Source organism: Medicago sativa, chromosome 5 (assembly GCF_051527215.1).
Source record: "Medicago sativa cultivar Bolivia chromosome 5, Bolivia_mono, whole genome shotgun sequence".
Classification (NCBI taxonomy): Eukaryota; Viridiplantae; Streptophyta; class Magnoliopsida; order Fabales; family Fabaceae; genus Medicago; species Medicago sativa.
The window spans coordinates 24,970,461-25,114,639 of NC_140753.1; the positions used below are offsets into that span (position 1 = coordinate 24,970,461).

The 144,179-nt window shown below is 33.9% G+C and overlaps 10 protein-coding genes and 1 pseudogene across 15 annotated transcripts; 7 read left to right on the forward strand and 4 right to left on the reverse strand.

Moving 5' to 3' along the window:
* Positions 1–2,356: 2,356 nt before the first annotated feature.
* LOC146921270 (myb-like transcription factor family protein) lies at positions 2,357–4,999 on the forward strand. The gene is made up of 3 exons (XM_085714694.1): positions 2,357–2,850; positions 2,936–3,144; positions 4,009–4,999. Exons 1-3 carry the CDS (start codon positions 2,553–2,555, stop codon positions 4,444–4,446), a joined length of 945 nt encoding a protein of 314 aa, XP_085570820.1. The 5' UTR covers positions 2,357–2,552; the 3' UTR covers positions 4,447–4,999.
* Positions 5,000–23,253: 18,254 nt separating this feature from the next.
* On the forward strand, positions 23,254–28,549 carry LOC146921271 (structural polyprotein). The gene is made up of 4 exons (XM_085714695.1): positions 23,254–24,704; positions 24,827–24,959; positions 26,496–26,804; positions 28,237–28,549. The coding sequence occupies exons 1-4, from the start codon at positions 24,607–24,609 to the stop codon at positions 28,354–28,356; spliced, it is 660 nt and encodes a 219-aa protein (XP_085570821.1). The 5' UTR covers positions 23,254–24,606; the 3' UTR covers positions 28,357–28,549.
* Positions 28,550–35,467: 6,918 nt separating this feature from the next.
* LOC146921272 (uncharacterized) lies at positions 35,468–38,144 on the forward strand. Its single transcript, XM_085714696.1, has 2 exons — positions 35,468–35,972; positions 37,694–38,144. Exons 1-2 carry the CDS (start codon positions 35,686–35,688, stop codon positions 37,731–37,733), a joined length of 327 nt encoding a protein of 108 aa, XP_085570822.1. The 5' UTR covers positions 35,468–35,685; the 3' UTR covers positions 37,734–38,144.
* Positions 38,145–43,663: 5,519 nt separating this feature from the next.
* LOC146921273 (uncharacterized) lies at positions 43,664–45,994 on the forward strand. Its single transcript, XM_085711277.1, has 3 exons — positions 43,664–44,524; positions 44,610–45,091; positions 45,196–45,994. The coding sequence occupies exons 1-3, from the start codon at positions 43,679–43,681 to the stop codon at positions 45,992–45,994; spliced, it is 2,127 nt and encodes a 708-aa protein (XP_085567403.1). The 5' UTR covers positions 43,664–43,678.
* Positions 45,995–51,807: 5,813 nt separating this feature from the next.
* LOC146921274 (uncharacterized) lies at positions 51,808–56,892 on the reverse strand (annotated as a pseudogene).
* Positions 56,893–68,461: 11,569 nt separating this feature from the next.
* Positions 68,462–70,650, reverse strand: LOC146921275 (F-box/kelch-repeat protein At3g06240-like). The gene has a single exon (XM_085714699.1). It carries the CDS (start codon positions 69,767–69,769, stop codon positions 68,567–68,569), a length of 1,203 nt encoding a protein of 400 aa, XP_085570825.1. The 5' UTR covers positions 69,770–70,650; the 3' UTR covers positions 68,462–68,566.
* Positions 70,651–70,705: 55 nt separating this feature from the next.
* LOC146921276 (serine/threonine-protein phosphatase PP2A catalytic subunit) lies at positions 70,706–75,207 on the forward strand. Its single transcript, XM_085714700.1, has 6 exons — positions 70,706–71,105; positions 72,967–73,081; positions 73,695–73,803; positions 73,878–73,955; positions 74,370–74,561; positions 74,649–75,207. Exons 1-6 carry the CDS (start codon positions 70,853–70,855, stop codon positions 74,820–74,822), a joined length of 921 nt encoding a protein of 306 aa, XP_085570826.1. The 5' UTR covers positions 70,706–70,852; the 3' UTR covers positions 74,823–75,207.
* A 1,769-nt stretch (positions 75,208–76,976) lies between these two features.
* LOC146921277 (phospholipid-transporting ATPase 3-like) lies at positions 76,977–95,707 on the reverse strand. 2 transcript variants are annotated; one of them, XM_085714698.1, is made up of 27 exons: positions 95,480–95,707; positions 93,932–93,997; positions 93,226–93,287; positions 91,976–92,057; positions 90,993–91,103; positions 89,946–90,023; positions 89,758–89,854; positions 87,957–88,063; positions 87,668–87,733; positions 86,298–86,419; positions 86,010–86,103; positions 85,839–85,916; positions 85,641–85,757; positions 84,641–84,787; positions 84,464–84,568; positions 82,771–82,913; positions 81,841–81,942; positions 81,701–81,764; positions 81,405–81,617; positions 79,904–80,069; positions 79,707–79,786; positions 79,369–79,608; positions 78,954–79,175; positions 78,704–78,871; positions 78,214–78,576; positions 78,014–78,120; positions 76,977–77,537 (listed from the first exon to the last, which is right to left on the reverse strand). In XM_085714698.1, the coding sequence occupies exons 1-27, from the start codon at positions 95,597–95,599 to the stop codon at positions 77,234–77,236; spliced, it is 3,624 nt and encodes a 1,207-aa protein (XP_085570824.1). In that variant the 5' UTR covers positions 95,600–95,707; the 3' UTR covers positions 76,977–77,233. The 2 variants fall into 2 exon arrangements, with proteins under 2 accessions (XP_085570824.1, XP_085570823.1); XM_085714697.1 differs by having other exon boundaries at positions 85,641–85,916.
* Positions 95,708–99,457: 3,750 nt separating this feature from the next.
* On the forward strand, positions 99,458–102,849 carry SHW1 (short hypocotyl in white light1). Its single transcript, XM_085714702.1, has 4 exons — positions 99,458–99,649; positions 99,771–99,980; positions 101,563–101,628; positions 102,472–102,849. The coding sequence occupies exons 1-4, from the start codon at positions 99,470–99,472 to the stop codon at positions 102,604–102,606; spliced, it is 591 nt and encodes a 196-aa protein (XP_085570828.1). The 5' UTR covers positions 99,458–99,469; the 3' UTR covers positions 102,607–102,849.
* A 1,194-nt stretch (positions 102,850–104,043) lies between these two features.
* Positions 104,044–107,779, reverse strand: LOC146921279 (transcription factor BHLH094-like). Of its 2 annotated transcripts, none has more exons than XM_085714703.1 (6): positions 107,283–107,779; positions 106,226–106,408; positions 105,373–105,438; positions 105,080–105,148; positions 104,915–104,986; positions 104,044–104,539 (listed from the first exon to the last, which is right to left on the reverse strand). In XM_085714703.1, the coding sequence occupies exons 1-6, from the start codon at positions 107,487–107,489 to the stop codon at positions 104,411–104,413; spliced, it is 726 nt and encodes a 241-aa protein (XP_085570829.1). In that variant the 5' UTR covers positions 107,490–107,779; the 3' UTR covers positions 104,044–104,410. The 2 variants fall into 2 exon arrangements, with proteins under 2 accessions (XP_085570829.1, XP_085570830.1); XM_085714704.1 differs by having other exon boundaries at positions 104,915–104,971; positions 107,283–107,756.
* A 4,577-nt stretch (positions 107,780–112,356) lies between these two features.
* LOC146921280 (RUN/FYVE domain protein) lies at positions 112,357–118,419 on the forward strand. 4 transcript variants are annotated; one of them, XM_085714708.1, is made up of 12 exons: positions 112,357–112,441; positions 112,514–112,558; positions 112,970–113,068; positions 113,161–113,271; positions 114,595–114,769; positions 114,883–114,939; positions 115,040–115,176; positions 115,278–115,337; positions 115,421–115,498; positions 116,284–116,390; positions 116,876–116,948; positions 118,040–118,254. In XM_085714708.1, the coding sequence occupies exons 1-11, from the start codon at positions 112,370–112,372 to the stop codon at positions 116,925–116,927; spliced, it is 993 nt and encodes a 330-aa protein (XP_085570834.1). In that variant the 5' UTR covers positions 112,357–112,369; the 3' UTR covers positions 116,928–116,948; positions 118,040–118,254. The 4 variants fall into 4 exon arrangements, with proteins under 4 accessions (XP_085570834.1, XP_085570833.1, XP_085570831.1 ...); XM_085714707.1 differs by having other exon boundaries at positions 116,876–118,419; XM_085714705.1 differs by lacking the exon at positions 116,876–116,948 and having other exon boundaries at positions 118,040–118,419.
* The last annotated feature ends 25,760 nt before the right edge of the window (positions 118,420–144,179 follow it).

Sequence of the window (144,179 nt, forward strand, 5' to 3'; positions counted from 1 at the left end):
AGGTCCTCGTGAACTTAACTCAGTTGGTATGGACAATACATAATATATGCAAGGTCCGGGGTTCGAATCCCGGCCACCACAAAAAAAAAAGTCTCCGTCAAGAAATTTTCTCCTACAAGAGTCTATGATCGTACTCTTGACAACTTGTTTATAGGATCTAAATCTCTTATCACTTAGATCTATTTATTGTTTGAGTTATTTTTTTTACTTATAATCAAGATCCGAGCAGTATACTGTAGGAAATTAAATATTAATTTTGACATAAAAAAATGTTTCAAGAACTAAAACAATAAACATGTAGGGTTCAGTTGGTAACGAGTTACACTCATATCTGCCAAGGACGTGGATCCAATCATCAAACTTGAAACCTTGACGTTCGTTTTGATCCTAGTGAACCTCCGAGACTCAACTAATCTAAATTTTTTGTCTCCATAGTTGCAAATATTAAAAACAAAAATAATTAAAGAGAGTAAATGCAAAGAGTAGTATATATTTTTGAAAAGACACAAAAAAAAATTAACTCATGACTCTTTTATTTACTTGAAACAAATTTCTCTATAGTGCTTTTGAAAATCTACTTATTTTTTATGATATCAAAATAATTATTTATATTTAACATTTTTTTAATAAATACTCTTTTCTTCTGATATTGATCAATATTGGAAATAGTGTATTTTTTTAATACACTACGCTCTCTGTCTCATAATAATTATCAAATTTGTAAATAAAAATTGTCTAAAAAATGTTGTCACCTTTATAAGAATTAATTTCTTTTTCTTTTTGTCTAACATTGTAGTCAATGCAACTTTAATTACTTGTTTTTCAATTTCTTTTTATCAAATAGCCTAATAACTAAAAAAATCCTCTCTTAAAGTGAATTAGTGGGGAGTTTATGGTTCTAACCCTAACCCATGTGTATTAAGGTATATAGAACAATGTTTTTTTTTTTTTATCAATCGAGTTAAGCTGACGAAGGTTGTCAAATGCGATAGATATTTTGAGATGGAGCGCGTATATTTTTATGATGACATTTATAAAAAAAATTGCTTCAGTCAATTAAGAGACTCTTTGTTTAAAAAAGAAAGTCAAATAAGAGATTAGATTAATACTACGCGTTTCCAATGAACGGATATTAGATTTTCCAATTTTGAATTTCATTCCATAAATATTGTTTGACATTAAATGCTAAACAAAATTTGGACATACAGCAAGAATCCCTCAACAAAATTTGGACACACATTTTAGTCTCGTGTTAACTGAAGCAACATATATGACACACAAAAGAGGACGGTCCTAATTTGTGGACATTATCCTCCAACCAAACATTACCAATACCATCAAACACAACACTATCCATCAAGACAATAATTTATCTGTTTTTGTCTCTATATATGATTTCAAATGCCTATACAAACTATCTTTCCTTCCCCACGGCATATATGAGTCTCATCTTATGCCATATCACTATCATCTATACCACGACAACACCCAAGTTAACCTACAAAATACATATAGCTTCTGTCATTCACGTTGGTCACATTAATTCTCTACCAAAAATTATCCTCACCAACAGAAATAATAAATTTGAATTTTTATTTGTTAAAATAGAGTGGGTCCAACACTTTTTTAATTTGGTCCCAAAACAAACATTTAGTGGATATGTCATTAGAGTTGTTTTCTTTTATATATGGTTTATCATTAGAGTAAGTTTTGAGTGAGAACCCTACTAATTTGTTCTTTTGCATATTATTTCATTGATGAAATGTTTGCCTAATATCATAAGTAATTTTTGTTTTAAATTCTTTAGAAAGGGAAGACTTCGATTGTTAGGCTAATTGGCTTGTAGGCGGGCGTGGTCAATATCAAGGGTCGAAATGAACTTTTTATTAGGTCATACTAACTTACTTTTAAAGGACACGAGTTAAGAAATCAAAAATAAAATTAAGAAATAAATTTTGTATTAAAAGGATAAATCAAACTTTTAAAATATTTTCCTCGTTTTTTTTTTTACAATATTGAACAGACAATTTAAAATAATAATAATTCTTTGTCAAAATAATAATAATAATAATTCTATCTTTAAATTCTTAACTTATGCCACAAGGGTCAAAATAAAAAAAAAAAATAGATTCATTAGATATCGACTATAAACATAGATCAGACGATCCCAATTATTCATAAGTTTTAACGCAGTTATACGATCTTGACCGTTGATCAAAACTAGACGCTTAAGAGGTAAGTAACTGCTTTCCAGTTTTTAGTTTTTTTGGTCAAATCCAAATCTCAATTTAAAAAGCCTATCAAAACATAACAAAACCGTGTCTTATATTTGCCAAAGATAAAATAAAATCTTCCTATCACCCAAATCTCGCAAATCATCTCTCTCTATATATCTCTCTAAGATGAAAAACTAGAGAGAGAAACACACGTCCACCCTTCTCTCTTTTTTTCACATCATATATAAATATATAGTCTCTCTCTAGATTATGTTCCTTACATGGATTGATTTCAGCATTATTATTTTTTGTTGAGTGAGTAAGAAAGCGAAGAAGATGTCTTTGTCTCGCACGTGCTCACAGTGCGGCAACAACGGCCACAACTCGAGAACATGCAACCACGGTGGTGGAGAAGAAAAAAGCATCATGATTTTTGGTGTTCGACTCACCGGAGGCAACAACCACCCCAACACCACCACCACCACCAATAACAATCCTTTCAGAAAAAGTGCTAGCATGACCAACCTTTCTCAATATGAACAACCACCTCCACAAGATTCCAACCCTGCGGATGCCGGTTATGTATCCGATGACATCATTCACGCCTCTGGTCGATCCAGAGAACGCAAACGAGGTCAGTATTTAAACTAGATACATCAACTTTTGTTTGATATATTTTTGCTTATGTATATTAATGTTTTTTGTTTTGGTTGGTGAAGGTGTTCCTTGGACAGAGGAAGAACACAAGTTGTTCTTGTTGGGCTTGCAACAGGTTGGTAAAGGTGATTGGAGAGGAATTTCTAGAAACTTTGTGAAAACTAGGACACCAACTCAGGTTGCAAGTCATGCTCAGAAGTATTTCCTCCGCCGTCATAACCAGAACCGCCGTCGCCGGAGATCCAGTCTCTTTGATATTACCACCGATACGGTAATATTTGTTCTTTGTTTTAATCTTTTTTAATAATTTCCTTTTATATTTTTAACAATTTCCTTTTCTAATAATTTGATTTTATTAGTCTAGTCAAAAATGAAAAAACTAATTTCCTTAAATATATTTCGTATAATTTTACTTTTCAAAGTAATAATGATGATGATGATAAATAATTTAATAATAATGTAATTTTTATACAAATATATAATGCTCATTTATTTTATTATATAAATATTAATGATGATCATGATAAATAATTAATAATAATGTAATTTTTATACATAGATATAATCATAATTTATTTTATTATATCTTGTCAAAAAAAATTATTTTATTATATAGATATTAGATTTAATTATATATTATTAATGTAGAATATTTTTATATTATGAACCAATTGTAATCATGATATATTAATTTTTTATCTTTTGATATTAGTTATAATTAAATTTAAAATTGCATATATGTTTGACTGTGATTTAAAATTTCTTGACGACGATTTAATCACAAAATTTATTGACGATTTATCAACTGAATTTATAAACATGTCTAATATATTTTCAACACAAATAATAATGTGACATGAGTAAAAAATAACAATTACATATGTTTTTTTAACTATTTCGTTTTACTATAAGAGGATTCATTCTTCCTATCAATTAACATAAGCTCATGGTGACTTTTTGTACTTGTATTTTACTCCCTCCGTCCCAAATATATTATCTCCGGACATATATTTTTGCGAACGTGACAATTATTATGATAAAGAGATTGTACTGTTTTATTAAAATTATCAAGAGATTGTACTGTCGTTATTAAAATTATCATTAATGTAATTTTGCCTTGGATTATTTATTTTAGGTGATGGAACCTTCAACTATAATGGAAGATGATCAATTTCAGCAAGAAACAGTGGCGCCACTGCCACCACCAACCCCCGCCGCATATCCATCTTCACATTATGGCGGCATCCCTGGGACACCTTTTCCGATGGGTCTTGGTCCGGTAACATTGCCGGTAATGAGTGCTGAAAGAGTGGCCAAGCCAATTAGGCCAACACCAATGCTGCCTCCTTCTTCTAAGATGGCTAATCTGAACTTGAAAGACAAAGCTGCTTCTTCTTCTTCCATCGAGCCTTTCCCATTGTCATTGAAGCTGCAACCTTCGGTTCCATCGGAAGATCATTCACCGGAAAGTAGCAGCCATTCGTCGTCATCGGCTTCATCATCGCCTTTTAAAACCATGGCTGCAGGGAAGTATAATGGTGGGGGTGGGGATAGCATTATCAGTGTTGCTTGAAAATTTAGTTTGGTCAAGTTTTTTCTTGGTTGACTTGGTTTGTAAATTGAGGTTAAAGTTGGAAATATACCCAAGAAAAAAAAATAGAAAACCAATAAATTAATTAAGTAGAGAGGATAATATAATATAAGTAGGAGGACTAGGGAGGGACTAGAGAGGATAATATGATACATGAATCATGAGAATGATTATGGTTAATATGATTAAGAATTTGGAAAAAAGGAAGAAGATAATGTTAGGTTATGTAGGTGATTAGCCGAATTAATTGGTGGTTTTTGGTGTACATGTTTGGATGGATTATTAGATTGAGAAAGATAAAATGGGTTGCCATATTCTATTCTATTTTGTATGGCTGTTGGGGGATTCTTGTTTCTATTTGTCTGGGGGAGTGTGACCTTGAAGTGATAGGGCAGTGGGTACTCTTGGTCTCTTTTTTTTTTTTTTTTGAGAGAGGGTACTCTTGGTCTCTTATTGGTCTATTTCTTGCAACTTGGTGTATTAAATTCCAAATATTAGTTTGGACAAGAGGAATATAATTTTATGCTTTTTTTAATTTAATGGTAGTAATTTTTTAGGGTTAAATATGTTTTTGGTCCCTATAAATATGTCAACTTTTCGTTTTAGTCCCTCTAAAATTTTCCTTCAACTTTTGGTCCCTATAAAATTTTCAATCACTACTTTTGGTCCCTATTTTCAACTTAATTTATGTATTTTTTAATGAAATTGTGCAGAAATATGTAAAATATTCTAAAACAATTTCCTGAAAAAAATTAGAATTTTTTAACAAAACACAAATTAAATATGAATTTTTAACCGTAAAAAATATAAAAATTCATATTAAATTCATGTTTTGTTAAAAAATTCTAAAATTTTTTTGGAGTGATTCTTATAATATTTTGAATTTTTCTGAAAAATTTTATTAAAAAATATTAATTCTACATATGAGTTTACTTTAAAAGAGGGACCTAAAGTGAAGATTGAAAATTTTATAGGGACTAAAAATTGAAGGAAAATTTTAGAGGGACTAAAACGAAAAGTTGACATGTTTATAGGGACCAAAAACATATTTAACCCAATTTTTTATGCTTACGAGTTGTGAACTTTTATTTGAATAACCTTTTTTTTTTTATTAAAATTAGGAGAAAGTACATACTCCAGGAGAAAGTACAGATTGGTAGAGAGTAATTGGGGGAGGTGGTATTTGTTTTTATTCTTTTAATAAAGGATTTTATTTTTCCAATCTACTATTTCTCAAAATTCTCTCTTGGAAACCCAATCCTCAAAATGCTGACCTTCCATCCATTATTTGATTTATTGATAAACTTCATGGATGTCTCACTTTCTTTTGACGGACATGGAAGTCTTACTTTTTTTCTTCAAATAGTCTAGTGGTTGGATCATTTTTAAGATAAGATTATTGTATATCCATCTTATGATAATTTATAGGATCGACTACCTGAATCAAACGACGTTACAATGATCTATCAAAAATTATATTTTTTTTCAACTCATTTATCTTAAGATCTTTCATTATAGTTATTTTAGATCTACCATTATCTTTAGTGATCTGACTCCTCTATATCTGATTTACTCTTCTTACTACAAAATTTATATGTCTTTTCTTTACATACCCAAACCCACATTTGTCTAGTTTCTATCATATTTTCTATTATAGGTGTTATCCCAACTCTCTCTCATATTATTAGAAAATATGAGAGAGAACAAGATAATTGGAAGAAGGCAAAGTTTTAGTTAAGGAAAAAGATATAAAAGATAAATGGAAGAGGTATTTCAACAAATTGTTTAATGAAGGATATGAAACTAGATAATTGCTTCACCATTTAGAAACTAGATATTAGAGTGAAATAAGGATTCAAGAAACTTTAATTGTGAGGAAAGAAAATCTAAGACTTGTTTATCTAAGTATTTGTAATCTTGTGTGATTATAGTGGAAATTTTTTAGGAAATGCAATGAGACTAGACTAACCTTAGATTGTGGGGGTGAACTAACATAATTGCTTATGTTGTCTTCGCTCTCTCTCTCTCTCTCTCTCTCTCTCTCTCTCTCTCTCTCTCTCTCTCTCTCATATTTTATAATTCGTTATAATCTCTTTTTCAATGATGAATCCTTGCTAAATCCACTCTTTTTCAATAATGTATATATATATATATATATATGTCATAGAATGATGGAGGAAACAAATCCTAAAAACTTGGGATATTAACATGTTGAGTAATGATATTTGTATATCCATTTTATGATAATTTATAGGACAATCTTCTCTCTCTCTCTCGCTCCCCTCCCCCCCCCCCCCCCCCCCCCCCCATATATATATATATATATGTATATATATATATATATATATATATATATATATAGGTCAAAAACAATTGAGAGATAAAGATGAAGAGATATAGTAAGACTAAGAATACAATGAAAGTATAAGAAATAGTTATTATAAAATTTGTCCCAATTAATTGTACAAATATGAATTATCTAAAATGTTATATAAGTTTGGACCTCGCTTTCAAATATTAGTTCCAATGTTGAGAGTGTCTAACCACATATATACATCCAACGTTTTAGGAATTGTCGCTCCAACAACTTTAATAGTCACCATCACGTCTAGCATAGGTTTTGAGTCCAATCATCGTATTGTAATCTTTAACATTTTTCTTTGAACGGCATTGTAATATTTAACTTAACTTTAATGTTAAATTAAATGTACTTAGATCTCACTCTCAAAAACTATCTCATAGAAAGAAGGCACACCCCCACACACCCACACAACCGTTTGGAAACTTAAGCAATGCATGCTGCAGCAACCTCAATGTAACATACACATAGCTTGACATTTGACAACATGACATGTGTTGCCAACTTCTTTATTTGTTAATGAAATTGAGCACATACAAATCATCTCTGTCTGATTGTTTGAATGCCTTATCTTGTTTGCCTTAGAGAATTTTGTTTGGAAATTAGTTTGTCCATAAAATACGAGTCATCATCTCTTCTCACCACTAGTAATTTGCCTTCTTGTACATTTTAGAGAGAGAACCAAAGACATAGAAGCATTGATTCCTTCTACCCTTAATTGAGCTGTCTTTATTTTCCATGTATGGATGCCAAATGTATTTAGACAATAGAATCTAGCACATGGAAAGTGGAGCAAAACCCATGTCCTCTTTTTTCCAGGTTTAATATCGTTTGTGTCCTTTCTAAGAGGCATGGTGGCTATTTTTCATTTTGATCCATTAGCTAAATTTGGTATTTAAGTGGGTTCCGCCTAGCATAAATATATTATACTCATTTTTCCTTTTCATTTTTTATTTACTCTTTACAATTACAATTACAAAGCAAGCTGGGCTACCGCACAAGAGTCCTGAAATGTTTAAAACAACCCTAAAATTGGGTGACTCACTATACATTTTGTCATGGTCGGACCGTTGCTAATTTAAGCTTTCTATACTGAGCTCTTAAAATGTTTAAGACGGCCATGCTAATAAACATTCAAATTTTCAATTCAACATTAACAAAAAGTTTGCATAATGATTCAAGATTTCTTTTTACAAGAACAATATATAAAGACTTCTAATATATGTACAACAGTACAAGGATAGTATCAATTGACATACGTTAATTTTGATCTATCTCATTGTCATATCAAATGATGTTCGACTAAAGTCATATTTTATAGACATTATCTATATTATAATATGTTTCAATCCAATAGTCGATTTTGTAAAACGGTTATCGAGTATAGAATTATCGGAGTTGTCATATATTAAGTCTGACAAAGTGGTGTAAATTGATCCTGTCCCAACATGCATTTTCTTATGTTCTTGATCAGCAGAGATTAGGTGTGGTTGAAGTTTTGGCCTCTTTTTGACGTGGTACATTTTCAAAAACCCGAAAGGGTGTGGTTCCATTAATCTGAAAGGGTCAGCGTTACTAACCTATTAGACTCATCCCTTGACTTGGGTTTTTACGAGTCTGATTGAAACTGATTGTGTTTGGTGGGCTCACCTCTTCGTTTTTCTGATGTTCTGGATCTGTTGAGATATGCAGACTTCAAGGTGTCATGTCTGCATCCACTCTGGTATTGTTAATGCTCGAAAGAGCTTTTAATTTTTATGTTTGTTGTCATGTTCAGGGAGCTCCGCGCACTTGGATTTTGATACCGTGTTGGCGGTCAGTCCATTCACCAATTTTAAAACCTTAATGTTCTTTGCAAATGTTCACTTGTTATATTTTTTTGTAATTCGGTTTCGTACCCGTACGCAGGTTCGCTACGTTGCACCTGTAATGAATGAATATTTATTAGGATGAATTAGGGTTGGTCCACTTGGTCTATTTTTTATCATGATGTACTCCCGTTGGGTTATACCTGGGTCAGGTCTTATGTCTCCCCTAGTCTCTGTATCTCTTTATTTTAATTTATTATATTTTTTGTTTTGCTTAAAAAAAAGGAGATACATGATTTTGAAGTGATTTTTTTTATTTCAAATATTACTCTTCATATAAACTATTATATTTTTAATTTTACCCCTTTTAAGTTATTATTTAAGTTTTGTCAAAAAAAAAAAGTTATTATTTAAGTTATCAATTAAAATATATATTAAATCTCTTTAAAATAAGAGCAACGCTACTATAATCAAAATTTAAATTATTAATTAAAAAAGATACTTAAATCCTATTAAAATAGGAACAGTACTACATGAACAATATTTGAAACTTTTAAAAGAGTTTATTTTAATTTTATTTTCCAAAAATACATTTGATCATATTATTTATTAGTATTGATATCTCTTTTTTATATACGATTAAGGAAAGTAGAAAAACGGATAGACAGACACGTTAGTTCCCGTCTTTCTCCTGGTATATATGACGAGGATCCATCTATTTGATTGTATTGTTTTGTTCTTTTATCCTAAATTTAAACTATTTTATTTACTATTTTATCATTTTTATAATATAACTATATGTACGACTATTTTAGTAAAGTTAGCAATTTTGAGGCGTGTAAGACCCTACTTCTATTAAGCGGTAAAACGCGCGAATATACGAACATATTCTAGAAATAGATGTTACGTCATCAAACCAAAACATACATGCATAATCATCATGTTACATCTCGTAGCAGCGGAACACATATATAATCCATAAACAACTACAAATCTCAAAATAAAGATACAAAAATACATCCTCCGATCTCAGATATAATAATATCTCAATTCCAACTACATAGACAACAAAATCCAACATGCAAGAACTACCTTAGATCAGAGCCCTAATCTAGACACTTGCACATAAAAAGAGGAACTCCGCTCCTCGGCAACATCAAGCATACAGTCTAAGCATCCTGTGTAACGCCCTCCTTTTTATTTAATTATTTTAATTAGTTTTAGAATATATTTATATGATTGGTATGATTTACATGATTTATGTGATATTTTGTTATGCTATATGTTGGTATTTACTAGCATAATATAATTGTTATTTGGTGTAGAAATATATTTGTTATTTGTTATAGATATATTTGTTATTTGGTGTAGAAATATATTTGTTATTTGTTAGAGATATATTTGTTATTGGTGTATTATTATTATTAAGTGGGGGAGAGATATATTTAATTTAGAAATAAATAAGATTATGAGGAATATAGTAGTTTTGAGGTGTAAGAGAAATAAGAAGGGGGTTAGAATAGAAAGAAGAATAAGTTGTTGGGCCAAAATTGATTTAGGAAGAGCGTTTAGTATTATAAATAGAGAAGCTTAGGTTAGAAAGAGTTTACCGAAAACCGCTTTTTGGAAAAGAGAAGAACAAGAAAGAAGAGAAGAGGAAAGAAAAGTCAAGAGAAGAGGAGAAGACCTTAGGAAAGAAGAACGCTGCCGCTGATTCAGGAATTAATCTAAGGTGAGGGTGAGACTATCTTGCATTAATATTAAGTTGTTAAATCATTAGATTGCATCTAACAAGTTGGGGAAAGTTTGTGAGAATTTGAGAATTAGGGTTTTGAGAGAGATTTGATGATTAGATGATGAAAACTTGTTGAATTGATGTAGAAATTGTATACAGTCCTTAGATAACCCATATGATGATTATTGGATGTAGTTTTGAGGTTAAAACCATGGAATTGGATGGGATGTTGGTGAGTTTAAGAATTAGGGTTTAATAATTGTAATAGGTTGTTAATAGATTTGAGAACCCTTTGAATTTGCATACAGTAAGTTGATGAATAATTAGTGTTCTAATGATAGAGCAATCATAGGGTAAAGATTAGGGTCAAGTTTGGAGAGTATTGGATGAAGTGGAAAAGATTTCCCCAAAACGAAATCGCAGCTGAACTGCGATTTTGCTGTCAATGTGCAAAACGCGTTTTTATTGTCTCAGTTTGACAAGTTTAAGTACCGAACTGGGTTTAGGTGTAAACACAAAACTTGTAGGTATGTATGTTAGCTTTCTAATGCCGTTGGTCTCATGTCAATAGGATTTATAGAACTTGAGTTATGGTCAAATTACTGCACGTAGGTCACAGTGAATTTTTATGGACTTTCAGGACAACTTTTCCGAATTTAAAATAAAAACTGGTATTGATCGGTACAGAATTGGTCTTAGGAGTAAACATTAAAGTTTTAGATAATTTTGTTAGCTTTCTAGTGGCTTTCGTTTGACGTGAAAATGATGTTTGGTCTGTGAGTTATGATGAAAATACTACAGGGAGGTCTTAGCAAAATTGTACGGTGACAGCATTCTCTGTTTCATGTTTTTGCGTTTTGTTCATATGTTTCTGTTTTGAATTGATCTTTGTTGTAAACATGAAAGTTGTTGATATTTGTGATATCTTTCCAATAGTTTTGGTTTGACATGAAAATATGTTGTGGATAATTTATTATGTTTTTACAAAGATACATAGTGAATTATTGTTGATGTTTAAATACGATGTTATATGAAGTTGTTTATGATTGATGAATATGATGTTTTAAGATGTTGTTTATTATCATTTGATATTGTTATATTATGATATGACATGAATTATTTATGTGATTCATATGTTGTCAAGATGTTAAGACGTTAAGATGATAAGAGTTGTTAAGTCGTCAAGTCGTTATGAAGTCATCAAGTTATTAAGATGTTATGTTGTCAAGATATCAAGATGTTAGGATGTCATAGATGTTCATTAAGTTGTCTAAGTTGTAGTCCATTGCATACTTATTAAAGTTGGGGGCTTTAGGCCCAGCAGCCTTGTGCTCATTAAAGTTGGGGGCTTTAGGCCCGGCAGCCTTTGTGCTCAAACTACGTTGGGGGCTTTAAGCCCGACAGCTTTATGCTCACATGTTGAAGAGCCTAATTACGCTCATTTATGTTGTTGAATGGTACCACATGCATTTGCATATCAAGAAGTTTTAAGATGATTTAAGATGTGAAGTTGTCGAGTTGTCAAGTTGTTAAGTTGTCAAGATGCTAAGATGATTTGAGATGTTAATAGTTACATAGTCGAGTTGAGTCGCATTGTCGAGTTAAGTGAGGTTTGATTATGAAGTTTGATTGTGATTTGATGATTATGATTTAATGATGATGTTTGTTTATGAAGTTGATTATGAACTTGATTATGAAGTTGCTTTCGATTAATGCTATGTTTTGATAATGATACTTATGTGAATTATATGATGATGCTTACGATTATATTTGGTGTTAGTTATTGATGCTTATGATCATGATTTAAGATAAGATATTTTATGAATAATAATTGAGGTTACTTGATGAAGTATATGACTAATGTAGGAAGGATAATGACACTAGTTAAGGAAGTTTAAGTTATTAGATATGATTAATGAATTATAAGATGTTTAAGTTGTTGAATGTACTTAATATGATTTATATGCTTAATATTATTGTTTGAGAAATCTCACCCCTCTGCTTGGAAATGTTGCTCTTCGTATGAGTAACTTGCAGGTAACCAGGATTAGTTGCGGTCGTGAGTGGACTCCTCACAAGTGTGTCTTAGGTGCTCTGATACGTAACGGGATGAGATTATGTCTTTACTTTCTGTTCCTTACGTATTACTTTATGAATCTTTCAAGAATTGATGTTGAACTAAGTTTTATGAAATTTTATATTGAGGCCCTTGTGCCAAAGATTATTTAAGTTGCCAAAGATTATGAAATTTTATATTGAGGCGAAGTTTTAAAGATTATGTTGTTATATTTTTGAAGGATAAATTATTATTCCATTTACGTTTTTTAAGAAATGTGACATTCCGTTTTATGATGAAAAACTCTGATTTTATTTAAGAAATTTTTACGTTGGGAAAACGGGGTGTTACAATTGGTATCAGAGCAGGTCGGTCCGTCCGGCCAAGTAGAAGAGTCGTTGTGTCGTGTCGTCATGTTTTCTAGTTAGTAGTTATGTTTTATTATGTGATCATGTTTAACTGACTAACATTGATGTGGTTTTGTGTTTTGTTTGAAGAAACAGTAATTAAATTTATTTTCTCTTGTGCTTGAATTTCGAGGACGAAATTCTTTTAAGTTGGGGAGAGTTGTAACGCCCTCCTTTTTATTTAATTATTTTAATTAGTTTTAGAGTATATTTATATGATTGGTATGATTTATGTGATATTTTGTTATGTTATATGTTGGTATTTACTAGCATAATATAATTGTTATTTGGTGTAGAAATATATTTGTTATTTGTTATAGATATATTTGTTATTTGGTGTAGAAATATATTTGTTATTTGTTATAGATATATTTGTTATTTGGTGTAGAAATATATTTGTTATTTGTTAGAGATATATTTTTTATTGGTGTATTATTATTATTAAGTGGGGGAGAGATATATTTAATTTAGAAATAAATAAGATTATGAGGAATAGAGTAGTTTTGAGGTGTAAGAGAAATAAGAAGGGGGTTAGAATAGAAAGAAGAATAAGTTGTTTGGCCAAAATAGATTTAGGAAGAGCGTTTAGTATTATAAATAGAGAAGCTTAGGTTAGAAAGAGTTTACCGAAAACCGCTTTTTGGAAAAGAGGAGAACAAGAAAGAAGAGAAAAGGAAAGAAAAGTCAAGAGAAGAGGAGAAGACCTTAGGAAAGAAGAACGTTGCCGCTGATTCAGGAATTAATCTAAGGTGAGGGTAAGACTATCTTGCATTAATATTAAGTTGTTAAATCATTAGATTGCATCTAACAAGTTGGGGAAAATTTGTGAGAATTTGAGAATTAGGGTTTTGAGAGAGATTTGATGATTAGATGATGAAAACTTGTTGAATTGATGTAGAAATTGTATACAGTCCTTAGATAACCCATATGATGATTATTGGAAGTAGTTTTGAGGTTAAAACCATGGAATTGGATGAGATGTTGGTGAGTTTAAGAATTAGGGTTTAATAATTGTAATAGGTTGTTAATAGATTTGAGAACCCTTTGAATTTGCATACAGTAAGTTGATGAATAATTAGTGTTCTAATGATAGAGCAATCATAGGGTAAAGATTAGGGTCAAGTTTGGAGAGTATTGGATGAAGTGGAAAAGATTTTCCCAAAACGAAATCGCAGCTGAACTGCGATTTTGCTGTCAATGTGCAAAACGCGTTTTTATTGTCTCAGTTTGACAAGTTTAAGTTCCGAACTGGGTTTAGGTGTAAACACTAAAGTTGTAGGTATGGATATTAGCTTTCTAATGCCGTTGGTCTCACGTCAATAGGATTTATAGAACTTGAGTTATGGTCAAATTATTGCACGTAGGTCACATTGAATTTTTATGGACTTTCAGCACAACTTTTTCGAATTTAAAATAAAACTGGTATTGATCGGTACAGAATTGGTCTTAGGAGTAAACATGAAAGTTTTAGATAATTTTGTTAGCTTTCTAGTGGCTTTGGTTTGACGTGAAAATGATGTTTGTTCTGTGAGTTATGATGAAAATACTACAGGGAGGTCTTAGCAAAATTGTACGGTGACAGCATTCTCTGTTTCATGTTTTTGCGTTTTGTTCATATGTTTCTGTTTTGAATTGATCTTTTTTGTAAACATGAAAGTTGTTGATATTTGTGATATCTTTCCAATAGTTTTGGTTTGACATGAAAATATGTTGTGGATAATTTATTATGTTTTTACAAAGATACATAGTGAATTATTGTTGATGTTTAAATACGATGTTATATGAAGTTGTTTATGATTGATGAATATGATGTTTTAAGATGTTGTTTATTATCATTTGATATTGTTATATTATGATATGACATGAATTATTTACGTGATCCATATGTTGTCAAGATGTTAAGATGTTAAGACGTTAAGATGATAAGAGTTGTTAAGTCGTCAAGTCGTTATGAAGTCATCAAGTTATTAAGATGTTATGTTGTCAAGATATCAAGATGTTAGGATGTCATAGATGTTCATGAAGTTGTCTAAGTTGTAGGAAGTTGAGTCCATTGCATACTCATTAAAGTTGGGGGCTTTAGGCCCGGCAGCCTTGTGCTCATTAAAGTTGGGGGCTTTAGGCCCGGCAGCCTTTGTGCTCAAACTACGTTGGGGGCTTTAAGCCCGGCAACTTTATGCTCACATGTTGAAGAGCCTAATTACGCTCATTTATGTTGTTGAATGGTACCACATGCATTTGCATATCAAGAAGTTTTAAGATGATTTAAGATGTGAAGTTGTCGAGTTGTCAAGTTGTTAAGTTGTCAAGATGCTAAGATGATTTGAGATGTTAATAGTTACATAGTCGAGTTGAGTCGCATTGTCGAGTTAAGTGAGGTTTGATTATGAAGTTTGATTGTGATTTGATGATTATGATTTAATGATGATGTTTGTTTATGAAGTTGATTATGAACTTGATTATGAAGTTGCTTTCGATTAATGCTATGTTTTGATAATGATACTTATGTGAATTATATGATGATGCTTACGATTATATTTGGTGTTAGTTATTGATGCTTATGATCATGATTTAAGATAAGATATTTTATGAATAATAATTGAGGTTACTTGATGAAGTATATGACTAATGTAGGAAGGATAATGACACTAGTTAAGGAAGTTTAAGTTATTAGATATGATTAATGAATTATAAGATGTTTAAGTTGTTGAATGTACTTAATATGATTTATATGCTTAATATTATTGTTTGAGAAATCTCACCCCTCTGCTTGGAAATGTTGCTCTTCGTATGAGTAACTTGCAGGTAACCAGGATTAGTTGCGGTCGTGAGTGGACTCCTCACAAGTGTGTCTTAGGTGCTCTGATACGTAACGGGATGAGATTATGTCTTTACTTTCTGTTCCTTACGTATTACTTTATGAATCTTTCAAGAATTGATGTTGAACTAAGTTTTATGAAATTTTATATTGAGGCCCTTGTGCCAAAGATTATTTAAGTTGCCAAAGATTATGAAATTTTATATTGAGGCGAAGTTTTAAAGATTATGTTGTTATATTTTTGAAGGATAAATTATTATTCCATTTACGTTTTTTAAGAAATGTGACATTCCGTTTTATGATGAAAAACTCTGATTTTATTTAAGAAATTTTTACGTTGGGAAAACGGGGTGTTACAATTGGTATCAGAGCAGGTCGGTCCGTCCGGCCAAGTAGAAGAGTCGTTGTGTCGTGTCGTCATGTTTTCTAGTTAGTAGTTATGTTTTATTATGTGATCATGTTTAACTGACTAACATTGATGTGGTTTTGTGTTTTGTTTGAAGAAACAGTAATTAAATTTATTTTCTCTTGTGCTTGAATTTCGAGGACGAAATTCTTTTAAGTTGGGGAGAGTTGTAACGCCCTCCTTTTTATTTAATTATTTTAATTAGTTTTAGAGTATATTTATATGATTGGTATGATTTATGTGATATTTTGTTATGTTATATGTTGGTATTTACTAGCATAATATAATTGTTATTTGGTGTAGAAATATATTTGTTATTTGTTATAGATATATTTGTTATTTGGTGTAGAAATATATTTGTTATTTGTTATAGATATATTTGTTATTTGGTGTAGAAATATATTTGTTATTTGTTAGAGATATATTTTTTATTGGTGTATTATTATTATTAAGTGGGGGAGAGATATATTTAATTTAGAAATAAATAAGATTATGAGGAATAGAGTAGTTTTGAGGTGTAAGAGAAATAAGAAGGGGGTTAGAATAGAAAGAAGAATAAGTTGTTTGGCCAAAATAGATTTAGGAAGAGCGTTTAGTATTATAAATAGAGAAGCTTAGGTTAGAAAGAGTTTACCGAAAACCGCTTTTTGGAAAAGAGGAGAACAAGAAAGAAGAGAAAAGGAAAGAAAAGTCAAGAGAAGAGGAGAAGACCTTAGGAAAGAAGAACGTTGCCGCTGATTCAGGAATTAATCTAAGGTGAGGGTAAGACTATCTTGCATTAATATTAAGTTGTTAAATCATTAGATTGCATCTAACAAGTTGGGGAAAATTTGTGAGAATTTGAGAATTAGGGTTTTGAGAGAGATTTGATGATTAGATGATGAAAACTTGTTGAATTGATGTAGAAATTGTATACAGTCCTTAGATAACCCATATGATGATTATTGGAAGTAGTTTTGAGGTTAAAACCATGGAATTGGATGAGATGTTGGTGAGTTTAAGAATTAGGGTTTAATAATTGTAATAGGTTGTTAATAGATTTGAGAACCCTTTGAATTTGCATACAGTAAGTTGATGAATAATTAGTGTTCTAATGATAGAGCAATCATAGGGTAAAGATTAGGGTCAAGTTTGGAGAGTATTGGATGAAGTGGAAAAGATTTCCCCAAAACGAAATCGCAGCTGAACTGCGATTTTGCTGTCAATGTGCAAAACGCGTTTTTATTGTCTCAGTTTGACAAGTTTAAGTTCCGAACTGGGTTTAGGTGTAAACACTAAAGTTGTAGGTATGGATATTAGCTTTCTAATGCCGTTGGTCTCACGTCAATAGGATTTATAGAACTTGAGTTATGGTCAAATTATTGCACGTAGGTCACATTGAATTTTTATGGACTTTCAGCACAACTTTTTCGAATTTAAAATAAAACTGGTATTGATCGGTACAGAATTGGTCTTAGGAGTAAACATGAAAGTTTTAGATAATTTTGTTAGCTTTCTAGTGGCTTTGGTTTGACGTGAAAATGATGTTTGTTCTGTGAGTTATGATGAAAATACTACAGGGAGGTCTTAGCAAAATTGTACGGTGACAGCATTCTCTGTTTCATGTTTTTGCGTTTTGTTCATATGTTTCTGTTTTGAATTGATCTTTTTTGTAAACATGAAAGTTGTTGATATTTGTGATATCTTTCCAATAGTTTTGGTTTGACATGAAAATATGTTGTGGATAATTTATTATGTTTTTACAAAGATACATAGTGAATTATTGTTGATGTTTAAATACGATGTTATATGAAGTTGTTTATGATTGATGAATATGATGTTTTAAGATGTTGTTTATTATCATTTGATATTGTTATATTATGATATGACATGAATTATTTACGTGATCCATATGTTGTCAAGATGTTAAGATGTTAAGACGTTAAGATGATAAGAGTTGTTAAGTCGTCAAGTCGTTATGAAGTCATCAAGTTATTAAGATGTTATGTTGTCAAGATATCAAGATGTTAGGATGTCATAGATGTTCATGAAGTTGTCTAAGTTGTAGGAAGTTGAGTCCATTGCATACTCATTAAAGTTGGGGGCTTTAGGCCCGGCAGCCTTGTGCTCATTAAAGTTGGGGGCTTTAGGCCCGGCAGCCTTTGTGCTCAAACTACGTTGGGGGCTTTAAGCCCGGCAACTTTATGCTCACATGTTGAAGAGCCTAATTACGCTCATTTATGTTGTTGAATGGTACCACATGCATTTGCATATCAAGAAGTTTTAAGATGATTTAAGATGTGAAGTTGTCGAGTTGTCAAGTTGTTAAGTTGTCAAGATGCTAAGATGATTTGAGATGTTAAGAGTTACATAGTCGAGTTGAGTCGCATTGTCGAGTTAAGTGAGGTTTGATTATGAAGTTTGATTGTGATTTGATGATTATGATTTAATGATGATGTTTGTTTATGAAGTTGATTATGAACTTGATTATGAAGTTGCTTTCGATAAATGCTATGTTTTGATAATGATACTTATGTGAATTATATGATGATGCTTACGATTATATTTGGTGTTAGATATTGATGCTTATGATCATGATTTAAGATAAGATATTTTATGAATAATAATTGAGGTTACTTGATGAAGTATATGACTAATGTAGGAAGGATAATGACACTAATTAAGGAAGTTTAAGTTATTAGATATGATTAATGAATTATAAGATGTTTAAGTTGTTGAATGTACTTTATATGATTTATATGCTTAATATTATTGTTTGAGAAATCTCACCCCTCTGCTTGGAAATGTTGCTCTTCGTATGGGTAACTTGCAGGTAACCAGGATTAGTTGCGGTCGTGAGTGGACTCCTCACAAGTGTGTCTTAGGTGCTCTGATACGTAACGGGATGTGATTATGTCTTTACTTTCTGTTCCTTACGTATTACTTTATGAATCTTTCAAGAATTGATGTTGAACTAAGTTTTATGAAATTTTATATTGAGGCCCTTGTGCCAAAGATTATTTAAGTTGTCAAACTATTCCGCTGCGAAGTTTTAAAGATTATGTTGTTATATTTTTGAAGGATAAATTATTATTCCATTTACGTTTTTTAAGAAATGTGACATTCCGTTTTATGATGAAAAACTCTGATTAGAAATTTTTACGTTGGGAAAACGGGGTGTTACATCCTGCACTCCATCTACCCGTCCATACGGAAAGGCAGGTGGTAAACCACTGAGGGTTAGCATTACATCATCATAATCCACATATGAAGACATAGCATTCACAGATTCATACATGTCACATATACACAACCATCCCCCCTAGAACACTAGCATCACATGATTATTATCCCCCATCACTTACATTTCAAGCTATCGCATTATTAACATGGCATAGCAAGTATATTCAATCTCTAAACAACTCATCGACATAAGTTCATCAATTATCACTCAATGAAGGATTACTCACCTTATTCTTCACTTAGCATACTTAACTCAACAAGTACAATTCATCATTTCAAAGTTATAAGCAAGCAATCATCATTATCAAAGAAATCACCACATCTCATGTATATACATATACAATTCTCACCTCATCATTATTATCAAATTAATTATCATCAAATAGGTTCACCAAGTGTATAAGCACAAACAAGTAAGACATGCAATTAGAGTATGATTCAATTACTCACAACCATCAATAAAATCCACCAATGTACATATACACCAATCCACATAATCACAACATTCACCAAATTTCACCATTACACAAATTCACCAAGTTACATATTCAATTATGACACGACTTATCAATTAATCAAGTGCATGCAATGTTCTAGACTCTTCTAGATGCATGTGGTACCAAATCACCTCAAGGTCGTCACCTTCGATGCAACAAAAAACATCATAATCACCTCAATTGGATATAAAATCCATCACCATCAGTCATGAATGCATGAACATATGACTCGACTCAATGCATATCTTCACACAAACAATAATCACCTCACCATCACCATCATTTTGCATACATGCATTCACCAACAAGATCACCATCAATATTAGCATGTACGAATTCACCACCAACAATTAACATTTAACATGTTCAACAAACAACATAACATAAACATGTTCATCACCGTTCAATTAGTATATATGCATCGACAACAATTCACCACCACTTGACATATATACAATCACCAATAACATCCACAATTCAATCAACATATAGTTGTCACATATATACATCATCAATCATCTCCACATAAATCAACATATAGTCCACATAATTCCTTACAATCCAAATAAAGGAACAAATACAACATATGATCACAAACATCATATTCATCACTCAACAACCATTCATACATCATCTCATAATCATATTAATCTATTCATAAAGGGTTCATAAGCAATTGGCTCTCAAAAATCATTTTCTACCAAGTTCGTCTCCAAAAATCACAACATCAAAAATAATTGAGCACCTAAGCCAAAACCAAGTAACGAGCTCAATTGCCTATGCCATATATCCTCACAAGTCACATATACGTGCAGTAGAGGTTACATAAGCATTTCATCGGCCAAATACGATGAATTCATAAAAATCACAAAGTTCGTCTCTCCGAAACACTTTTCAAGAAATTTTCCATTTTCTAAGCAAAACAAGTTAAATCCCTCACATCATAGTTTAAATACTACTAAACACCTTAATTGAACTCATAAAACATAAGTTTGAAGTTTGGAACCAATCCATAAGGTTTGGGTCGACTTAAGAGTAGTTATGCGGAATTTTTTGTAAAATTTCACCAAGACCACCTTGGAGTATTTTCATCATAACTCAAAAACCAAAAATCATTTTCAAGTCAAACCAAAGCCTCTGAAAAGCTAACAAAATTTTCTACAACTTTCATGTTTACACCGAAAACCAATTCAAAACAGAAATGTGCGAAAAAGACACAAGAACGCGAAACAGGGCATGCTGTCAGAGGGCTACTCGCCCAGCGAGTAAATCCACTCGCCATTGCGAGTTGAGACAGGCAGCTCTCGGGAAAACTCCCATTTTCACCCCAAAACCCCAATTTTGACTTCCCAAAGCTCAAATTTGATCCCAAAGTTTGTTTAAACGTTTCTAAACATGAAAAGACACTCAAAATCATGTAAAACTTGCCCCAAAACATTCTCTTAACAAAAATCACCATTTGACCCATTTTTCATTAAAACTTCAAAAACAACACAAGGTCATAGCAAACTCCACAATTATGATTACCCAAAAGGTTTTAATCATCAACAACAACATCTCTTAACAGCAACAACAACTAACCATCATGAATTCATCAATGATTCATCAACAACAACACCTCATATCATCATTTTTGGACAAAATTGCAAAGCACACATATAGTCACAACTTAAGCATGTAGTTTCATCATCAACAACTCAATTAACATTCAATTTGCATACCCAAACATTGAATCAAAACATAAGCACGAATTTACAATTAATTAGGTTCAATTCATCAATTTCACAAAATGGGTAGAAATGAAAAGTTATGAATTATGGTTGAATTCTAACCCTCTTACCTCTAGCACCAAGAATCTCTAACCCAAGCTTCAATTTAGCTCCTAGATGATGAATTCCTCTTCTAGCTCTAGCCTTCCTCTTCACTTCTTATCTCTTCTCTATCTCTATCTCTTCTCTTCTCAAATGAAAAAATGTTGGTGAAAAACCCTAACTCTTTACTAACATTAGTTTATATAGGCTCACTTAATTGAGCTCATCTCACAAACCTTAATGGGCCTAACACATTTCTATTCTAACCTCAAAAATGTTACTACTCACTTAACGGTAAAATATAACACTAACGGTCACGGTAAACCAAATAATTACCCCACTCTCCAACACTTAGTAAAATAAGAACTCTCACTAAGCACTAAAAATAACCTTCAGCAAAAATTACAAAATTACCCCTGCTCTCAAAATGACAAAAATGCCCCTAAGTTCAAAATGACTAAAATACCCTTCTAACACCTAATTCTACAATTCCCAACCAAAAATACACACAGAGGCAAATAATCACACAAGAGCACATATAACACAATTAAGAATAATAAAAATAAATATAATCGAAAAATCGGGCTGTTACAAGGCGCCTATTGAATAACCATAAAAAAAAAATCTAGTGAACCTAACAGAAACCTTACAATAATTCGGGTCTGGGCTTGTGTTGCATTATTGATCTATATAGTACATGAGATTCTAATAAAAGGCTCGCCACATGTGCAATTAAATAAACTTAGACCTAAAGATAATTGCTTTTTTGGTCTCCATTGGTGTGAAGCTCTCGCAGTTTATTAGAAGGTCTTTTCCCGATGTATCTTTTTACTCTTTTTGCCCATCGAAATATATCTTTCGATGATGTATTTTGTCTGTGTTGAGCAATACAGAGGGTCTACTAAGCAACCATCAGAATTAAATGATCAATTATTTGATCCCTGTCGAAAAAAGGGTTTTGTTAGCCACAAAGAATCGACATGTTCTTTTCTCAACCCGAAGATGACATTTGATGTACAAATTCTAAAAAACAAAATTTTGTGTCGTTTGGAAATACACTTCCAGCAAAATTAGTTAAAATATAATTGTAGAAATGTGTGATTTTTAAAAATATGGAGGTAGATAAAGTTCCCCCTTTGAGAAATTTCTTCCCTTGTAGAAAGCTCTTCAGACAAATCCCTTAACACAATTATCTCAACCAATCATCCAAGACATTTAGAATCCACTTGCACAACAAGACTTTTGCTCAATCTCTCAACAACGTTTGTGACATATCGTTGAGTCAGCTACCTCAACGTTGTGTTAAAGGTCTTAAAATTGCTATCACAATACAAGAAGATGAGTATCTTGCCATAGTAGAAACGTGCAAACACAACTTGCACGATAGAATAATTTGGCCCAAGGGTGCTACTCCATTGAGAGTGGATGTTTTGTGCACTAAACTATCGACCATTTGGAAATCACTAGGAAAGTGGGGAATCACTTCCCTTGGTAAAGACTTCTATGAATTCTCATTTTCATCCATTGATGATGTAAGAAGTGTCAAAGCAATTGCCTTTTGGAATTTAAGCCCTGATTACTTGAAGTGTACACCAAACTATGGATTATCTGAGTGATTTGTTGGCTAATATGGCTCAAAAAGGAGAGAACATTGATTCGGTTGGAAACACAAGTCCGCCATTTCATTTGGTGGTCCAAAGAAAGAAGAAGACGAAGAAGCAAAAACTTGAGGAGATCAAAGGGTTCAACGTAGGTGCTTCTAGCCGTTCGCCTCACTGGTTCTCCCATGAGAGTGGTCCCTCTTGCTTTTAGGCTTTTTACTTGTTTTGGTTTTTCCGCTTTCATTTCGTTTGAGGGTTTTAGTTTAGTCCCTCCATCTCTTTATACTTTTTTCACTTTTAATATATGATTGGAGTCGTAAAAAAAGTGGAAAAGAGAAATATTATGAAAGTGTATTGCCAGGTAGGTTAAGTTAGTAAGCAACCCCTCTCAAAAAAAAAAGAAGTTAGTAAGCAACCAAAACATGATGTGTTTAATAGAATTATTTTGATTAACAATCAATCAAGAATAACATTCGGTTAAATTGTCAATCAAGAATACCATTGTATCTAAATCTCTCAACAAAAAAAAAATACCATTGTATCTAAATTTTCATTAAAAATTTAATAAATGAAATATAGAGATGAAATACACCCTTTAACATGCATTTTTTTTAACATATTCAAACTATTAAAATTCAAATAAACTCCATATAAATATAAATTATATGTATTTCATATAGATTTAGAGGAACTTGTATACATTATAGAGAATGTTTTGAATGATAATGTGTTTTGTTTTATATGAATACGTTTTTATTTTAACTCATCTACATGTGTTAGATCTAAGTGCTAAGTGATCTAAAGTCCTTAAAGAGGTAAATGGGGGTTCAATCCTCAAATCTTGAGTATGGAGAAAATTCACCCGAAACTGTTAAAATAGCTAGAGTTAGTTAATATTAGTTGATTAGTTAGAGTTAATTAATTACTCTATAATTAATGTAGTTGAGTTCTATATAAAAGACTAAAGTGTATACAATTCATAATTTTTTCAATCTTTTAAAATTATGATTCTTCATGAGTTTTATTCTCAATCAAACCTTTATGATTATTTTTACTTTATTTTTTCCGAAACCTCAAAATCTTAATAGAAACTTGAGACGAGAGAACACATCTTACGCTATGTGCGTCACATAAATTGTTTGACAAACATTAGTCATCATATTTTTTTTGTTTAACATTAGTCATCATTAGACCATAGTAAAATCCATTAAAATAATAATTAAACGATAGTAAAAATTACCTACACCATAGTAAAATAATAATTTTTTTTTTATAAAGAAACATTATATGTTGAAAATTTTTCTTAAAAGAAAAATGTTGAGGGAAAATAAAACAAAATAATAATAAAATAAGAAACAGAGAATGGTTTGGAGTATTTTGGAGAAGGATCTGTGAGAAAAGTTACAAACCGATGAAAAAGCAATGAATTCATCAAATTCACCAATTTTTCTTCCATTTCTGTTCTTCTTCGCCATTTCTATATTTCATCAACCTTCAATACTCGCTTTAGGTCAACAAACGTAAGCTCCAATCTCTCTCTTTCTCTCTCTCTAGCATGATTCATGTTCTATTCAATTGCTTTGATTTGATCTATTTTACTTCAAATTTGTAATCTTTTTCTTGTTATTTGAATTGGGTTCAGCGAAGATTCTGAAAATGGACATGGGTTTGGACGCAGAGTTCTTATGAGTTTCAGAGAAAAACCTTCAGGAAGTAACCTTACTTTTGATTGTGCTCCTTCTGGTCCTTGTGTTCCCTGCATCTACTCTGAAAAGGTTCATTTTTTTTCCTTTCCTTTTGTTATTTTACAATTATTATAGTTGAAGTTATTCATATATAGGGGTTTGAATGTCCTGTGAGCATAGCACAGTTGGCAACGACCAGGTTGAATTTCTAGCCACCAGGCTACTTGACCGGAAAAAAGAAATAGGGGTTTCAATTTTGCGCCGACAAAATTAAGGTTTTAAATAGTGGTCACGGTTTAAGGTTTAGAGTTATGATTGCGACGCACTCCTTGATATTACAGAGAATTATGGCCAATAAAGGCTGGCTTAGTTGGAGTTGACACACCCGCAATCGGTCTAACTCCGGCTGCCAATGTGAGGACTTCTTTGGTGGGTGATTTGTAGGTACCTTTGTGAGCGTTTCAGTCTTGAGCCCAGTGAACCCTCGGAGCCCAACTTACCTAAACTTTATTCTATCAAAAAATAGAAAAGAAAAGAGAATCATGGTCAAATGTAGCCGATCGTAGTCTTGTTGTGGTTTCTGCAATATCAAAAACCGTTATGTTGTGGTCTATGTAGCACCGACATTTCTTATCAAAGGCTTGTTTGGTGTCTGTCGTGTGTCAGTGTTCTGCACGACATCGACACATGTGATTAAATGAATTATGTCATTTTGTCAAATTATTATCTGTGTTAATGTGCCATGTCCGTGCTTCATAGGTTGTGGTTCAGATTGGGTCATGGATCTTTTTCTTTTAAATTCTACAATATATAAAGTGTTTACACAATTTTTGAATTTTTTTTGGTAACATTTTGAAATTAGCTAATGGGTGTTGAAGGTTGTCAAGATTATGAAATACATGAATGTAAAGATCTGACTTATGTAGTAATGTGTTATGTGTTATATGTTGTTTTAAGACTACTTTAACATACCCTTGTGGGTGTTCCGCATATATACGGCACCTTTGTAACCTATCCTCTTGGGCCCTTTGTTTTTGTGTGTCTTACACAAGCAGGGTTTAATAAATTTTGCAGTTTCAAAAAAAAAAATATTGATTTTAGGAGATTATGCATCTATGTACATAACTGTTTTTTGAAATCTTACTTTCGAACGTAAATGTTGATGTGATGTCAAAGTGTTGAATGGGGAATGGGAATCGTTTATGAAATAAGATTCAAGCTTAATCTTTAGTCTCCCTCATCCAAAAGAAGTTTTGTAAAGCATTTAATAGATTTGAAGATCTTTTATACAATGTTTTCAAATTTGAAGTGAACATCGAACTGGTGAAATCTTGGGATCATGGTTCAATCTTTTAAATTGCTCGAATTGGGACGAAACCGCAATCAAACCGCTTAAATAGATGAACCATATTCAGTTCCGTTCCATGGTTCGACAGGTTGAACTGTCTGGTTCAATTTTTAAAACATTGATTTTATGTCTACGTTAGGATTTCACTTATGATCTCTTTGTTATGTGTATGCTTGGGTTCCTTCTCACTTTGTACTATACATGATGTCTTTTGCCTTGTTATTCATAGGCCTCTTTACTTTATTGTTAACTACAAGCTTTTTTGGGTGGAGTTATAGGGTGATGAGAAATATCGCTGTAGTGAGACAGGGTACCGAATTCCATTCAAATGTGAAGAGATTAAACATTCAACAAAGGATGCTAAGAAAACAAAACCTCAGAAAACTCGGTCTACTTTGGAAATTTCTAATAGTAGTGCAAAATCTCATACAGATGAACATGTTTATGGAGAGTTCATAACTTCGCAGTCACAGAGAACATTACTGGATGATTCTTCCGCTTCAGATAATAAGTCACAGGCTTATGTCACTTACAGAAGCTGTATACCTGCAGATACTGAAGAGAAGTTGTCAGTGCTTGGTTTTGAGGTGATCTTCTGCTCCTATCTCAGATTTATTATTATATTCATTGATTAGCTTCTGAACTTGGTTTAATGGAAAAATCATATCATATATTAAATATTTTGTTGTGTATTATTCTTTCGAACTAATGTGTCCAACTTAGAGGATTAAGCTGTGTTGTCTGCTGCTATTTAGTGTTTGGTTCTTTAAATCTCAAGGAAGAATATGTAATTGGAAGTGCCATTCATATATGCATATATATTATAAACAAGTAATGACCACAGTAGTCGAGCTTATAGAAGTGCTGTCATTTATTAGCAATCTGTCAATAGGGGGATGTCTGTTGGTAAAGTTAGAAGAAGCAAAGGAAAGTTCTATTACTTAGACCATAAGCTGCATTTATCTGCATGAACTATGTTTTTGCATGTTGTCATGAGCCTTAAGCACCAAGGTAATTCTTGCGAAAAGCTTGCAAAATGTCAGTTATGTTCATAAATTAGGACGGAAGTACGCAACATTAACATTTGATAAATCTTATTCTGTGTTCGGAAAATTGAAGAAGTATGGTGCCACCATATGGTGTACGAACTCTTATATCAAAAATCTATAGACCACGTCTTGAGAGTATAGGGACTCGTGAAAATCAAACATCTTAAAATTTGGGTTGAGTCTAACTCAACTTTTCGAAACCGGCTTAGAAGGTGACGACCGCACACCACTTATAAACACTTTTTAAGGCCATATATCATCCAATACGGGATTTCTCATCCAATACAAATCCAAATATGGTATTATACATTGGAATCTCTAAGGATGTCACGTGTACTTTGCCTTAACAATATCCATCCCGTTTTAGTGGCTACCCTTCCTCCTTCAGGGTCGTAAAGACACGGGTGCAATATTTATTGTCCTGGTTCCATGATCTAGCTTTCTGCTTTATGGTATTGTTATGTTAGTTTGTTGGAATTAGGACTACTAGTTCTCACAGGGGCTTTAATCTCCACCGGGAATTTAAGAAAAACAATGGAAATTATAATACTTCAACCGCACGTACTCATATCAATGTACCTGTAGTGCTTGAGGGTTCGCTACCGTCTTTATCTCGTTAGTTCTTCGCTAATCAGTTAAGTTGTAATAGTTAATAATTTTGTTTTTCTTCTTTGTTCATATAGCTTTCTGTTTGGCACACTTATATTGCTACTCTGTCAACTTGTTACAAGAGGTTAAGCATGAGTTAGTTTATTCATGAATGTCAATGAAGATACATCATACATGCAATGTCCTCTAAATTTGAGAGCGTGTAATTTTTTCTGTTTTCAGCTGCCTTGACCTTTGTGTTGATATTATAGAATATTCATTTCTGTAACTTCTACTAAAATGCGTTGCACTGCATTTTACCCGTTTGTCGTTAAATGAGGTTTATGTTAACCGTGTATATTATGTGGAAAACGTTGTACAGGGTGTTGTAATTTTCTTGTTGCTCATTAGCGGATCATTCATATACCTGAGAAAAAAGAAGGCGGCTGCCATGTCTGGTTATGTTGCAGCAGGAAGGGGTCAGACAAACTCTCGGTATTAAAACACAAACCTGCTGTACGATGCGATTTATTCCACACTAATTTTATTTTCTTCATTTTTTAACAACAATGTATGATATTTTATTTTGTAATAGGAAATTTCGAGATTCAGGCAGTGATTTTATAAATGTTGTATACTAGTGAGTAGTGACATGAAAAGTAGTGTTATACCATAATTCAACCCATTGCTGCTAATCTGATCAATTCTTAGGTAAAGTTAGGTTGTTCAACTTCAAAAGCAAAACGCCTCAAATAATTTCACTCAATGGTTCACACTTTTTTCCTTTTTTACAATGATCAATGGTTCACACTAACATCATTAGGAGAAAGGACATAACTTTATATCTATTCTATACTATATATATAAAAGGTATACATGGTTATGGAGTGGCTTTTTGAACTTTCCATTATACCCTTAAACAAATTTTTCTATAAGAGTGTTATACTGTTGTGTCATTCCGAAAGATTAGAATTTATATTATATTTAATACATTGTTGAAAAAGATTAGTATATTTTGTTACAATATGAAAGTGTAAAATACATATACTTATAGTTTTAATCAAAATCAAAATTTCATAAAATCTAATGTTCATAATTTATACGCATTAGCGCAATAAAAAGAAAGAAAGATGGGCCTGAATGCTAGTGGTGCTATAAATGTTATTCCTACCATTCTCTACTAAAAATATAGTATAACTGTCACCAATAATTTTCAAATGGTATTTTTTTTAACATAAAAAAACGTCACTTTGTAAGAACATAGTAGGAACAATGGTTAGCACTGCATATATGTTTCGTCCTTAACAAAGTACCCTACATCACATTCACTCAAGAGACATCACTAAACTTCAATAGTGCTTTTCAGGGTCTGAAAGGTTGTTTTCTGCACATGTTTTTACTTAACTCGAATCTAATGATAGCTGAATTTTTGAAAAGTAAGCATCCTCATATAATATATCAATTCATCAACTACAGGTATTGAATACTTAACTTTATCAAAAGTTTTGTAAATAGACATATGCCATGGTGAGTTTTCTAATCAATACTATCTTATCTTATTTTTTAATCACAAATTTCTGTACATCAATGTAGTTTTTTTTTTTTTTTTTTTTTTTTGGAAAAAACCGTAATGTTTTTTACTGCACAATTAAAATTTGAGCATTTTTCTTTCATTTTACTGTACTGGAAGTTCAATGTGTCTAATTGCATCTTTAAAGCAGCATTATATTAATCATACACAGTAAATAACCACTTACCCAAAAATAAAACATCAAATAGTCTCAAAGAAGCTTGTTAGAGAATGATGTTCGTAAGTGGCACTTTAGTCTGTAAGCATTATATTAATCATAAGGGTCTGAGGGTAAATAAGGATTGAGTGCATGCTTTTGCACACAAAATTATCTATATGTTCCTTTGCATAGAATCATGCAATAGAGTTTAAGATGGCCAATTGTAACTATGACACATCACTACTAACTGTAGAGAAACACTTGACAAAGTAATAGTGTAAGGATCCATAAAAGGAGGCAAAGATTCACATAAGGTGCAAAATCTTTAACCTTTATTTGGTTTATTTACTGCATAGGGCTTGATACTTTGTTTTATTCCATATAACGAATCCATGCTTCCAAATAAAAGCATTGGTATTGGCATATCACTCTCTAGTGTGTCAGTCATCTAGCTTTAGATGCCAAAAAGATTAGCTTTTTTTTTATAGCACAAATCCATATAGATATGGAAAATGCAGAAACTTAGAGATAATTTTTAGCCCCCACTGCTTATATGTGTTTGCCAACTTTGATTTGCATATAATATCTTCCTTATATATTCTCTACCAAAAAACATTCTTGACTGTTTGATTTGTGGTATTATGGTATATTTAGGAAAACTTACACCAGTGCTTTTGCTTTTAGTTTTAATTATTACTTCATACATGGTCTCATGGAATATGGGTTGTGCTTCAGCTTAGTATATTAAATTTGGTAAAAAAAAAAAAGCTTAGTGTTTTAGATTAATAAAAATAAAAAACGACATTGAAATATGGACTGTCTGATGATCATCAGACAGTCCAAATATGGCTGACTGTGTGCAGTCACACTGCAAACAATCCAAATTCGGTCCCATTGTCGTGATATTCTTTGTTTCTTTAACAATATATTTATTCACACGGCTTTCAGATTATGCTACGAGCATTTTTACTAAAATTTTAAGAAGCCGAATGTTTGGATGTGCCTTTAACTTTAGGCAAAATATCAGTTCCACGAATAAAGATCTATTATTCTCTGTTTTTCAACAGTAGCGAAATCTTGAATTTTTGTTGTTGAATGTCATGATTTGTAGGACTGTTAGTTCTGTCATGTTTTGTTTCACTTGAATTTTCACTTTAGTGAACAGACAAACTTGGCTTTACAAGGAATGAGTGGTCAATGATGATTAGAAATGGAGACCACAATTGTAGAGAAACTTGCAAACACTACGATATTTGGGTCAACAATTAGGAGATTATTAGATATACATACACACTTACGTTTCCATAAGGGGAACTGCACTTTATATAGTTATGGTGGCTTTGATGACCATTTGTATTAGATATGCTGTTTGTTATCGGCGAGCTCATAGCGACTTATGGGGCAGTTTCTTGGCAGATGTTCTTCACAGTGCTTAGCAGGTTTACGGTTAAAAAGAGCACTAATAATACACTCTCTAACACTCGATATTAAGTGCTTACTTGAAAGCCTATATGGGCATGAGGCTGGTCTAGAAGAATGGTATCACATTAAAAGTTAAGGGAGGAACACCTTCACATTGACTTCATATGCATACATACATGTAGGAAAAAACACTTATTTTAAGCTGTTCGAAAGTATACTTTCAAACAAAATATACCATCCAGAAGTATAGTTCTGAAAACATGCCTAGTATTTTAGAATTATGGTTGGAAAAGTTGCTCACTAAAGCTAATTGAGTGCATATCATTTGATCCAGTTAGACTAAAATGGTACATCTACGTGTATATGTAGTGAAGCTATGCTATGTATATGAGACATACAGAATAACTTACGTATTCATTATCCTTTAGACCAACATACCTACGTTGGTTCCAGATCTACCAAGTACTAACACTATACAAAGATTCGTATAGAAGGGCATTAGGAAAATGTATTATTTGGTCAATTAAAAGTTTTATTTTACTTGATTGGTTTTAATTTATACTTTGGAATCTAAATATTGTCCCATGTACCATTTGATTAAAAAGAAAGCAGTGTTGAGAAAAGTAGTTTGGCTGATTCAATCTGTTGAATCGGCCGACGATTTGTAGTTATAAATAATTCAATTGAATCGGATTGAACCGTGGTTCAATCGATTCGCTATTTTTTGTTAGTTTTTTCCCTTCTGAAAAATTACTTTTTTAATACTTATTTATTATTTTGTCGTCCAATTTAATCACAGTTCAGCCGATTAAACTAATTGAACTATAACTTTTACAATCTCACTGGTTTGATCTCAGGTCTGACAACATTCATAAAAATCCTAATGCACAAATTAGCTGTAAGCCACCAATAGCATATGCCAAACTGCTAATTATAAAACAACCTTTTAAAAAGAATATTTCTCATATGTCAGGTCCATCTTCCAGTCTAGATGAATTAGGTATATTTTTTTCAAGTTAATGCTTATAAATATACATCAATAGCAGGCAAGTCATACAAACTACAAACTTTACTAGTTTAGGTTATGTTATATTTTTTAAAATACAATACAATATATGTCTTGATTTCACTAAAAACTGAAATTGAAGAGAGGATAGTAGAACACCCGCATTGAGAGGCTGAGAACCAAGATTTTTTTTTCTTAATCAACGAATCGGAGATTAGTTTCATAATCGATTCAAATTATCAAAGTGGGGAAATATCAATGACGACTCACTTAGGTGTCCAAAGCTCCAACTACATTAACTTTAAAACCAAAAAAGAGAGCACATTAGAATAATAATATGTCTTGTCCCCTTCTTTTATTTAGGTAGACCCACATGTCTTTGTTTTTTATGCGAACCCTACAAGTTTTATCCTAACAAACTTGTTCGAGGAGTCGTCAGAAGTAAATGTGGTTGTCTCTCAGTTAAAATTTGATCGTGGTTGATCACGTTATAAAAAACTAACATCTTCTCCTAGAACCATCTTTCGCCGGTTTCATCGCCGGATTTACATTAGCAAAGTAGCATAAGTCCAAAAAGTTCTAAGCAATGAGCTAATCAGCATAAGGCGGCTTTGCCTCAAGCCCTCACTCTCACAACTCTCAAATTGATTAACTTTGCATAGATGTCTGTAGGTATAAATCACTGTCAAGTATATAAATACATATTGTAATATTCCACACCTCAAACATGTGCCATAGGCAAAGCATCAATTCCTAAAGCAATTCATAACATTAATTTATCACTTGATGCTATGAACAACACAGTTATCCATGTATCTTCAAGGGGAAGCTATTACAGTAAAAAGCATTAGATTCTCCAACAAAAATCACTTTTGGTTTAAAAAAGTATAGTAAGATTCATGCATAATGGATAAGACACAAAAATGTGCCTTATGCTTTGGCCTTAATGAAAATTAGTATTAATATGTTTGATGTGCTATAACATATTTATGTATATATTCTCCTAATCAAAGCTCTCATTCAAAGGAACCGGCTTCTGTTTGTAATCTATGCTATGCTATATAGTTCTTATGCATATGTTCTTTTTTATTTCTTTCTATATAATTTGGTGTAGAGATTCTATATGATAACATAACACCCTTTAGGTCCAATTAATGGATTATTAGAGTACAAAGGTTGTATGCAATTGCAGCTGCAACTAAGAGTGGTTCAAAAGATATATTAAAGCATATAAGTATGTGGGCCATTTGTATGGCAGCCATTGTTTGGTACATACTAAAGAGCATATAATTGGAATTAAAGATTGTAGCATACTTTGATGAAGATGTGCTCAAAGTACAAATTTGGAGAAAAAGTGAGAGAGAGAGTGTATGAGGACATAATTTTTATTTTATTTTTGTGTAGGCTATAATTCCCAACATAGTACCAATGGAGTTGATAAAATACTTCAATATTATATAGTCCAATTGTAATGGTGGTAAATTTTATAATATTATATATCAATATGAAATGAAATGATATATAGCCAATAAAACCATTCAATTATTCTGTTTTATGATAAATTAAAATAAAATTTAAATGTTCAACACAATTGTCCATGAAATGACAACTTAATGCTAAGAGTTTGATTTTGTAACTTTTAAGAGCCAAGTTAAAATTCTCTTGGGGAGAGTTGTAGAATGACCTTAATGACACTTTTTAATTAGTAATGATTTCTTTCTTCTCCAATTTCTCTTTTCATAAAGTTGAGCACACTATTTGTGTTACATCGCGGCCTCTGTTGCACAGACACTTTTAATTAACGTGTATCCCTGTATCTAACACGTGTTGTGTCCGACACCAACACCGACACTTGTGATTACATGAATTATGTTATTTTTTAAAAAATTTATCGGTGTCGTTGAGTCCATGTCAGTGTTATGTCCGGTGTCCGTGCTTCATAGGTGGCCACCGATATTGTTGAAAATCACGGTCGCATGCAGCCAAGATTGCAACCACGTTGTGGCCGTGAGAGCATCAAAAAGCTCGATGTTAACGGTCTAGATTGCCATTGCAAATTTTTTAAAACCACATACCTTGTAACATTCTATCTTTGAAAACTATATTTTTTTTTTACTTATATAGGAGCTTGCATAATGAGTTCAATCATGTGACTTTTAAAATGGAAGACTTGACTAACCCTTTAGATTTTAAATTTTCATGAACAAGAATGTTGAATGCCCACACAATCTAACATGTTTACACTGTGATCATATTTATTTCCTTTATGTTTTCTGCACTGTTTTATTCTTAATTTGCTTTTTGTAGCTTTACTTTAGCAGTCAAATAAGAATAGATATAGACAAAATACTTTTTTTTTCTTTTCAAAATCATGTTACTTAATGTTTTATTTTTGTTTTGGTTGGTGCATGTGGCCTAACAAAACTTAAACCCAAGAACATAGAACCAAATATTCCAATTGTAGCTCAAAATTAACAAGTACTTTCTTCCAATGTATTAATGTTAAAGTGTTTTTTGTATCATACTAGAATAATTATATTTAGTTGATAACAAAGTTTTAAATTCACATCACAGGAAACATACAATCAAATGTGATTGATGCAACATCAATCATAGTTGCTGGACATACACAAATTTGTAGTGAATGGTTAATATAATCCTGTTTTTGATTACTATGCTTAACACTAGCATGTCACAAATAATAATGTAGTAAATTACAAATCCCGCTTTCGATAATCTATTGTTAATAACAAAGTTTTAAATAATGGTCGGCCATTCTTGATATTGTGAAGAATCGAAGTCAAATGCAACCTAGCCTCTGTTTGGATTAGCGGTGGAGGCAAGATTTTCGCGTCCTGAGGTAGGATTCAACGTGATATTGTGAAGCTAGTATTTATGGCTTCACTGCAAACGTGATTTTCTGCCAGGGTTTTGAAAATTTTAACGCCATTCCAAACACATTCTTATATAGATGCAATCGTGACCGATTGATGTTGTTACTAATTTATTGACAAATAATGTAGTAAATAAGTTTGATTCTATCCTTTTTCCCTTCCCCTATTTGATTCCACAAGCATTGAGAGAGAGAGAGAGAGAGAGAGAGGGAGGGAGAGAGAGAGAGAGAGAGAGAGAGAGAGAGAGAGAGAGAGAGAGAGAGAGAGAGAGAGAGAGAGAGAGAGAGAGAGAGAGAGAGAGAGACAACATGCAAGGAAACATAAAATCTTCCTTTAACAAAATTGTACGTAAAGGATAAGGAGTTCTTTTGGCACACCGTAGTTGCATTGCATGAAAATACACAAATCAAAGCAAAAGAATAGTGTCCTATATTGCTCCGTATAAAGCAAAGTGGTGCCTCCATGTCACGCTCAAAAATCTCTCTCCCTCTCTTAGTTCGAGAAAGTATAGCATAATCCCTCCAACCTATAAAGAAAACCAACCACACCCCTTAATCCTTCGTAGTAAAAAAAATTCAACTCTTATAGCTACCTTATACTACTCTTCCTTCTCTCCCTCTATTTTCTCTCTTGTTTTCTTGCACTTCAATCATTATGCAATTATTATAGCCTTTTTTTATCTTCTTCTATATGTCTTATAGTATAGGGTGAGACATCTTGCTTCATCCTATATAGTCCTATGACATAAAAATAATATAACAAGAGAAAAAGTATTGCATATGGATACTAATACTAGCAGTAGTAGTAGTTATTTCTTTTCAAGGTTTTTCTTTAGAGTACTTGTAGTGGTGGGGTTTGTTTGTTTTATGGTTTTTAGTAGCTTAGTTAGTGGTGGAGGAACAGGACAAACAACTACAAGACATTGGTCAGAGGAAACACTCAAACATGATGAACAAGTTGTTGTTGGTAAAGACAAGGGTGTTGTTGTCAACCATGATGCACAATTGGACTTCAACTATATGAGTAAAAGAAGAGTTCCCAATGGACCAGATCCTATTCACAACAGGTTTGTTTAGTTTATGTCTATAAACAATTTATATTATAATGTTCATATCTGTCTTTTTAATTTCAATTTTTGCCACTTATTAGGTATACATTGCTTTTAATAAAAAAATAAGAACATATATTTATCTTCTGTTTAGTAATAAAAAAACTTGTGTTTTACTTTGCTAATTAATATGTGACACTCTATATTCTAGGTGCAATATAGGTTATAGTAAGTATAGTATATTATACAATATTTAGAAAATAGGATATGAGGTTTAGCTCATCTGACCTTTGAGTTATGGTTCAATTGGTTTATCGTGGTTGAACTGAATAATGACTAACAAATAAATAGAAAGTAAATAAATATTAAAAGAGTATATAAAAGTAAACATCAAATGAAAAAAATATAAAAACCGATTGAACCAATTGTGGTTCTATCAGTTTAAATCGGTTCATTTGAACCAATTGTGGTTCAAATGAAAAAAATATAAAAACCGATTGAACCAATTGTGGTTCAATCAGTTTAAATCGGTTCAATTAAAGGTTCAATCTAATTCGATTAGATTAGGGTTCAAACAGGATCAAACCAACCAAACAACTGGTCAATTATTGGTTCAACTAGTTGATTTGACCTCTTCGGTTTGATTTTTTAACTTTTGATATTATGCTAAGGGCTATATAAGTGCCACTCAAAAAAAAAAAAAAAGAGATAAAAACTAAGGGATATATAAGTGAAAAGAAAAGGAAAACTAGTGCTTTTTTGTTTGAGTTTAAATTTGATGTGAGACCAATTATGTTCCTTTCCTAACACGTATTAAACATTAGTTTTTGGATTTTTTTTTTTGGTCCTTTCTATTCTTATCACATACCTTAATTAGATTCGATCTTCTTTCTCAAAGTACAATACACATATTATATGTCTAATCTTTATCTTTTCCTTAACTCTGACTTTAAAATCTTTATCCTGCTATATTGGAAACTTGACCAAAAAGAAAGAAAGCTAACTATGAAAACTGATTATCATGCTTTTAACTGTTACATTGAATTGTTGATTTAACCTCTTTTAACATTGATGGTCCTTTATAATAGATTAACAGATAAAGATATTAAAAAAAGAAGATAAAGTGTATTGTTAAGAACTTTATTCCATTTCTTAATTACTCATAAGCAATTAAAGTTATCCATGTCATTTTTTCTCTCTGAATTAACAGCTTTTCACCTTTTTTTTTTTTTGTCTTTCTTTTGATATTGCTTTATTTCTTTTAGCACAAGACACAAGCATGCATGAAGTTACACTTACTATGAACTAAAACCATTTCCTAAATATCTATTTCAAAATTCTAAATAGATCCTTACATTAAATAAATTTGTCACTGAGTCTCATATCTAATCACAAATTATTAACAAATTCAGGATCTAACTTCAATTGTTTTTAGTTCATGGACCTATATATTAAATATCTTCAAATGCTTGGGGATCAATATATATATATATATATATATATATATATATATATTTTGTCAAGTACCCTAGTAGTTGGAGCTCACAAAATTTTAAATGCGGAGAAGTGAGGTGTTCGGGGTTCGAACCCCGGCCCCCGCATATATTATGCAATGTCCCTACCAATTGAGCCAGCTTCACGGGGACCAGGGACCAACATATTATTCATCTATAATAATAACTTTGAATTTCCCTTTAAGAGATCATTTGGTAACATTTTTTTTGGTAACATTTTTTCAGGAGAGCTGGAAATTCTGGTAGACCTCCTGGTCAAACTTAGTCAACTGAGAATTAGAGAAGCTTCATCAAACATGCAGAAGTTGACAAAAAAAGGGCTAATGAAAGTGATTTCATTTACATCCCTAAGGTTCTTAGAATTTCTGGCTTGTATGCAAGGGCTAATCACACTTAAGGAAGTTGATTTGTTAAGAGAAGAGTTTTGTGGCCTTAAAAGGGGAAAAGAGGAAAGTAGCTTGTGTCCCAAAGAAAATAAGTTCAAAAGAATAAAAAATTTGTTTCATGAAAAACTACAATTTAGTGAGTGTTACAATTTTTTGTGAACTTATATTGTGAAGATGGGGTTAGACAGAAATGGAGAGTCACAAATTTCAATGGAATTGAAATCAGTGCTTGCATGTAAAGCAGTTTAACATTACTTTAAAATTTTAAAGCGAGAGATTTATGTACAAAATGTTGTAGCTATAGAAGCTGCCATATGCATATTTTTTAGGACTATATGTTTGAGGGGGAAAAAAAATATCTTGGCTTTGGTTTTCTCAATATAAAATTTGGAAATTTTGTTTTGTTTTAAATTATTTATTGGAAAGAATAGATGTGAGTTCCTAAAGTAAAAGTAAAAATTCCACCATTTAAAGGTGTTGGGGAACATGTAAAAGAAGGGTGTTTGCATCTTATGTTAGTCTTTTTCACTAGATTCTTTTGTGAAGGTGGTGAAACTGGCATTTTGGTTTTTGGTCCATTCAAACATTTTTTAAAATTTATTAGATTCTATAATTATCAGAAGTGGTAAGAAAAGAATGAGATTATAAAATGAAAATGATAAAGGAGGAAAACAAACATATGGTCCTCAATGTTTCAAAGTGAAAATTAAAAGATGCTCATTCAACTCCAAAGCATTTTTATGATCTACTTTTTTTCCTTGTTGTTTCTTTTTGATTGGATTGAGAAACAAAGAATGTGTGCAAAGCAAGTGAGATTCAAATTGAGACGTTTACCAAAAAGGAAAAATAATTTTGAACTTGTTCTGCCTTTATTCATGAGATTTAAGATATGCAAACTGATACATGTATTAGGGGCCACCACCATTTTTTCCTCTTTAAATAAGAAAATATAGACAAGAAAAATATGCATTATAAAATTTGTGCTTGTAGTCCGACAAAGGAGCTTATACTTTATGTAAGAATTTGGATGTTTTCTCGTTAATTAGGTTTTGAATTGAGTCTTATTATTTTAAAACCGGCTTCATAGGAAGAGATGGGTAACTATTTATAAATCCTTTTAGATCTTACTGATAGAGCCAAACCGCAAGTGCACGGTCTATCGAAGTAATAATAGTAGAAAAGAGTATCGTTCCGCTAGGGAGTTGTTAAATTCAATTAACCTTTAAAGAATGATTAGAGGAGGAGAAAATTTAGTAAGAAGGAGGTTTGATTGCTTAAGGTAAATAACAATAATAATAAAGAGCCTTGGGATCATTGGTTTGTCATAATAACAAATCCTTCACTAGACAAGACTTTAACTTCTAATTCTATGGTTTACACCGTAATTTCCTAAGACCGGTTTCCCTTAGCCCCTCACCTTTCCGATGAAAGTCCGGTGAGAGTTTACTTCTAGTAACCAAGCCTATTTCGCTGACTTGATTACTAGAAGATGCTTATAAGGATTGAAACTACTTGTGTCTCAATAATTGCAAGGACTATTTCGCTGTCTTGCAATTATTGTCTAGATTCACTTGTTCCAACATCAAAGCTCCGCTCTCTCTTTATGAATTGATGTTTGGGATAATGGTTTAACAATTATCAAACCCCCCGCTTTCGCTTCCACAGTTTGATAATTGTTAATTCATGTTAAAACGGTGAATCTAAATTAGAAATTACGATTACATAGAATTAGGGTTAAAGCTTGGTTTGTTTGGATTATGTCATTAGACTTTTCCAACAATCCCAAGACAAAGAAGTCTACTCACTTATGTTCATCGTAGACATGGGGGAAGAAGAGAGAAGACAATAAAATAAATTGTGAAAGAGAAAGTAAAGGAATAAAAGACTTTTATTGAAATAATAACTAAAATATTCTAAGCAAAGGTGAATTGTTTATGATGGAATGCTACTCTATTTATAGCTTTACAATTGACTTAGAAACTAAGCTACTAAAAGGGTAAAACAGTAAAGCTGCAACGGGGTAATTTGGGCTTGAAGAAAAAGCAGCAAAAGTGGCTCTGGAGGGTCGCACGGCCGTGCCACATGTTGGCACTGGCCGTGCCAAGCTTCTGACTTGGTGAGAATATATTTTTGCACTGTATCTTCGTATTTCTGCACCGTATTTGCTCCAGTCCTCTTTCTTTTGCTCCAAGACACCTTCCACCATATATTCGTTCCTAAAATATAATAAAAAGCAATTTGAAGTAAAATATTCAAAAAGGAAATAAATATGCAATAAAATAAAACTAAATCTAAATAAAACTAAACTAAATAATGTTATACCCTAATTTTGGACCTAAAAATACTTGCTCAAAATATTTTTCTATCTTTGATATATGTCCATTGCCAATTTGCTATTATTTTACACTGACATTTTACTCTGCTTTATCTCTCAATTTAGCTTTAAAAAATCTTTTCAACTGTGTATTTGTCCATGTTTTCTTGCATTTCAAGTCATCCAAAACTTTTTCTCGCATTTCAAGTCATTTGAATTTGTCTCTAATCAGTTGCATCTTTCTCTGCATTTTATTTCAATATTGTTTGCAAAATTCATGGAAAAGGGTATTTTAGTCATTTCCTGCATTCAAATTCATTTTAGTCATTGAAAATTGTTTGTGTCTTTTCATTTGATTTGTATAAGTCCTTGTTTCACTCTCATGTTAAAATCCATTTCAAAAAATTACATTTGAAGTCATTTTGAGTCAGTTCAGCCCCTAGGGGCATTTTAGCCATTTCCTATGTTAAAATTTCTTTCAATCTCTGAAAAGTTGTCCCTGAGTCCTTTCAATTGGTTTGAATGAATTTTTGTTTAATTCCATGTTAAAATCCATTTCAAAAAAATCACATTTGAAGTCTTTGAGTCAGTTTAGCCCCTAGGGGCATTTTAGTCATTTCCTGTGTTAAGGCTCTGTTTAATTTCTAAAAAATTGTCTCTGAGTCTTTTGATTTGCTTGTATAAACTCTTGCTTTATTTCCCTGTTAAAAAACCGTTTTAAAAATTGCATTTGAGTCATTTTGAGTCATTTTAGTCCCTAGGGGCATTTTGGTCATTTCACACGAAATTTTGACGGAGAGAGGTTACTTTGAAGTACCTCATTTCAGTAATTGGTTCATTTTAGTCCGTTTTGTTATTTTTAATCGTTTCACTTTACGTTAATTTTCAAATTACTTTTTTGGCTTAATTGATCTGCCGGTCCCTTAACTTATTTCTTTTATTCAATTTGGTCCCATAAGTGTTAACTTTGTCAAACAAGTCCCTTAACTCACATGCCGTTACCTAATCTAGTCCTTTCCGTCAGATTTTTTAAAAAAACGTTAATTCCAGTCCAGATAGGCATTTACGTGGCATAAGTCTTTGTTTTCCAGAAACGTAGAGAGAGAGAACGAGCAACTTAGTGAGAGAAAGCGAAAAACATCAGATACGAAGAACTTGTTGAGAAAGAAGGAACGGATTGAATGGCTGGTGAAGAAAATCCTCAGGTTTGTCTTCTTCTTCTTCGTATCTTCTTCTTCTTTTTCTTCGTTGTTTCTTCTTCTGTTTAGAGTTTGGGTTACGAAAGTTGGGGTTACGGTTTTTAAGGGTTGTTATTTGAGTTGGTATGTTTGAGTTAAATTGGTTATACGTGTTTGTAAACGAAAAAGGTTAAACTTGTGGATGTTTCTGATTGATTAAAGTTAAAGATGTTTATGATTGTTAAAAGTTAGGGTTATGGTTTTCTGGGTTTTATGTTTCTTTTTTGGGGTTACGAATTTCTAGGGTTTTGAAAACGAAAAAGGTGGATTTTGTCTGTGTATGTGTGTATTCTAATGGTTTAGGGTTTACTGTTCCTTGTTTTGGATGTATCTGTCAAGTAGCCATTATTCAAATACAAGGAATTTTTGTCTATTTTCGAAAACTGTGCCAATATTCTGATTTGAGTATTGTTTATTGCATTGTTAAAACAGATGGAAGGTAGATTTGAGGTTGTGTTTCACCACCAGGGTAGGTTTACTGGGTTAACTAACTTAGACTACTATGGTTGTGAGGATGTTTGGTCTGTTGATGAAGATTTTTGGTCTTATTTTGCAATAATAGGGAAGGTAAAGGAAATGGGCTACCCCATGATTGAGGCTCTATGGTATTATGACCCAAACATTGATAGTGAGATTGCTAGGTTAAGGGATGACAGTGGGATTAGAAGGATGAAAAACATTGCTGAAAACTATGATAGAGTCCACTTATATGTAACTCACCCTGTGTGTAAGCCTCAGATAGTTGCCCTAGACCCCTTAATTGAATACCCTATTATGGCTGAGCATGCAAAATATACTGATCCCTCTGTTGATGAGAGTGAAATGGAAGCTGGTCCATCTGTTGTAGGGTCCACTAGTGGGAAAGAAAAAGAATGTGAGGGAACATTTGTAGGGTCCACAAAAGGGAAAGAAAAGGAACATGGACCATCTGTTGTACTCCCTACAGAAGTGGAAAATGAATGGGGGAATATTCCCAACTGTGTGGGGACCACATGTGAGAAAGCAAGTGAAACTGGTCCCACATTGGTTGGTGAAATACCTGATGACCTAATCATAGGTAATGACACATGTTTCCAAGAAAATGGCCCTTTTGAGACTGAAGTAACAATCTGTGAGGATGTGAGTGGAGTAAATGTGGATTTTGGTGTTGGTGTGGACTTAAATGGTGTGGGTGGTACTGACATAAATGAGGAAGGTTGTGTGGGCTTAAATGGTGTAGGTGGTGCTGATATAAATGAGGAAGGTTGTGTGGATATAAGTGCAGAACCTAGTGTTGGTAAAGATGGTGCAAGTGGTCCCTCTGTTGATGCAGAACCAACTGGTGTGGAGGAGACTGGTTCAGGTGGTGTGGAAGCTGAAGCAGAACCTACTATTGTGGAAGAAACTGGTGCAGGTGGTGTGGAAGTTGGTGCAGAAGAAACTGGTGCAGGTGGAGAAGAAACTGTTGTGGAACCTACTGGTGTGGAGGAAATTGGTGTGGAGGAAAAGTTAGATGAAGGATGTGAGAGTGATGACAATGCTCTGGATATAAGGTTTCCTGGTGAGGAAGATGAAGATTTTTACTTAGCAGGTAACTTTGACAATGAAATAGGAGGTGAAGCATTTAATGATGATCCAGTGAGGGAGCATTTTGAAGGTGTTGATGGTGAAGAGAATGTGACTGTAGGTGATGGAAATGCAGGTGCAAATGAGGCTGATGGAGGTGTTGCTTCTGTTGCTGGAAATGTGGTTGATGGAGGTGCAAATGGGGTTAATGGAGGTGTTGCTTCTGTTAATGCACAACCTGCTACAGGTGCAGGTGTTGATTCTGGTAAGTATATATCCTCACCTCAAATATATTAGATTATTATTCATGATTTTTAATTCATGTTTTTATTCATGATTCTGATTCAAATATATTAGATTATTATTCATGATTTTTAATTCATGTTTTTATGCAGGTGTTGATTCTGTCAATAGAGATGCAGCTGGTTCAAGCAACAGTGGTCCTAAGAAAACATCTAGAAAGGTAAAAGAAAAGGAATCTCAGCCAAAGAAAAGGAGAGGAAGACCAAAGAAAGTTGTGAATTTGGAGGATCCAGTTTTTGAAGATGAAGTTCTTGAAGCTCTGAGAAACTCTGCTAACAATGTTAGGGAAGTTGGTCAGTCAAGTAGGGAAGCCCATTTTAGTGAAGGTGAAGAACACAACAGTGATGAATTGGATAGTGGTGTTGATAGTGATGAGGAAGGTGCTGATAAACCAAAGTACCCCTTGTTCAAGCAACTTGATAATATGTTGGACTATAAGTGGGAGGTTGGGACTTACTTTGCATGCAAAGCTGAGTTTATAGATGCTGTCAGGACATTTGCAGTACATGATGGTAAGGGTCTCAAGTTTAAGAAGAATGATAAGATAAGGGTAAGGGTCAGATGCAAACCTGGATGCAATTGGGAACTTTCCTGTGTTAAGATACCAGATCAAGAGACATGGCAACTGAGAAAGATAATTGGAAAACATAGCTGCAGTCAAGATTATAATCCAAGGCTGATGAATTCAAAGTGGCTAGGCAGAAAACTACATACAAGGGTGAAAGAGGATCCTAAATTGGGTATTCCTGATATAATCAACAGGACACATAGAAAGTGGAATGTGGGTGTATGCCCTAGCAAAGCATACAGAGCTAGGAGTCATGCAAAAGAACTTGTTGATGGATCTTTTAGGGAACAATACACAAGGATGTATGACTACTGTCATGAACTTCTGAGATCAAATGAAGGATCTACTGTTAGAGTGACTACTATACCATTTCAAGGGACTGAGGGTGATTTGGAAAACCCTAATGCAGTATTTTTCCCTCACTTTCAAAGGGTTTATGTATGCTTTAAAGCCTGCAAAGAAAGTTTCATGAAGTGCAGACCCATAATTGGCCTTGATGGATGCTTTCTCAAAGGGTATTATGGAGGTCAGCTGCTGGCTGCTATTGGGAGGGATCCTAATGATCAAATGCTACCAATTGCATATGCAATTTTAGAAGGTGAGACTAAAGAATCATGGACATGGTTCTTAAAACTCTTGATTAATGATTTGGGTGGCACTAGACTGTTCAAGACATATACAATTATAAGTGATCAGCAAAAGGTAAATATTTTTTTTTTATCATATACACTTCTTAATTTATTACAGATTTACATTTTAGACTAACTCAAGTTCACCTATATAACAGGGACTTTTACCAGCTATTGATGAATTAGCAGATGGAATTGAACAAAGGTTTTGTGTCAGGCATCTGTATAACAATTTCAGAAAGAAGCGCCCAGGTATGAAACTGAAGCAGTTGATGTGGAGAGCTGCAAATGCCACATATGCTAATGCATTTGAAAGAGAGATGAAGGAGATCAAATCCATCTCAGAAGGAGCATTTGAATATCTAATGAACATTCCAGCTAGACATTGGAGCAAAGCCTTCTTTAAATCTGGTTCAAAGTGTGATACTTTGGTGAATAACATGTCTGAAGCCTTTAATTCAGTCATAGTGAATGCAAGGTCCAAACCTGTGATTACTAACATGGAGGAAATCAGAATCTATATGATGGAAAGATGGCAGAAAAACAGAGAAAAAATCTCAAGGTATGAAGATGGTGTTCTGCCTAATATTAAGAAAAAGCTTGAGAAGGAATCATCTTATACCAAAAACTGGCTTGTAAGGTAATATTTCCATTACACCAAATTTTCTCTTTGTTACATTAAATGATATAAGTTCTGGTGTATATTTGCTTAAGTGTTATATGTTGTTTTTTTTGGCATATTAGGCGTGCTGGTGAACATGACTATCAAGTCACACACATATCTTTAGATGGAGACAAATATTCTGTGAATTTGTTGAGACAGGTTTGTGATTGCAGAAAATGGCTTCTGACAGGACTGCCTTGTTGTCATGCTATGGCACGTATGAAACACCAAAATTTGGACATTGAGTCATATGTCCCTATTGAATTCAGGAAGGAAAGGTATGCTGATTGTTATAGTAGCATTATATACCCTGTTAATGGACATAATTTATGGGTGAGGACTGAGTATGCTGATTTACAACCACCACCCATAAAAAGGCAACCTGGAAGGCCAAAGAAGAAGAGAAGACTAGAAGCTGGAGAATTAAAGAAGAATGACAATGAGATGAGAAGGGCAACATATGGCATCAAATGTAGCAGGTGTAAACAACTTGGGCATAACAAGTCAACCTGTAAGCTTCCACCACCACCCCCACCACCAACTGAAATTGCAAGTGGTAGTACATCTACTCAGCAGGGAACTACTACTTCAGTTCCAACTCAGCAGACAACAACACAGTCAGCTCCATCTCAGGTCACTGCCCCAACTCAGACAGCTCCTACTAATCAAGGTACCACTCACTCAGCTCCAACAAGGCAAAGGGCTGCAACAACTCATCAGCCTGGTGCATCAACTGAAAATCCATCTCACCAGCCTGGTGCACCAAAGAGTAAGAAGAGAAAGACCAAGGAGAGGGTTGTATCATCTCAACCTCATGCTGTGAAGAAACCAAGACAGAAAGCAAGGAAAGATGGTGTGGCCTCTACACAGCCTATGTAACTTTGAACATGTTTTTTCTAACTGTACATCTAATGTCTAGAACATGTTTTTTGGTGTCATATCAACTGAACATCTAATGTGCTTTTGGTGTCATATTCTGCACAAATGGTGCCATATTTTTTGGTTAAGTAATGTTGATGTAATGTCTAGAACATTTAATGTCTAGAACATATTATGCACAAATGGTGTAATGGCTAAGACCATATTTTTTGGTTAAGTAATGTTGATGTAATGTCTAGAACATGTAATGTCTAGAACATATTCTGCACAAATGGTGTAATGTCTAAGACCATATTTTTTGGTTAAGTAATGTTGATGTAATGTCTAGAACATATTCTGCACAAATGGTGTAATGGCTAAGACCATATTTTTTGGTTATGTATTAATGATATCAACTATATTTTGCTTCTCAATTTTGTGTCATTATAGGCAGGTTAAATACATACTAATGATATCAAAATTTGCTTGAAATTTGATATCTAATATCATTATCACATTGCAATATAATTTCCAACAATGATATAAACCATATTGTTATAGAGTAACCTTCAAATTTTTTTCCCAAATAACATCATTTTCATTACTCTTCATAAAGACTTACAATTCATTACCTAATAACATAACATAGCTGCAAACTAAACAAGAAAACTACAATAACAACCTAAACCAGTGACAATCTCTAACAACATTTTCAATCAGAGACTAATTCACTAACAATTATGACCTATTTGCATAGTATAATTGTCCCTAATACCAAACAGGTCCCAAAGGAAACAAAGCCAAAAACAAGTGACAGCTTTAGCCAATTTTTTGTCTTTGCTAAATCCATCTTCAACTTCCTGTTCTTCCTCTTTGTTTTCTCACTCTTCAGCTTCAGTTCCAATCCCTCCTCTTTGGACTCAGTACGAAAATCTTCATCCTCTACCAACTTAAAGAACCCACACCCTTTTTCAAATGAATTCCTGTAATTATTGCAACCCCAGAATTTCTTACCACAATTCGGATTTGAAGTATCACTCACTGTTCTAATTACTGGAAAATCTCCACACTTACATTCCATGCTTGTTCTTCTCCTAAGACTGGATCCAGTTGAAACAAAACCATCATCATGTACCCAAACCCGTGACTGTGTTTTGGATCCTTGTTTTGACATATTCTAGATTTTTCCCAACCAAGAAGATGAAGGAGAAGATGGTGGAAATGGAGAGAGAGGCGCGAGAGAGAAGGAGAAGAAGGGGAAATTGTGTTTTTGAAAACCTAATTTTTGTTCCTCACAATATTAGCCCTCATATATACTGCTGACTCATACATGCTTACTCATCTCAGTTTTTTTACACCTGGCACGCCTACATGTACAAAACTAACGTTTTTTTAAAAAATCTGACGGAAAGGACTATATTAGGTAACGACATGTGAGTTAAGGGACGTGTTTGACAAAGTTAACACTTATGGGACCAAATTAAATAAAAGAAATAAGTTAAGGGACCGGCAGATCAATTAAGCCTACTTTTTTTTTATGCAACTTTAGTTAATTTTGCATTTTAGTCCTCAAGTTGTTAAAATTGCATTTTAGTTCATTTTTTGTCCAAGAAGTTAGTTACGCCACATGTCCTACTCCTATTGGTCCAAAAATTCACACATCACCTATATAATGGGTCCCATGGTCAAAGAGTCAACACACCAATCATTTTTCACAAATACACAAAAATCACAAAAATCAAATTTTCTTTTCCCTCTTTCTTCTCCAAACCGCCTCATCAACAACAACAACCTCCATAACAAACTTTTTCCACCACCTCTAACCTCCATAACAAACTCTTTCCACCACCTCTAACCACCCTAACTAACTTCTACCACCACAACTTCATCTTCAACCTCTCTCTAACCACCACAATCTTCTTCCTTTACCATCATCGTCAACAACATCCACCATTAAAATTCACCACAAAACCTCCATAACCACCACAATCTTCATCTCTAACAAACTTCAACCACCACAATTAACCTCAAACCTCCACAAATCCATTACCAAATTCAAGGATTCATCACAAACACTCATCAACACAAACCTTCAACTCTACAAAAATCACATCCATAAACAACAACCTTCAATCAATTCCATTAACGACGAACCGGAATCGGACGAAGGAAAGGAATCCAATCGAAGCAAAGGGAGAAGAGAAACAGCACCAAATTCGAATACATAAGAAGAATCCGGAGCCATTCAAAGCTTCGTCGAGCACCACGGTATTGTTCTTGATCCAAGCTTTTTATTCCACTCTTTTTTCCTCAAATTTGCGCGGCTGTATGTGTTAGATTTAGGTGGATTGATTGTGTTTTGAATGCTTCCGAGTTCATATTCAAAAAGAGGATAACGATCCGGTTTTAAAAGTGTAAAAAAAATTCGAATCGGAGCTCGCCGGAATCCGGAAGTGTCGCCGGAGTTATGAATTTTCCGGCGAACCTTTGAAGATTCCGGCGAACCTTTGAAGATTCTGGCGAACCTTTGCTCCCTGCACCCCCCCTGTCTGTGTGTTTGTGATAATTTCTTGCTGTTTACACCCCCCGGAACATGTGATTTGTTACTAAAAAATTCCAAAAAAATTGTGAATGTCTTTCTTGCTATTTTGATTAAATCTTGATGCTGTTTGCATGTTGAATCTTGATCAAAATTGTATGAAAAATATTTTGTGCTCTTGTTAATTCAATGTTTTTAATTCTTGTTAAAATCTTGTTAAAAACTCTTGAGTGTTTGTGAATTTTTTCTTGTAGTAATTTTGACACTTGAAACTTATCATTTGTGATGTGGTTTCATGCCAAAATTCATCTCAAGATTATTTGTGACCTTTCCTTACTTGTAGGTCACTTTTTGTTAATATTCTTGTGAAATTGTGGTGTGATTTTGAGCTTGGGTGTTGGTACATGATTGTGGCCTTAGACATATATTTTTGTGGAATAAATTTGCCTCTTAATGTGGTGTATGCTTGCTGTTTTGAATTAGATTTTTGTGGATCCTTTATGTTGTGAATAATATGAAATAAGCTTGAGAAATAAAAGTGCATAAAGAACTTAAAAACCTTATAAATTTTGGCATGGTTAAATTCTTTGATTCTCATGTTTTTGTCTTGAAACAAGTCATTCAAAACTTCTCCAATATTATGAGAATCTAGGCTTTAATCTAGCTTTAGTTTTTGCATTAAATTTCAAGTTCTTTTATCACTTTTTGTCAAGCTTGTTGGTTTACTTTTCTTGCAAGAAATAATAGTTTTACTATGCATTTTGTTGCTAATTTCTATTTCACTCATGCTACTAACCCTTCTTGTTTCATGTCTCATTCCCATAGCATTTCACATCATACTTTCATCTCTTATTTCTTGCACTTTAATTTCTTGCCGTTTAAATTCATGCAAAGATTAGAATGTAAAACCTAGGAATTTTGTAATTTTTTCTTATGCTTTTAAATTCTTGCAAGACCATAGCATGTATCTAGGGCATGATGTAAAGGACAATGGACTCTAATGATGTACACCGACACAAGCACCGACACATGCACACACCTCACTTTAGATGTATGGTTAGGATATGCATGTTTAGATGTATGGTTAGGTAATTGCATGTTTAGATGTATGCTTAGGTTTTACACTTAGAGAAAATTCCAATTTTTCAAACAAAAAACTTGAACCATCTCACTCAAATTTTTTCAAATAAACTCTTGGAACACATTCCAAGTGAATTTTTCTCTTTATTTTCTTAATAAAAGCATCAATGAAACTAATTCCAACTTTGACTTGTTTTTGCAAATAACTAATTTCAACTCAACTTTTTCCTTAATTTCATGCCCTTGGAGGCCTCCTATCTCTTCTTTCAAATTCCATTTTCAAACTTAAAATCAACCAACAAAAACAAAAACATTTTTGGAAGAGAACTACGGTGGATTTGATCCCTTAAAAGGGTACGTAGGCAAGGAATCAAAATTCCTTCAATTCAAATAAAGTAAAAATTCAAACGCTTTCTTCTCCCTCCAATTCTTCACTTAGTAAACTCTTAGGTGTAAATATCATTTTCCAAATAGCATTTAAAAATGAAGCGCGCGCGTAGAAAGTAAAGACGGTTCCTATAGGATACTATAGTCGTTATGGGTGCCTAACACCTTCCCGTAGCGAAAACAACTCCCGGACCTCGATTCTCAAGGGTTTTTCTTATTTGTCCCTTCCCAAGAAAAAATGAGATATCAAAGGTTAAAAAGGTTCAAACGTAATCAATGTTTGACACCCGAAAACCAAGATAAAACAAATAATGCATTAAAATAGACTAATTATTGACTCATCAAACTCCCCCACACTTGAATCTTTGCTTGTCCTCAAGCAAAAGGCAATGGACATAGCAGCAACTAAAAGGATTAATCATGGCAATGCAATTGAAAACACAAGTCTCTTTGAAGGTTTTGTTTCAAGTACACTAATCACAATTTCAAACATTCCTCGTGATCCTATTCAACCCAACATCAAGTCTCAAGTGAGTGTGTGTGTGTGCAGTCCAACCTTTTTCTTGCTCCTGTATAAGACAGATATTATGAGGAATAGGTTCTCTCCTTAATGCTAATGTAACCGAAAAAAGTCCTTTCTTCATTTCATATAAGAGTGATGGGAATTTAAAATTGAATTAAATTAACAATTAAGCACAAGGGGCTGCAGGTGCTTAGGGGCTATCTATCCTCATAGGAAGTCTTCTCGGATGTAATTGTCCTTTCCCCTAGATTCAAAATCACCCTAAGTAGTGCTGCAAAATTTTCTTTTATTTCATCTCCGCGTAGGAAGTCTTTTTGGATGTAATTGTCCTTTCCCCCTAGCATTGATGAATTTGTTTTTCTTTAAGTTCAAATTAGGGAGTCACCACCACAATTAGGAAGTTAGGGATTGTCCTTTCCCCCACATGTTGGTGCCATTCTCCCGCCCCATTTAACTTTAACAATTAAGAATATAACAATAAGGCACAATTGATTAATTTCCCACACAAACTTATACTACTTTTAGTCTTCAGACTTTAAAGGGTCTAAGTTAACACTAAAGATAGAACATGCTCCTTAAAATACCTATTCATACACTTGCTCAAAGATTGCAACCGGGTGCTTTTCTCATTGGAGAATTTTCACAAAGACAAGATATGGGTATAGCAAGAACACAAGAAACACAAGAACTACTTTCATGTACAAGAAACAACCTTTAAAGAAGAGACAAAACAAAAATTTTATGCCATATTTTACATTAAAAACAAGCTACTTAATCATGCCTTTCGCAATAAAAACAAAACAAAAGAATAAAGTTCAAGGGAGTTTGGAAACACTACGACTCTAGACACTTTATTAGCCCCCCCCATACACACACACTTAGGGGAAGCATTGTCCTCAATGATTCAAACAAAAGAGAATTAAAAGAGAAGAAGAAGAAGAAGTAGAAGAAGAAGGAGTAGAAGAGATGCAGAAAGCTCACAATTTGCCGAAAAAAACGAAAAAAAAAATTGAATTTTGGTGACTCTCAGGCTGGCACGGCCGTGCAACACCAGCACGGGCCGTGCCATCTCTCTGACTTCCTATCTTCATTTTTCTGCTTTTGGTTTGGCACGGCCGTGCCAACACCAGCACGGCGTGCCATCTTTTTGACTTCCCATCTTCAATTTTTTCTTGCTTTTTCGAATCATAGTCGGACAATTACCTACAAAACAAAGGGAAATAATAGGAAAGACAATTAAATGCGTGGGTTGCCTCCCACGAAGCGCGTTTTTACCGTCATTAGCTTAACAAAGGAAAGATAATTTTAAGGCGGGTCAATAAGTTTCCAAGCAGCCACTACTTCAGTTTCTTCTCCTACATTGTAAACTTTTAGCCTTTGTCCGTTAACCTTGAACGGTCCGGTTGTTTCAGAAAAGATTTCAATCGCCCCATAGGGATAGACCTTGCGTACTTGAAATGGACCAGACCACCTAGACCTTAGTTTTCCTGGAAAGAGCTTCATCCTAGAGTTAAAGAGTAGTACAAGGTCACCAATTTTGAAGTCCTTTTTAAGGATATGTTTATAATGCCATTTTTTCGTTCTTTCTTTATAAATGCGAGCATTCTCATAGGCATCTAGCCTAAGTTCTTCTAACTCACTTAGTTGAAGTTTCCTTTTTTGCCGGCTAGGTTTGGGTCCAAGTTAAGGTTCCTAATTGCCCAATAAGCCTTGTGCTCAAGCTCAACCGGAAGGTGACAAGATTTCCCATAAATTAGTTTAAAAGGAGTCATTCCAATGGGAGTTTTGTAAGCCGTTCGATAGGCCCAAAGAGCATCATCAAGTTTACTTGACCAATCTTTCCTAGAGATAGAAACTGTTTTTTCAAGAATGGCTTTTATTTGTCTATTTGAGACCTCAACTTGTCCACTGGTTTGTGGGTGATAGGGTGTTGCAACTTTATGTCTCACTCCATATTTTTGTAAAAGTTTTTCAAAATGTTTAGAAATGAAGTGAGACCCTCCATCGCTTATGACAACCCTTGGCACCCCAAACCTTGGAAAGATATTTTTTTTGAATAATTTCATAACTACATGTGCATCATTGGTGGGGGGAAGCAATGGCCTTAACCCATTTGGACACATAGTCAACAGCCACCAATATGTATTGATTACCAAAAGAAGAAGGAAATGGCCCCATGAAATCAATACCCCATACATCGAAAATTTCAACTTCAAGGATGTTGTTTAAGGGCATTTCATTCCTTTTAGTAATATTACCGGTGCGTTGACAGTTGTCACACTTAGAAACAAAGAGATGCACATCCTTAAAAAGTGATGGCCACCAGAAACCAGATTGAAGAATTTTGAAAGAAGTTTTTTGACTACTGGCGTGGCCACCATAGAAAGAGGAGTGACAATGGTGAAGAATACTACTTACCTCGCTTTCAGGGATGCATCTTCTAAAAACTCCATCCGAGCCTCTTTTGAAGAGCTAAGGCTCATCCCAATAGTAGTGCTTGAGATCATGGAAGAATTTTTTCTTTTGCTGGTAGTTCAAGTTAGGTGGTAGTACTCCTGCTGCAAGAAAATTAACAAAATCTACATACCAAGGTGCGTTAGTTTGTGCCAATAAGAAGAGTTGGTCATCCGGAAAAGAATCATCCAAGGGCAACTCGTCCTCATTGGGTTCCCTAAGGCGGGACAGGTGATCAGCCACAACATTTTCAGTGCCCTTTTTATCTTTTATTTCAATGTCAAATTCTTGGAGGAGCAAAATCCATCGGATCAACCTCGGCTTGGCATCTTTTTTTTTTAACAAATATTTTGTTGTCGAGTGATCTGTGTAAATAATGATTTTTGATCCTACCAAGTATTGCCTGAATTTGTCAATAGCATAGACTACTGCTAACAGTTCCTTTTCAGTTGTAGCATAATTTACCTGTGCCCCATCAAGGGTCTTACTTGCATAATAAATGGCGTGCATCTTCTTGTCTTTTCTTTGTCCCAACACAGCCCCAACTGCATAGTCACTTGCATCACACATTATTTCAAAGGGTAAGTTCCAATCTGGTGGTTGTATGATTGGGGCAGTGACCAAAGCTTCTTTCAACCTGCAAAATGCCTTTAGGCATGCATCATTAAACACAAAATCTGCATCCTTAAGGAGCAAGCTTGTTAGTGGCTTAGTGATTGAAGAAAAATATTTAATGAAACGGCGATAAAATCCCGCATGCCCTAGGAAACTTCTTACTTCTTTGACCGAGGTAGGAGGAGACATTTTTTCAATAATTTCAATTTTTGCTTTATCTACCTCTATACCCCGTTCAGAGACTAAGTGTCCTAGGACAATTCCTTCTCTTACCATGAAATGACATTTTTCCCAATTCAACACTAAGTTCACCTGTTCACATCTTTCCAAAACTCTTTCCAGGTTAGTCAAACAATTATCAAAACTAGATCCATGCACATAAAAATCATCCATAAAAACTTCCATTATATTTTCAACAAAATCAGAAAAAATAGACATCATGCATCTTTGAAAAGTAGCGGGGGCATTGCAAAGACCAAAAGACATTCTCCTATAGGCAAAGGTACCAAAGGGGCATGTGAAAGTGGTTTTCTCTTGGTCATCAGGGTGAATAGGTATTTGGAAGAATCCAGAATAACCATCTAAGTAACAAAAGTGTGAATGCTTAGCTAACCTTTCTAACATTTGGTTTATAAAAGGGAGTGGGAAGTGATCCTTACGGGTTGCTTTGTTAAGCTTCCTATAGTCAATACACATCCTCCAACCGGTGACGGTTCTAGTTGCAATGGATTCATTTTTATCATTTTTAATAACTGTGAGACCACCCTTTTTAGGAACAACTTGAACGGGGCTAACCCATTTAGAATCAGAAATTGGATAGATAACACCTGCATCTAGGAGCTTTAAGACTTCTTTTTTCACAACTTCTTTCATGTTAGGATTTAACCTTCTTTGGTGTTCAACGGAGGGCTTATAGTCCTCTTCAAGTAGTATCCTATGTGTACACAATGAGGGGTTTATTCCCTTAATGTCATCAATGGTATAACATATAGCCTTAGGGTATTTCTTGAGGACATAAAGTAATTTTTCAGTTTCTACCTCATTCAAGCTTGCATTCACAATAACAGGGTAGGTTGAGTTATGGCCCAAGAATTCATACCTCAAGCTTGGTGGGAGTGGTTTGAGCTCCACCTTTGGCGCCTCTTTTGGTAGAGGGGCTGCTTCTTCTTTTATTAATTCTTCCATGCCCAAACCTTCCATGGGAGGGTTTTCATTCAACAACTCCTCGTAGGCCTTGGCATCTCCTTCTAGCTTTGTACCTGCATCACTAACCAAGCATACCTCCAAACCATCATGTGTAGTTGATGCTAAGGAGCATTCTTTCACACAACGGTCGATTATATCTAACATGCAACAAGAGTCTTTAATGGAGGGATTTTTCATTAGTTTAGCAAGTTCAAATTCAACAGTATCTTTGCCAACATTAAATTCCAACTTCCCATGTTTAACATCAATTATAGCCCCAGCGATAGCAAGGAAGGGTCTTCCCAAAAGTATTGGTACTTGGTTATCCTCCTCTATTTCCATCACAACAAAATCCGTGGGGACATAAATTTCTCCTACCTTGACAGGGACATCCTCTATGATTCCAGCTGGATACTTAATGGAACGGTCCGCTAATTGTAGGGTCATCCTAGTTGACTTAAGTTCCCCCAATCCCAATCTTTCATACAGAGATAAAGGTATTAAACTAACACTAGCTCCTAAGTCACACATTGCCCTTTTTACTATTTCAGACCCTATGACACAAGGTATAGAGAAACTTCCTGGATCCTTAAGCTTGGGTGGCAATTTATTTTGGATGATGGCACTACATTCTTCCGTAAGGTTCACCGTTTCACTCTCCTCAATTTTTCTCTTTTTTGAAAGAATTTCTTTTAAAAATTTAGCATAGGTAGGTATTTGAGTTAGGACATCGGTGAAGGGAACATCAATGTAGATTTTATTCATCATTTCAATGAACTTTTTAAATTGCTCATCAAGCTTAGACTTGGCAAATCTCTGAGGGAAAGGAATTTTTGGTTTGAAGGGAGGTGGTGTAACTTCCTCACTTTGTGGTTTCTCACTCTCCTCTTTAGTCATCTCTCCTTGTGGTTCACTTGTCTCTTCCTCAACCTCACTAGGCTTGACTCTTAAGGGGTCCTCTAATTGCTTACCACTCCTAAGTGTAACGACGTTCATTCTAGGTTGGCAAAATTCTTGAACAACTAGAGAGAGCTGAGTCTCTAAGATTTTGTTGTGAGAGGAAATAGAGTCTACTTTTGATGTAAGTGTAACAAAAGAGTCATTCAAAAGTCTAGTTTGATTCACAAGCTCCTTGAGCTGTTCGGATTGGTTAAAAAGATAATTTTCCATTAAAAGTTCAAGATTAGACTTTTGAATGACCTTTTGAACATTTGCATAACTTGTTGGTGTTGTTTCTTGAACCAAGGGATTTTCATTAGGGCTTTGGTTAAAACTTGCCCCTTGGTTGTTTTGAATAAAGTTTATTTGTTCAACACTACCTAGTTCGCATTCACTACATGTTTTACAAGAGAGAGGTGTAGAAGTAGAAGTGCTAGCACTAACATTAAGTTTTTCAAATTTGTGCGTTAGTGCATCAATCCTAGAAGCAAGGTGGTCATAGTTAGAGACTTCGTACATACCTGCCCTCCTTTTGGAGGGTGAAGACTTTGTAGTGAATTTTTCATCGCTCCATAGAAAGAGATTTCGAGCCATGTCTTCAATCAAGGCATAAGTTGTTTCGAAGTCCTTATTCATTAGAGCACCACCTGCAGCTGTGTCAACAAAGATTTTAGTAGCATGAGATAAACCATTGTAAAAAGTGTGGATGATTAACCATTCCTCTAGTCCATGGAGGGGGCAAAGTTTAAGCATTCCCTTAAAACGTCCCCATGAATCATGAAGAGATTCCCCCTCATGTTGAGTGAATTGAAAGAGTCTTGCCCTTAGTTGGCCGATTTTTGACGGAGGAAGAAAACAGATGACAAATTCTCGCTTCAATTGGTCCCATGAGGTGATAGAACCAACTCTTAGGGAGTGGAACCAATTAAGAGCCTTGTTTCTTAGAGAAAAAGGGAAGAGATGCAGCCTTAAAGTTTCTTGGTTTTTCTTATATGTTACAGTGAGCCGCCAAAAAGTTGAAATATGGAGATTGGGATCCTCATCGGGGGATCCCGAAAAATAATTTTGCTGCACTATTTTAAGTTGGGCAGGCTTAATTTCAAAGTCTTCACCCTCAACCGTTGGATACACAATAATAGCATATGGCTCTTCCGTTGAAGGAGTCACGTATTCTTTAAGAGCACGTTTTTCAGCCATGTTGGTATTATTTTTATGCTTTCCAAGAAGTTAATGGTGAAGAGAAAAAAAAATAAAAAGAAAAAGAAAGAGAAAAAGAGAGAGGATTCTAATCACTAAGAAAAAGTTAATCAAATTAGTTAACTCCCCGGCAACGGCGCCAAAAACTTGATAGAGTCAAACCGCAAGTGCACGGTCTATCGAAGTAATAATAGTAGTAAAGAGTATCGTTCCGCTAGGGAGTTGTTAAATTCAATTAACCTTTAAAGAATGATTAGAGGAGGAGAAAGTTTAGTAAGAAGGAGGTTTGATTGCTGAAGGTAAATAACAATAATAATAAAGAGCCTTGGGATCATTGGTTTGTCATAATAACAAATCCTTCACTAGACAAGACTTTAACTTCTAATTCTATGGTTTACACCGTAATTTCCTAAGACCGGTTTCCCTTAGCCCCTCACCTTTCCGATGAAAGTCCGGTGAGAGTTTACTTCTAGTAACCAAGCCTATTTTGCTGACTTGATTACTAGAAGATGCTTATAAGGATTGAAACTACTTGTGTCTCAATAATTGCAAGGACTATTTCGCTGTCTTGCAATTATTGTCTAGATTCACTTGTTCCAACATCAAAGCTCCGCTCTCTCTTTATGAATTGATGTTTGGGATAATGGTTTAACAATTATCAAACCCTCCGCTTTCGCTTCCACAGTTTGATAATTGTTAATTCATGTTAAAACGGTGAATCTAAATTAGAAATTACGATTACATAGAATTAGGGTTAAAGCTTGGTTTGTTTGGATTATGTCATTAGACTTTTCCAACAATCCCAAGACAAAGAAGTCTACTCACTTATGTTCATCGTAGACATGGGGGAAGAAGAGAGAAGACAATAAAATAAATTGTGAAAGAGAAAGTAAAGGAATAAAAGACTTTTATTGAAATAATAACTAAAATATTCTAAGCAAAGGTGAATTGTTTATGATGGAATGCTACTCTATTTATAGCTTTACAATTGACTTAGAAACTAAGCTACTAAAAGGGTAAAACAGTAAAGCTGCAACGGGGTAATTTGGGCTTGAAGAAAAAGCAGCAAAAGTGGCTCTGGAGGGTCGCACGGCCGTGCCACATGTTGGCACTGGCCGTGCCAAGCTTCTGACTTGGTGAGAATATATTTTTGCACTGTATCTTCGTATTTCTGCACCGTATTTTCTCCAGTCCTCTTTCTTTTGCTCCAAGACACCTTCCACCATATATTCGTTCCTAAAATATAATAAAAAGCAATTTGAAGTAAAATATTCAAAAAGGAAATAAATATGCAATAAAATAAAACTAAATCTAAATAAAACTAAACTAAATAATGCATTAAAATAGACTAATTATTGACTCATCACTTACCTCTCTACAATGTGAGATTTGAGTTTTTCTTAATAATGTCTAGGTTGATCATGGCATAAGTCGTAAAGAACATTAATAATTGTCATTCTCATAATTGAAGTATTGAATCGATCATTACAAATATGTCTGCAAAAAAACTCATACAACCAATTATTTGAAAAGGTGGGGATAAATAACTCAAATTAGATCCAATCTCACTTTACATTCTTGGTCTTGGATTTGGAAGTTAAAACTCCCGAAAAAGTATAAGTTCCTCTTTTGGTTGGCCTGCCACAATGCGGTGCCTACTTTAATTTTGCTTAATCACATAAACATAGTGCCCGCTGCTGTTTGTAATCGATGCGGACTCCAAAACGAAACCTTCCTCCATTGTATTAAGGACTGTAGCTATTCTAAGACTGTCTGGCATCACCCCAGTTTTGTTAGTGCTGATTTTTTCTCTATTGCTGACACACATGATTGGCTCAAAGGGAGGTCCATGGGTCCCAAATCCTTCATTTTCTCAGCTGGAGTTTGGTGGTCTTGGCATCATAGAAATTCCATGTGTTTCAGCAACGACACTTGTCCTTTGCACCACCTCGCTGTCAACATATATAATTCGGTTGAGGTAATTAAATCTAACTTTTCAACTTTTGTCTCTATTGCACCAACTAATCGTTTGGTTAAATGGAAAAATAATATCCACATTTGTGTTATTCTTAACGTGGACGGTAGTTGTCACGGTTCTCCCATTAGATCCGGGTTTGGGAGAATTCTGAGAAAAAGTGTTGACTTCTTCTTATCTGCCTTTTCAGGTTTCATTCCGGGTTCGAATGTGTTATACTTGTTGAACTCTGTTATTCACCATGGGTTGATTATAGGTAAAGATTTGGGTTTTGTGTAGTTAGTTTGCTACTCTGATTCTCTTGTTTGCATCAATCTCATCAACGACCGCCTAGAGAAGTATCATGTTTATGTTATTCTTATACAACATAAAAGAGTTACTTTATCAAAGTAATGTCACGGTTTGTCACACCCTAATAGAAGGGAATCAGTGCGCAGATTTTTGGGCAAAGCTCGAAGCTTCTTCGAATGTCAAAGTCCATTAGCGAAGGGTTCATTAGCGAAGGGTTCAAACTTAAGGACCAACTAATTCGGAGGTCAATCCCATTGTCCATTAGCGAAGGGTTCATTTAAAGTCGGAGCAAAGCTCTGCATGGACTAGCCAACATAAATCAACAGCAGAAAAAGTCGAATTAAGACATTAAGAGGAGCAGACTCCTAGATCCTAAATCTACATCACCAAACCAACCCATGTGAGCATTTTTTTGAAGAAGCTAAATAGCCCACCCAAATTGGCACCGGAGAGAATCGAACCTGAGACCTTGCGGATGAGCACACTCCCAAGACCCAAAGTGGGTTCCAACCCATGTGAGTTAGTGATGAAGAAATTAGCAAATACGCCAAATCGTACGCAAGTACTAAAGTAGTACGTTATCGTCTCCACAGGGATTGTCGTTCAACTTGGTAATTATTAGAATTTATTAGAAATAAAAGAATTAAAAGCGATGAAGTGGTTTGCAAGATTTTAATTATCCTGTCCAATGTAAGCTTAGGATGTTGTGATTCAGAAGTTTAACGACGATCGGGGAATCCTTGAACTCCCCTTCCGAATTTGTTAGAATTAACTCGGTTCATTATTAGTTTATGACATGTCTATCGATTTAAGAAAGTAGAATATGACCATGTGATGTATCAGTGGAAACTTTATGTTAATATCGCTGCATTTCAACCAGTTACAATTGTGTTGTTCCCTTAAGATGTGTCATAACCATAAATTCATACTTAGATTGAATTAAAAGAATTTAATTTAATTTAGAAACTAAACAATTTACTATTGTTTGGTTCGGACGGAATTATGGTTGTGATCAATCCTAATATTCTCCATCTAAGATTCAGTATAGAAACATACATATACAGATTAAATCAGACACTGGAATCATAAACTGAATTAAAACTTTATTAATTGAATCTAACAAATAAGAAGAGGTTCATCGTGGAACCCTAATCAAAGAGGTATAGTTGCACATGGCAACCAACATCATTACAAAACAATAGAAAAACGTACCCTAGAGAGAACAAGAGGAGGATGGAGATCTTCTTCCTTGAAGCTTTGATGCTTTTGACCCTTGTCTTGTACCGTCAGCTTTTTGAATGAACAAAAGAGTGTGCAAGGTCTCTACTTATAATGCATCATTAATTAATGGTTAAGAGAAGAAAACTGAGCTTTTTTCTTCGATCCAGCTTGAAAAACAAGCAAACATGAGTTTATCCCCGCAAGCCATGCGCGGGTTCATGGGTACACACGCAGGGGTGCATGAGTCAGTAGCCAAGGCTGCCTCATGCGCAGGGGCACATGGCTCATGCGCAAGGGTGCATGAGCCAGTAGCTCCTGTGTGATTTTTGTAGTTTTCGTCCATTTTTTTAAGCATTCTTCCGTCTTGAAATGCCTTGGAACTTGAAATGAATTTTCTTCAACTTGTATTGTCTTCAAAGACTTTCTAAGAACCATTTATCTTCAATCTTCATATCCTCGATCATTCATGTAATGTCTTGTTTTGTCGATTTACCTGATTTCTCACTAAAAAGACTCAAAACACTTATGGAGTTGCATGATTTAGGATAAAATTGAATTACAACGACTCAAATGAAAAAAATATAAAATGTTCGTCAAACCATTGACAACTCCTCCAAAATGACCTCTTATTTGTCTTCAAATGCAAAGAAAGTAACTAAAAACATAGCCAAAAATATCATATGATATTCCACCATCAGTTAATCATATCATATTTCAATTGAACTACATAGATATGGCATATTTCAATTATGTGAGATTTGTTAAACTAATTATAGTCAAGCGAGAAAAATGAAGAATCAAACAATGTTTAGTTGTGTTGCTTGATAGAAACCCGAAAATGATGCATATATTTGGTTTCATCCTTGCATCTTCATTAGCAACATCCTTTTTTTGTTTTTTATTTTTAAAAACTCAGGCAAGAGTTGACACTGTCCATGGAGTGTCAGTTCATTGTGGTAAGAGTTTGATTTTATAATCTTAAAGAATGGACGATTGTAAAATGGATATCGATGCTACTTTAATTAAAAAAAATCTTGTCTTCCCCTACTTTCTTATTATAAAAAATAGGAGTTGAAACCAGAACCATTTTATAATCTTTCATTTTCTACGAACACTTGATAAATTTTAGATATCCATGTTGCATTAGAATAGAGCCGCTTCTAGGGATGATAATTTGAACCAAGCCCGTTGAGCACCCCCAAAAATACAAGCAATGAGCAGGATAAATATTCGCATTTATGGGTTCGAGCTTGAACTTCGGTAATTACTCGCAAATTTGAATGAGTATAGGTGCGCGTACGGGTATCCGCTCCGCAGCCCGCACACATATAAATATATAACTTTTTTTTAGCAAATAAATATATAATTATAACATTTTTTTGAGTTACCATGATATTGGTACGAAGTTTCCACTGGTGCATAGCAATGACTCACCGTCATGGAACCTGTAGGGCAAGGTGGATTATCCCCTCTCAACCAGATTTTTTCCATACCGAAGAGTCGGTAATCAAATCCCTAACCACGTGTTTAAAGGGATCAAGTCCCTTACCACCTGAACCTATCCATTGTTGGTTATATAATTATAACTTTATATAACGTTAAAATTAATTCTTGTTAAAAAAAGGTTAAAATTAATTAATTTAACCTAAAACTTTGATATTTATTGTAAATATATGCCTTTGTTTTTAATAGTTTAGATGTTTTTTATTTGGTTTTTTTTTTTTGAGGGAAAACATGCTTATAGCATTTCATTAATAATAAGAGTTTCAATACAATTGGGTATATCAAAATAAACGGCGGGACTAGCTAAAGACGTGGCCTCTCTTGCAAGAGCATGAGCAACCACGTTGGCTTGTCGCCTAACAAACTTCACCCTAGAGTTAGAAAAGGAAGTATTGAACAAAGAACGACTGGAGGAAATAATGGAGCCAAATTCGGACAAGTCGTTCCTGGTAGAAAGGAAGGCATCAGCTGTCAACTTAGAGTCTGTTTCAAAATCCACATTGTCAAACTACATATCACTTAACCATTGCAAAGCAGAGTGCAACCCTAAAGCTTCACCCACATCCACCGAAACAGTACAAGGGTATGTCATAGTCTTAGCCAGAACAAACGTACCTTCTGCATCGCGAACACAAATACCAATACCTGTACGGTTGATGTGAGAAGAGAAGGCCCTAAAGCAGGGTATGTTTTTAATTTGGTTGTGATGTTGTTTTGTTATTTATTGTCTTTTTGTTTTCAAGCGGGTAATGAGTGCAAATATGGACACTTAGGTGCCCATAACATACAGAGACGACGGACACTAAACTTATTGTCAACGAGAGTACGAGCTCAGATACGAACATTTTTCAAACAAGGATATAGGGATGAAAACTATAATACTGTGTCTAGAAGGTGTCCATTGTCATCCCTAGTCAATCCTCATTGTTTAGAGCCTTAGGTGTTTGTATCAGACTATACAAGGTTTTTTTGAGTATGCACATATTCTCTTCCTCTCAATTTACTTCAAATCTTGGTGGCGGATTACAAGCATTTATTCATATAATAGTCCATTAGAAAATGTTCAATTTACATCTAATTGAAGAGATCACTCGTTATAACTTTTAAATTTTTTGATGTACAACTATTTCCATTCTAGCCACAAAAGGAAATATATGAGATGTATGAAAATTTCAAAATTGGAATCAAACTTGCGAGCAAACTATGATTGACTATTCTACAATGTGCCTTATGATATGGGAGAGTGGATTCTAATATATGGATCAAGTGTATGATATGGGAGATCCGCATTTGAGAGAAAATTGTTCGGTTCAGGTCGTTAATCCCACATTGATATGAATGTGCTAAATGTTAGATGTGGAAGAGTGATGACCCATATATCCCATATTTTAATTTTTTTTTTTTGGTGAGATGTAGTGTCTCTCTCTATGTTTCTAGAGCGTGGGACCTGTTTCCTCAGCTCCCAACCAAATCTAATTTTTGATATGGGAAATGACAATTTTATATTTATGATAAAATATATACAGTGTTCAACACAATATGTATACCGGTACTAGTTTTGCTGGTTACTCCCTTACATCTTTTTTATTAAAGGGAGAGACAATCCTTAAACACTAATATACTAGTAGATGGGAGAACATCTTGAAATTTAAGTATCATCTTTTAGTCAAGGCTCACGAGTTTAGATTTCTAAATAATACGTCATCGTAAAGGCAGGGCCAACTTAAGGAGAAGATGCAATGATAGAGTTTCTAGAGAGATTTGTGTAAAGGACAGGAGAAGAAAGAGGTTAATATTGTCTATATTCGAACTAACAAAAAAATGTATGTGGAGGACTTGATTAGCTAGTATTAGGATGCATGGAGGTGAAACATCCCGAGTTTTTCTCATCTTCTTTTTAGTCCTTTTGAAAATGAAAAGAAAAAGAAAGAAAAAAAAAAACATTGTATTGCAAAATAGTGAGGAAGGTATAAGGTATAAAAGAAAAATCAAAAGGGGTTTCTTTGATAATAGTGACTATAAATCAATGGAGGAAAACAAAAACAGTAAAATTCTTGCAAGAGCATGCAAACCCATTTATGTATTTACTCTCTTCTCTATTTTACCTTTGTTTTAGAAACTAGAACCTGTTCGTTACCTATTAAAATTAAGACAAACAAATTTATCCTAAAAAAATAAAAAAAAGAGAATATTAACATGACTTTAAAATTTTGAACAAAAGTGAAAAGTCAATGAAAATCCATGGTTGCTAGCTCTGAAGATGAAGAAACAAAGGGTTTTTAATTTAGATGACCAAAATCATTTGCTTCGCAAGAGTGAACAGGAAAAGGAGTAGCTAGGGATGGATGGAGAGGTACACCAAAATTCCAAAACAGAAGTACATGAAATTTTAACTGAAACTATTAATATGATCTATTTAGTTTGATCTAAGGGTCGTTTTTTATTTCTCTCACCTCTCACTTAATATATACTCCATCCATCTCTATATCTAAGCACCCATTTGACTTTATTTTTTTCCCTAAATCTAAACCCCTTTTCAAATTACTAGATGCATTTATTATTTTTTTCCTAAACATACCCTTAATTAATACTACTAACTTATCTTGAAATTTGAAAAGTCAAATTTAATACATATACAAACAAAGGACAATTTGGTAATATTAATACACAAAACAGACATATTAATTACACTGACAGTTTTTCTTAAGAAATGTGAAAAAAGTAAAGGGGGTTACATTAAGGGACGGAGGGAGTATCACAAAGCCTCCAATATCATGATGATCTCCAAAAATATTGTGATAAAGCTTTTCATGCATGCAGACTCTTGAGTATATCACAAGAACCACTTTCTTTTATCATATAGACAAAAGCCAAATCCTAATTAAGAAGCACATATACATATATTATGGGCATGGGAATGTGGCCCAAATGGAAAACCTAAATACCAATCTGAACAATCATTCTAAAATCTTTCATCACTGACTCTACTATTTATTGATTAAATTTTTTAATTCCCTTAGCTGAACGAGGGCATCTAACATGTTACTGACTTGAAGTATTCTTGCTCTGAAGCCTATTGTGAGTGGGAAGTGGCCCTATTCCTCTGCTGGATCTAACAGCGTCGGGTGAGGAGGGTGTTTCTAGGTCGGACTATCTCTCATATATAGCAGGGTCCTTGCCCGAGTCGCTGAAAGTGTTCACTTTTCTTTCTTTTGAAGGTTGTTAGTTGTTTTTCCAACTATGGTGCTTATTGGAAGTTGTGGGCTTATCAGGTTGTTGATTGGCAAGAGCTTGGCGAGTTCTAGCTGCAAGGATTTGGTGTTTTGTGTCCTATTTCCTCTGGATTCTCTTGGTTTCTTTATGTTTGTTTGGTTCTTAGATTACAGCTTGTACTCCCCTTTGTTGTTTTGTTGTTTCTTTTTGAGGAATAAGTTGTTTACTCAGCTTTTGTATATCGTTTATTATACGCAGTCGAGTCTGTCCGCTCTTTTTATTGCGTTAATGAGTATAAATTATGAACGGAATTTTTTTTATAAAGTTTTTTATTAAAATTATTTGATTTTAATTAAAATTATAGGTTATATATTGTTCTGGATCGACTAAAAAGTTAATTCAACGCTGACAATCAAACGTCCACCAGAACAAGGCGCGCTGCCGGGAGGAATACGCAAGCAACGAGACATACCATTTTGGTAAAAGGGATATAACTTTTAGTAAAAGAAAATTTGTGTCTATGGTCAGCAGACCATTTTCCCCTTTTCTTTGATTTAGGAATGAAACCCTCAAGGCCTTTAGTAGCATAACCTCAGAATTTTTTAGTCTGCAACAGTTGAGGAAATCAATCAACTCTTCTTCAGCCATAGGATATATAAGCCACTTTCATCTTCTCATCAAATTGAGATTCTGAAATGACTTCATCAGTAACTTTAGGGCCTTCAGTAGCCTCCACCAACTGGCATGCAGCAACATCAACATTTGCTTCAACAGACAGTTTTTCGACAACATCCACCACATTTCAGTCTGCAATTTCAGGATACATTGCATCAACAGCTTTCAGAGGATCAACATCCACTTGCATCTGAGGCTTTGATTTGTCTCCAAATTTCAGTCTGTCTTCATTCAGAGCTTTTTGAACCAAATCCTTGAAAAGAACACATTGTGAGATTTTATGTCCTAGAAAATTATGAAATATACAAAAAAACCTCTATTTTTACGTTGCTCTAGTGGTGGAATTTTTAGGCCCTTAGGCACTACCATATGACCATCAGCAACTAAGAGATCAAAAATCTCATCACATGTTGTTACATCAAATGTATAGGTTCTAGGAACATATTTTTCATTTTTTGTTTCGACGGGATTCTTCCCATCAAATGGCCTTAACAATTTTCATGTGTAAGGAGGTCAAAGTTTTAACTCAACAACATTAACCTCACAATCTTTGACATCTTCAAAGGCTATGTCGAATTCTTGGTCACTATCATTGGTTTCAACATAAGCAACACTTTCTTATGATATTTATGAGCTCTAACTTTTTCAGTTTTCAGTCTTTCGACCTGTCAAACTCTATCAGTCAACTGGGCCATATCTCTCAAGTGTTGAGTGTCTAACTTATTCCTAATGGAATAATCTAGGCCACCAACAACCATTTCGACTAACTCATGCTCATGAACTTGAGTGAAACTTCTAGCCTTTAACAATTTGAATGAATTCAAATAATCATCAATGGACTCAAGCGTCTTTCTCCTAACACTGGCCAATTCTTTCAGACTTATCTTAGATTGTCCCATGTAGAATTTTGTTTATGAGACTAATGATATTTTTAAGTTAAAAAATAATGAATAAAATAAAAATTAAAAAGTTGATTTTTTTGTCTTTTAGTGTGTCACGTGGCGTGCCATGATTGGTCCACGTGGCACACCGTTAGTTTTGTTTTTTTTAACAGATACTTATCAGAAGGACTAATGGCAAACAAAAAAAAAGTGCAGGGACTAAACACACATTTAAACCAATTTAATTTGAGTTTGAATTTCATTTCGTTTTCATTTTGTTACTGGCTGGTTCCCCAACCTTCGCGGCAATTTCCCTCTAATTTTCTTTCATTCACAATTTTTTTTTGAAGGATCTCATTCACAATTTTTATTGATTTATAAACAACCAAAAATGAGCATTGTCATTTTGCCGATAAAAATACACATAAAAAATAACCAAAAGTTAATATATTCTACTAATAAAATGGATACATAATTGTCTTGTGAGTATAGCTCAATTGGTTAGATGAAGAAACTAATAAAATGAATACATAATTGTCCTGTGAGCATAGCTCACGTGGTTAGATGAAGAAAAGAATTGAAAAAAGATTAACCTTATGTTGTTGCTGAAACAAAATGTGGTACAGTACAAAGAAAGAGATATTATATGTCCGATATTAATGTGCACGAAGTTTAGTGCTTTTCAAATTCAATTTTTTTCTAGTATGAGTTGATTTTCATCAATATAAAATTATAGTAGCAATTTTGAAAATAGAAATAAAATCAACCACCAAAATAAGATGGGTTAATACTGCTTTTGATCTCTGTAATATTAGCGAATTCTGGTTTTAGTCTTTGTAAAATAAAAAATTTAGATTATGTCCTTGTAATTTCAGATTCCTCCACTTTTGGTCCCTTATTTTACCACATCAGCAGAATCTGCATAAATTACGTCCCTGTAATTTCAGATTCCTCCGACTTTTGATCCTGTAATTTCAGATTCCTCTACTTTTGGTCCCTCATTTCACGTGCCATGTATGCAGATTCTTTTGACGTGATGAAATGAGGGACCAAAAGTGGAAGAATCTGAAATTACCGGGACAAAATCTATTTTTTTTACAAGGACTAAAACTGAAATTTGCTAATATTACATGGACCAAAAGCGGTATTAACCCAAATAAGATTTATGAATCAAGATTTGAAATATCAAATGCTTTCTTAATTTAACTTGTACATAATAATGAAGATATGTCCCAACAGAAGGCCACATTTTTTTTAATGGTGTGCAAATGAATATGCACTACCTTAAATAGATTAGATTAAAATAGAGAAATTACAAGAAAACCGGGGCACATGAAGCCTAACCCATTATAAGCAAAAAAAACAACAGATTAAATAAAATTCAGCCTAAAAGGGTTTGCTAACACAAAATTCATTCCAAAGTGAATCAATCACTACACACCCAATGCACAATTAAGCTTGGCTGCGTATGAGCACGAAACCAAATTGCAAAAGAAAGAGGTACATAGGTTGACCAACATCAGACAAAGATTATTGAGAGCAGAGAGTGAATCCGACCGCCAACACGGTAACTATCGAGTCCACTCGCACCAACCATTTATTGTGATAATCAACAACAAATTAACAGTCATTTCTAGCCTAACAGTCTGAATTCAATCATTATGGACTGAACTAGATTTCACGATGAGGACGACCACCAAACACTAACGCTGTGTCGACAAACCAAACCAGGAAAACTCCAAATCTCAACAGATCTAGAAGAATCAGAAATCACAAGTGATGAATCAACACGACAACGTGTTTGCGGAAGGATAACAACACACATTCACAATATATCTGACAGTCGCGATACAAGATAAATCATAACAACCACCACAATCATATTACTCTTGGATGGGCGAAAGTAAGAAAATAATTATTGGTTTATTCCTCCAATTGGAAGACTACTTTGTTTATAAATTATTGTCTTACCCCAAAATCTATATCCTTCAAAATTGAGCTGCTCGACCATCAGGGTACTCAAGTCAATGCAAACTAGTGTGCCATCCTCTATATTAGAGAATATATATCTCTTATTTCCAGATGTGATAGGACGTTCAATGCAGGGTAGGGGACAAACAATGTAGAGTTTAGTCCATGATTCTTTTACACCAATTTCACCTAAAACAGATATATGTAAAGTATCATTTTGTTTATAATGCGATATTAAAGCAATGAATCCATTTAAAACCACCAAGTCTTTCCATGCCATTTGAAAAATTCGACTATCACACTCTGAGGGTATGGGTGTTATCAGGAAGGCCTCTTTGCTTAGATCAAATGATAATAGATATACCTCATCAACTCTATCAATGTCATAGCCATCTTCACCCAACCAATGACACATTCCATCCAAGCAAATTCCATCTTCTCTATAATCATAAGGGACATTAGAATGAAGTTTCCTCCACGAGTTACTTCGTAGGCTATATATCTCCCAAAAGAGATCATAAGATACATCTTCTAATGATAAATCATCAATGTCATTATCAATGTCACTTTTTGGATTATACATTAACTGTCTGATCACCTTATATTCATCTCCAATAGAAACATAACCAAAACCATGCCTAGTAATTTCAACATCCACATAGGGTACCGACTCACAATGGCTAATAGGAACAACCTTAAATTCATCAGTAGTTGGATTCCACAATACAACTCTATTATTTGGTTGTGATGTGCTAACTAGGCAAAGAATCCCATTAATACTACCAGATCCCACCACATCAAATTCAGGGTCAGCCTCTTCAAATGGATTTGGCCAGTCTAATTTAGTTTTATTCTGACACCTCTCGCCAAAAAGAGAATATAACACAAATTTAAGTTCAGAATCGATGGTCACAGTTTCAAGTTGGAGTAAAGAGGTATCCTTGTAATAAGAATGATTCTGACATAATAAATTTTTGCGAAACATGCTCATGAAATAAGGGTTATTAAATAAGCTAGACCACGATTTGCGTACGCATCCAAAACGATTCAATGACTTCACAGACAATTTTGACAAAATAGAGAAGACAAGATCATCAGGTATATCATTTCTAACCTTTTTAATTTTTGCCGCAAAAGATTTCTCCATCTCCTTCGACTTTAGAATTTGGCTTGCTATTGTAAACGGCGGCGTGAAGTTAAGAGTTGTTTTTGTTTTCAAGAGTGAACAAATCAATATGAATATTAGGTTTATATAAAAATAAATCTTCTTATTTATAGATGGAGAAAACTTATGTGTGGTACCCTACATCCGGTTAGTGTTGTTCTCCCATCAACATATGACACGTCAATTATATTAGGCTTAAACGCACTATTCACCCCTTAAGTTTTCAAAAGTAGCGGTTTTGGCCCCCTTTAAGAAAATGGCAAAAGTGACCCTCATGTTTACCCCCTTTTGGAAAACCTTAATTTTGACCCATTCAACCATACATGTCATACCACCTGGTATTTTTTTGTTTTTTATTTTTATTTTAATCCATAAATTCCACGCGTATAATAGTTTATCGATGTATCAAAATTGTAGAAGAGTCGGTGATTATGCAATATGCTAATCAAAATAGTTAATAACGTCGAAATGTTTTGTTAATGTCATATAAGTTCTTGAAAAAACTTAATTAGTGTAATATTAGTCCTACTTATTTATTGTTATATCATTCCTTATAAGTTTTCGTGAGCTTAACTCAGTTGGGTATAAACAATGAATAATATATACAAAGTTTGAGGTTCGAACACCGGCCGTCAATATTAACATCAATAAATATTTTAAATAATTGTGTAGAATCAGAAACTATTTTAGAATTTCAATATAATAAAAGATTATTGGAACAAAAATGACTACTTTTTAAAAATATTTTTTGTTTTGAATATCTCTTTATAGTATCTCTCTCATTATTATACTATCATTTCTTCCCATTTTCATTTTCACCAGAAAAACTACAAGATTGAATTCAAAGAAGAAAAAAAAAAAAAAAAAAACTTAACGAAATGAAATGATTAATACAAGAAGCAGTAATATAAAGAAACCATTATTCTCAAAACGCATCGTTTCGCTCTCTTTCTCTTTCTCTTTCTTTCGCACCAAACCCTCATCTTCATCTTCTCCGACGAATCTCCGGCGACCGTCGCCGTCTGATCTCCGATCTCATCGGATCTGAAGAACAATCTTTCAACCATGCCGTCACACGCGGATCTGGATCGGCAGATCGAGAGTCTCATGGAGTGCAAGCCTTTACCGGAGGCGGATGTGAAGGCGCTATGCGATCAAGCGAGAGCGATTCTTGTTGAGGAATGGAACGTTCAACCGGTGAAGTGTCCTGTTACGGTTTGTGGTGATATTCATGGTCAATTTTATGATCTGATTGAGCTTTTTCGGATTGGTGGAAATGCTCCGGATACTAATTATCTCTTTATGGGAGATTATGTAGGTTAGTTTCTTGAATTCGATTCTTAAAATTCCTAATTTTTTGTTTTCTTGAGGTTAATTTGATTTATTTAGGGTTTGATTATTGGTTTTATGAGGTTAATTTGATTTATATATATATAGTGTTTTGTTTTCGGTTTTGCTGATTTTTGGTTTTATGAGCTGAATTAGATGTATATAGGGTTTGAATTTTGGTTTTGGTATTTCTTGGTTTATGAGGTGAATTTGATGCATATAGGGTGTGATTTTTGGTTCTTGGTGATGTTTGCTTTTATGAGGTGAATTTTATGCATATAAGGTTTGATTTTTTATTTTGGTAATTTTTGTTCTTGAGATGAATTATTGGTTTTGTGTTGTATTTGAGTCTATTTTGTTGGTTTTTGATGAGTGTTTGGTTGTTATATTTGAAGATAGTTATTTCAGTTCTATAAGGTGAATTGATGTATATTGAGTTTGATATATTATCGGTGTTGTGTTCGAATTTTGGTAGTTTTTTTTTTGTTTTATAGTTTAATTTGATATTGTAATAATTGCTTCTTTTATATGTTGGAGTCTTTTTTGGAAAGGGTTTTGTTTATGATGTTTTCTGAAAAATGGAAATTGCTGTTTTTAGTTGGTTGTATTTGTTTGACTAATTGGTGAGTGATTGTGTAAAATTGTCATGTTTGTTGTGTAACTGTTGAAGCAACATGATTTAGATGCTTCTTTCGCTGTTTATTGATATGTAGTCAGCTAGTTTGGATCAATATCAAAGCAATGTCGAGATCATGTGATTAGTCAAATTTTGTAGTTTAATTTTGATACGGTGTAGAAAGTTTTGCACTTTCAACAAATCACAACCAATCATATGTTTGATTTTAGAAGTAGTTTTGATCAAAGTCAAACATTTCAAATGATCAGTCGATTACGATTGATTGACAGTGTAAAAATCTTTACCCTGACAGTGTTATATGGATTAAGTACTAACTTTTTTTTTTTTTTTTTTTTTATAAATGTCACGCTAGTTTGTTTTATGCATGTTTTATTAGTTGCCTGACTAAATCTTGACCATTTCTGTCCGTATTGTGTTATAATTTATAGCTTCATGTCACTGTTGAAATGTATAATATCCTCATTTTTTCAGATCTTGGTTTTAGTTATGTGCCATTTGTTTAAAGGAGAATTGTTTGATAAAACTTGTCTTTTTATTTTTCTTGGCCCCCTCCTGCTTTTCTGTTGGAATGATTGTTAATGTTATTCATGTATGATAGAATTTTTGGTTTGGAATTGGATATACATATCATTTTATGGGAGTGCAGTTACTATCACACCGTAGGGGGTTAGGGTGGTGCCGGTGTGCAACACAATTAAGAAACGGGGAGATATAAGTTTGAGCTCAAAAAATTGGATAAATGTAAAATAGTCTTGCTAGTTGTGAATTTCTTAATGTTTTAAGTTTGTGTGAGTGGCAAGTGATGACAAGAGAGAGATTGTTCAATGAACTTGAAACTTGTATGAGAGGATTTTATAGGATAAATGTCAGTGCTAAGTGAAGTTCTATTGTCAAAGTGTCTATATTTTGACGGAATTTGCTGATAGCATAAAAATGACATAAGTGTGATAGCATAAAAATGACATAAGTGACATATGTTTGTATTGAGGTATCAAAATTGAGTGTTACTGTAATATATTTTGAGGGAAGGTTATGAGGCTTAACAACTTCAATATCTGAGGATGTTACTAGATTCAGATGTAATAAGGTGCCAACTTTGGCTATAACCATTCTTTGATTCGCTTACTGGATTTAATTATTATGTTCAAATTAGATTATTTGCATCGTGGGAACCACTACAATTTCCTAATAATTCTGGCATAAATTTATGCAGATCGTGGGTACTATTCAGTGGAGACTGTTTCACTTTTGGTGGCACTGAAAGTACGCTATAGAGATAGAATTACAATTCTCAGGGGAAATCATGAGAGCCGTCAAATTACTCAAGTGTAAGAACACTTTCTTCTCCAATTACTCATTGCTATTTGCGTATGTAAATATTATCATGTTTAAGCTGAAGTTTCATTATAATTCTTGCTTAAAGTTTAAGAATAGGTTAATGATGAGCATCTCCAATTACTCCATTCATTGTGTTTATGTTTTACAACTTTCTGCTGGCTCCATCCATCTATCTCAATGTAAAGTTCAATGCAGGGAAGGGGGGTTCGGTTAGGAGCCGCAACTTGATTTTTTGCAATCATATTATGATATTCTTATTTTTCTATATCTTTCTCAGTATTCTGGGTGATGTTCTGGATAGTGTTTTAGTGAGTTTTTAAGGCTTTAGAGAAAGAGTTGTAAAGTGTGTGGTGAATGGATAGTGGTTTTACCAAGGGCACCATGGAGCGTACAAGTGAAACATCATATCTGGCTTGTGTGCGTATCCGAGTGAATGTGCTATTGTGTAGACGTGAATTACGTGGTTCATGCCTGTGAATGCCAATCTGTTATTGGTTTGGGATGATATGAAATTGGAAAAGAGAAAAATGTAATCTTTGAATATAAGAAACATAAAAGGAATTTTATTTTGGAAGTTGTTAATTTGTTTTCTTACCATTTCAGGTATGGTTTCTACGATGAATGCTTGAGAAAATATGGAAATGCCAATGTCTGGAAATTCTTTACCGATTTGTTTGATTATTTACCTCTGACTGCCCTCATTGAGAGTCAGGTTTGAACTTCAATATGTTTCAAAATGTTTCTCTGATTTCTTTATGCCATTGTCTAACACCTTTTTTATTGCAGATTTTCTGTTTGCATGGAGGTCTCTCACCATCTTTGGATACACTGGATAATATCCGCGCCTTGGATCGCATACAGGAGGTTTGTGTGTTATTAAATGGCTATTATAACTGGCAATATCTTACCAATGTAAATTATTTGATACTAAGAACATTTTTATGCAAAGCATGTTCCAAGTTAAAGATCTTTTTTCCCCTAAAGTATGGTATGCAAAGTAATATATTTTATTTGATATTTCAACTTGCAATTCTTCGTTGTAGTTTGTAATTGCTTTCATGTTTCATTTTGTCGATAGTTTAGAAAGTTGTCTGCATTTTTCTTTTTGGTTGAATCAACTATTAATTATTTGCTTCAGCCTTACCATGTGCTCTATGCCTCTTTGGATGTTTCATGTTTCCCTCATTTAATATTTCATTTCTGTATTGCCTAAAACCATGTCGTAGAGGTTGACTGGATATATTGCCTGGCAAGTGACAATTTTGCTTTTCAATATAGGTTCCGCATGAAGGACCAATGTGTGATCTCTTGTGGTCTGACCCAGACGATCGTTGTGGTTGGGGTATATCTCCACGTGGTGCTGGATATACGTTTGGACAGGATATAGCTGCTCAGTTCAATCACACAAATGGTCTCTCGCTGATATCTAGAGCTCATCAGCTTGTGATGGAAGGATACAATTGGTGCCAGGTGACTGACCGTAACACTTAGATTGATTCATTTCAAGGATACTTATTACGCTCTATGTATTGACTGTCTTTTTTATTACTCTTTTAGGAGAAGAATGTGGTGACTGTTTTTAGTGCTCCAAATTACTGCTACCGATGTGGGAATATGGCTGCCATTCTGGAAATTGGAGAGAATATGGATCAGAATTTTCTGCAGTTTGATCCAGCTCCAAGGCAAATTGAGCCTGACACTACACGAAAGACACCGGATTATTTTTTGTAACTTCATATATCTCCCTGTATGTAGTTACTTCTTTCTGCTATTACTGTAGATTTGTCTTTAAGAAAAAGAGGAGTTTCACTGTTTAAGTGGTGGAGGGTTATCATCAACAACATAATTCTTTCTTTTTGGAGTTTGTCTGCTGCTGCTGCTGTCTGTCTTATTTGGACAAGAAACCAATAGAATTGACACAATTGGTATTGTATATTTTTGATAGGAGGAAGCGGCAATAACATGGTATATCTTGTGCTGTAATTTTTTTTAATTAAATCTCAAGTTAGAGAGCAGATTTTTGAGTTGTGACCACCATGTTCATTTAAGATTGTGAATGGTTACAAGTGCAGGTGTTGATTTTTACATAAAATTGAGTCATATTATTATGATATCATATCATGGGTAGGGTTGGTGGAGCCTGTTGCTTAGAAACTCTTGAAATAGGGAATTAAGGAGGTTTTTTTTTAGATTAAAATATAAATAGTTGTCTTCATTAGTACGTGGAATATCGTTTATATTTCTTTATAAATAGTTTATTTATTCTTTTTTTATGATTTGGTGAAGAAAAAAAAAATTCTGTCAAAAAAAAAAAAATTCACCAAATCCTAAAAAAAAGAATAAATAAGCTGAAACGATGCTTTTAAAATCATCGAGTATTTTTCACACTTGTGCATAATTTTGACTATTTTTATTTGGAATATTAATTGACTATTTATCTGCAGTGAGTTTCACGTCAATATGTAGAGAGCTATTTTTATCTCTTCCTCTAATTTCTTGAAAACCGTGTCCTTTCGGATGAGCAGACTAGGGAAAAATAGTTTATTTGGGTGAGGGTGATTTTTAAGAGTCATGAGGTAGAAAAACAAGCTCCCCTAATTTTTATTATTACTGTTTTATTTTAGTACAATATTCTTACTGATTTTTATTCTCAAGAGCCTTGTCGTAATATTCCTTGATGTATTTACACTGATACATACGGGTATAAATTCCTGATATCGGTTAGGGGATTGTGAGTTTATGAAAGCATAATTGCTCTCGCTTGCATTTTTAAAATAATCCGAACTTGAATATAATAAAACGTTTATATTCAGTCGATCAGTATGGCGGACAACTTTTTTTTCTTTTTCCAATAATGATATACATTGACATCCACTTGTTGGTTTTACTCGTGGGATACCTAATTAATTCTGTTATAAAGTATGGTTAATTCGATTGAGTAATTGGGTTGATTCAATTCACAACCAAAATTGTGATTAATTCTTACCCTCGCTTACATGAATTTACCATAATTTTTAGCATAAATTAATATTTTTACATGTGATTAATCATGTCTCGCAGTTGTAGGTGTATAAAAAAGTGGGCAACACCCACAAACATTTTTCAATTTTCTCTTGGTAAAGAACTTTGGAGTAGAGTACGAATTTGAGTAGGAGATTGCTAGAAATTGTATTGATACCAACGTAGTGAGTGAATCAGTTATTACTACTATTACAAAGACAACAAGAAACAAAATAGTTGTAGATTGGAGCACATCCCTTAACAACCCACACAAACTAAAATTCGATGCTTGCATAACCCCTCAAAACTCAGACACATCCGACAATTACACCCATGTATTTCACGTCTCTTGTATATACAGGCCAGACATCATTCTCCTTTTTCATGCATCATTCTCTTCTATTCACCTTCAGACACATCCTCCAACTACACCCATGTATTTCACTCCTTTTGTATACATTCCAAACAAGGTTGCTAAAAAATGTGAAAACTGAAATATTAACTTAAATTGTCCGACAATTAAACGGACTTAAATTCTCTGTAGCGGCTGTTTTAGTGCATTTGCTGCAGTGCAGTTCAATTTGAATTCAGAGATTTCAAACTATTTTTCTCAATTAAATCAGCTACAGAAGCTACTACACCAGGGCAGCCACAACGAGAATCAAAGCACCAGCAAAACCCCGTAGCATATACATCTCAACCATTTAACTAACTTTTCCTCCCCATCTCACTGCACCAGACACCAATAGTTTGTGTAAGTATTTACCTTCTATATGGGACACATGCTGCATTTGACTTCGATATTCTGATTGCATGTGTCAAAAACTTAAAAACAGTTGCAAAAAAATTGTATGGAAAGTTACAGAAGCAAATTCGCAAAACCTCTAGGTATGAACGTTGGCTAACTTTCAAAAACTAGTGAAGTATATACATCTGTGATAATCCTTACGCTGCTCTAGTTCCCCCTATGAAAGAAACTACTGTCACAGGAAGAAAGACAAAATATGCGTAAATGAACAATATTTACCTAAATGAAAATGACCAACATTTGATTTGGCACATTCTAATTTTATAAACCTCCTATGGATGGTTTGCAAACTAAGACTAAAATGAAAGTACATGTACAACCATCCAACAACAAATTACTTTTTTTGTACATTCTTTGCCCTGGATCTTGTGCTAGCACGTCTTGCGACATCCCAGGCCTTTTGGGGGGCATGTATACCAAGCTGTGAAGCAAAAAATGACTCATAACCAGGCGAATCAAAAGCAAACCCTGTGTGCTTTGATACTTCACGTGGGAGTTGAGATATTTCGTGGCTTTTTTCGTCAGATGGAGTCTGGTTCCCTGACTCTAGCAGTCGGACACTGGCAGAGTCATGATTCTCATGTCTATGCAGTTCTTGAATAATTTGATAATCATAAGGGAAGAACCATCTCTGAACCCTGCAACATAGATATTGCAACATAATTATCAGTTGACCCTCCCAAGCTATGTGGTACTACCATATATGCAATTGACATAAGTTTCTCGTTTAATTGACATGTGTGTGTGTCACATCCATAAAATAAATTGGCTGTCACCTTAAAGGGCACAACATATCATGATTACCACAAAAGATCATGATACAACAATATTATCATCAACTAATCATCCGTAGAAAAATTTACTAGTTCTTGAGAGTCAAAACTAGGACCCTTTAGCTTTCGTAACAGGTTGGCTTCCAAAAGATGACTCAACTTGGATATTTTAAAAGAAAGCTTCATGTAAATGAGAATTTGAAATGTCCGTGCAAAAGTGATCCATCCTTGTGCATCATGATCTAGTGTTCCAGAACAAGATTGATCCAACAGCATAATAATATCTCAATAAAAACAAGCAAGACAAAAATATGAATCAAGACTTCAATTTTGAACCTTACCCTAGATAAAGAAAGTCACAAAAAAGTGCCGCAACAGGGACAAGAATTAGCATAATGTAGAAATACGACGTACTCATCAAGACATATATGACAAAATACACATTCTCCTGCAGGTACATGTAATATAACTTGAGTTAATTATGCCCAAAGGATAATAAGGAAAATATCAAAGTATATTCTCCAATAAACAGAAAATTCACCTGTCGATCATAACGAGTTCTGATCCCCGAATATAAGAAAACAAAAAGAAACCATCCTAATATACTTCCACCAACACTAATATAGTGCCATCTTGTGATTGAATTACAGTTCATCAGAAGTCGAAAGTTAACAGTTACTACAACACATGTGAAGGCCATAGTACTAACATCCCAGAGTCCAAATATCTTGCCATCTGAATTTTTAGCACTTAAACTTGAAGCACTCACAAAATAGAAGAATATTAGAGACTGGTAAACGGAAAGAACGGCCCTTATAGCCACAACTCTCCATTTGAAAAAGACATCTCTTATTCCATCCATGTATAGTTCCGGATACTTCATGGATAGAGATGCACTAACATCCTGCAGAGGTACAAGTAAAATAATCAGAAACACGTAATCATCTGGAAATAAAACATCTAATAAAGCTAGTATGTGTTTCTGTAGGGGGAAAAACCATAGATCCAGATGATTAGAGAGAATGTGATACCTTGTCATATAGGCCAACCATGACCACAGGAAGCGCAGTGAAGATAACATTATACAATGACTGAAACCAATCATCATAGAATCTCTGGCCGGAAAACCCAGTTTGCAAGTTAAACCAAAACTGAGTAAGAGTGAAAGTGAGATTCTTGTAAAAGAAGTACATCACCACCTGCAATAACTAATTTTTAAGGATGCTACAACCAAAAAAAGGAGCTACAGAAATAATTGTTTAGTTCACAAAGACAAGACACCTGGCATATTCGAAGATATGACCACCGGCCATGAACAAGAAGTAAATCTGCAAGGTAACGAAACTGTGCAATTGCAAAATCACTAGCCATTACGGCTTGCATACCCTCCATCCCGCTTATTCCAACACCAACATGAGCAGCTTGAATCATGCTAACATCATTGGCTCCATCACCAATACCAAGTGTTATTTTCCGCGCACCTTTCTTGACCAAAGTTGTGACCTGTAAGCACATGGAGTTATAAGCCAAACAACCCCAAATTCAACAAGGCAAGTAACTCAAGCATGTCTTTTAAATAGGATATAATTGATTAAGAACTACCTTTGTTGACTAACATAAACCCTACAAAACAACTAGAATATTAATAATGTTAGCAGAAATACCAAAGTCATTGGCATTGATGCAGGAATTTTACCTGTGCTTTCTGCAAAGGAGAAACTCGGCAGCAAACAACAGCATGGCAATTCAAACTCAAATTCAGCAGCATGACTCTCAAACTTGAATCCAGTGCATACATTAGACATTTTCCATCAATTACAAGTGCTAATTTTGGTGCAGATAGAGAACTAAAATAGCTCTGTACTTCCTCAAGGCACTTCTTCAGCTCTTTCATAACTTCTTCTCTAATAAATCGCGCAGTTTCTACTTGGTCCCCCTAAAGAAATTATAAAACAGTACTGACAATCAGAAATATAAGAACTATGATTACATCAGTAAAACATATAAACATATAAGTTAAAATATAAAGCTTACCCTGTCTTCAACTTCTCTAATTGCATCAGTTTCTGAACTGATAATGAATTGCTTCATCTCATTGTTTATTAAATTGCAAGCTGCAGGCAAAGGGTGGAAACACAAATATAAAATAAGTAACGACTAAATTTTAATCATGCACAAAACAATCAACCATCAATATACAGAAAATCTGCCTCCACGTGAAGCAGACTCACCATAGGCAATATTGATTGCTGTTTCAATCTTGTCCCCTGTAAGCACCCAAATTTTTATGCCAGCTCTTTGAAGAGTGTCTATGCAGGCTGGTACTCCATCTTGAAGCTTGTCTTCTATGGCAGTGCTACCAATCAAAATGAGATCATTTTCTATAAGTTCTGCCACCTATATTATCTCCATAGGCATCAGTATAAACACACTAATTCAATTAGTGAAATATGTGAAAATAATCATGCATTTCTGCACCAATCATTCATGATTGGGTGCATAGGATATAAATAACTAGATTATGATTAGGTAGTTTTTTAATATGCAGTTAAAAAAAGATCATTAGAATAAAAAATATAGTTCCAACGAGAATAGCATGTTTATTTATTTCTGATCAACTGAAAACCCTAGTCATATTTGTTGTGGACACCTTGGAATTCCGTCATTGAAGCCTCTAGCACCTTCATTATGCTGTGTGTCTGGAGGTGTCTTGACATGTAGTCCTTATAAGGTTTGGATAATCCTCACCTCTTGAGCTTACTTTTGGGTTGAGTGCCTAGCACAATTTTTTATATGGTATCCGAGCCTATTCTAGATTTGATATTGGGCAAACCACATTTTCCCACACTTCAGATTTCTAGCTCTAGACATTAAAGGTATGTTGAAAACCGTGGTCGCCTTCATAGCCACATTTGCCGACCTCTATTGCAGCTTCAAGCACCTTCATTGTGCTAGGCATAAGAGGGTGTTGGGGTCCCACACTGACAATAGGTAGTGCAATTACCAGCTTAACGCATATGAGTATGGGTAATTAACAAAAAAACTCAATGGGTTTGGAAGAGAGTACCCTAGTACTGACATCACCCATACCCACACATTTAATTATGATTAATTTGTTAACAATACAGATACAAAATCAAGAAAGAGAATGAGAATAACAACGTAGGCTAGGGTTTCATAAAATATCAATAGCTTAATATTACAAAAGGTCAAGAGAATATATAATAAAACCTAATGGACTCTAACTTACTAATATAAAGGCCCAATAACTTAAGCCCAATATTTTATTATCTAACAATATCTATAAAAAATTCAATTTAAATTTAAGAATTTGTTGTTCTAGAAGTTTATTGTTCTAAAAATTCAAAAACAAGAAATTTGTTATATTTAATAATCTCCTTATGTTGCATTTTAACTTGGTAAATAGTTTTATATGTAATGCTTTATAATAAGGTTTGAATAATCTTTTAAATAGTTTTTTTAATGAATTTTTTAAGCAGAGTTACTTTTTGATTGATTTTTCATAGTTAATTAAAGCGCAGTGCAGGCGACGGTTACATGTATTAAAATCGATGCCCACAAGAGTATGGGTATGAGTACTATAGTACGCCATCCAGACCCTACCCAATGTCATCCTAACCCATTTATGTTCACAAAAATTTGCCAAAAAACAAAATAATATTGAGGTTAATATGCACATGAAAAGCTACCAGAGCAGAGGATAAAATGCACCTCATCTAACTTCTTTTCCCGATCACTTAGAGAGGATTTAGCTTGAAGGAATTTCTCATTCCAGCTTTCATAAACATCAGGATGTAATTCTTTGTACGCTAGGCATAATGTGCGTAGACCAGCTGATCCAAACTGTTCCAAATGCTCTCTAGTAACTTTTTTAATATGATTAGAACCATCAACTAATCTCTCATAGATTACATTGTCAGCACCCTGTGAAAAGCAAGATTGGGAAGATATTACCTTACTATCCAAAGTCATGCAATTTTAACCTTAAAGTCTCAATAAATTATTACCTTACAGTACAATACAAGCTTCCCATCTGGATAACGGCACACAACCGATTGACGCTTCCTTGTACTGTTAAGGAAACAAAAATTACAAGTGCTACCTAAAATCTTGAAACCATGTACCAAAAAAGGAGATAGATGAGTACCTGTTAAACTCAAGCACATTCAGAATCTCATACGAGACATCTTGAATTTTGTCCATCTTCTCAGCATGAGATTCACGAATATATATCTTTGTAGGTGTACGTCTGGCAAGGAATAATACTGATTAGGATCAACTCAAACTGCAATCGCCCTAAAACTCAATTGCTCTATCAAAAAACTGGTACCAGAACCAAGAATCGATGTGCATATTTAGGCTGGGTACAAGGAATAAAATTGCTACTTGAGCTTCTAAAATGAAGGCTAAACTCAGACTCAGCTTTCAGAAGATAAGACGAAGTAAACATCACACCCTTTATAATCATAGAACAAATTTTGTAATAAAATCCGTAGAATTTCAGATAAACTCATCCTCACAAAACCCACTAGTAAGGTGAAGACAGCCCAAACATTATATGAAGCACAAGCAGAGTATGAGATCTCATTTCAATCAAGTGTCTTACATGAAGCACAGGAATTTGATTGCATAATTTTTTACTTGCTTACATTTCTGCATAGCTAGACCTGACAAAGGAGGACTCTAATCCGAATTGAATAAATTTAGGCGAGGTCATGTGAAGGGATCAGTGAGGAGCATGACAAGTTGACAACCAGTTATTCATCGGACAGTATTAGAGACTTGTGTTAGAGAATATCTATTACATAGCAGTACATATAGGAGAATCCGGGGATATCATGATCTCGTGGATTATATTGTAGTCAGATCTTCCTTTAGTATGTGTATTTTTTATTCTTGTTTATTTCAAAGAGACATTATTGCAACCCCCTCTATTTAAACAGTCGTAGACTGCTTAATAAATCACAACAGATTTTACCCATTCTTCTCTACAGTACAAATTACCCATATAAGCTGTATGCAGCATAAAAATTGAGGTAAAATGATACAAAAATTTACACACAAAAGAAGTCTGAACCTGTAAAAGAAAAAACCAAAGTTTTTTGCAGCAATAACCAAAGCAGCCTCATCAGGTGATGCAGCTTGATATCTGATCTTTTCAGGGAACTCGTCTCCCTCAGGAAGCACAGTATGACAAATAGCAAGGCATCTGAAGAATTCCTACATAGCCATTTTTTTAAATTAAATAAATAAAATTGTTTCTTCATGTCATGTAATGTAACAAATTTAACAACAGTGCAACATCGGAGCTACTGAATGCATGTATAAACATATTGAAAAAATAGCAGCCAAGTGCTTAAAAAAAGGCAAGGTTTAGTAAAAGAGAAATGAAATTTATACAACATGAATCAACTTCTCTTCCAGTAACTGATAGAATTCTAGACCCTCATCCAAGATGTGTCGCTACAAACTATACTCAAGACTTGGTTGCAATTAAACAGAAAACCTAATTATTACAACAACAAAAAATAGGCCTTTGATATTCTTTCTTTTAGCAATTGAGAATTAGAAAACCAAAAGATTATCGACACATAAAATTTCAGCAAAACTAACATCCAACAATATACTACTGTTGAAATTTGGGGCCTAACTCATCCTTACAAAACCGGCTTGCAAGGTGAGGAGTGCCTCCTCTTTATAAACTCTTCTCAGGAGTGCTATCTATCCGATGTGGGACTAAATCCACACCCTCAAAGACAACACAATGAAGGTGTTGGAGGCTGCAATGAAGGCTAACCAAAGGTCGCAACTTAGGCGACTAGGGGCGGACCGCAATTAAGGCGGAATTTCCAACACACCCCCTCACGCTTCAGCCCAGCCCAATGGAAGCGTGGACGGTGCGGGAAGCCCAACGGTAGATCTAGGATAGGCTCTGATACCATGTTGAAATTTGGGGCCTAACTCATCCTTACAACACCGGCTTGTAAGGAGAGGAGTGCCCCCTCTTTATAAAATCTTCTCAAGAGTGCTATCTATCCGATGTGGGACTAAATCCACCCCCTCAAAGACAACACGATGAAGGTGTTGGAGGCTGCAATGAAGGTTAACCAAAGGTCGCAATTTAGGCGACTAGGGGCGGACCGCAATTAAGGCGGAATTTCCAACAACTACCATGCAAATTTTGCAATTGAGTGCAGGTGTATAGAACATTTTCTAAAATAAAAAACCCTTTATGAGAAATTTCCAAGTACAGAAGTCACATAAGAAATAGACATTGCTTGATGAAAATATTGGCACAAAATTTACACGCTAAAATATAATATAGAGCTACATAACTGTTGGTATTGTGAATATATTGTGCAGTTTTTAAAATCTCAGATGCTCAAATACATAAACACAAAATTCTAGGAAACTGAGTTTCTAAATATGCAGCCCAGTCATACAAGCGCCTTGCATTAAAGTTCCAACAAATTTTAGCTGTAGATAAATCTTGTTACTTTAAGATCTATATCAACCAATAACCTATAATATTGTAATAAAGGATAAGCAAGGAGCTAGCCGACTAAATAACCTATAATATTGTAATAAAGGATAAGCAAGGAGCTAGCCGACTAATTTACCATTATAAACAAAACACACTAAGAAAAGTACAAAGCTATATATAGATCATCCTTACTCAGTACAAATCAAATATACAAACCATGTAAAACAAGCAAAATTGAAAGCTTAAAAACTGTTGTCGCAGATTCAAGTTGAGAAATATGATTTACCTTGCAGCTATCAGGATTCGGCTCATTCCTCCAAGCTCCTCTCATGAGCCTAGCATCATCAAAATTGAAACCCCTCTCTCGCACTGCATTGGGTGAAATATTTTCCTGCAAAGAAAGAGCAGTTCTTTTAGAATGACCACCCTTTGGCTACTTCTATTCAATGAACATGTGTACTACCTCTAGTTTTATGCCCCTACGCTCTGCTATTCCCTTTTCAATTTCAGTCACGCCATTTCCATACACCTCTCCTCCAATCGAGCACTTGAAGAACTCCATTAAGTTTCTTGTAAGAGTCCCAGTTTTGTCTGAGAAGATGTATTCAACCTATTCAAATCAGCCAAGTAAAACTGCATAATGCAACTCAGAAATGTGAAAAAAATATTACACACAAGCCTGCACAACAACTTTTGTAAGACACCACTTAATATATAGCTTTATTTATATTTAAGAATTATAAAAGTTGGGGAAGTGTTGGAGGAAGAGGAGAAAGGAGAAAACAAAAAGAATCAAGCACACAACGATTCCAAACCATAAAAGCTATATATCTAACAAAAAGAATCAACCATAACGACATGAGATAATACTTGAGGGCAGGATTAATCTATCAAAAAGCTACTTAAAACAACATTGATTTTATGAAAAGGACCCTCCCACGTACAGACACTGAAAGGAAGACACCTTAGAATAAGTAAGACGATCCCATAGGAAGAAGTCAGATCTATTTGTTGAGAAAAAAGAGAGTAAAGAGGTACTTGAGACTGAAATTCTTGTCTATATTATGTGAGGGGAGGGTACATATATATACACACGAGTCTCCTAATCAATCCCAAGAATTAGGATAAGAATCAACGAAGAAAGGAATTCTAAATAAATATAATCAGGACATTTATCGCACAATATCCTAACAGGTACTAAACCTATTTACAATATCTCTACGCTCCGCCTCTAGATGGTGCCCGTGCATATTATATGTATTCATCTTTTGTCACACAGAAAGAATCTTTTCTCTAATCCTATTTACAATATCAGACTTACTACACTAACTGGAAAAGATATGTCTGGTTTGATCGTGGAAAATATTTGAATCCATGTGCAATCCTTACACATCCCACAGCTTAAACAAGTGAGCTGTTGCAACTGCTTTTCTGTCGAGAAAACGAAATGTAGAACAACATACCTGTCCAAGTTCTTCATTCAAATTTGAAGTTCTGGCCAATGCTGGAGTATTGGTTTCATAGTGGTACATGCGCAAATCGTTGTTTATAAATTTAGTGGACTGAATAAATTTGATCATCTGATTCAACAACAAACACAAATTTACTTCTTCATCAAGACAGCAGCATTTATAAGGCATATAAATGGGTGAGACACAAACCTCTATCGATACATAGAGTGAAATGGGGATGATTGTTGAGTATAAAGTGATGAGGGTAAACATAGTCAGAAGAAAAACCTGAAAACATGGCAAGTAGAACCAACAGAAAGTAAGTCAAGAGGAAAAGAGATAAAGGAAATGACTGTTCGTCTCAATGTGAAATATATGTACCACAAATCTATTTCTTGGATTGAACTGTGCTAAGCCGTCCTCTTCTGATGAATCAAGATGCAAATAGAAATACTTCTTGTTTACAAAGATAGCACTGCAATTTTCACAAATCCACAAACATCATTCATAGATAAAGAGAATATAGTCATAGAAATTCTAATAATAACATAAATAAATCTAATGTAGTGTGTAAATAAAACTAGCCCCATCACCCTCTCAGTAGGGTTCTCACAAACAAACAGTTAAATAATTGAATGACAGGCGTGCTAATCGTTTTTACAAACACACCTGCCTATAGCTCCTATAAAACACATCATAAAGAGAGTTGCAAATAGAGTGAGTATGAGCTTGTCAAGCTTCCTCTCCAATGTACTTCTCTTGGAAGGAACATTCATAGCATTCATCATCACCTGAAATGTATTCCAAATGTCGTTAAAACAGTCTATGAACATTCACAGAAGGAAAATATGCTACTACTGCCACAAGGGGTAAAAACAACTATAAAAAACTATGAGGCAAATAAGGCCTAAGTAGTATCCAGCAACTTAGTCAAGACAACTCAAATTAACCCACACTCCATCAAGAAACTCACAAATAGTGTACAGAAACTTGCAAGTGGTGCTCACAATTTTGAGATACCATTGCTATAAACTTGCAAATAAATGCACATTTATCAAAACAACCATGAAGAAAGTGAACAGTTGTTCTCTCCTTTGCATACACCATCTTCACCTAAAAGAATAATCACGAACAGGGAGACATAAGGTGGTTTGGAGGAGGAATGTAGAATATAAGTGATAAGGAGGTCATGGGTTCAACTCCCCTCTCTAACAAAAATAACAACTAACTACTAACATTGGCCATTTCGTAAAATAAAATAAAAATAAAAGAATAATCACAAAATTTGGTATTGTTGAGACCCCACTTTGAATAGTGATACGACGTAACGGGTTTTATAAGTGGAAGGAATCTCTCACCTTACAAGCTGGTTTCATAGGGTTGAGCTTGGCTCAATCCATATTCTAAGACACTATTGGAGTCTATCCTAAATTCGTTTGAGCTACTCGTTATTGAGCACCTCGTTCACACTATAGATGTTCAATCTTGTGCGTGAGGGGAGTATTGAATTTGAAAGTTCCGCATTGGATACTGATATTTCCGGAGAGTTTTTATAAGTGAAAGGTATAACCTTGGCGCAACTGGTAAAGTTGTTGTCATGTGACTATAAGGTCACGGGTTCAAGTCCTGGAAACAGTCTCTTGTGTAAAAACAGGGTAAGGCTGCGTACAATACACCAAATGGTGGGACCTCTTCCCGGACCCTGCGTATGCGGGAGCTTCAGTGCACCGGGTTGCCCTTTTAAAGGTATCCTTCACCTTACAAGCCTATTTGGTGGGGTTGAGTTAGGTTCAACCTAAATTCAAAGAGGTACCATGTGAAAATTGAAGAGATGAAAGAAATGCTAATGACAATTGTGATTTATGACAACATCAAACAAGTGAACAACAGCAGTATGTCGTTAGCACTACATTTCAGCAATTAATGCACACTGCAATTACATTTTTATGACCATATTTTGACTAAATGCAAGACCAGGGACTAGAAATTTGAAAGAGGTGTCAATGAATCATCATTCGGCATCATCTCATAGTAGAAACCTTTGTTTCATGTCCTGTGAAAATAACAACCCCAACAATATGTCCTGTATTCCTGAGGCTGCATCCCTGAAAAATTAGGAAATTTCAACATGTCAATACCAGTTTGGTTACACAAGTAGTACAAAACATAAGTATTTGTCATTGTTATTAAGCAATATCTAAAGTTTTCAAAATATATCAAGAAGTGAACTTCATAAGTCCTATTACTTGCAACAGTTATGGCTTATCACTATTTAACAAATGGTACAAGAGCTCAAAATAAAAAATAACAGAAAAAAATATATCATACTCGCAACAGAAGTTGATTTGGACTGAGAGGAAGTGTTTGGTCTTGAATTATAAGATTTCCGGTGAAGGTATACAATGAATTGTTTGGTTGTTCACACTGAATTTCACCTGCAAGTTGTTTAAGAAATTACACATCATAACTTAGAACTAAATGGTTCATAAGTGAAGTTTTGCGAAAACCATGATGACTGTAAAGTGTTTTTGAGTAGCAGTAGGAAGAAAGGAGAATAGTTTCCCCTGAAGTTTTATTTATCACAATTCACAAGAGAAAATGGTTGCACAAGAGAGCTATTCACCCCTCAAAAAGGATATCCAGTGGATACAAGTATTTTCCAAACAGATCCCTAAAACAGAAAGCAAAATCTTATTTATAGAGCTTTCTATACAATCTCAAGCATAGCGACCTATGACAGAAAACTAACAACCTAACTAACTATAACTACCATAAAAAGAAAATTAAACAACTAATACAGAAGCATAAACTAATTCCTATTTCTAAACTTCTTCCTGTAATAGACTTGCAGAGTCCTTTTTGTTGGTTCCTTACTGTCTTGCCTAAGAGTAACTGACCTATATCAATCTGATTTCTGATATGAATTGTGCCTTATACCTAAAGAAATAAAAAACGAAGACATTCTTGAAAAGCCCCACAAAGTTCTGTAGTGTATGGACAATCACAATTTAGGAGTTCCTAGAAAGTTTGGGAAAATTTACCAGCATAGTACAAGGTCAACACATAAGTAGTAGGAGAAAAAATTAGGATTTTTGTAGCCAGAGTTAGTGCTCAGCCAATGAGCAGCAGAGATGCCATGTGAAAGAATTTCTGGATTTATGGAAACTAACAGGGGAATAGTGACAGAATTAGGTCCCTGGTGATGGTAATACTAGAAATTAGAATAACATGTTGACATAAAGTACTTGAGAGAAACTGTGTATGTTGGCTGTAACTGCTCTCTTCTTTGTAGTGTGATGGTGATAAATCACATATATTCAACAGCTAACTCACATCCTAATCATGAGCCAACAATCAGAAATCATCATAATTACAGTTAAATGTGTGACGATTATATTTGATGCAATTAACCAGTATTGTTAGGGACATTTCTATGGTCCCATATGTTCAGCTCAGGTAAATATAATTTGCTCTAGCATCAAATACTGTTAATCAGAAATCGTCATAACAATCAGAAATTGACATAACTACAGTTAAATCGTCCCGTAAGTTCATATCAACTGGTACCTGCAGGGACATTTGATGTGTTGGGGCACGGGATTGCCTACTTCTCCACACTTAAGGAGTGTGGTTCTCACCACTAGGCTATTTGAACGGGACAAAAAAAGCTGTAAGGAGTTCATAATAAATTAATAATTATTCATACAAGGTGGAAGGATAATCTCTACATTTTTTTTGGGAACTCGGTATCCGGATCGAGGGCTGACTAATCCGAGGGGTCCAATCCCACCGTCCACTTATTGGGAGCCCATTTAAACCCAAAGCAAAGCTCTGTATGGACTAGCCCACAGGGGGCAATCGAACCTGAGACCTTCAGAGGAGCACACTGCAAGGTCCCAAGCCAACACCACTCAAATAGAGTCAAACAGTATCGATGCAAGAACAGTTATATTTACCATCAAAGCTACAAAGAAAAATCTGAGAATCAAAGATAAAAAAAGTAGTTGGTAGGTTCATCAAGTATTCTTCAATAACAAATCAAATGCACCACATAGAATCATGGAAAATTATAAGAAGGTAAATCAATGATGATGCTCAAAAAACGTAGGTCAATCAATAAAATCTGAACCTTTAAATTCAGATGCCTTCTCTGGAGTCACATAATCCCAAGTCTTTTCCAATGCTTTTCTAATCTTCAAATTGGTTTCCCCATCCAAATTAGCAGTCTATAACCCAAAACTCAGGATTAATAAACTGCGATGACTGCCCAACGAATGACAAAACAACACAATTTTAGATTGAAATGAATGAATAAACCTCGATGTAGCAGACGCCATCTACATTTGTACTAGCTAGGAAAAGCAAATCTGCAGGAATGAATCCATCCTGCTTAACCTGCAACAAAGAACAAAGTTATCTTCACTGTAAATAGAAACACCCACGATGAAGTCAATAAAAGCAGCTTGAGAAAATGAATTGCAGTGGACTCAGATTACATACATCTGCAAGACTGCAACCAAAACTAACAGGAACAATTTAAAATATTGACAAACGAATTTTATAACATAAAAATAATTAGTTTAACTCCCCAGCCAATTTCCTTATGACCAATAGAAAAAGAAAACCACACAAAAAAGTTGTATATGAAAAGCAATATTTATTCAGAAACAGACACTTCAATATGCAAATAAAATCCCACATGAGCACATACTTAACAAGAATTCCAACCCCATTGATCTATGAACTCTACTCATACTGCTGCAACCACACACAGGAAATAGCAGAAAGTGGGATGAAACATGGACAAGAGATCATTCTTACTAATATTGAATGACACAAATCTGGAAAAACAACTGTCATCTAGATATGGGTCAGGGATGATAATAAGGGATTTCTCTTGCAAGATAATGAGAAGTTTATCAGTTGTAGGAGGAAAAGGCATTATTTTGAACATGTAAAACAGAGATTCTAGGCACAAATATTACTCCCTCTGTCCCTAATCTTTATTCCTTTAAGCTTTGGACACGCATATTACGAAACAATAAATTTAGATAAATATAAAAAAATTTACCCTTAATTTGTTTTATAGAAGTAAAATTCATTTAACGCATGCTTTTGGATTTGTATGTATACAAAGGGAAAAGCATGTTTAATTGCATCTTGGTTCAGTAAAACAACCAAAGTTTTGGGACAAAAACAAAAAGCTAAAAAGTCCAAAGATTAAGGATGGAGGGAGTATAATCAACAAGTGATTTGAAAGCATACAGCCTATTACCAGTTTACTATTGATAATGCCCTTGTAAGCACAAGTTCAAGATGCAAATATGTCAAAATAAGATATTAACATAAATATACTTCACTCACCTTAACAATGTCGCCCACTTGCAATTTTTTCCACGATATAGACACCCACTCTTTGTCTTGCAAAATATCTATCATGTTATTGTTTATGGCCATGTCATTTTGAAAACGTTTCTGTTGAACACAATTTAAGAAAACTAAATAAATAACCTGAATAATTTAGAGTGAGTAACTTGTATTACTCAACGAAACTATACAAACTTATATACAAGAGAGAATATGTCTAAAAAATGAAAATAAGAAAAAGAACCTACTATGACTAGGGAACTTAAACAAAGGTGATAAACATAAATAATAATAATCTTGATTACGATTATAATCAACGAAATCAATAAGAGGAATAGAGACCCACTACTACTTCCATGATCAAAAAAAAGGTCGACAATATTTAATTAAGGATGCCATCAGAAAAATTCAAGATGTTAAGTCATAACCATATAAGAAGGGGAGCCTTGAAGCAGCAGATGGAGTTGATTCTTGATACTGTGACTAGAAGATCGCGTGTTCGAGTCATGGAATCAACCTCATGCAAAGGTAAGGTAAAGCTTCCTACATCAGACTCCCTATGGGTTCAATCTTTGAGTGGAGCCTACCATGGAAGGAGCTTTGTAGCACTAAGTTACCCTTTTTATGAGGTCATAACCATGTCTCTTTTTGGTATTTTAAAATAATAAATTAAAACAGAAGAAAATACAAGGAATGTGGAAGTAAAGGGATACTCCATCATGAAAAATAGAAAACATTGGAAAAACTGTCAAATTAATCTGCACCCGGTACAAAAACCCGTTAATCTGCACACAAGTAAACTGCATAATAAAATGTTTATTTCTACCTAACTTTCTCCTATAAGATTGTTCTTTGGAATTTCCAACGAAATGCTACCAGAAAAATGAAACCACAGTCTCCTTGACCTCAAAGACTTGTGGAAAACTTATATAAAGAAGAAAACAATAACGATGCACAAGGAAAGCAAATAGCATTCTCACCCAATCCTCAAAAGCTTCCTTAATAAGAGAGAGAAGAAGCACCATAGATAGAGGAAGCACATTAGTAATCGGAGACACAGGGCTACAACATCAGAAAAAACATAATTATTAATTACAGTTATTCATCTTTTTAATACAGCAATTTGACTGATTTTGATTTACAGAAAATTACAAAGGCGCAGAGAAAATAATATGAATCACACAAACAGATCAAGTACATATTACTGATAGTAACCTTAACAATGATTAAAGCAATACAAAGAAGTATAATGCAAAGACAAAGTAAAACGGGACAAAGCAATAAGTCGTATACGGGACAGAGTATCATAAATTCAATGTGAAAATTACAATCAAAATCAATAAAATCATAACAGTCTGTTTTATGTACAAAAAACATAAGGGACTAGACAGCACAAGAATAATTATTCCATGTTTGACTTAGTGGATGAAAAACACAACAAAACAAAGTTGACAAAGATCATCGCAAAAACCCAATATCTTGTTAGTCAGTGAACCATGAAACAACTTGTGTCATAAACAAACAAATTAAAAGACAAAAATACGCGTTCCTGCTAAAGAATTTTGTCCTCTCTTTTATATCTCTCATAAAATGTCTTCAAAACAAAAATAAAATTATATATATATATATATATATATATATATATATTGTAGTAAATTTCACATTATTTTGTTTGAATTGTCCATTGTCCACCAATTAAGAAACAGTTACTGTCTTGAAAATCAAGGATTTCCCTGGGATGATCTTATTTGTGTTTTAAAGTGTTTCAAGTGCACCCTAGAAATTGCTAAAAATTCAACATGACATCTATAAAAGCTTTATATAGAGTAGTTCAGCAAATGTAACTTCAGTTGAATTATCAATTTATCAACGAAAGCACTCAAGTAGTCATCTAGTAATAAGAAATCAGAAAGACCAAATTAAAAAAGAGGCTCATATCTTAAAAAACACGAGGCTCATATAATAAAACCATTGATGAAGGCTGCACTGGCATCAAGAAAGCCCATGTTTAGAGATAAAATTCCTTAACATAATGGTTCTTTCTAATAAGAACTAACGAGCTGGAAAAGCTACTGTCGACTATAGCCTATATCTGGAAGATAAGAGGTCAACTCAAGAAAATAAATTACTCCTGTTCCCCTTCGGTCAGTATACCCTTTTCTCACAATTTAGCTTGCGAGTAGCAAAACAACCATCTAATCTAATTGTGAATTAACTAACATCTACATACCTGATTGGTGTGGTAGAAAGAATAGAGATTGTAAGAAAATACAGATTAGCAACCCGCCTGAACTGCATGATAAACAGGAATTTCTATCGTTAGTTAAATAAAAGGATTGTTTAGTTAGAAACAGATTGAACTCATTGACTCATACAATTCAGTATAAATTAATTCAGGTACAAAAAACAGTAATAAATTATTTTGAGCCGTTATTGCTTTGACTTCACGACATTCAAATATTTTAAAACAATACCCAAAAGCCATTCTATTTGTGCCAAATAAATCAAAAAGCCACTGGACTCCACCACCGTGATTTTGCATCAATGATGATTGAAAGAAAGCTAATTTAAGAGTAACTAGAATAAAATGCCTTAAACAATCACATAACTTGAAAAAAGTGATATTCCAGGACTAGGGTGGCATTCTTAACACAACATCTACTTAGAACCAACCAGACAGATCTAATAAAATATTTAAAAATAGATTCATAAAAATTGTGAAAACTGAAAAGTGATCATATATATGACACCGTAAAGACAAAAGGCATGCCATCTGCAACAATCATCCTATGTACTTTGAAAAACAGGTGATGAATAAAGCTTCAGCACAGTGCAACAATTCATATAATGGCGGCCCAAGCTTGTAAGCTTTCAATAACTAATTGAATGCATCACACTCCCAAGAATCAAAATCAAAAAATTTAAAAGTAACTTACCTGTTCAAACAATCCTTTTGGCAAAAAAGTGAAAAAGTTGTACTTTGTAGTGGATATTGAATTCCCCTGGCATAATGTATATCAATTAACAAAAAATCTCAAGTATAAGTATGAGTGAATATACAATATAATATCATCCATGAAGCAGAAATCTCAAAAACATAATATAAGCGAACTTATTTCAATGATAAGTTCACCGAAATGACACTCCATTCTGTTTCAGTGTGTTCATAATTGTGCTAGATTGAAACTACACTCTTAAACAATATTCCTGTGCAATGTAACAGGCTATCTTCTTTCAAGTTTCAACCAATAAGTTCAGTAAAAGAACCGGAGATAAAGACACTGAAAGTTGATTAAGCAGTGCAAAATATTTCACAAAGTAGAATGCTATTACTCTTTCACCCTGTTAGAGATCACTAGGAACCGCTTAGTTCATAAAGAAAATGACTTTTCACTCTGAAAATATAAAGTATACATAAACTACCATAAACAACATGGCTCAACTGATAAAATCTAAAACTCAAGATTCCACATTCAACAACATTTCTCAATTTCAAACCAGTGTTGGTCATTGAGTATCGCAAAAAATATCAATTTGTTCTAATTTTGTGACGCTACATGGCTATAGGCTATAGTGCCACTAAAATTGTTATTTGGGGACACATTGTACTAAATAGTGTATCGCAAAACAATAGCAATTTGTCTAGACAAACAACAAATGTATCCTGCAAGTGACAAATCTCAAATAAGCCAAATATGTCCCAAAATAAGCATAAATTTAAATTTATGTTTTCAATGTAACCATAATTATTTTAATCCAATTCTTTTTTTTATTGTTACACATTTTAATCCAATTCTACCTCAAATTGATGCAACTGTATACATTATTCTCAAGTTAATTATGCTCAATTATGTATTTGCAATGATGTTAGGGTTTAATTCATATCGAAAGAGTTTTTACAATATAAATATAAATTAATCATAATTGTTAGGTCATTAAAAATAATTTTATCTTAATCATAATCACTTCTAAAGTCACACACATGATTGATTGTGATGTGTTGACAGCTATGAAGCACAAATACTTCTCAGATTAGGTGTGTCCCGATGTCGGATATGTATCATGATGTCTGACACGGACACCAACACGACACTGACACATGTGATTACATTGAATTATGCAAGTGTAAGTGTCAATGTGTTTGTGTCGTGTCCGCGTCTGAGTTCGTGCTTCATAGGCTGACAGTGTAAGTGCGTGACAATTAAACTCTAATATTTAATACACAATGGTCCTTCATTCATATACTTACCTATTTTCATAATCATTATAAAACAATGTAACACTCAAGATCAATATCGGAGTAATCAAAAATACTAATACAGAACAAAATTCATTGGAAAACGAACTCACACGAGTTCCAAAAACTAAAATCCTAAAATAAACAACGCAATGCCGAAATTATCAAGATTCTAGAGTTACGAGAATTTCGTTGGAGCAACGAAATTGGAAAAGTGCAATGCGATGAAGAAATCGAACGAGCAAACCTTGAATCTCAGATGATGATTGGCTAGACGATCGTTACAGAAGATGGTGCGGTTACCAGGAGCTTGAGGCTTGACTCGGCCGATTCGAACATTTCGAGATGAAGGAACGCTCTGGTTCATTGTGAAAACTGGAATTGATTTCAGAGAGAAAGAATGAAGAAGATGAAGGTTACGGTTTTGGTTATTCTGTGGCGAATATGAAGAAAGGATGAAACTGAAAGCGAAACTTAAAATGAGAGAGAGAGATTCGCTATTTAAACCTTTATTATTCTCTTCAGTTTTCGAACCCGCGCGTTCGTTCCACTTCATTTTAATTAATAAATACTCTTAGAAAAAAATAAATAAATACTTTGAGATTTTTTATTTTTATTTTTATTTCAACTAGATATCTTATAGTCGAACAACGCAATATATGACAAAGTTTTCTATAAAAAAAATTTAATATTACTGCATTTTAAAGGTTGAAATTGACTCGAAGATACTTTATCATCTCATTCAAGTTGTTCATGTATGAACAGGGGGTTTACCTCTTGAGCAGAGTGTATGTGTTAGAAGTCTAACATCGAGTAGATAAAAGTGCTCAGTGTGGCACTTAGGTCACGAGATTCTCCCAACTAATGAACTAATCTTTTGGGTTGGACTCTCTTCATGGACTTCAGTCCTAACAGTATGTCACTCGTTAATTATCTGTCTCATCGTGATAGGTTGTTTGTTCCTTCTCCAAGCAGCAGGGGTTGTGCCTGCAAACAACATTATAATGCTTCTGTTATGTCAACTCGAAAGAGGTTGTCATCTTCTGGTTCTGCTCTTGTTGAGACTTCCTATGTTGCTACTTATTTAGATTCTCTTTCTACTAGTTCTTATGTTCCAATAATGAAGGACACCTCAAAGAAAACCACAGAGCCCCGAGCTAGATAATTTACATGTGAGGAAATATTAGGGTTGTCAAGGTGGGTTGAAGTTAGGAGTGTCCACCCTATATGATTGGGAAAAGTATTTGCCCGAGTTTATTGATAATGGGGAATCCTGTTCCAAGTTAGTTTAGAATGTTGCCGATAATTATTCTCAGTTGATTAACCACCTAATGTAGAAAGATGATGATATGATGAATCAAGAAGGTGTTCCAAAGCCCATGTTAAGAAAAAAAAAATGTGAGCTAGAGAAGAAGGTGAGCGAAGTGGGTGATGCCTCTTAGCTGAAAATGATGAAGTCTGATTTTGAGAAGGTAAAAAAATGAAAAGTCCAATATTGAGAAGACCATAAAAAACCTTCGTAAATTATTGGAGTATGAGATCAAAATTCACGTGGGTGTTCAAAAGGTTGATTCAGACATTGAAGTTTAGATCGAAGGCCAAAAACTCCAAGTGAAAGGTTTGGAGTCTAAGGTGGACAAATTAAGGAAAGACAAAGGTTCCTTCGAGGAAAAAGTCGAGGCGGCAAAGGTGATAGTTCGTTTGAGGTTTTTATGCAACTGTATCGATCAGGCTAAGGTGATAGTTCTAGGTGGAAGCTTTGAGGCGCACTATACCAAAGTAGTACGATGTGGAGAAATTATAAGTGATGTTGATGAAGATGATAATGGCGATGGTGTAGGGGAAGAAAAGGAAATCAATTATGACGATGACGATGATGATGAAAAAGTAAAAGTTGTGGATGTTAATGCTAATGTGACCATGTCTGATGTAACGCCCTGGATATTAATCCAAGACATTACTTAAATATTATTTATTCATTAAAAAATGAGAGTATATTTTTCTTTTAAAAATAAATTAATAAAAGAAAATTAATAGATAGAAAAGATATCTAGAAGGTAACTATTGAAATCTTCTCTCTTATATGCATTTTTATTTTGTTTTGTTATGTTTTGCTGTGATACATTTTGTTTTGCTAAATGTTGAGTCGCCTATATTTTTGATGGTACTGTTTTTGAATTTGTCTTTTGTGGAAGATGATGAATTATTTGTATAAAACTAAGATGATTATTATTTCAAATGGATCCTCTTTACTAGATATTGATTTAAAGAATAAATTTTAATATAATTTTGTTAACATCTTCATTCGAGATATCTTTTCTATTAATTTTCTTTTATCAGTTTATTTTTAAAAGCAAATATACTCATATTTTCTAAAAACTTAAGTAACATTTAAGTAATGTATTGGATTAAAATTTGGGGTGTTACATTTGACGAGGTGCCTACTAAGCGAGTTCATCCTAATAAGGTGAGTGTAGCCAGTCACCAAGTCAATCATGTTAAGTTTGAGATGATCGAGGTAGAGAAAGTATGGTTGGTGATTCCTTTAGTGGGATGAAGGATGCCACTGAGGTGGTGAATCCTAACGAGCCAAATAGTATCGTGACTATGAGAACACTTAAACGAGAGATGCGAATTTTGAAGTTGTTAGCGCCGAGGTGGAAACTAAGTATGATTATTTTGTATTTTGCCCGACGTAGCTTTTCCTGATGCATTTTTTTTGTTGTCTTTTGTTTGCACCTCATACTTCGTAGTTTTTGTAACTTAATGGTCGATGACAACTTGTTCCACTAACCACTACACTTTATATGTTGAAGTTTTCAATCATATTTAATGGATTTGACCCGTTCGTACTTGCTTATGATGAGACTATGTTACCTTTGATGCTCTGCTTTCCATTACAAATAGCAATTAGCCAATTACGACATCTTCATTTTTTAGCACATTCTCCTTCATCCCTTTGTTTTGAAAGTTAGACAATTTTTATCTTATTTCTAAATAGTTTTGTTATTTTCCCCTATGGGTATGAGTTGCAACCTGTTAATGACCAACATTGTTCGTTGTTGATCAATCATATCGTTCTCATTTCCCTTCGATGGTGCCAAAAAAACATTTTCTTATTGTGATTTTTGAGAAAATACGCAAAAAATAACAACGGGAGAATTACATTATCTATGCTTTAGGGAAAAAAAATGATATTGATAAAGTCGATGAGTGATAGAATTGTGTATTGGAAATCAAATTTTGTGAAAAAAAATTTGTTTGGGAGAGGTTTTGAGTTAGAATGTAAAAAAAGTTATGAGCTTCCAAACTACAACGACACTTGGTTTTCAGAATGGTACTTCTTGAAAAAAGATGTTAGGATGAACCCTTTGGGTAAGAGGCAATGTTGAAAGCAAGGGGTTGCCAATTACCACTCCCAATAATATTAGATTAGCTAAGCAAGCTGTTTGGATCGACTTAACACTAAAGTCCATCACAAAGACACCAAAAAAAAAGAAAGAAATTGCAACGATCCATCAAACAAGAACTTAAGATTATTGTGTAAAAAATGGCTTACATGAGCTTTGATTTCCTATTTTGTCAAAACTACAATTTTGGTTCTAATATTTTTCTTGGGTCTTGTTAACGAGTGCCCCTGGACACTCTTTAAGCATGCTAAATAAAGTAATTATTCTTTCAAAAATAAAAAGTTTTCAATTTTCAATGCAAAATTACACAAACTTTTATAAAAAGTTGCTATTTTAGGTCCTTAACCAGTGCCCCGGGGGCACTAGTTAACATTTCCCTTTACTTTATAGTTTTAGTCCCCATTTTATATATTCTAATCAACTCAGGATTTTTACCATCCAATTTAATGGCGATAAAATATTGGGTAACATAAAATAACAATGAAATGTTAATTGTTGAGTCTTAAAAAGCAAATGTAAATTAAGTCATTTATCCACATTAAAATGTGTGAGCTTCAACCATTAGATTAGTTGACGAAAAAAAAAATTAAGTCATGACCAAAGATATAGAGTTAAAAAAAATAACTTCAATTAAATTTGGATGGCTAAATAAAAATTGAATTATTGCAAAATTAAAAAAAATAAGTATTACAATTCCATTTTTTTCTTCCAAAATTACAAAAAAAAAAAAAAAGGAGATAATTGTTTTCGTTTTTGTTCTCTTTCCTAACGATGATGGGTGATAATAAATAAAACAAAATCTTTAAAAGCTTAATGTTCGGTCTCAAATGGCAGCAACAACATCAACTGCAACAACAACACAATTGATCAATCTCACGCGCTCTCCACGTTCCAATCTTCACCACTTCTCACCAAACAATGTTCACATTCTTCATCACCAACCCTTTTCTTCCAAACTCTACTACAACCATCGTTCAAATCTCAAAATCATCAATTGCAATAGCAAGGTATATACTTTTCATCTTCATATTGTTGTTTCAGCAAAATAGTCACTGAAAAAATTGTTTTTAGAAAATGGGTAACTCAAACATTGTTGTTGAATTTTTTTTATGTTTGTGATTTTTGTAGCTGAATAACTCAAGTGGTGGAGAACCATATGAGATTGATGAAGGTGTTTTTGGGGGATATGATGGGATTGAAGAGGAGAGTGATGAAGATGATACTGAGAGTAGTGTTGATTTGTTGATTAGATTCTTGCAGAGTATGTTTAAGAAAATGTCTAAAAGGGCTAAAAAGGCTTCGAGGAGTGTTTTGCCTACAGTGATATCTCCTCAACTCGTAAGTTTCTCCTTTTCTTCAGTCTTCACTAAGTTGGCGAAATCCGGCATTTTTGTGTGTTAACCCTTCGGTTTTCAGGGGATGGGGAAAGAGACCCTTGTAATCTAGAGTTCGGCCACGAGCTAAGTTAGGTCCGGCCAAAAATTGTTTCACCTAGGAATCGAACTCAGGTTCTCCTAAACAATTGTTCCTTGGTGGAGCTCATTAACCACTTGAGCCCAATTGCTTATCACTTTTAAACGAGTTATCCTTAGGATAAAAAACTGAGTTCTTTTATTGCTACCATGTTAATGTATGTTTAGATTTGTGGTTGCCAAAATCACAATGACTCGTCGTGATTCTGTCAAACATGCATTTACTATATTAAATATAGGTTAGGCCATTAGTGATCATGAATAATCATGTGCAGAAGTACACACTCAACATTATTAGTCCATTCTCTGTAAAACTATCACATTTTGTAAAGATTGTTATTTTCATGACATTTTTGTATAAACCGGGCTTTGGGCATCGGAATGCAACCCTGAGTCGGGTGGGACCACATGAGCGGCAAAACTCCTGCTCATGAGTTTTATTGTTGTTGCATTCTTAAAGTTCAAACTTGAGACCTTTGATTAAGTTAGAAGCGACACATGTTATTTCATTTAAATGCTCTTGGGTTGCATGGCATTTACATTTACTTCTTAGAGAAACTACCATATTACCTGTAATAAAAAATGTAGCGTTTAGTCCCCGTGAGCAGTTGGTAGGGATATTGCGGTATGCAGGAGCTGGGGTTCGAACCCCGGATTTCCTACTTATTCAACTTAAGGTGAATTTCTAGCCACTATGCTAATTGACCCAAAAAAAAGAGTGTAGTGTTTAGTAACAATTCTAGTATGAATTATCACATTCTGAAGTTTGGAAGCCTTCATTTTAAATTACTATCATCATCCATTTTTGAGAGTTCGAACTCTAGGTTTTTAGTCGAACTGGAAGAGACTTGTGCCAACTAATTTAAACGCTCTTGGGTTGGGTTGCATTACATTTAAATTGACTTCTTAGAGGAACTACCAATAATAAAAAGTGTAAGAGTGTTGAATAACATTTCTAGAATGTATATCACACCTTGTACTGAACAAAAAAAAAATGTACATCACTAGTAATTAGTCGGTTTTTGAATATATTGCTCGAAGTTTTAGCTTCAGCCTTCAAGTTTCCTTCTCCTCTTTGTAACTCCTTAGTGAATTTTGTGATGGTTCTACAATTCAGAGTTTTAAACATGTTTTGCCTTTTCATGTTTCAAATTTTAAGATTGGGGTTTTGTTTGGATTAGCTAATCTTGCGGTAAATAAGCTTATGATGACAATCGTAATAAGAGAGCTTTTAAAAGAGAAACAATTATTTTCCAAAAATTAAGCAGAATCAAACATGCAATTTTTCATGAGGCATGGTTTCCATTTTGATTTCTAAACACTAGGCAAGTTAGAATATAAATGTGCTGCATGGTGCTTTTTTTAAAAGTTTAGGTGCTGAAATTTATCCTTCAATGTGTCCTTGACCGCTTTTTCATTTTGCTTCTTATTTGGATCGGGAAATTCAGGTTTCTTTTGCTGTTGATGGGACTCTGCTACTTGCTACACTTTCTGTTGTCAAAGCACTTCTTGAGGTGTTGTTTCTTCACTACTGTGTGGCTTAATTAAGAGTTCATGTCTAGTTGAAATACTCGAAACCGCTATTTCCTTTTTTATTCTGTGTTTACAATTATCTTCTTTGTCCGTTATAAACACTACTTGAGACTTTTCATGACGTGAATAAGAGATGCAAAAGAGAGTTTGCAGTAACATCTGTGCAAACAATCCTCCGTTTACTTTGTCAACATTTTCTATTGTCATTTCCTAAAACTTGTGTTGGTTTTACTCGTTAACAAGTAGAAAAGAGACTTAAGCGAGTTATTGTGATAGAAAGAAGATAAAGTGCTAGCTAGGGATGTTGTATTTCAGGAAATAATGAAAATATCTGTTTTGACATTTTCATTGTTTCTGAAAATGCACGACAAATGTTCACTTCAAGAGTCTCTTTTCTCATATTGGCTAAACAACTTACAATTCATTTTTTCGGAAGTTAGATGTTGAAAATTTGAAATGTTATTTGCACAATGTTTATAGTCGTTGTAAATTGCACACCTTTCTTAATTCTCTTTCTAGATAATGGACTTGCGTGATGCACCGTAGGGTGAGTTATGTGGGAGGGTGATAACATTTGTGTAGTTTGAGGCATAGTTTATGATTGAGACAAAAAAATGTATTTGAGTGAACTTGAACAGTTATTGGGACTGGTTTTAGATTATTCTTATATTTTTGGTCTTGCAATATATACATATAAGCTAACCAAAAGTATGGTTCTGGAATTGTGTAGTACTTCCTTCACAGAATTTCTTTGCTTTATAACTGGAAATGCATTATCAAGTAGTAGCTAACAACAATCGGGGAATATTGACTGTGAATTGCAGGTCATCTGCAACATTGGAGGCACAGTATTTGCCGCAATTTTGGCCCTGCGTGTGATATGGGCAGCTGTTTCTCACTTCCAGTCCAATGGGAATAGTTTCAATCAAGGGAACAATTCCTTTGGTGCTATAGCCTAGACATCTTCATATGGAAAGTTCTTGAGGTGCATATTTTATGTGGTTCAGCTGAATAAAACCATCCTTGGTGTTGAGAAAGAAGAAAATTAGATATGAATAAACATGTGTCTGAATTACACCCAGACGGATGTTATATATACCACACATGAGTCTTACATACTAGAATTCACAATCATTTTATTGTAATTACATAACATATGAACAATATCAATTATAATTATGTCATTTACATTATTTTTGACACATTTTCGCAAGCTGGAGCATATGAATCAAGTTTGTTACATATATAATTGATATGAGAATCTCTCATCGCTTTAACGAATACGTTTGCTAGATCATTATTTGAATTGATGAAGATAGTGGCAATGTCTTTACATAAGTCATTTTTCGCAATGTAACAATGTGTTTGAATTTCTCATGGACAACTGTTAGCTTGTATTTGTAATCAATGAAATTTGAATAATATAGTTTGGCTTAGGTTCTTGAATGCGGTCACATTGCGGCTGTCTTGGTTTTTTTATAATCTCACAATGTGTTTGATACCACATTGGGTAAAATATCACACATCTAGTTGAAGCATCAGTAAGCTATTGTGCGGTAATCGGTAATATCGTCGATTGTGTGAAATCTAAACACACACATCAACATCTTCTACTATAAAAACTTCTAAGCGTTTGATATAGCCAGTTTATAAAAGTTCATAGAAATAGGTATTTGCAACTCAATCTAGACAACAAAAAGAGGCAACATCATACATTTGAAAGTAAAAGAACCCCGAGTCCCTAACCACATTCGTAGAAGAGTCATTTTTTTATTCGCATTATGTTTCTACAACATGAGAGGGGGTGGCTGGTTGGGTTGCAACTAGAAATTTGCTGCCAGTGAGAAAAGGCGACAAAAATGGCAATGCTACGCCAGTGCAGGGACTCACAAATATATGCTATTGTTCTCATTCTTTTTTTATTTATTGTAATGGAGTGTGGTGGCAATGAAGATAGTTGTCTAGGTAAGTTGTTGAGTGAAGAGAAGAGACAAAAGGGCTATATAATTTATGGTTTTGCATAAATCACGATAGTATACTTCAATTCTGCCGAACTCATTGTCAATACAAATATATGCTTAGTGGCGAGCAGAAATTTCCATAAAATAATCATAAAACACAACCAAGTTACAATTAACAAGCAACAAATAATCCATATTATTGGTAATCTCTGCTATTCAAAATCTTTAGACACTTAATAGACTAAACCAAATGACAGTGAAATACCGTGATTCTGCCAAACTCATTGTTAATCCAAACACGCGCTTAGTGGCAAGCAGAAAATTTCATAAAAGAATCATCAAACACAACCAACTTACACTTAAAATGCAATAAATAATCCATATTATTTGTGTAAAACTGCTATTTACAAGCGCTGAATAGACTAAACCAAACAATTAAAATCGCATGGATTTCAATTTATTCAACATAGGTTGACAAACAACAATATTGAGTCTATAAAAAATGTTGAGACGATTATACAATATATAACCATTATGTATTCAGAACAAACAGCCGTCTTTTACAACAACAATGATCATATATAGCCCACTAAGCTAGATCTTATGTAAATGAATTCATTCCCAGCACACTAATAACAAATGCAGTTGCTTAAATACAAACCAAAACGACCCTGTGGTATAGAAAACTGGAATCAAGTGTCCATTTGGACTTCAACACCTTGAGTATATGATTTATGGGAGCTCTGAAGTAGAGAATAATGTTCCTATTTGCATTTACTATCAGGTGATGAAATTTCATAGATTATGCTGTTCTTTCAAAACCACCTCCCAGCTGCATATGTAACCACTCTGGTGATGCACCTCGGCTGTACTCTCTTGTAGCTTGTGAAGCGAATGGTATGGTGGTTGTATCATATGTTTGCTGATCAAACTGGAATACAAGTTGATGTTCATGAGAATGAAGATAGATTTAGCTAAAAAGGTGAAAACTTAATTGTACTTTAAACTCTTTAATTTGGACTAGGTCTGATTTTGGTCACTCAATGATTATTGGGTGATTTTAGTCCTCAAATTTTTAACGGAAAACCTCAAATAGATTTATTATGTTTCCTACCTGCTGCTACTATCTACTAATCAAATAGTGTGCACAAAAAAAGCTTCTAACCAAACTGGTATCCTTGCGATAAAAAAGGGCAGTTATACTCATCTCACCAAAGGACATTATATAGAATAAAGCAGATAAAACCAACTTCTAGAATATATAGCATTCAACGTAAATAAAATTAGGATGCTGTTAAATACTTACAGTTTTAGGAGGAAACGCCTCAATACCAGGTGTTGGTCTTGAATTTACTGCTTCAAGCTTCATCGACAAAAACTGTGATGTAAATTAAAAATAGAAGACTCAGAAATACACTATAAAACATTAAATTTTTAGAAAAAAGGATAACATCAGATAGATAATTCACACCTCTACTTGGTGGTGAAGTGATTGGATATAATTGATTATCTCATCAAGGACCAATGCTTTTCCAATAACCTGAATACATTAAAAACAAATCAAGCCATAAGGAATATTTTCAGCTCATCTTATCAGAGATTTATAAACACAAATGTTCACTGATATTTTGTTCTTTTCATTTTCATATGAAAAGTAACACATTGTATTCTTGTCTTTATGCTTGTTTTGTTCTTCTTAGTTATACACATAAAAAATGCGGCGAGAGCAGAGACAAAACTAAACAGGCACTAAGTTAACCATACCTTGTTGCAACCAGGGACTAAATCCTGAAGAGTTTTCATCCTTTCACTAATCTTTTCCCTTCTAGCCTGTCCATCAGTGTTCATCAATATTCATTAGAAAACTAAGCCAATAACACTGATTGCAAAATATCCAATAAATCAATATTTCCTCCCATTTACGTAACAGTTTCATTTTCTTAACACAACATTTTTAGAAAATTTTCAGATAGCGTGACTTGTACCATAGCCGAGTCAGTGTGTCAGCCTCAGTATTACAATTATCCCAGTTAAGAACATGAAACTTGCAAATAAATGCACAAAAAGTTACCTAAAACTAAAACAACCATTAAGCAAAACCACCATTCGGTCTCGATTATAAACAAAAGGTACTTAACTTCATAGTTCATACATTCATAATAAGAAACTTAGTCGAGTGCAACTAATCTTCTTAGTCTCATAAAAAATATGTATGTTCTCATTTATAACAACTTGTTCGATGAGAATAAATAGCATCATGATTATAAAACAAAACCTATATAAATTTAGGAATTGTTTTTGAGAAGGACATCATTAAATATAGTAAAAGTAGTAAATTGTGTTTCTATTTGGGAATTGAGACTATTAAATATGAATATTTTTCTTCTTCTTCTTCTTCTTATATTTAAGACCAGAGGGAGTATAGAATTTGGTCTTTAAAGTTCTTAACTTATTGACAAATGCTGCCTACTGATTCCAAGTTGTCAAAAAAAGTAATATTGAAAAGACAAAAGCAACTCAAGCAAGCAATATCCTTCAGGATCAACATTATCTAAACATAAGAAATTCATCACCATATAAAAATACACTTTGTGAGAATTAGAAAGTAGGAAAATACTCTTTCTGCAAGACTATGGCTATCAGTAGCTTGACCCCTTCTGGCTCGAACATGGATGTAGTCTTTCTTAGGATGTGGCTCAACACTAGTTTCTTCCGCATGCTTTCCTGAACTGTTTTCTTCTCCTTTACTGTTCCCTGATGTCTTACTCCTTTTTCCGTCACCACTACCACCATCATCATTCTGCACAAACCCAAATTCACTACCTCTACTCCAATAACAATGCTTGAATTCCAACAAAAAATAAAAAATAGTAATCCGCAATTCTCCATATTGTAATACGAAATTGCACATTATTTTGAGTCTGAACTCTTGTTTTCAAAAGTAAACCGACCTTGGTAATTTAGAGCTTGACTAGGATTGCTAGATATTGAACTCAAATACTCTAGGTCAATTCGATTTTAACTAATACTCATTAAAACTTCCACTTGGATAAACATCTTAATCAAACGCTTATCACATAAGTGCTTATGTATAAGTAATTTCCATAATAAAAATAAAATAAAGCTATTTTCATGTAAGGTGTAAGTTGTTTTCATAGTTGCTATCACATAGAGAGCTTATAGAACAACTTTTTAATATTTAATATGGGCTCGTTTGGATTGACTTATTTGAGCTTATCTACCATGAAACAACTTGTGACAATTTTCATAAATTTTCCAATATAGCTTACAAAAACAACTTACCACATATACAAAAACAATTTAATGTTATTTAATCTTTTGCTATGAAAATAGCTTATGCAAGCTTATACTTAAGTGCTTGTGCAAATAAGTTGTTTATCCAAACAGGCCGTAAGTTGTTTTAAAAACTCTCTCAAACATTCTCATAAGTCTTTAAGCCGGTAAAAAAACTCAAATAAAGAAATTCCAACACACCTTAAGAGTTGAACCTAACCTTTAACTACTTGGTTAATACTACAAAATTACTCATTAACTATACGACCAATTTTCTAGTAGAACTAAATTCATACCCAATATATATTTTTTCCTTCGTAATTAAGATAACATAATTGAGTTGTTCAAAAAAAAGATAGCATAATTGAGTGGGCAATTACCACGTTGTTGGAATTGCCACGGCCACCACCATTGCCGGTAGAAACGCATTTAACTGAATCTTCCTTCGTCTCTATTCTACTTTTCCGGCCATGGTTCAGTGGTTTTTGTTCAGCACTGAGATCTTCCATTGGAAAATCTCCGAAGCTGGGGCTAAACTGCGGTCTTCTGGACTGCCAGATCTCCGGGAGATGATACGCTGGATCCATAGAAAGATTCGAAATCTGAAATATGCACTTATATTATAGAGTTTAACAGCGAGGGAGGGAAGAATGGTAGTATAAAATAAAGCATTCAAATTCAAGTTGTAGAGAGAGTGAATGGAACAGTGAATGAATAGTGATATGGTTGGAGTTGGACACTGGACAGTGTAGCGTGGTGGTCACAGTACACTGTTTGTTTATATCATTTCATTTACTCTCTTGTTGTTTTCAGACACATCTACCTTGGGACTCCCATACAACTCACTTCCACTCTCTTGTCCACCATTTTCTCCTTTATTTATATTTCTTTTATATTGAATTAAATAAGTTTTTTGTTACTAAAAATAGCAGCAAATTTTGCGTATACTACAAAGTAGTCCTATGAAGCTCAGATACCTGATACGATACGGTTGTAATGCATTATTCTAGTTAGACCCTTGGTTTGTGTTGAGGGAGATGTTTGGTACGTTGTTTAGTTTATGTGAAGATAAAGAGGTCTCGATTCTATTGTTGAAATGATCATTTTGCGTGTCAAGATGAGCGTTGAAAAATATGGATGAAACTTTTATTTTAGTGCAAAGAAAGATGTGTTGGTGTTGAAACGTTGGTCTTTTTGGCTAATGTTTCCTTCCATGATAATATTGAGGATTTGTGGTCTTGGATTCATGTTTGTGGTGATTTTTACTCTCTTAAGGAGGCTTATAACTAGTTGAGACTTTAGCTTCCGTTTAGTTTGGCGTTTAAATCACAATTCTCGCATCTCAATGCCACTTTAACGTGACTTTTACGAAGTTGGATATTCTAGCTTTAGTATAGACGTGCATTTGGTGGCTGTCCACCGCTTTTCCAAACACAACATTAAATATGCTCATGAAGTGATGTATAATTGTGTCAATATTATTTGGGATAAAATTACTCTGTCGAAAGTTTCTTTGTTCATTTGAATTTTTTTAACTATTGAGTTACCTATAAAGAAATATATGGTTGAACATTTTTGTGTGAGTGACTGTGTGGTGTGGAGGAGAATGTCCAACATTTTTTTTATTGCTCATTTTCTGGACAAACGTGGAATGGTATTTTGCATTGGTTTGGTGTGTTTTGTGCAAAGATAAATTAGGGTTCAACACATGCTGAACAATTTGGTGGGCTGTTTACATGTGGTAGAGTATGAAGAATGTTGTTCATACTTCACTCAATGCTAGGAAACACAAGTAATTTACCGATATAATCTCAATTGGCAGCTAACTATCGATGAATTTTAACCACCAACTGGCGGCAGTTAACTACCGATGAGCATTTACGTCTTTTTATGATGTGTTTCTGCCTTGTTTAAAGTGTAAACAACAATTTTCGTAGAGTATAGTGTGACATAATGTATGTTATTTGGATTGGATTTGGATGGGAACTACTTGAACATACTGGAAGGCAATGAATAAGGTAATTAGGGATGATATAACACGTGTATTTTCAAGGGGAAAAAAAGAATTTAATTTGGGGATGTATTTGAAGCCCACTGGTTAATTAGTCTAGTATGGACCATGTTTGATATAGACACTAAACTTCTCCACTTACATTGATCAGTTTTGTTTTATTGAGTCATCTTTAAGTGAGTCGTACTTGCTTGTACCCTATATATGTCCCCAGTATAATAATTGTTATGATTATTGAAGGTTTCATTTGGTAAATGTCAATTGTCCAGCAAGGTTTGAGAGCGAAAGTGAAGTAAATGAATAGAAAAAGGGACACCTTATTGCAACATTGACAGCAAATTTTTTATTTTTTATGATAAGGATAGTCAAGGCATTTCAATAATAATAAGGGAATACATGTCCAGCTTAACTCAGTTGATAGAGACATTGCATAGTACATGCAAAGGTCGTGGTTCGGACCCAAAATCCCACTTATTTGAATTTTTAGTCACTAGGTTACTTGACAAAAAAAAGAAAAGAAAGGAAATACGTATTGTGAAATATGAAAAATCACGAGGACTAGTCATGATAGATGTCGTTCTAGTTAGAGAATGAGCTACACCATTCGCTTGTCGTGGCACACAACATACCCTAAAATCGATAAAAATTGACAGATGAATGTTGTATGTGATGTGCTACTATCTTGCAATCAACCTCAAAGATGAGTTGTTGATGTCCTATGTCCCTCGCCCACTTGAGAGCACAAAAAGAAGACCCAAGACTTCACTTCTTGTTTTTGAGAGACACTAAGGTATCCGCTGGGCAGCAATAAACATTTCATTACTGTCTGGCATTCACATATCAAAGCTAGTAAATTTGAGTTCGGCAAAGAAACCAACGTCGACATTACATTTATAAAAGTAAAATAATGCTTGTATAATTATTTTTGTGATAATTTTTTAAACAATTTTTTTCTCTCTTCTTTTAGAACAAAAACAATAAAGAGAAAAAAGAAGAAGGATTAAAAACATAATATGAGTATAAAAGAGTTGTTATAAAAATTGTCCTAAAATATTTACAAGTATCATTTTGTTTATAAAAACCTTAACGAAGGCTCTCAATCGTCAAATTGAGGACACATTGTGGTTACTCGAATGCATTGCAACAACAATTTGCTTGACATTTATCCGATCATCATAAAACTGAGCATTCTTTGTTGAAAATTGTTGTTGACACATTAGCTTTGGCTAGGACACACATGTAAAAGACGTTTTTACCCCTTCGGTAGTTAACTGCCGAATTATGAAACCGGCTGCAGTTAACTACCGAGGAAAACTTCGGCAGTTAACTGCCGAGGAAATCTGAAAACTTCGGCAGTTAACTGCCGAGGAAACCTCAAACCTGTTTTTTCTTTTTTTGACAAAAACCATTAATTCTTTTTATTCTTTAAATCTAAATTTTCCTTAATTAAATTTAATTCTTTAATCCTTTTAAGGAATTAAACATAATTCTTTTTATGATTTCATTCATGTGATTTTGTTGCCATAAATGAAGAAATATGAGAGATGAATAACATCTGCAATCAGTAGTTAATGGACCTAAAATGATGATTCAATAAAAAAAATGCAACAACAAAAACGTTACAAATGATAGAATAATTATATTTGTAATTATTAGTAATTAATTATAATATTTCAGATTTTTTTTGTTGTTGACAAATTATAATATTTCAAATATTATTCATCTCTCTTTCAAATAATTATATTTGTAATTATTCTATCAATAATACCTTTTTTTTTTGTACAAATAAAACCACTTTTCTATTCTTAAAAAAAAAACCCTCTTTTTAATTAAGAAACGTGATTGAATATGTAGTAATTATAGGATCTCATATTTTTTTATTTATGGCAACAAAATTATATGAATGAAATCAACAACTTTATAAAAAGAATCGTGTATTTAATGGCAACAAAATCCATATTTCTTCATTATGGCAACAAAATCACATTAATGAAATCATAAAAAGAATTATGTTTAATTCCTTAAAATAATTAAAGAATTAAATTTAATTAAGGAAAATATAGGTTTAAAGAATAAAAAGAATTAATGGTTTTTGTCAAAAAAAAAAACAGGTTTGAGGTTTCCTCGGCAGTTAACTGCCGAAGTTTTCCTCGATAGTTAACTGCAGCCGGTTTCATAATTCGGCAGTTAACTACCGAAGGGGTAAAAACGTCTTTTACATGTGTGTCCTAGCCAAAGCTAATGTGTCAACAACAATTTTCTTCTTTGTTTTGATTTGTTAGCAAATTAGATGGCATTCTCCCAATATTACGACATCTCCATAAACTCCACAAATGCAAAAGAGAAGAAGATTGTACTAAGAAAAAATAAAAAAGAGTAGTGTATAAAATGATTAACTTACATTTTTTTGCCTAAAAATCCAATGACTATGTTGTATACTCCCTCCCTCCCATTTTAATTGACCTGATTTAAAAATGTGTACTATTGATGTATAATGCTTTGACCCTATTTTTTGGCATATAAGACGTTGCTGGATTCGTCTCGATTAATATTTTTAAAATATCAAATTTTCATAATTTTTTATAATAGATTATTAAAGATATTTAAGTTCAAAATTGTGCATTGGCATGCATGATACAGTCAAATGGGTCACATAATATGGGACGGAGGGAGTTTATTATTATCAGCACTCAATTGTGTGTCCAATTTTTTAACAACAAAATTATAGTGCAATAATTTGTTTAAGGGTATAATTGAAATAATATAAAAATTTAGTCCAAAACATCACGTATTCCCTTTATATATATTGGTATAGATATAATGTAGTATTTTTAATAAAATTATTTAAATTGTCGATCATTCTATTTTCATTGTTGATAATAGGATCGTTATAGTCCTCGTGGGCTCAACTTAGTTGGTAAGGACAATGCATAATATATGCAACGTCCGGAGTTCAAACTCAAGCCACCACAAAAAAAAATAGGACCGTTCTATACATATTTTTTCCAATCCATGTATATTTTACATAGAAGTACTAGCAACACACAATTCAACATTTTTTTTTATTGACTAAAGTTCATGTGAGTTTCACTAAATTTTGTTAGTCTTATAGAAATTTGATGAGACTCGTGAAAGAAAGCTTGTAGTTTTCACACAAAAAAAAAGGTGAGAGAAAGTGTATGTTAGAGAGTGTGTTAATAATATTATTTTAGTCTTTGAGATATTCTAGTTTTGAGTATAAGCAAACAAAAATAGTGGGGTGAAAAAGAAACACCTCCCACAATCATTCGGTGCTGACCGTGCTGGGCTGAATTTGGATTTGCCCGTCCATTCCGGAACCCGACCCGTACACCCAACCCCGGGTCACGTCACGCACCATAAACGTCGTCGTTTGAAAACGTTTTCCAGAATATAAAACGCTCCTTGATTTGAAAACGCAAAGTAGAAAAACCAAAAATGGAGTTACTGAAATTTTCGAAGTTGAAGCTTCAACTACAATCTCTCATAACCGAAGTTCGAGATCTAAGGGTAACGAACCATTTTCTTCTCCAACGCCAATTTCAATTCCGTTTCTTCTTCCTCTAACTTCAACTTTTGCAGGACAGAGAACGTTCCGCCACTGAACAACACCATCTTCTAATCCAGGTTTTCCAAAATTCTTCAATTAAGTTTTCGTTACTCATCTTCAATCGCTGTTTCGATGAATTAACGGTCAATTTAGTCCATAAAGTATATAAAAATCCATTAATTTAGTACCAACGAGTGTAGCACCAACACCTCTGATCAAAGACGTGTCTGGTGGTGTCAACACATGTGACTACGTTCAATTAATTCATTTTCTCAATTTTTTCCAGTGTCGGTGTTCTGTGTCCGGTGTCAGTGCTTCTTAGCTCCCAACATTTTAATAGCAGAGACAAAATTGATGGATTTTATATAGTTTAAGGACTGCTTTATTATATTTGTATATAGCTTAGAGACTAAATTGAAGATGGAGTGATAGTTTAGGGACTAAATTGATGGATTATTCCTTTCTTTGTATGTGATTTTTGAGAATAGAAGCAGAAGCGGAATGAGGAAGAGTTTAGTAGAAAGATACAAGAACTGCAGGGTGAATTGGCTTCTGTTAAAGAAGAGAGACAGAAATTGGAGAGAAAGGTTTGGGGAATTTAATGTTTATGTGATGTTGAGTGTGTTTTTTTTTTTTTGTTTTTGGAAAAGGGATTATTGATTTTGGTTTTGTAATGTAGGTGAATTATGTACAAAATGATAATGTGATGCTTGAGAATAAGCAGAAAGAGTTGAAGGGAACATTGAATAGCTTACTTCAGTCCAGGGAAAATTTTGTGATTGCTTACGAGGTTATTGTGTGTGACTTCCGTTTTTATTGTTTTCTAATTGTTATTAGATGTTATGTTATTGCATAATGCAACTTCTACTAGTGTTCCCTTTATTAGGTTCTAATAGAAAGTGGTTTTACATTGGATTTTCTGTGTTTGATTGAAATCATGTTAATTGAAAATCACGGTTTTTTTATATTATAATACAACAGTTATATATACACAAATACTGGAGTCTGTTGTTTTTACATAGATGGTGTTAGAGGCTCCCTATTGTATGAACCATAATGAAGTGTTAGAAATTCCGCCTTCATTGCGGCCCACCCCTAGCCACCTGATTGCGGCATTTGGGTTGCCTTCACTGCGGCCTCCGAACCTTTATTGTGTTGGGTGTCAATGGGTGGATTTAGTCCCACATTGCGTAGAGATATGGCCTGTGTAGTGCGTGTATAAAGTTTGGGCAGCCCTCACCTTAGAAGGTGGTTTTGTAAGGTTGAGTTAGACCCAGCCCAAATTCTAAGATTAGGCAAAGTGAAAAGTTTAATGTTAAACGAGTAAAGTATGAGAGGAAGCGTGGCTTTTCTCACCCCTCTCAACTCAAGATTTTTAATTACCTTTGGTAGTTCAATTTGGCTGTTAAACAAAGTGTGCCTGAATTTGAGCATAACTGAAATAGATGAGGGAACTTCTGTGAGCTTTTTAGATAACCATGCAATGAAATCAAGATATGCCTTTTTATTTTATTTAATATTCTGTTCTGTTAGTTATTATTTTAACTGAGAGCAAAAGTTGAGTTAGTAGGTTCAGGGCCGTTCCTATGAAATAGGAGGCTCGGTTCTATTTTTAAAATAGGCCTCAGTAAAATCAAAACGCAATTCTTTTTGTGTAGCTAAGCTTCATTAAAAAATCAGAATCAGAAGAACTTTTAAACACGAAACAAAACAAAACAAAATTAGGTGAAAGAGAGGTGAAATTTACCTAACAGTGTCGTTTGGAATGTCACTCCTACGTCGTAGGAAAGGGGAAAACGAATGGTTTATGCGAAAAAGAAATAATTGTTGTGATTCTTTCAATGGGGGTGGGTATTATAATTTTTTTGAGGCCCATAGTTTTTAGAGGCTCGGTGTTGTAGCGCTTCTTGCACTCCCCAAGGTCCGGCCCTGAGTAGGTTTACGCCCCAAGATTTTGGATTAGAATTTTGGATGATGTTGTGAATATCACTAAAACAAAGAAGGCTCATACTTTATATTGGAACTATTTTTTTTTTTTATTTTTTTTTTGGAAATTCTGATTATGGACTGCCTTTGAATGTGTTTTTGATTTTTGAAAAAATGGGTTACACAGGAATCTACTTCTCATTTGAAACGTTCACTTGAAAACAAAGATAGGATGCTTAGTGTCCTCTCAGAGAAGATAAATTCTCATCTACTATTATTTGATTCTATAGAGAAGGAGGTGTTTTATATCAAGCATATTCTGGATAAAGTCCAGAACATTGTCAAAGATAAAGAAGAAGTTGGTAAGTAGTTTTTTTACTGGCGCAGGTTCGAAGCATGCATACTTTTGGATATTCTTATCAACCACAGAAATTTCATTGCATATTCCAGTTATTTTTGTCTTTCCTTTATTCAGTGACCAGCTTGAAAAACAAAATGGACCAGGTCTCAGCATTTGAAAAAGAATTTGTTGGTAATTAAGATATCCCTTTGTTCTATTCTACATTTTAAAATATGTAAGTGATATAATCATCTGAGCTCTATCAACTGAAAGAACTTCCTTTTTGTTCTAGAACATATCACAGACCTAAGAAACAAACTGGAAAACAAAGAGGCCGAGTCAAGAAAAAAGGATAGAGTCATCTCAGAACTTGAAGCAAAGCTGGACGGGGCAAAACTTAGCAACAATAACCAAGCTCAAATAGAAGATATATCCATACCACCACGGAATAGTTATCTATATCAAATAATAAAAAAAAATATTTGCATTTTCATTACTTCTTTTTTAATTTGTTTCTTAACTAGTGTCACCTTCAGAAAACTATATTGGCAAAGGATGCAGAGATACATAATTTAATTTCAGACAAAGAGGTATCATATTCAACTTTTTATTATTTTTTTTCAATTCAGATTAGAAATCTCACTATTTTTACCTTTTCGAAAATAATCCAAAGGCTTTACGTAATGAAGTTGGAAGCTTAAGACTCATCTTACAGAGGTTTCAGGGCACTGTTAGTAATATGAATGAAGAGGTAGGTGGAATTTTTTTCATCTTTTTCTAGGTAGAAGGGTTTGATTTTCAATATTTAATTGTTAACTTTTGTTTGTTAGGCATTTTGACACTTCTTTTTGAACTCTATCTATGTATTGTTTATTTCAAAGATATACGAGGACAATAAGGAATACTCCCTCCGGTTTTTTCATATGAAATTAGTGTATTCCTTTAATGCCTTTCTTCTGTTCTCATTTCTCATGCAAGTGAAGTGAATATATTAGTCTTGAATAAATTTAATAATGTACAATAGAAATATATGGAATAAGTTATAACTTCCTTTGATCTTAGTGATCTAAATGCTTTTCATTAGGTGAATTAGTTATTTTTCTGGTAAATGTAAATAGGACCGGAGATAACTACTTTTCTAGCCCTGGATCACATTTTTCCCAATTTTTTTTCTTTCTTTCTCTGAGCACATAATTTCATATATACACAAGTATGCTCGCTTCAATGAATATTTTATCTGCTTTGTAAATTGGGGATGTCTGCATAGTTATTTTAGCACTGCAATACAACTCTGTTGGAAATATTATATGAATTGAGAATTGTGTTATTTTATTTCAGTATAAGAGAGATACTCTCAAATAAAGTAAGTCTGATAATAAAATAAGATAAAGCTGATATCAATAATAAATGCAAAAGGTATTCTAATATTCTTCTACAAATTCTTTGACACCATTCCTTGTTAGTTCTCAAGATTGAAGAGCATATTTTATTTGTATATAATATGTGTATTTCAGTGCAAAGCTTGTTTTATTCCAGGACAAAAAGTTATTCTCATCAATTTTGCAACATAAAGAAGCGAGTGCAACAGATATGAAGATAGACGTTTATCCAAGAAAAAGAGATATGAAGATAGAAGATATTAGGTAAAATTAATTTACTTAACTCTTTCAGAAGTATCTGTCTGAACTTATAGGCTTATTCAGTATAGAAAGAAAATAATACTCTGTTGGAGACAAGGCATGTCTTTTTTTGGTTGGTAGTTACTGTCATTAACTCATTCCTGTTGATTTTGGTTTTATTTTATGCTATATTGACATGTTTTTAACAAAATTTCAAAACAAAACTAGAAGACATAGATTTTTAAAATGAAATTGAATAAGACATGTAACATATTCTATAAAGAACCTATTCTTTATAAACCAATATTTTGTTCCTACAACTCATACCAATTCATGATGAGAGATATAGGAAAGAAAACATACCTGATGAGAAATCCATAGTGTTTCGATGAGGGAAATACACGCTGAAGTATCTTTAAAATATCACCTTATTACAAATAGACAGGTTTATATGAATAGTCCACTCATTTCATTTCATTCATATAAAAATAATAATGTCTCTTTCCTAGGACGGAAGATTTTGTTCAAAATAATGAAGAGAAGTCACAAGAACCAACTTGATTATTGTATTATAAGGCACAGGTTTGTAGTCTTTCAATTCTGTTTTGAAATACTTAAGTCGTAGTAATTTGACCTGATTATACAAACAACAACTAAGATTGTTTGTGATTGTTAGCTAAATGAGAAAAAATAACTTTAAACTATAGCGTTCAAAATGAAACAACATATTTTTCATGGAGATTTTTTCTTATTCTTTTGTTTTATGCTTCAGTGTTAGCAAATACTAGCAATTGGTTAGTACGCATAGTCCGCAAATAACGAAAGAAGCACCAAAATTACAGTTTTCTGCAATCGATCTTTGTGAATGAAGATTCTTAGTTTAGTTGTTTGTTGTATAACTTGTCATGTAGTGCTCAAACGTTTCAGAAAAAAGGGGAAAATAATTTTGTTTGCTTATTTTTGCAAAGTGAGTTTGGTTTTCTTGAGTGGTTCTAAGACAAAAATAAAAAATGAACAGCATTCATGTGCTGAAAATGATTAATCAATGCCGATTTATGAAGAAATCTAGGAGAAGCTATTATTATATACCAATAAAGGTTGTGGTTGGCATACTAGTGCAAAAGGTCCTCCGTTGAGTGAGGAATTTTGGATTGGGTAGTCATAATTGTAACTATCATCTGTATCTTTTGATGGAGGAAAACAAAAGATGTAATGATTAGACAGCAAGTGGGATAAGAATCTTTGTTTGAAATAAATTTAAGAAATGAAAGGTTTGAAAAGTAATTAACGACTTATTTCATTATGTAAGGGAAACATTTGTCATTACATATTAAAATCTATGGACAGAACAGTTAAACTATGGTGAGTCACAGGCATGAAGTATTCTGCTTGACCCCACTGTAGTCATCACTCTTTGAATTTGGCCGGGGACATTTGGTTTTTGAAAAGAATTTTTAGCTTAATTTCAGGTTATTTTTGTCAGTGATCTAATTTAGGCAAAATGTCAGTCTGTACTCTCTATTTTCAAGGCAATTGTTGTATGCATTTGCTTACTTGAATACTAAAAATATTTTGGTCTGACAATTTACTTTTGAGACCAAATGTGTTAATAGAATGATTCACTGGCTATATGCCTGCTTATTCTGCTGGCTTGCTTCAATCTTTTTTGGCAGCTTACAACCAACTACATCTCAAAGGACTGACAGAAAGGTATTCATTTTTTTAATTTATGTATGCTCCCACAGGCCGTGTAAATTGATGGATATTGTTAGATGTGCTCATATAAGTTTTTTAATTTTGTTGTGTACTTCAGTGTATTATATAATTATGCAGCAAGTTTTGATGTTCAATCATATAATTAGACTTGATCCATATTGTTACTTGAACATTTTGCTTACGTTGTATATTTAGCTGTAGGAAGCAAAATGTACATGCATGTGTCGTCTATTATGGGGAACTCTAAAAAGTTCCCAACACTGTAGATGCAGCAATGAAATAATAACAGCCTACTTGTGTGCTCGTGAACTTGCTGTAATGGCAGGGTTTCGAAAAATTGTTGGTTTTTGAAATCGTTATCTGTATAATCGTTTCCATATTTTACAAGACCCTTTATTCATTCTTCTAGTAGGGAATATGGTACATATCTTGATTCTCAATGTTTTCGCTTTAGCTTTCATCATTTTACAAGACAAATACTTGTAGTCCTCAAATAATATTTTTCCACCGCAACTGCGGTGTCTGCAATTGGGGTTTTCTTGTGAAATAAACGTTCGAATTTGACGAAGGAGAAACTCATGTGACCTTCGCATGTGTCCCTAGAAGTATAAGAAATTTTAGTGAAGTTTTTTAATAATGTCTTTAAAGTCTCAGTTCAGCAAAGTTTTATTATTTTAAAACATTGCTAACAACTATGTTAAATATTTTAGTTAAGAAATCAATATAATAACCTTTGGCTTAAGATTGATTGGTCATCGCATAATTCAAGTTATATTACTCGTATTATTTTTCATCTATGATATCTGTAGGTTGTAGTGTGAGAATTCAAGAAAATAATGAGTTTTCTGGGAGAACTCATGGAATTAAAGGAGAAAAATATTAGACTTTATTTGATAGTTTGGAGGGACAAGAAGAGAATAACTTTGAGGATATATGCACTGGAGCAGATCTGAACTCAGAAAGATAGTAGGACGGAAGAGTGGTCATCCATAAGGATTTTTGTTGGACTAAAACCTTTCAATAATGTAACAACTAAAAAAATGTATTGGAAAAAATGTCTTTATAAAATACCGACTCTAGAGTATTATTTCATCCCTCCCTTGTAAAGATATTCTTCCAAATTAAGGTGCACAATTTTCCTTCCAACCATTTCTACCATTCCCTCTAAAATCTTATCTCTTTTCCTAACTCCCAAACAAAGTCAGCCTTAGAGTTCTTACTGTATTTTAGCTAAGATACAATGTAGCTTATATGCAAAGGAATTGAAACACGAACAATCGAGCAATTAACTAGATAGGACTCAACTATTTGGCAAAACCCACCCAATTGTGTAAGCTTGAAATACCTATAATTCCTAACTTGGGATGAAGGTGTGACATGATGTGGGGCAGGAGTTTGGTTAGAATGGCAACAACCAGTGAAGTGATAGAGTAGAAGCAAGAATATATAAGAGCACCCACATCCATGTCATCTACATTAGTGGTATAAATGGACTCCACTTAATATATTATATTACTTCACACTTAATTATTTAAACCACTCAACTATATTTTCTAAATATTCATACCACTCTTCCAAAATGCTAAAATGGATCTCACTAATCTCACATATTAATAAAATAGTCATTGTGATATTCCTTTTCACCTATTAATTGGAACAAAAAAATTTCAAAAGTAAACAAAGTGAGGCAAAAGATACATGCCGTGCAGAGATACTATGGTGAGTTTAGGCACTCTCTTACCATGTCAAACATACAAGACACGTTGACAAAAAAGTTTGGACTTTGTGAAGACACTCCGTGTCAGCCATATTTATGCTCTAAAAACCCATATTGGACAATGTATTATTAGTATTTGTTTCGTATGCTTGTTAAAAAAAATGTATTAGCGGCTATGTGTATGACGACATGAAAAAATATCATCCTGATGGGGATATATATATCTAAACCGTAGAATTAGGAATAGAAGAAATCAATGACTGAGGTTTAGTAAAAAAAAAAAAAAAAAAAAAGAAATCAATGGTTGAGATGTTGAGAAGACTACCTTTCTTTTTTTTGGGTAGTGAGAAGACAACCTTTCTAAACACTATGAGGAATTATAGTAATTGTAAAATGAGGTTTATACAAGCATATAAAAAGGGTAAAATTGGAATAGATGTCCATTCATTGTTTCATGTGCTTATTTCAGCAATAAAAAAATTGAACAAGGTTTAATAAGTGCAACTTAAATAGGAAAAATTTGTGGGGATATTTGATCATAGGTTAGGGCACATGTTAAAACTTGCAATTTGTAAATTAGTACGTGTACGTTTTTGTTATGGCAAGCGTGGGTAGAGATCTCACACTGATTAGATAAGTGAAGGTTGATTAAACCCACTTGGGTTGATCTGTTGATGTTGGCTGTTGATGTTGGCTTGAGACCTTAAAGTATACTCCTCTACAAAGTTTTAGGTTCGATTTTTCCCGATGTCAATTTGGGTGGGTTAATTTAACTTCTAAAAAAAAGTGAAGGCTGATCACTTTATAAATGAGAGAACTAAAAAACCTAATACATTAGGATTTTGGGTTAAGATGAGGTGTCCCTATTACTTACGTTAGTTATGTGGTTGCTTTTGATCCAATGTAGGTGCTCTATGAGCTACGACAAAGAGACCGATCAACTCTTGTGTCTCGAAAGTGTATATGAATAAAAAAAACTTTCGTTTGAAAGGGGGCATAATTAATTGATATCTCGCACTTGAAGAGGATAGGGAAATCAATTTTGCCGCTAAACTCCTTGAAATAAAAAAATAAAGAGAAAAAAAAACATTCAAATTATAGCTTTCCTCATTCTTTTTCGCAGTAAACTAATCTTTCATTAAACAAATAGTGGCATTCCACATTATTTTCCTCATCGTTAATCCATACATTATTATGAAAACTTTGTGCTTGTTCATTTGAAACAATAAAAGCATAAATTTCAACAACCATCAAAGAAACTTTCTTTCCTTAGAAGAAAATCATGTAATCAAGAAAAAACAAATAACCAGAAACTTTTAAACTATACTATTAATCAAGAAAAAACAAATTGGAGTAATCATGTAATCAAGAAACTTTAAAAAACAAATAAACAGAAATAATCCATAACACTTTTCGAAATATGATGCAGAGGTCATAATACAAGTCATACACTAAGATCGAAACAATTATAACTGTTCAATTCTTGAACCCTAAACATTAATCACTTCAACTTTTTAGTAATTCTTAACTTAAATCACTTAAGCTACCTAATCTCCCGATTACAAACATTTGAGAGAGCAATATTGTCAATTGCTAACTAAACACACGTTTGCGTCCGAAGTATGATTGTTCTACTCACTGTCCGTCTCAAGAGGCTCCAATATCCTCATCAAATCAATTGTGTCTTTGTGCATCATTCATCATTCTAAGTTTAATATTATTTCATTTTATAAATATAAAAGAATAATATACAATTTCACTATTTAAAGAAAGATGCTTACTCCCTCCGTTTCAAAACACATGTCCAATTTTTGCAATGTGCACTATTCACCTGACTTACTTTTTTAACTAATGTATAAATACAAATATTAGCATGTAAGATGTTGTTTGATTTGTCTCGATAAATATTTTTAAAATATTAATTTATTGAAAGCTTTAAGGATGACAAAATCTGACATAAAGGAGGTAATGTTAAGCCATTGTTAAATTTTCATATACAGATAGATGTGTTAGCAAACACCAAAGTAATTATTGATCTCAAGTTTGGACTAACATTGTTATGGCTAGGTTGGTTTTTGTTGTGCCAAATAGAGTTCACTATGTTGATCAATGTAGCTATGATAACTAACTTGCACTAAGCACCGCAACCTCTATCACAAATTCCCCAAATGTTTGTAAGAGTGATAGATATGTTAAGAATACTACTAAACCAACTCAAGATATGAGATGCGCATTCAAAGATTAGGTGTGTTGAAGTTTCACAATGCTTTGAGCAGAAGTCAAAACTAAATGGAATATAGCACTCTCCACGAGCTTCTCATAAGTTTGGAATGCTTGAAAATGATTTCATATTGATTACCTTGACATTCAAGTCACATGCAATGGTGCCTTACCAATTAAGAAAAAGATGGACTAATTGCTTGATCCTTTTGAGTTAAATGAACTTTCTATTCATGATGTATACAAATATATTAAATACACGTAGCATATTAAAGTCAAAGCATTTGTTTGGCCTAACGGCTACCTGGACGCTCCTGCAAGTTAAGAGAAAGCTTGAATGTCTAGCCTCAGCAAATCACGGTGAAATGGACATTGAGACACAAGAATTTTGGTTTCAACGTGAAACCAAACATGCTATAAGAAGTCACTACAACGTTGATAAATAATGATTGCATTTCGTCTAAGGGACCTAGGTTTGATCCTTCGGACAACTCTAAACACTTCTAAGTTATATTTTAATCAAGTTGCGTCTATGTTTTGGAAAACAAAAATAACAACTTTTTATGAAAATTTGAAAACTGAAGCATCAAATTCGCGATCAAAAGGTGATATCTAACATATCACATACATTGGATTAATTTCAATACGTTTATAATTTTAATTTCAATTAAAAGGGTAGAAAAGAAAATACCCAAAATTTAAAATTTTCAAAAGAAACTTGGAGATGAGATTTAGCAAGGCCAAATTGACTATGAGTTAAAATGATCAATATATAAATAAATTTAAATAAAAATCAATTAAATAAAATGAATTGAACTCATTTAAGAATCATGATTGAGTTTAACACAACTTACGTAACCGACTTGTGCGATGAGTATTATCTCATTTATTATATATGTGGAGGCTAAGATTGAATACTTATGCTCATCCCAACTACAAACACAGGCAGCTCTGGTCATTTACCAAACATTTTGACGATCCTTTATATTTATATGTAGGTTACATTAAATCTTTTCCGACAACCTATTGTCGTGGAAGACAGTGTCTTCTTGCTTCCCTGCTACTCAAATTGCTTTCTTTTTTGAATGTAAAGAGTGATGTTCTGAATTTCGTACCCCATTATAGATATTGTTTGGAACCATGAATGTTGCCTAATTTATTAAATTAAGCACAATGCCAAAATTATTCTCCTTAGTAATGAGACATAATTCATGTGTTGCAGAATGAAAAACATGACTTTTATAATTTATTACATTGTTGAGTTGTGCAATTACTGTGCATAATATTGTTTTAAATGTAGGTCAATGTCCATTGCAATTATCTAATGTTTGAAATGGGATAAAGTCTTGTTTAATGAAAAATACCTCAATTTTTTGAATTAAAACAGAGGAACAAGTTTATGTTATTGCTAATGGCCTAAATGTTGAGATCAAATTGCATTGCCTAGTTGTTGTATATGTTGATATTATTTGTATTCATTCAAATATTAAAAGTTGAGAAAAATGTTTTTAACTCTCACAAGTAATTGACGTTGATGTAATTGGTATGAATGACAATCTAGATGACATAGTATTATCAACTGTAAGTTTAATAAGTTATCCTATATGGAGTAAAAATTATATATACTTATTCTTGTACCAATCTTTTCTTTTATATTATTGAAGTTAATGTTAATATTCAATGTTACAGTAATTTTATGTTATAAATATGATTTCCAAAAAAGTTTTCCCTTTGAATGAGTTTTCGTCATTTCAAATTTTAGTTTGATTATGGTTGTATTTAGTTTTATTAACATTTTTTATTGCGGAGGAACAAACTCATACCAGCAAAGAGGAACAAACTCACATATTAGCCTACAAACATATAAAAAGGTAAATAATAATGCTTAATGAAGGATTCATGATGTTGAACTTGACCAAACTACATAATGAAGGATATGTGATTAAGAACTCTCAAACAAACATCAAATCATTTCATAAATTGTTGGTGTTTGTGCCGTACAATGAGATACAAATGCTTCTAAATGTGAAGGAATTGACCGTAAGTAATTGTGATTCACTACATGAGGTGTTTGGATCAGTAGGAGGAGCATATGCAAAAAAGATAGATATGTAAAAAGGTAAATAATAATACTTATTTCATATTTGATATGACAACATAATAAGTTTGTCACTGATAATACAATAGTTATGACATACTTATGTTATAACTATGATACTACAATACAATTGAGATAATTAAAATTTTAATTACATATTCAAAACCAACGAATAACAAAAACATAAAGCATACAAACGGAAATATTAATGTTAAACAATAGAACAACTCCAACAAACAATTATTTAGCTCGGACATACTCATGCCACCTTTTTTCAATGTAAAAGTAAGGAACAAACATTGAAAACCACAGAAAATGAAGAATAGATGTTAGTTGTTTCTTCAATCACTAATAAGTACAACATTGCATAAATGTAGAATAGATGTTAGTTGTTTCTTCAACCACAGGAAATAAACATACTCATGACATTTTTTTTATTTTTAAGGATATGTCAATTACAATCTCTTCAAGTACTGGCCAAATTATATACTATCAATTTGCAGCTATGCATAATTGACCTTTACATATTGTTGAATACATCAAAAAATAGAATGAATAATACCAACAATACTTAAGTACCCTAGAGTATTTAAGCCGTTGGAGACGAATGGTAATAACTGGTGCTAGACACCCTTGTGGACGAAATCAAAACACTGCTGCAAAATTAAAGTCGTTGATAACTTGTCTTTAGAGCTGTTTCTTGATGGTATCTGAAACTCCAGCTCAAACTCTGGCACCTCAATCTCTGTTTTCTTCAATATTTTGTACCATGTCAAAGCGCTCTTTGAAGAGAACACTTCGTTTTGCCTAGTGTACATCAAGTTTTTCATTGGATCTTTTTTTTTATGAGCTCCTCCACAAACTTGAAAATCTTCTTTTCTTGGTATTTCTCAGTGTCAAGACGAGTGGCAATCCAATCTGCAGGCCACCTTTGACCCGGAGGCACATATTCTCGAATATGATGCAGGAAAGCAAATTGGCAGGTTTGTCAATAATAAGGCCTTTAACGTTGTGTTCCTCTACCAACTCCGATATTTCTTCAGGTACGGTGTCAACATCTTTTACACCATCGGACATGGTCATCTTGATTAGACTTAGTGTCTTGGAGTATTTCAACTCCAAGTCTGACATCGCTATACCGGTGTTTACTTCGCCCACATCAAGGGCCATAAGTGTGCCTTTGTTAGAGCGTACAAATTTGAACAACTTTGTTAGTTCCATGTATTTCATCTTTCAAGCTGAGGCGGTGGTGAGCTGAGGCGGTGGTGACTAGATCTGATATGTGAGAGACAGTTATATTGGTAGTCCTTTAATAAATAAAATTATTCATGTACTGAACTTTTCTTTTATATTGTTGATGTTAATGTTAATGTTAATATTCAATTTTATTGTAATTTTATGTTTTATATAATATTTCCAATGAAGTTTTTCCTTTGAATGGGTATTTGTCATTTCAAATTTTAGTTTGATTATGGTTGTATTTAGTTTTATTAACAGTTTTGATTATAAAAGAACAAACTCATACAAGTAAAGAGGAACAAACTCATATATTACCCTACAAACATATAAGAAGGTACATGATAGTACTTATTTCATACTTGATATTATAACATAATAAGTTTATCACTGATAATACAATAGTTATAACATACTTAGGTCATAGTTATGATACTACAATACAATTGAGATAATTAAAATTTTAACTACATGTTCAAAACCAACAAATAACAAAAACATAGAGCATACGAGCGGAAATATTAATGTTAAACAATAGAATATTTCCAACTGACAATTATTTATCTCTGACATTCTCATACCACATTTTTTCAAGGTACTTCTCATTTTCTTTCATGTAATCAATGTGAATATGGCAATAGCATGAGCCATATGTTTTTATGCTATAAGAGCGATAACATTTTCTTCATTCAATAATTATTGTTGGCCAATGGTTTTGGGAAAATATTGCAAACACAAATTTATGATCAATGTAAAAGTTATGAACGAACATTAAAAACAATTTAACCAAGACAAACTTAGATTATAATCATTAACTACATTAAATTTTATAACAATAAAAGTGTAATGATGTCATATATATTGAAAAACAATTTAACCAAGACAAACTTAGATTATAATCATTAACTACATTAAATTTTATAACAATAAAAGTGTAATGATGTCATATACATTCACATGAACCAACTGCAAAACAATAAATTGCGAATTGTTACTTCCATTTCATATTTATAAGATATTTTGTCAACAAGTTCTTGGAATACATAATATAATCATGCAATGAAATCTTCATCACAAAAGGTTGAGAAAAACATGTCTTTATAAACATAACTCAATTGATACAAACATTTTAATATAATGGTGGAATTAGATTTGATATCTATTGTCTTAATGAGTGAATTTTTAACCACATGAGAAAAAGAAATTACAAAAAAAACTTTTGTTAATAGTACTTCTTAAGATTTTTACATGAGTTTTAATCATTTATATATAAGCAACGTTGTCGGAGCCGAAAGACATCACGTATGTGTTTGCTACATTGCTTGCTTTATTTATTTAGCAGGTAGGTTAGGTTACACAAGTTTAAATTTCAATATGCAATATTTGAGTATTTAACCCTAATGTTTTTGATATAACAAACAAAAAACTCTATTGTTTTCGGCTCTCTACGCTGGATCACATTGATTATTAGGGTTTTTAATTTTATTTTTAATTTACACTTTTATAATCCAAACTTCATAAATTGCACCATTTTTGCACTCATGACTCTCTTGTAACAATTTCGATTCCACGATTACCTATTTCTCATTTTGTTGTCTTTCATTCGTATTTTTTCATTTTTACATTAAATTGAAGAAAAATCATAACTTTAACCCTTTTTAACAACAAAAACTCAATTTAAAGATAGATTCATAAACCAAATAACATATCCTTGTGATTTCAAGCAATTTTTTTCCCTCTTTAAACACTCAAAGTGAAATCAAAATTTATAATATCAACCAAAAATAACTAAAATCGGAGAAAACAAAACTGCCTTTTGATTTCCTTTAATTATTGAAATAAATAACCCTTTTGATATAAAAAGAGTTATGGAATCAAAAAATTAATTGTAGTGGTTGTTGCTGTTGTTCAAAAAATAATTTTTTTAATGTTGCCATGAGAACGTGCGGTAGTGTTTGTAATGAACTCGTCATGGTGATGAACTCATGATGGTGGTGAGTGGGAAAGAAAGAAGTTTGGATCTGAAAATTAACAAGAGTTATGTTTGTTGAATTTTGTTTCGGGTAAAAGTTGAAAATACAAAACAATAATAGGGCAAAGTGGCATTAATGAATTTTAAATACCAATAGAATCGTTTCATTCAAGGAATTTGGATAAAACTTGGAAGAGCAATGTTGCAATGAGTTACCGGTCAACGATCGTGACCGTCAATTATTTTAATATTATATCGTACGGTAAAAAGTTACTCACTCACGGTGAGAGACATGATAAACTAATCCACTGGAGCTTGACCCCCCTCATATCCCTATTTTTGTAACAAACATATTTGTATACTATATACAATATTGGAGAAGACTATCCAACCCAATATATATATATATATATATATATATATATATATATATATATATATATATTAATTGTACCTGATCAGAAGGTGACTACCGGTGCTTTGAATGTGATGGTTGTGACGATGGTGGAATACGTCAAAATGTTTCTTAGAGCGGATGGGGGGTGTGTACTGATGGCAATTTTCGCAAGTGTACGAAATCGTTCAAGTAGTAAATTTAAAACAGTAAGACCGAGTATCGAACTCGAGGATTGCGGTATACTGTTGAATAGGATTTATAACTTAATTGAACAAAAGGTTACGAGATTCGTTTAATGCAATAATGAATATCACGCAAAGTAAATTGGTTCAAACTTAATAAGAGAAAAGCGTTGGGGATGAGTTTCACCTGATTATTACCTAAACCTATTAACTTGATTATCATAATTGAATTGACTCATTTAATTGTTACCGAATTCTCTACAATATTCGTGTCCTAATTCCTTAGTGACAGAACCTTTAATTCTAAAATAAAAACCTAATTCCTTAGTGAATTTGAAGATTAGAATTAAGCATGAACAATCATGAATTCTCAAATGGTCCCAAGGGTTTGCATCTATTCCTAGATTACAAAGGCAAAGGTCTCTTATCTCAAAGCGTTTATACATTCCACTTCCGTTTCACAATATAAACCGTAAATCAATGTAAAGGTGATCAATCAATAAAAGCATTAAGCATGGAGATAAGAAAAACAATTCAATAAGTTTCATCAATAATCATGATCAAGTCACATGGCAAAAGTATTCATCTAGGTTTACTCATCCCCAACAATGGAGGGTTTAGTTACACATGGTGATTAAGCAAGAAAAAGGGATAAAAGAGATATTACAAGAACAATTCATGAATGATTCTTGATAAATCTCCTCCAATGGTGCTCTAGATCACTTCCGCTGTGTTTTCTATGCCTTTTGATCTCCAAAACGTGAACCCTTAATTCAGAAACGCACTTTTCTATAAATAGGCCACTCAAAATCGGCTCCCGAGCCCATAAAATCGACCACCGATATGCATGAAAACACGTCTTGGGAGCGTGAAATCGGCGCCCGATTTGCCATACCGTGGCCCGATTTTTACAGAACTTCTGTGTCTTGAAATCGACGCCTGATTTTGCTACATCGGGGCCCGATTTTCCCGGTATTCCAGTGGCTTGAAATCTTCTTTTTTGAGTGCTTTTAGCTTGAATATCATGATGACTTACCTTAAAAGTACATGAAAAAGTGTCTACAAAATTGTAATGACAGAGTGTCATCATGTACCTACAGGCACTCCGACGCTCAAGTCAGTAGAGATTAGAGAGTGAGGGTTTGGAAGGAAGAAAAGATTCTACCATGGGGACTGCATTGAGTCCCCTATTTATAGAGGTGGAGGGCTGCAGAGCCGTTGTAATGGCACACCTGGCTCTGGCGGTTACGAAATCGTGGGAAGTGTAACCCCTCGAGAGTTTATTGTGGGAACGTGTAGAGAGACGTTGTGGCTCGTTTGAACCGCAAGTAACGTTGCCAAACATGGAGTTTGAGCAATGGGCCAAAGGTCCTTTTGACCGGTCCAGAACAGTAGCCCCCCAAGTCGTTGCTCTTGATGAAGAGCGACGACTTAAGAGCAGGCGTTTTGATCGTTCGTGGCCGACCGCAGAAGGAGGTTGTGCGTTCTCATGCTCGAGAATGGAATGAATTTGAGTTTATCTTAAAGTGGTGTAATAAACTTTTTAAAATTCAATATTTGAGTTTTCCAATGCAAAGCTTCTATTAAGTATCTTAGTCCCTAAGACACTTGTCAACATGACTCATATTTGAAGGTGAGAAAAACACAAGAAGGGGGGTTGAATTGTGTTTTGAAAAATTCTTCGTTTCTCTAAACAACTGAATACACTGATCAGAAGCTAAGTGAGACAGCTTCTGAAGTGATGATCAGAATCTAAGTGCAGCGGAATAAAACAGAGAGAGAAGAAGAACGACACAAAGCAATTATACTGGTTCCTTCCACAAACCGGAAGTAGTCCAGTCCCCCTTGCACTTCCAAGGAGATTTCACTATGAGTAATATCTGATTACAAATGCTCAAGCACACAAGCAAGAGACTTCCTTTGCTCAAGCACACAAGCAAGAGACTTCCTTTGCTCAAGAACACAATCAAGAGACTTCCTGCTCAAGCACAATTGCAAGAGACTTCCTAACTAAACAAAATTACATAGAAAATTGTTTAAGATTGAACACTTGATATACAATCAGAGGTGCTCACAATACAAATCAGATACAGACTCAATGGACTTAAGAATTTCTAAGATATGACTTTGAGACACAGAAATTCTAAGTGAATGCAGAACAATTTCAGCAGAGGTTTGGTACTTGTGAAAATCTTGTGAGTCTTTCGTTCAGCGTTCTTGCATTACCAATTCTCTAGGTCTTCACTCCTTTATATAGAGGTGTGAAAGAGACGTTGTGAAACTGCCAGCACACCAAAGAGTCGTTGTTGAAGCTTGATCTTTCACCAATGATCTTTTGCCTGATTTGGTTGTTGTCCTATGAAGAACAAATTTGAAATCCATTCCTTATCCAAAGGAACATCTATGCAGGCGAAACCGTATTCTGGAGCTGTTTTCTTGTCCTGTAGTGCGGACACAAAACAGAGTAGTGGAGAACGTGGTTGTACAATTCGTACAAAGTACAATGTCAACGCTTTCGTCCAAATTGCAAACACACACCTTCAAACACCTTTGAAATGACCGTTGCAAAATTCCACTAATCCTTTGTTTGTGTTTTCGAATCCAATAGACATCTTTTGCATTGATAATTCTTCAATTCTTGATTCTTTGCAAATCCAGTTGATATTCAGCTTCTGGTGAAATGGCTTCTGATGAGGCAGCTTCTGATGATGCAGCTTCTGATGAGATGACTTCTGCAGCTTCTGATGATGCAGATTCTGATAATATGACTTCTGAACTTCTTGTCTTCGGGAGCACTATTCTTACTTCAGAAGCGACTTAACTTCAGGAGCACTATCCTTACTTCAGAAGCGACTTAACTTCAGAAGCGCTTTTTCTCTTCAGTAGCAAGTTGCCTTCAGGAGCGTCCAAGCTTCAAATTTTTTGTTGTTTCCTTAGCTCTTTTATTTGCTCATTCAGAACCAATGATGATGTAACTTTATAATTATGGTCCTGTACACTTGAACAAATATTAGCTAGTCCAATTTACAATTTTTAATACCTTGTTATCATCAAAACTCTTTAAGGTTCATTGTTAAACACATTTTGTTCCAACAATCTCCCCCTTTTTGATGATGACAAACAAAAGTATTTAAAATTGATCAATTGTTGTTAATCTAATTAACAAGTTGACTTTGGGGTTCTGTGGTTTGTAAGCTCAGAATCTGAGGTTTGTAAGCTCAAACTCCCCCTGAGTCTGATAGTGTTTAAGGTGAGGTTTGTAAGCTCCCCCTAAGTTCTATCCAGGTTAATTAAATTCATTTTTCGCACAATAATATTATCAGAGCTTAAAAACAAAATTGAATCATTGAAAGAATTAACTTATAGATAAGAAGAATGGTTCAATTAATTTTACTTGAATTTTGATACTTCTTCGTTCGTTCATGGCTTATACCAATAAGGTAAAAAAGATAGAAGTTTTTCAAAAATTTCAAATGCCATTAATGGGGCTCAGAGCCTTTAAATACTTGTCACATATACTCCCCCTTTTGTCATTATCAAAAAAAAAATTGAAATATATATAAGCATAAAAGACAAAAAGATATGAGAAAAACTCAAACATGAGAGAGTATACTAAGCAATGAACTAAATAAATCAGAGAAAAAAAATATGAACATGAATATCTACATATCAGAAGCAGCTAAACAGTCAGAATCAGTAAGCATTCAGAAGCAAGAGAAATAAGACAAGATGGTTTCAGAAGCAAGGACTAAGAAATTTTAAAACAAACAACAAACAAAAAGAAAAACACAAGGGTGTGCAACTAAGGGTTGATTTGTTGTTGTTTCTTCATCTCCTCCATTTCTTCAATTTTCTTCTGCAACAGTTCTTCAAGTTGTTGTTGCCTCTGGAGAAGAGCTTGTTCCCTTTCTCTAGCTTCTTGCTGCTGCTGTGCCATCTGTTTCTTCAGAAGCTTACACAACCTTGCTTCTCTGGTCAAGTAATCCGTTTCAAAGAAGAAAGGCTGGTTTGCCAGGAGCAGTGTAGAACTTCTTACTCTAAGACTCTGATTCACATACTCCATTAGCCTTCTGACTGAAGCTTGCTTGACTCTGATGCATTTAGCCTTGATCTCTTCAATAAGCTCAGTTGCCCGGTTCTGAAGAGATGCCCAGGAGTCTTCATATGCACCTGTGAGATCAATCGTCCTTCTTTGATCCACCAGATTATGCATCTGACTCAGAATTGTCAGAAGCTCAGAATTAATATATCCAGATTCCAGGATGTTTGTGGGTGGATGTTCAAGGGTTTCAAGATCAGAATCACTGATTTCCAGATCTTGAACAAGGTTAGGAACTGGAATGGTAAGGTGTGTTTGTGTGTTTGAAGATGGAGGCTGGTCAGAGGCAATGTGAGTGGTAGATGTTGAGGCTTGAACATTGACTAGAGAGATGTCAACATCCATAGGAGTTGGTTCTGGGGAGTGTTCAGGTAAAGGTTGAAAGTCAGTTTCAGTTGGTGGTTGTTGTGGTGAAGTTGTTGTTTGATTGTTGAGTTGGGAGTCAATGGTAGCTGTTGGTGATTGTGGGGGTGTTGTGGGTTTATGTGGTTCAGGTGTTTGTTGATGGGGGTTTTCTGAAACAACATTTTCAGAAGCAGCTGCTTCTGGAGTTGTTTCAGAGGCTTTTTCTGAGGTAAACTCAACATTTTCTGGAGGAATCATGTTGAGAGGTTGAATGTTAAGGGGTTGAGGGTTAAGGCGAAAGATAGTATCAATGACCCTTTCTCTCTGCTCAGCCAGTTCAGCCAACTTCTCATTAATGATGTGACCAACTGGTTCATAAGTAGTTGACTGAGAAGGCTTATCGTTGGTTTTGGTTGATGTTGATTGGCTTTTTACTGGTTTTTGAAACAGTTGAGCTAAGGGTATATCATCATCAGAATCATCAGAATCTGATAATGATTTGGATGCGGAATCTGATGATATATTAATTACCTTCTCTGGTTCAGGATCAGAATCCTCTTTAGCAGACTCACTGGACATCTGCAACAGTTGCTTGGCTTCTGAAACTACAGACTCTTGTAGCTCAGCAGCAATTTCCAAGACCTTTTCAGCTGCTGCCTTTTTCTCTTGTAACTCTTTTAACTCTAAATCAGAAGCAGCTTGAGCTGTTAAGGTGATATGAGGAAAATCCTTGGTTCTCCTCAAGGCTGGCTTCCTCTTCCTCTTTGGTATAGCAGGTTGATCAAGAGAAATGCCAACATCCATGATCAACCTGGAATCCACGTCTCCAATAGCTTCCTCAATTGATGGTACTGAAGAACCACCAATCTTGAGCTTGTCAGAAGCAACTCTTGCCTTCTTAACAGACTTTTCAACGTCCAGGTATTCTTCTGCAGACAATTTCCTCTTAGCTCTTCTGCCTTTTGCCAGAGGCACAGTACCACCAAACATTTCCTCAGGTACTTCATCCAACCTAATGACTTTGTTGGTTGCCTCATAGTGATCTTTGATGTACCTCATCTGCACTTCAATAGGATCCTTTTTGCAGATGGGTGGAAATTCTCTCATAAGATCAGATACAACAAGAGATTCACTTAAATCAGTTTGAAGTTTGGTGACTTCACTGATTAGCTTCATATTCAAGAGAGTATGAGCATTAATGAATTTTCCAGTTTTTGTGTCAAGTAGCTGGTCTGTGAAGCCTTGAGATTGACTGAGACTGTCCAAGACACCTCCTTGATAGAATATCTCTGATAGGAGTCTTCCATAGGGAACCCAGGGTTTATCCAGTAGCTGACTCTGTTTCAGACACTCTACCAAGTACTTGAACATGTATTTGGGCACATTCACCTTTTCCTTCTTGATGAAGTGCTGGAGAAGGACCTTCTGAGCTAGATTTGGTTTCACACAGTCACCACATGGAAACAGGTTCTCATTCTGAATCTTCAGAAGCATCTTAGTTTCCATGCTCAATTCAGAATATTTCTTCTCCTTCTCAGAATTGTATATCACCAAGTTGGCTTGCTTTTTCCAAATGCGTTTTTCAGCAGCATCTGAAAGATCAATTCCAGAGTAGTATCCAGAAGCTGCAACCTTAAGAACATACTCTATGTGCCATTGTGCAATTCTTACTGGAATACCACAGATGCTAGACCTGATTTCATCTTCAACAAACGGCGCAAGACCCATTTCTTCTCTTGTTTTCCCTTCTAATTCAGGATACATTAACACCATCTGACTTTCCTCAGCTAAGGATGCCGCTTTGTTGTAAAATTTTGCTCTTACCCAGAAGTGTCTAACCAGAGCTTCATATGTTGGTCCATTCAACATTTTGAAAAAATGCATGAGTCCTTGCTCTTCATAGTAGCTTCTGATTGAACACCTATGAAAATTCAGAGAATCAAAATCCACTGGATTCTCTATCTGAACTTGCAAATCCCATTCTTCCAATTTCATGCTTCTTCTTCTGTAGTCATATTCAGGGACCATTCGTGAAGTAGATACTGAATCTTCTCGTTGCGAACTTGATGATGCCATTTGATGATTGACAAAGATTTGAAGAAGATGAAGATTTTAGGGTTCTAAGGTTGAGAGAATGCGCTTACTTCGCAAGAGGTTTGAGAGCAAATGTGTTTGTTGTGAGTGAGTAGTGTGTGAATTGTCAAAGTGTTAAAAGTAAAACGATTGCAATTCAAAAGAGACAAACAAACATAACATTAATGACAAAATTGGGGGCGCGTGAAAAGTACTTTCAAAGCTATTAAATCATCATTGCCCTTTTAGTTATACACCAATACATACAGGCCACGTAAGAAGTTCACAGAGTAACTACCAAGTTAGTGGGCCAGAAGTTACTTTTTAAAAGGTAACTTCCAACGTTTCCACTAATTCAACTATTCAGAAGCAACAAATCCAGCTTCTGGACTTCAGATGCTGACGTCATCATCAGAAGCGAGTTTTCCTCAGAACCTCAATAAAGAGCTTCTGATGGACTACCGCTTCTGAACTAACTTCAGAACCTAAAATCCTATTCAGGAGCAAGCAAACATCTAATCAGATACAAAGTGCATGTTCAAATTTTTCTTTATAAAATCAAATCTTTCAACAGTTAAAGGCTTAGTAAATATATCAGCCCATTGATTTTCAGTATCAATGAATTGTATATCTAAAATTCCTTTTTGAACATAATCTCTGATAAAATGGTGTTTGATTTCAATGTGCTTAGCTCTTGAATGCAAAATTGGATTTTTAGACAAACAAATAGCAGCAGTATTATCACAATAGATGGGAATACTGTTAGCAGTTATCTGATAATCTTCCAACTGATGTTTCATCCAAAGTAGTTGTGTACAACAACTTGCAGCTGAAATGTATTCTGCTTCTGCTGTAGACATAGCAATAGTTGTTTGTCTTTTGCTAGCCCAGGATATAAGATTATCACCCAGAAATTGACAATTGCCACTGGTTGACTTTCTTTCAATCCTATCACCAGCATAATCAGCATCACAGAATCCAATTAGCTTATAATCTAAGGATTTCCTATAAAGGAGTCCAAGATTAGTTGTTCCCTTCAAATACCTGAAGATTCTCTTGACAGCAGTCATATGAGATTCTCTAGGATCTGATTGGAATCTTGCACACAAGCATACACTGAATAAAATATCTGGCCTAGATGCAGTGAGGTATAACAAAGAACCAATCATACCTCTATACAGCTTCTGATCTACTTTAGCTCTTTCATCTTCTTTGCTCAGGTTGCACGTAGGATGCATTGGAGTGTTCATCACTTTACAATCTTCAAGTTTGAACTTCTTCAGAAGCTCCTTTGTGTACTTTGATTGATGAACATAGACTCCATCTTTGCATTGATTGATTTGAATGCCGAGGAAGAACTTCAGCTCTCCCATCATGCTCATTTCAAATTCATCCTGCATTAACTCAGAAAATTCCTTGCAAAGAGATGCATTAGTAGAACCAAATATTATATCATCAACATATATTTGCACAACAAGAATATCTTTCCCAAGGGTCCTTCTGAAGAGTGTAGTGTCAACCTGTCCTCTCTTAAAATCATTTTTGATTAAGAAATTACTTAGTCTATCATACCAAGCTCTGGGAGCTTGTTTCAAGCCATATAGAGATTTCTTCAGTTTAAAAACATGGTCAGGATATTTAATATCCTCAAATCCAGGAGGTTGCTTAACATACACTTCTTCTTCTATGACACCATTGAGAAATGCACTCTTGACATCCATTTGATATAATATTATGCCATGATTAACTGCATAGGAAAGAAGTAACCTGATTGCTTCCAATCTTGCAACTGGAGCAAACGTTTCAGTGTAATCAATGCCTTCTTGTTGACTATACCCTTGTGCAACAAGCCTGGCTTTGTTTCTTGTTACTTCACCTTGCTCATTCAGCTTGTTTCTGAATACCCATTTTGTTCCAATAATGTTCTTGTGCTGAGGTTTGGGTACCAGATCCCACACATCATTTCTTTGAAATTGATTCAACTCTTCTTGCATAGCTAGGATCCATCCATCATCTGAAAGTGCTTCATCAACTGTTGTAGGTTCAATCATTGAGATTAGTCCAATCATTGACTCTTCTTGTCTGAAATGTGATCTTGTTCTTCTTGGACTATCTTTGTTTCCAATGATTAGCTCCTCAGGATGTGAAGACTTGTGTTTGAATGTGTTTCTGGGAGGATCTGCTTGATGTGAGCCATCTTGTGCTTCATCAGAAGCAGTTTCATCTTGCGCTTCTGATGTGGGTTCAGCTTCTGGACTATCTTCAGACTCAGCTATCTGATCAGGTTCTGGAGTAGCTTCAGGAACCTGTATCTCTACAAAACTTTCACCTTGCTTTGAAGTTTTATCTTCAAGCTCCTTGTCATCAAATTTAACGTGCATAGATTCTTCAACACAGAGTGTTTCTGAATTATACACTCTGTATGCCTTTGACCTTTCAGAGTAACCTAAAAAGATTCCTCTTTGGGCCTTGGCATCAAATTTCTTTAGGTAGAGCTTGTTGTTCAGAATGTAACATGTACATCCAAATTGATGAAAGTAAGAGATATTGGGTTTTCTTCCTTTAAAGAGTTCATATGCTGTTTTCTCCAAAATAGGTCTAATATAGATCCTGTTTTGAACATAGCATGCTGTATTCACTGCTTCTGCCCAAAAATGTTTTGGTAAATTGTTTTCATGAATCATGGTTCTGGCCATTTCTTGTAAAGTTCTATTCTTTCTCTCTACAACCCCATTTTGTTGTGGTGTTCTAGGAGAAGAGAATTCATGGAAAATTCCATGTTTTTCACAAAAAGCTTCAAATGGCTCATTTTCAAATTCTCCACCATGATCACTTCTGACTTTCAAAATTTTTGATTCTTTTTCAGATTGAATTTGAGTGCAGAAGCTACTGAATACATCACACGCAACATCTTTACTCTTTATGAATTTCACCCAAGTCCATCTGCTGTAATCATCAACAATGACTAATCCATATCTACTTCCATATAAGGATGCAGTACTCACTGGTCCAAATAAATCAATATGGAGTAATTCTAAAGGTCTTGAGGTTGAAATGAAGTCTTTGGTTTTAAAAGATGATTTCACAATTTTCCCTCTCTGACATGCACCACAGAGTGCATCTGAATGATAGTCAATGTCTGGTAGCCCTTTCACAAGTTGTAACTTACTAAGCTTAGAGATTAACCTCCAGTTAGCATGTCCCAACCTTCTGTGCCACATCCATTTCTTATCATTCACTGATAGTAGGCAAATCACCTTCTGATCAGCCAGTTCAGAAAAATTGATTTTATAGACGTTGTCAACTCTTTTTCCTTTGAACACAATGGATTTGTCTTCCTTGTTGATTACTGTACAATTGGGTTTTTCAAAAAGCACATCATAACCATTATCACAAAATTGACTAATGCTCAAAAGGTTATGTTCAAGACCATCTACCAACCATACATTATTAATTGAGGTAGAGGAATTACCAATAGTTCCTGTACCTATGATCTTGCCTGACTGGTTGCCTCCAAATTTCACATTTCCTCCCTCTTTCATTGTTAGGCTGAGGAACATGGACTTGTCTCCTGTCATGTGTCTTGAGCAACCGCTGTCTAGGTACCATGATCTTTGCTTTGGCACTGCTCTTAGACATACCTGCATCATTGACATTTTTAGATTTAGGTACCCATTGTTCTATGGGTCCTGGAAGGTTAGTACTTAAGGCTTTACTCTTCACTTCTTGTACCTTGTGCTGTGAGTTGGGTTGCTTCTGATTAACCATCACCTTAGGTTTTGGTACTTCAGAAGCAGTAACTGTCTTCTTCTGAAACTTAGACTTCAGAACCTCAGATTTTGGTTTCACCAGACTCTGAGGAATAGGTTCTGATCTTTTCAGGATCCTAACCTTTGAAGTCTTGGAATCAGATTTGATCATAGCCTTTGACTTAGAGTTCTTTGGCTTTGAAGTAATCTTAGCTTTAGAACTAGAAGCTTCAGGTTCTGATTGAACAACAGTTTCCAACTCAGCCCCTTCTGGTACAAAGAATGTTTTCAGACCTTCCTTGATGCATTCACAACAAGACTTTAGATTGGTTTTCTCCAGTTTCACCTCTGGAAAACCAATTCCTCTGCCATTGTTCTTGTAAATGCTATAAATCATAGAAGCTACTCTGCTTCTGTCAATGCCAGATATAATGAAATCTTCAAGAGCAATTTCATGATTACTTAAAGGTTTTTCATTACACTTTTCTTGTAGCTTCTGACATAAGAACCTGAGCTGATCTTCATATGTTTTACACATGAAGTCAAAGCCCCTAAGTCCTTGTTCAGAAGCTTTCAGATCCAATAGAGTTGATTTTTGCTGTTGTACCAAATCAGCATATTTTTCTTTTAAATCCTTCAACTCATTGGTTCTTACTTCAAAATGTGTAAGAAGTTCTTTAAGTGACTCAACAAGTTCATCTCTGGGAATTTTGGAATATACCTCATTTTCATCTTCTGAGTCTGAATCTGATCCAGCTTCTGAAGTTGCTGTTGCTACCAACCCAACAGCTACCTTTGCATCTTCATCAGCTTCCTTTTTATCAGATCCAGATTCACTACCCAAATCATCCCAGGTTGCCATTAAACTTTGCTTAATCTGCTTCTTGAATTTGCTTGGTTTGAATGTAGACCTCTTTGATTTGTCCTTTGACTTTTCTCTTTGAAGATCAGGGCATTCAGCAATGAAGTGTCCAGGCTTCTTACAGTTGAAGCATCCCTTCTGATCTTCTTTCCTTGAGCTTCTGGAGTTACCCCTTTTGGCGAGAAACTTTCTGTTCTTCTTGGCCAGATATTGAAGTCTGTTTGAGAGCATGGCCATTTCAGCAGCATCTGGTTCAGAATCTGAACTTGACTGTTCTTCCTCTTCAGATTCAACCACTTTGAGAGCTTTTGATGACTTGCCTTTGGATGGAAGAGCTATTGATTTACTCTTCTTAGTAGACTCATGTTCATTAAGACTTAACTCATGAACTTTGAGAGAACTAACAAGATCTTCGACACTTAAAGTGTTTAAATCTTTAGCTTCCTCAATGGCAGTCACCTTAGGTCTCCATCTGGCAGGTAAGCTTCTGAGAATCTTGCTTACATGATCAGAAGCAACATAGCTCTTCTTTAGAATTTGTAGCCCAGAAACTAAGGTTTGAAACCTTGAGTACATCTCCTCAATAGTTTCATCATCCTTCATCTTGAATAGCTCATACTGATGTACAAGCAGAAGAGCCTTTGCTTCTTTGACCTTCTTGCTCCCTTCATAATTTGAACAGAGAGAAGCAAACATAGCTTTGGCAGTGGATTTGTCACTCATCTTCATGTATTCTGCTTTGGGTATGGCAGTGACAAGAGCTCCTCTGATAATATGATGCTTCTTGTAGAGTTTCCTCAGTTCTGGAGTATGTTTCTTTCTATCCACAGCAGCTCCTTCTTCATCAAGGACTAAATCACCAACACCATCTTCCAGAATATCCCATAATTCTTCATCCAGGCTCATGATGTAACTGTAAAAATTGGTCTTCCACCAAGAGAACTCTTCAGCATCTCCATTGAACTTTGGAACTTTTCCAACACTGGTTTTCTTACTATCACTATAATCATGTGAGACATTTTTATAGCTAGTATCACTAGAACCAGAACCATTAGGAGGAGGAGTAGTCATGTTTTTCTCAGATCTTTGACTGTTGCACGGTTAAGTGATACACAACAGACCAAGGCTCTGATACCAATTGAAGGTGAGAAAAACACAAGAAGGGGGGTTGAATTGTGTTTTGAAAAATTCTTCGTTTCTCTAAACAACTGAATACACTGATCAGAAGCTAAGTGAGACAGCTTCTGAAGTGATGATCAGAATCTAAGTGCAGCGGAATAAAACAGAGAGAGAGAAGAAGAACGACACAAAGCAATTATATTGGTTCCTTCCACAAACCGGAAGTAGTCCAGTCCCCCTTGCACTTCCAAGGAGATTTCACTATGAGTAATATCTGATTACAAATGCTCAAGCACACAAGCAAGAGACTTCCTTTGCTCAAGAACACAATCAAGAGACTTCCTGCTCAAGCACAATTGCAAGAGACTTCCTAACTAAACAAAATTACACAGAAAATTGTTTAAGATTGAACACTTGATATACAATCAGAGGTGCTCACAATACAAATCAGATACAGACTCAATGGACTTAAGAATTTCTAAGATATGACTTTGAGACACAGAAATTCTAAGTGAATGCAGAACAATTTCAGCAGAGGTTTGGTACTTGTGAAAATCTTGTGAGTCTTTCGTTCAGCGTTCTTGCATTACCAATTCTCTAGGTCTTCACTCCTTTATATAGAGGTGTGAAAGAGACGTTGTGAAATTGCCAGCACACCAAAGAGTCGTTGTTGAAGCTTGATCTTTCACCAATGATCTTTTGCCTGATTTGGTTGTTGTCCTATGAAGAACAAATTTGAAATCCATTCCTTATCCAAAGGAACATCTATGCAGGCGAAACCGTATTCTGGAGCTGTTTTCTTGTCCTGTAGTGCGGACACAAAACAGAGTAGTGGAGAACGTGGTTGTACAATTCGTACAAAGTACAATGTCAACGCTTTCGTCCAAATTGCAAACACACACCTTCAAACACCTTTGAAATGACCGTTGCAAAATTCCACTAATCCTTTGTTTGTGTTTTCGAATCCAATAGACAGCTTTTGCATTGATAATTCTTCAATTCTTGATTCTTTGCAAATCCAGTTGATATTCAGCTTCTAGTGAAATGGCTTCTGATGAGGCAGCTTCTGATGATGCAGCTTCTGATGAGATGACTTCTGCAGCTTCTGATGATGCAGCTTCTGATAATATGACTTCTGAACTTCTTGTCTTCAGGAGCACTATTCTTACTTCAGAAGCGACTTAACTTCAGGAGCACTATCCTTACTTCAGAAGCGACTTAACTTCAGGAGCGCTTTTTCTCTTCAGTAACAAGTTGCCTTCAGGAGCGTCCAAGCTTCAAATTTTTTGTTGTTTCCTTAGCTCTTTTATTTGCTCATTCAGAACCAATGATGATGTAACTTTATAATTATGGTCCTGTACACTTGAACAAATATTAGCTAGTCCAATTTACAATTTTTAATACCTTGTTATCATCAAAACTCTTTAAGGTTCATTGTTAAACACATTTCGTTCCAACAATATTTAATACTCTAATTATCCATTTTTGTAGAATCTTATAACAAAAATCACGTGTGTAGGACCATTACTAAATTTCTATTTATGTATTTTTAATTTTAACTTTTCATCTTCTAAAACAAATTGGTAGGGTTGATAAAAGATATACTCGATTTCCTCCCAAAATATAAGCAAAAATTTGTCAAAGAAATTTATGTATTTGATGTAAAATTTGGATCATAAACATTAACGTTCTTTAATCCCTTTTACTTATATTTTGAGACGGATGAAGTATTTGAAAAAAAGTATTAATGTATTTAAAAGTTTGTATTAAATTATTATTGTACCCTATTTTTTCATAGGTTCTTTTCATTATAGGCATATTAGGACGTTGTTGGATATTAAACGGTGGTACTATTTTGTTAGAACTTGAACTTTGATTCTTACTATTGTAGAAATCTAATTCATTTCGATAGACAAGTACGTGTATCGAGTTCAACCAATTAATTGAATGAGAATTTTTTTTTGTGCTCATAAGGGCAATGAATAATTATTATCTGGGTTATGTTAACAAACGCCTATTAAAAATAGAAATTTTATTTAAAAAAATTACATTTTGTTGTTTTAATGTTTTGAATGCACAATTTCTAAAATAAAAGGCTCCACTTTAAATTCTAAACTAGTGCACATGAGGAATTTATTAATATTTTCCTTGTTATTTTTGGATAAGAACAATGCACTGAGCAATTAATTATCTTTACACATTTAATTTTAGGGTCATGCTAACCGATGCCTCTGGGCACTGGTTAAACATAAAAAAAAAGAAAATTCTTACCATAAAAGGAAGCTTTGTTGACTTATTTATGGATTAATTAAACAATTTTCAATGCAATAATTAACATACAATTTCTCTTTTTAGTATACTTAACAAGTGTCCCGGGGGCACTGGTTAGCATTTCCCTTAATTTTATTAATAATTAAACTTCCATATACTGCACAATGTTTCATATGGTCCATGATTAACCATGATGATGATTGTAAACAATGGGATTAAATAGTCATAAAGAATTGTACGATGCACTATATACATTAGATACTCCATCTGGATCAAGGTGTTGAGTATGTTAGCTAAGTTGGTTTGAGTTAAAAGTTAAAGAAGTTAGAGAATAAGAAATATAAATAATTGTGTATGAAAAAGATAACATATGAGTATTTTATACAAGTATTCTTTATTAACTAATTCCACTTTAAATTCTTTTTTATTGAATATTAAAAAAATACTCATTCCGTTTTAAAATATAGTCGCAATTTTACAATGAGCATTATTCACATAGTTTACTTTGATCATATTTTTTTTTAACTAATTTATAAATACAAATGTTAGCATGTAAGATGTTTGATTTGTCTCAATGAATATTAAAAAGAAGATTATCTCTAACATTATTTATTTCCCTTATCCCATGGGTTTTAAACACCACATTTAAGAGCAATTTTGGGAATGGTGAGCATGGATATGAACGTATGGGGTTGGATCCCGCGCGAATTGAATTTGGTCAAAGTCAAATAAAGCAGTGGCCATAATAATATGGTCATCGACCATAAATGGGGGTAATAATAACCCTTGGAAAATGATTAAGTCTCCCTTTAAACACGGTGAAATTTTTGGCCTTCAATCATAAATAAATCCCCAAACCAGATCTAGTATATCAATAATCGAAGTGTCTTTATGGTCTGTTTGGAACAAGAGAATTACAACAGAGAGAGATATTGAAGAGAGAAAGAGGAGAGAAGTAGTATTTCTCTAGTTTGGCAAAGGCAAGAAAAAGGGAAGAGAGATAAGTTTTGCGTGGGACCCACGCGTTTTTTTGTTCTCCCCATATAAGCGAAGAAAGAGGAGAGAAATATACATTTACTCCCTTTGCCTTTTATACCCTCCAATTTAAGACACAACACACACCTTTTTTTTTTTTGTCTTTTTATACAGTTTTTTTTCTTCTTATTACTTTGTTCTTATTCCTAATAGGTTTATTTAAATAATAATTAAATAATTATCTTAACTATTAAAATTACCAATAGAATACTCGGTTAAATAATTGAGTTAATTAATTGGTTAGTTGAATTAAAATATAAAATAAAGTAGTTTTATAAAAAAAAAAATACTTCAAGGGCATTCTTGTATTTTTAAAGATTAATCACACTTCTCTCTCTTCTATTTCTCTTCTCTTTATTTTAAACCAAACAATATCTTAAATCTATTCTATTTCTCATTTCTTTCTCTCTTCTCATACTCTCTCTCAGCTATTTCTCTCTTCTCAACTTCTTCTTTCAAACCAAACACACCCATTAATGTCTCATACTTCGTGTTTATCATAGAACTCATAATTAAGATTTAAAATAGAAATAATTGATAAATTTTTATAAAAAAAAAATTGTTTTTTTAATGATTTAGCGTGTTGAATTCACAAATTATAAAATAAAATTTTTATTTTGGGCCACTTGATAGCATTTTCCATATAAATTCTCTTAAAATAAGTTGTTATTTTTTATATGATTCCACCTTTTTCTTTTTTGCAATTTAAGGGTACCGGTGGT

Excerpts from the sequence above, each read along its gene's own strand:
- LOC146921270 (XM_085714694.1), top strand. The coding sequence starts at position 2,553 with ATGTCTTTGTCTCGCACGTGCTCACAGTGCGGCAACAACGGCCACAAC. Across the intron at positions 2,851-2,935 it reads ATCCAGAGAACGCAAACGAG|GTGTTCCTTGGACAGAGGAA; the intron begins GTCAGTATTTAA and ends TGGTTGGTGAAG. Across the intron at positions 3,145-4,008 it reads TTGATATTACCACCGATACG|GTGATGGAACCTTCAACTAT; the intron begins GTAATATTTGTT and ends TATTTATTTTAG.
- LOC146921271 (XM_085714695.1), top strand. The coding sequence starts at position 24,607 with ATGAATTCATCAAATTCACCAATTTTTCTTCCATTTCTGTTCTTCTTC. Across the intron at positions 24,705-24,826 it reads CTCGCTTTAGGTCAACAAAC|CGAAGATTCTGAAAATGGAC; the intron begins GTAAGCTCCAAT and ends AATTGGGTTCAG. Across the intron at positions 26,805-28,236 it reads TGTCAGTGCTTGGTTTTGAG|GGTGTTGTAATTTTCTTGTT; the intron begins GTGATCTTCTGC and ends AACGTTGTACAG.
- LOC146921272 (XM_085714696.1), top strand. The coding sequence starts at position 35,686 with ATGGATACTAATACTAGCAGTAGTAGTAGTTATTTCTTTTCAAGGTTT. Across the intron at positions 35,973-37,693 it reads CCAGATCCTATTCACAACAG|GAGAGCTGGAAATTCTGGTA; the intron begins GTTTGTTTAGTT and ends ACATTTTTTCAG.
- LOC146921273 (XM_085711277.1), top strand. The coding sequence starts at position 43,679 with ATGTTGGACTATAAGTGGGAGGTTGGGACTTACTTTGCATGCAAAGCT. Across the intron at positions 44,525-44,609 it reads TTATAAGTGATCAGCAAAAG|GGACTTTTACCAGCTATTGA; the intron begins GTAAATATTTTT and ends CCTATATAACAG. Across the intron at positions 45,092-45,195 it reads ACCAAAAACTGGCTTGTAAG|GCGTGCTGGTGAACATGACT; the intron begins GTAATATTTCCA and ends TTGGCATATTAG.
- LOC146921275 (XM_085714699.1), bottom strand. The coding sequence starts at position 69,769 with ATGGAGAAATCTTTTGCGGCAAAAATTAAAAAGGTTAGAAATGATATA.
- LOC146921276 (XM_085714700.1), top strand. The coding sequence starts at position 70,853 with ATGCCGTCACACGCGGATCTGGATCGGCAGATCGAGAGTCTCATGGAG. Across the intron at positions 71,106-72,966 it reads CTTTATGGGAGATTATGTAG|ATCGTGGGTACTATTCAGTG; the intron begins GTTAGTTTCTTG and ends AAATTTATGCAG. Across the intron at positions 73,804-73,877 it reads CTGCCCTCATTGAGAGTCAG|ATTTTCTGTTTGCATGGAGG; the intron begins GTTTGAACTTCA and ends TTTTTATTGCAG.
- LOC146921277 (XM_085714697.1), bottom strand. The coding sequence starts at position 95,599 with ATGAACCAGAGCGTTCCTTCATCTCGAAATGTTCGAATCGGCCGAGTC. Across the intron at positions 93,998-95,479 it reads ATCATCATCTGAGATTCAAG|GGGAATTCAATATCCACTAC; the intron begins GTTTGCTCGTTC and ends ACATTATGCCAG. Across the intron at positions 93,288-93,931 it reads CAAAAGGATTGTTTGAACAG|TTCAGGCGGGTTGCTAATCT; the intron begins GTAAGTTACTTT and ends TTTATCATGCAG.
- SHW1 (XM_085714702.1), top strand. The coding sequence starts at position 99,470 with ATGGCAGCAACAACATCAACTGCAACAACAACACAATTGATCAATCTC. Across the intron at positions 99,650-99,770 it reads TCATCAATTGCAATAGCAAG|CTGAATAACTCAAGTGGTGG; the intron begins GTATATACTTTT and ends TGATTTTTGTAG. Across the intron at positions 99,981-101,562 it reads CAGTGATATCTCCTCAACTC|GTTTCTTTTGCTGTTGATGG; the intron begins GTAAGTTTCTCC and ends CGGGAAATTCAG.
- LOC146921279 (XM_085714703.1), bottom strand. The coding sequence starts at position 107,489 with ATGGATCCAGCGTATCATCTCCCGGAGATCTGGCAGTCCAGAAGACCG. Across the intron at positions 105,149-105,372 it reads TAGTCCCTGGTTGCAACAAG|GTTATTGGAAAAGCATTGGT; the intron begins GTATGGTTAACT and ends TAATGTATTCAG. Across the intron at positions 104,987-105,079 it reads CACTTCACCACCAAGTAGAG|TTTTTGTCGATGAAGCTTGA; the intron begins GTGTGAATTATC and ends TTTACATCACAG.
- LOC146921280 (XM_085714705.1), top strand. The coding sequence starts at position 112,370 with ATGGAGTTACTGAAATTTTCGAAGTTGAAGCTTCAACTACAATCTCTC. Across the intron at positions 114,940-115,039 it reads ATTTGAAAAAGAATTTGTTG|AACATATCACAGACCTAAGA; the intron begins GTAATTAAGATA and ends TTTTTGTTCTAG. Across the intron at positions 115,499-116,283 it reads TTAGTAATATGAATGAAGAG|GACAAAAAGTTATTCTCATC; the intron begins GTAGGTGGAATT and ends GTTTTATTCCAG.